Source organism: Ammospiza nelsoni, chromosome 10, assembly GCF_027579445.1.
Source record: "Ammospiza nelsoni isolate bAmmNel1 chromosome 10, bAmmNel1.pri, whole genome shotgun sequence".
NCBI lineage: Eukaryota > Metazoa > Chordata > Aves > Passeriformes > Passerellidae > Ammospiza > Ammospiza nelsoni.
This window is the reverse complement of record NC_080642.1, coordinates 17,608,462-17,752,640: the sequence shown is the minus strand read 5'-3', so window position 1 is coordinate 17,752,640 and position 144,179 is coordinate 17,608,462. Positions and strand designations below refer to the sequence as shown.

The 144,179-nt window shown below is 43.3% G+C and overlaps 1 protein-coding gene across 3 annotated transcripts; it reads right to left on the bottom strand.

Moving 5' to 3' along the window:
* Positions 1-39,121: 39,121 nt before the first annotated feature.
* On the bottom strand, positions 39,122-143,967 carry EPHA4 (EPH receptor A4). 3 transcript variants are annotated; one of them, XM_059478900.1, is made up of 18 exons: positions 143,852-143,967; positions 142,870-142,937; positions 137,887-138,550; positions 102,946-103,101; positions 87,407-87,745; positions 67,354-67,478; positions 66,029-66,188; positions 64,044-64,155; positions 58,802-58,860; positions 57,925-58,038; positions 57,558-57,743; positions 53,631-53,692; positions 52,907-53,116; positions 50,252-50,401; positions 47,691-47,884; positions 44,798-44,953; positions 43,640-44,513; positions 39,122-41,436 (listed from the first exon to the last, which is right to left on the bottom strand). In XM_059478900.1, the coding sequence occupies exons 1-17, from the start codon at positions 143,940-143,942 to the stop codon at positions 44,399-44,401; spliced, it is 2,961 nt and encodes a 986-aa protein (XP_059334883.1). In that variant the 5' UTR covers positions 143,943-143,967; the 3' UTR covers positions 39,122-41,436; positions 43,640-44,398. The 3 variants fall into 3 exon arrangements, with proteins under 3 accessions (XP_059334883.1, XP_059334885.1, XP_059334886.1); XM_059478902.1 differs by lacking the exons at positions 39,122-41,436; positions 43,640-44,513; positions 44,798-44,953; ... (10 more) ...; positions 87,407-87,745; positions 102,946-103,101 and adding an exon at positions 106,488-106,718; XM_059478903.1 differs by lacking the exons at positions 39,122-41,436; positions 43,640-44,513; positions 44,798-44,953; ... (10 more) ...; positions 87,407-87,745; positions 102,946-103,101 and adding an exon at positions 122,528-123,937.
* Between the last annotated feature and the right edge of the window lie 212 nt (positions 143,968-144,179).

The following is a 144,179-nucleotide window of genomic DNA, read 5'->3' as shown; positions in this document are numbered from 1 at the left end:
CCCTCCCCATCACCCTCCTGCTTTTCCTATTTTGATAGATAGGAGGGTCACATATTGAGCACTTTTCTAGAAAGCCTTTATTTTGTGGGCAGGAGAAATAAATGGTTCTGTGTCACTAGAGGAAGATGTTACTACCAGTCCAGCAGGCCTGTGAATACAGTAATTTCCTATAACTGGTGTCCCTCAGCCCAGCTAAAAGTTCCCCAGCTATGGAAAACCTGGGAATACAGATAAATACCACTCCAGCCTCTAGACGTATCTTCTTTGCCTTCAGCTTATCATTTTACAAATAGTAGATCAAACACACAAGAATATCATTTTATATAAAATTTGCCCGCCTCAATACAGACATATAAAGAAATATATGGGTTTCCAGACATCCTGTGCTTATGACAAGTTACCCTAAAAAAAGTAAATGTCCTGTCCCAACTGACAATATTCATCATTGTACTGAAAAATGTTCTGCTGCAGACTTGCATTTGGAGCAGGCTAAACACTCCCATCAATAGCCCCATAAGCAGTTTTCACACTTGTACTATCCAATTTAGGTGGAAATGTTGGTTTCATCTCAATTATTTTCTGTAATCCTCTATTTAATCCTTCCATTCAGGTTTTGCTGTAATTTATTCTATTCAACCTCTACCTTTCCTGTACAAGATATTACTTTCCAGCAGGGACATTTGCAGTGCGCTGTTTTCTCCTTACATCACACCAAACCCTTGCTAGACTATGAAAATCCCCCAGCAATTTTTCACGTTGTTTTAAGAAATGAAAGCAAAAACCTAAGGAAATTGTCCTGTGGGTACCACAACCAAGTAAAGCAAGTTTCCTACCCACTTGTGCCCTCTGTCTTTAGCAGTTCCTCCTCTCCTCCACACCCTTTCTGTACCACTCCTGCCTTCTCTCTCAGTTCCCAGAGAAATTTTCACCCAGAGTGATTTGTAGCTGCTGCTGTCAAACTCAAGTTCCATGTGTGATGAGTGCCCAGCTGGCTGCTGCTTTCTGGCATGGCTCAGATGCTAAGTTATAATCATTCTGCTTCAAGGGAGGGGGGACATGCAGCAGCCTCTTCTGAGCACTGCTTAACACCTTTGAAACCAACATCCCTCAATCAAATTTGGCCGAAAAGGTCCAAAGCTCCTGAGAACTGAAGGAGGGGCAGATTGACAGCAGGGCTGCAAGTGTTTGATTTAAAAGCACATCAGAGCCCCCAGTAAGCACCCAGCCATTAGCTGTCTCTAAAGTCAAGCAATGAGACAGGTCCAATGACATTCCAATACTGTCAAAGACTCAGATTTTAAAAGCATGTGGTCAGTCAAAAGTGATTACCCAGATTACAGTAAAGGTCAGTGGCTCTGGTTACTGCTCTGCCTCAGGGGTGCCACTCACTTCTCTCAGAAGCACAAAAAGCTGGTGTCATGGGGGAGCTCCACCTTGAACTCATTTTGAAGCTCAGAAAACTGTCTCATCTCCCACTGCATCCTGAGGCTGCAGTTTTTTTCCACGGGCACACTCTGCCACCCCCACTAACTGTACTGACAAACACATTCCACTTGTCATTATAATCCTGCTGCTGGGAAAGGGGACGGGCAAGATTGTTTTAAAGAAAATCTCTCTTTAAGCTTCACTTAAAGGATTCAAAATCAGTTCTGAGTGATTTTTTTTTTATGTCTCTTTTAATTTCTTTCATCTGAAAAAAATTGCTTGTGATGAACTGAGTGGTGCAAGAAGTCCGAGGAAGGTAACTTATCTTCAGCACTAACTACTACAAGCGCCCCTAAAGCCTCAGTTACCTTTCATGTAAATAATAATGACTAAAAGTCAGCCTTATCAAATCAAGGTCGTTGTGCTAATGATGCATGCACTCCATCCAGTTCTTGACAGCCACTACAAAGCAGCCAGGCTGTTTAAGTGGGGTATGATCTGATATTAATCACAAGTAGGTGCCTTCTAACCTTTCTACACATTTGCTTTGCTCCTTTTGCCTACACATCTTCCAGTCACATGCATCCACGAAGGTTTTCTGAGGGAGAAACTGAAGTGAGGTAGCAAAGAACAGAGCAGTTTTCAGGACTCAGAGGAATCTTCTTGGAGAAAAGGCAGAGGACAGTATAGTATGGCAAAGAGAGTAACAATAAGTATATGATTCCATAAAAACAAAAGAAAAAATAAAGAGGAAAAAAGTTAGAAGTGATGAGAGAAGAAACCTAATTTATTTTTACCTCCACAGAAATAGAGAAAGGTGGAACAAAGATATGAGACAAATATGTCTGGTAAAGGTTTCTGGGGTTTCCTTCGCTCATAATTTCTGAGCCACACTTTGGAAAAAATTTGCATTTAAAACTTTTCCTTTGTCAGACTCTGACAAAGAGTGAAGCATTCCCCAGACCAATGGGGATGTAAACTTCTCTGAGATAATTGGAATTTTGTTAGGGCTTGCAATGTTGCCAACAGAGAAGACTTATACAAAGAGACAGCTTACACTTTCTTAATTCCCCTGCTAAGCAGAACCCTTAATGCTGTTGCCGTGGGACAGGTACCTCTGTGCTTAATCCATTGGTTTTATTCTCCCAAAAGGAATCCTCTGCTCCTTGATAGAACACTAATCTTCCATAATCTTACAAGATCAGGTTACCTGTTTATGCCCAGAAACTCTCTCTATCGTTATCCTTGCTTTCTTTCATGTTTTCTCCCTTTCTGAACAAATGCATTGTTTTGTGTCTGAGCAGGAGCTTACAAGGAATTTTCTCTGTTGAGTGGTATTGACCCAAAGGCACATCATACACACTTCACTCAAAGTCTGAGCAACGTTTAGCATCACTTAGGAAAGGATGACTATAAAATCTGTCACCCATGGCCAAAAAAAACCCCTAAACCAGCAAAAAGATGACAAAATCTAAATAAAGTAAAATTACAAAGAGACAGGGATCAGCACCTGGAGGGGATCAGCACCTTATATTCACATGGAGGGGATTTAAAAAAACTACAGCAAGTTTTGAACTGACGGAGAGGAACAGAACAGAAAATGCAAAGAAAGAAGTTTCTTGTAGTGCTAATTTCCCTGACTGCTTTGCACGTTTGGAGGAAGACACAGGACAAAACCATTTCAAGATCACAGCATTTGATGCAATACTGCAGCTCATTTTGTCACCACTACAGATGGCAGGCTGTAATGAGCCCACGTTAATGACTGCTGCAGATATTCTGTACACAGATATGGAGTGCTGTGAGTGTCAGTGAGGAAAACAAATGCTTGCAGCCTTGGCCTCATTTCAGATTTTGCTACAAGCATGAAGCACAGACCTGCTTCACTCAAAGGTGGACAGAAGATTAGTATGTCAAGAGAATTTGTTCCATTTTTAAATAAAATGAAGGTTTAATAATAGCTTTGCAGCAAACCATTTTCTCACAGATAAAACCAGGTGAAACCCAGGTTGTTTTTTTTCCTGAGCTGTCACGTTCATTTTTGGAAACAATCTGTTCAAAAATAGAGGACAAACCTAGACAACAAAGAGCTGAAACTCAGAAACATCCCTGCCTGGATTACCTTTAAGCTGTCAGAGGTGCCCTTTCAGCACATAAACGCCCAGAGGAGCTCACACACACAGACACTGCAGTCAGAACCCTGAGCACAGCCCTGGAGCCTCCCTGCCCAGCCAGCCTCACCAGGAGCTGCCCCCAACACAGCCCAGGTGTACCTGCTCCCCCCCAAGGAGCTGCTGCTGCTGAGATTTCCTACCCTAACCCAGATCTGCAGCTTTATTGCACTGACCATGGCCAGACTGCTGCTCTCACTGCTCTGCTCCTCCATCTCAGAGCAGCAATGCAGGTCCCAGTTTGAGCTCAAAAGGCTCCTGGATGCCCAAGGGAGGGATGGAGGTCTCAGGCTCCTCTGGTCTAGAGAATTAAGGCTGATTGGTACACTCAGGACATATAAAACCTGTGAAGGTTAAGGAGGAAAAAAAAAAAAAAAACCCCACAAACAAACCAAATCCAGCCAAACAAGCAGCAATGTGACAGATATCACTTGACAGTCTTTCCAAAGAAGGTATTCCAAAATACCAACCTCTAGCTCGGGGAAGATAGAAAACAGCAAATAAATGCTGTGTGGGGACCAAGAATTTACTACTCCTTTTGAAAGAAAGGTTCTTATTTCCAACAACAGGTGAGGCATGCTAGCACAATGCCTCCAACTCAGCAACAGGCAGACAACCTGATACATCCAAAGGATATGCAGTGATGGAGTTATATTTTCAGCCCACAGGTCACATCAAAGCAGACACTATTTCTTCTCAAAGTGGGAGGTGTGTGGAGGCCATCCCATGCTGGCTGGAGATGGCATCTCCAAGAGATCTATCACATGGAAGAAACAAATGAAATTTAGGTCGACAGCTATGCTTTGTGGGATGAAAGTAATTCTGAAGGACAACAATTGGTCACACCATGATCTGGCATTTGGGATTAGTAAATGAAGAGAGATCATTTGAATAAACTACCAGATGGGAAACACACTTGTCATGAAGGTCCCCTTAATTGGCTCCAGCTTGAGGCTAATCTGAAAAAATGGATTTGGACACAGCAGCAACCTGCCCAACAAGAATCAATAGCAGAGACTCAGATAACAGCCCAGGAAACAGCTAAATTAATGTGATGCAGGATTATAAGGGTGTCTGATGTCATAAAATTATAATGGAGAAATTATTGACCTTGTATAATTTCTGCCTGAAGTGCTCATAAAATTCTTATCATTTGTCACAGCACAGGAGCAAAATTAAAACAATGTGAGAATACAAACTGTCTGAGAAGATTTGTGTTACTATGAAAGTGCATTGCCTTGCTATTAAAGACATCTACCTCCCACTGTAAATATTTTTATAGAATCATGTTCTCCTTTATCAAGATACAAACTAGGAATGTGTCTTACCTCATTTTCAATATCCTTACACTGATGTCAACATTTTAATGTCAGTGGAAATACTTGTCATTCACTACTTAACCAGAAAAAATTTGATGCTTTAACTCACCAGGAATGATAGCTAAACATTTCCAGCATGGGCAAATAGGCAAGTTGTTTCCAGCATTACATGAACAAATTACCAATTTTATGTTCTTCTTCCAGCTGCCACAACTTGCTCCCAAAAGACTGATGGACAAACTTCTTACACACTACCTGCAATTCTCTTGAGGGAACCACTTTTTTCAATCCTAACATCACATCACTGTGTTTCAAAGAGAACATTGTTCATAGAACACACTTTTTCTGTTTAAAGAAAGAACCTGAAACCCCACCTTCTGCCTGAAATATTCCCCCAAATATTTATAGTCCCTCCTGCATAATAGGTTTTCTATAAGAGACCCATGTTATGCACAAAAACCCCTACACTAATTGGTTTTTATTATCTTAATAATCTTAACATTTCCTCATCTAATAATGGTTAATTTAATGTGCTCCTATAATGTACTCCTAAATTACTAGTTTATAAAACAAACAAACACAAAAACCAGTGCTGATTTTAGGTCTCCACACATTGCATTAATTACCTGAAAATGTCTCCAGGACTTCCTAGAGCAGATTTTCACAATCTCGCTATTATCCTGGTACAGACATTTTAAATTTACTGTAGCTACTCTGAGTTCATCATGCTTGTAATTTACACAAACCTTGTAATTGATATTTGGAAGCAGAGCAAATCTGGAAGTGAAAATATTAGATGGTCTCCTGCTTTTAGCTCACAGGTCTTCCACATGAACAAATGTACTGAGAAGTGGTGCTATAAAGAGATGCAGACCTGCTCTAGCTTGAATCAGGAGAAGGAAATAAGTAAGCCAAATAATTTTCTCCTTTTTCACTGGTTACTTTCAGGTTGTTGTTTGCTGGTTTGGTCAGATTTATTTGTGAACCCAGCAGTGAGCAAAAATAAAGGAAAAATAAATAAGATGAGAGAATAAAGCAATATTTAAAAATGCCTTCCTATCAGAGCAGAAAGATTATTGTAATCATTAGCAAGAGAGCACGCAAAGATAAAACCCAAAAGGTATAACTACAAAACTCAGATGCTATAAATTAGTTCTTTCCTCTCTGTCCCACCATGAGCAAGAGAGAAGAAGGCCAGAAGCCTAATCTTGAATTTCCTAAATAAAACCACACAGAAAAACACACAGCTCAATCTAGTGCAGACATGGACAAGACCTATTAGGAAGCATAGTATAATGGGCAGGGTATATTGTATTATAATATATCACAGTGTAGCAGAGGGCTGAGGCTCTTCCACATCCCATTTCTCTGGAGGGACCGGAGTCCAGCATGCTCTGACCTGGTTCTTTTAGCTACTCCATACTTAGAAGGTGGAACATTTCATATCAAATTTACTTATTTAAGGATAGCTGATGTAGCAAAGGACTTCTTATTTAGCACACTGGTCTGGCTAATTTAGGGAGACATTCTTCTGAAGAACTTAGGGTGTTGAGCTAAAACAGAGCCCACCCTGTGGACTTTGGTGCTGAGGTAAATTCAGCTCACTGCAGCAGCTGGGGTCAATCATGTCCTGTGTTAATCCTGAGTTTCACATCACCCTGGCCACTCTCCTCTGAGCTTTCTTTCATTTCCAGGGTGTACCAGCAGCCCCACCAAGTACACACACAGTACCACTGCCTCCTGGGCAGGTCAAAAAGGGAACAGAGGCTGGACGGCTTCCACCCTCTCTCTCATGAAAGGAACTAAGTTCTCTTGCTTGAAAAGCCACCTGTGTCTGCTTCACCAAAGGCAGGTCCACAATTTCCAACACTGCTGAGAGTTTATCACCCATTACAGTGAATAGTTCACACAACCAAAACTCAGTGAGTGCCTATTGTACTTGCTGGGAATGTCCCAACTACAGCGGGAATGATGAATCTGACTCCATGTTCTCAGAAGACTCATTTATTATTTTTGATACTATATTAAAGAATACTAAACTAAATTATACTAAAGAATGCAGAAAGGATACTTACAGAATGCTAAAAAGATAATAATGAAAACTCATGACTCTCTCCAGAGTCCCAACACAGCTTGGCACTGATTGGCCAAAGAGTGAAAACAAGTCACAGCAGAATCAAATGAAACAATCACCTGTGGGTAAACAATCTCTAAACACTTTTCATAAGTGAGCACAACACCGGAGAAGCAAATGAGATAAGAATCGTTTTCCTTTTCTCTGAGGCTTCTCAGATTCCCAGGAGAAAAATCCTGGGCAAAGGAATTTTTTCGGACAATGTGAATGCCACAAGTGCCCACTGCAGACCCAGAAAGATGCTCCTGGACATCAGGTATCCTTCAGTCACACTGTGCCTTGGGTCAGAAATATGTTTTCAGAACCATGAAGAATCCACCTTGGTAAAATTACTTTTAAGGGTTATGGCTAATAGTTTGAGTCTTAATCTAGCAGTGTTACATACAAAGATATGTATCTGAGAGCAGCAGAAATACAGATTGTTGAATGAACAAGTTATGCACCACCAGAGAATATGAAGAATTTGACCTGCAGTGGCCAAAGCTTTTGTGCACACCTGACTGTCACCAGCAAAACCCTACCAGCTAAAAGCACCTCTGTGCAACAGCCAAAAGCTGCAGGGGCTTTCTCCACCACCCCTTTCCAAGTGTCATTCCTGCTTGCCTCCAGCTGCCCCCAGAGGCTGCTGACAGCCACTCACTCTGTTCCAAGGTCAAAACACATTGATGAAGGCAGGCAAGGCTGCCAGATTCCAACGGGGAATGTGATTCACAACTCTGGGAGCATTAATGCGGGTGCTCTCTAAGGAGTGCCCCCACAGACAACAGGTCTGCTCAACAGAGTAAGACACTCAGCTGCAAATTTCAATATCTACTTACACTTGAAATTAAGTACCAGAACAGTTAGGAGAAAGCTCAGTAAACAATTTATTTTGTAACTCAAACTAAAACACTCAGCAGGTCAGGTTTACCAATGTCAGAGGCAGGGTCTGCCCTGTAGCATCTCCAATTCAGGTGGGAATGCTCTAATTGTCCTCACCCAGGTCTTGAGCAGTACCAGGCTCTAAAAAAGGCTTCTTTTTGTCATTAGTAGTTCTTTGGACTATGACCCCAGAGAAATCCTGACAAAGCTTAAATTGTACCACTTACAAGGTAGAATGCAAGATGTAGCTCCTTGTTTCCCCTAATTTTATTAGCTAGAACAATGTCATAGTCTCTTGGTTTGATGACCTCTCAGAACTAGCCTGATTTAGGAAACTGTACTAATCTGCATAAAGGAAAAGAGATTATGTTTTTTCTTCTTGGAGTATGTGCAGGGATCATAGGAAGAAAGAAAAAAAAAGAAAAAACAATAAAGACAAAATAGATCAATTTAAAGCAGAATGAAATAAATGTATGCACATTAACATGGTCTGAACAGAAACATTCTTGATCAGCATCATAGAAACACTTGAGCAGAGGGATGCTATATTGATAAAAATAAATACTGAAATGAAGTTTATTTCTATTTCTAGTATATTCCAATTCTTCAATCAACCAAGGTTTGAGGCTCTTTACCTCAGAATGTAAGAAAAAAAAAATGAAATTACTGAATCACAGGGGTCTTAGGAAGCAGCAACTGCATACTGGTGAATCTGTGCCAGCCATGGCACATAAATAAATAAAAGAACAACATAAACAGTTGTTCTTTTCCCACCTGCTGGATTGGTTTCCACATGCTGGATTTCCTTCTTATTCCCACCCTCCTTCATATTTCTTTATGCTATTTTTATTATTCTCTTAACTATTGAGGACTTTGTCCAACTTCTTTGAAAAAGTCACTCCTCCCTTTGTTTTCATCTCACTTTAACTCTTCCTACCTTTGTGACTTGCATGTACTTGGGTTAACTCCTCTTTTTCAGAAAATTTGATTCCCCAATCACCTTTTCTGTGGAAAAGCTCCCTAGATTTTATCATCCATGACATTGCATCAAACCAGTTGTAACACCACAGAATTTCATAGGAGAAACTGAGTTCTGCTTTTTATGTGGTTGGATTATTTGGGTATAGCCCTGTTGTTTTGTTAATTTTTTTACTTACAGCCTCATGAGGACACAGCAGCCTATTAAATGCTGCAGAATGATCTGGAAAACCTGTTAAAACAGTCACACTGTCTATTAAATTATACAAAGCTGCTTATAGCAGCTCCTTTCCTATAATATCTGAGCATCTTATAATCAATATTACAGCTGTACTTGCAGCATGGCATGGAACAAGGAAATATCCCTGTTTACAGCTGGAAACACAGCTCTGTGCATTAAAGAGCATGCAGCTGCTCTTAGGAGTGCTGGGCAGGCTCTTTGTTGCTCTGGGGTTTGTGGCAGTGGATCAGTGACCCTAATTCCAGGTTTGTGCCCCCACTGGCAGTCAGTCTCTTTTCTCCTGGGGCTCCCAGGGCACTGGCATAGGCCCCTGGAGAGCAGCATCCAGGGAATGCTGCCCCCCTGAGCAGCCCTCACCTGGTTTGATGGGGAGAAAGAAGTTACAGCTGGGAACAGAACAGAGCCAGCAGGCTCCTGTAGCCCTATAAACATCTCATTTAAACTAAATCTGTTATCACAGAAAGAGGACCCCAAAGAGCATTTCCTGCAGGTTTTTGGTTGAGTTGAGAAAAGAAGAATGTCATGAGACCTGATTCTGAGAAGGGCTACATCCTGGTATCTACTTATTAGAAAACAATGATTGCACAGGACCTTTATAAATGCCCAGCTATAAGGATTCACACCTCTCAGACATCACAACATATTTGTGCAGGAAAATGTTGGATCATACTCCATAAGGAATGAGGCTTTACTGATGTCAGTACTCAAATAACTGCATGATTCTATTGCTGCCTGAACAAGCAAAACCTAAAAAATATTAATTCAAAATAATTCAAAATTAAAATTCTAGCTAATGAGAATACCATAAAATAAAAAGTTTTGTTTAGGGTCAAAGTATTTTGTGTCAAGCTGAAAACAAATTTTCTTCATTTTAACACATTTAAGAGAACACACTTTCTTCTTCACATCTAAATTCACAACAAAAGTGGCATTTTGAAATTGCCTGAAACAATTTGCCTATTTTGACCTCAACTCAGTAACTATTCTCCTTGAATTCCCTTTATCAGCAAAATCCCACTGGTCTTTATTTTTCATACAGCTCTATTTCACAGCATTTGAAAAACATCAGTTCTGAAAAGTGCATTCACTTGCACCTCACTGGTCATTTTATCCTATAGACTGAGACAAAAAAATTCCCAGAACAAAGTATGTGGAGAGAAAAATTTCCCAGTTCAACCTTCTCAATTACCAAACAGGAAAACAGAATGATATCTTAGGATGAGCTTTTCAGTGTGCATTCTTCATCTAGTGCTACCAGTGAGGCTTTTGATCACACAGAGGCAGGCTTTAAAGCCTGCAAAATCTCTCATCTTTATCTCCTGCCTTGTTTTTCTTCCCTCTGTTCACAATAGCAGCCTCCCCAGCGTGGGATAATTCCTCATAAAGATCTGTACTGCTCTCTGTGTCCTGGGCTGTTTCTCTCTCTTTTCACACCACAAGCACCCCTTGAGTGGAATAATGTCCTGTAAAAGCTTAATAGTGCATGGGCTACATGTTGTCTATTTGTGCTTTAAATGCCTCCCCTAGTGTGGTAAAATACCCAGTAAAAATCTGTCCTGACTTAATGTTCTGCATTGTTGTTTTCTGAAACCAGTGGATTCGGCCACTGAGCAGTGTCAGATCCTTGTAAATGTCGGTGTCATACAAACAGCTACTGATACCATGAAAATGATCCTATCCTGAAATGTTTCTCCTAAATTTCTAGGATAAGAATAGCTGGTATTCTGCATAAACCATATCACCATATTAGTGATAAATACCTGAACTGGTAGGGTACTGAGAGACAGGTGCACAAATACTTTGGGGATACACTTTGAAATAATGTACATATCCAAAGCTCACACCTACTCTCATCTCAGTTTCTGAAAATGATGATAAGCAAAAATTAAACACCCAGTTGTGCTCACCCCACCCAGGGAGCAGGGGACAAAGGCAGAGGGTTTGATCTGTGATTTCCATTGCTATCTCCCCCAGCCTGCTGCTCAGGGAACAGGAGCACTGAGTGGTAGGTCTGTACACAGATGGCTCTCCGTAATCCAGGGCAGCAGGGAGCCTGGGAAAGGTAGATAATGCCAAAGCATGAGCCACATTGGTGCTGCATTCTGCAGAAAGAGGTACTGAGACCCCAAACAAGCCCAGGTCCACCAAAGCTCCTTAGCCCCTGCTCAGCCATCTCTCCTATCATGTCCATTCTGCTTTGCCTTGCCCCACTCTCTCTATCAGCACTATGCATGCTTATTTCTTTTTAGCTAAAAACCTTTCATCACCCACAAGCATAAAAACAAGTCCCAGCAACACTGGAGCTCAAGGATCATTTTCAGTTACACATTACTGCTTTATGTATTTTCTGTGGCAAATCAGCATTTATTCAGAAGTAATTTTCTGGTCTAAACTAACAAGCAATGAGTGTGACAAATACTGCTGCTAGTGATTGTGCATTTTAAGGTAATTTTAAAGTGCATGATCTCTGTGGGAATTGCCAACCACATTTTGCTTCTCACATATATATAACTTCAAGTCTCAGTGATAAAGTCCCATTAAAGATATCCTACCCTCTTGACTGGGGTTTTTATCTTTGCTAATGTATTGCTAGTGGCTCTGATGCAATGTGGATGTCCTTGGATGGATTTAATTGGGCAGAAACCTTTGAAATATGCCGCAGGCTAATTCACTTTGAGGGTTAAAACAATGAATCTGTGCAGAAAATAATGTATCAGTGGGTAAAAAGATGAATTAATGGCAATACTGGAATAACATCTCTACAGCAACCAGAATGGCTGAATTAATGACATACTGGGTTTTTTATGACTTGAGAATTACAGCTATGATGACACCATGAGCAGCTCAGCCTCCCCTTTATTGTACCTTTACAGACACAGTAATCCTTTGGCCCCTGGAGAATTTGTTCTCTTGTGATGATCAGGCAAGGTTATTCCATTTTCATGATCATCTCCTCCCTTAACCCTTTCTCTCCCTCCTTCCTGTCTGTCTCTCAGGTTCACACACAGGTCATCCACCAAAGGTATACCTGGACACATTCAAATCAGGAGATTGGAATCAAGGGGGAAAAAGCTCTCATTCTTGCAAAAACAAAACAAAAAAAAGTTTACTGAAATAAATATACTGCCATAAAAAATTCTTTCTAAGAAATGAGGGACTGAACTCTCCTGTCATGAGCTTGGTAAAAAGCTGGAATGGCTCTCTTAGCAACCAAGTGACGAATATCAGAATTACACTGGAGTAACAGTGGAAAGACAGCACCGTGTGTTTTTATTTCTTTTATCTACTGACATTGTTCAAGAAAAAGGGCTCCTTGTGTGCATCTGACACTGGGATATTTATCTTAATGTACTTTTTTTCTACAGCAAGAATTGCAAGGAAAAAAATCTTTCAGCTACAACATTATCTTCAGTTTCCTAAGTGCTTCCTTGATTGATACAAGTGCCATCCTATATCACAGACCCAGGGAGACATTTCTACCACTATGTCTAGTTCTTGAAAGTGCAGGATGAGGCTGTTGAAGACTACAGACATCTGCTAATGTTGTCTGCCACTTCAGTGAGGAACTTTAGATTGTTTGTTCTATGAATATTGGTTCAAATGCTGCAAAAACCCAAAAAAAGCTCAAAATCTAAAAGGGTGAGATTACCTCGAGGGATCAAATGGGTAAATGTTCATTTACAGTACTTTTTAAATCTATTTTTTTCAGTCTGCTGGAGAAGGCAAGAGCTTTGCATGGGAGCAACAGGACATGAGATTCTAAGCTAGCTTGGTTCTGGGTGGTATTTTTCCAATTAGAAAAGGAAATCCATAATGTACTCAGAAATTTGTACAGCTACTTTTGACCAGCACAGAATCACAACCTGAGCTGAACAGAGATTCAGACAGAATCACCATTCAGCTTCCAGTCCCTGGAAGAAGCTAACAAGAAAGGCAGAAAAAGACATGAAAAAAGTAGCAGAGGTAAAGAGGTAATGGTGGAAGGAAATGAAAAGAGAGGCACCTTCACCTTTAAAGCTAAATTGCTTTCTACTACATTCAAACCCTTTCTACCACACAAATAATGATGACTTGGCTGTGGATATTTCTATTTCACACACATTTCCTGTAAATGAGAATTAGGCCATTTCAATCATAATCTGCTCACATAACAACTACTCAGGCAAAAGAGCTATTAAAATCAATGGGAGATTTTGGACCACTTAGAGAATGCAGAACAAAATCTATTATTGTTAGCATTTTCCTAAACTTATGTTGTTACCAGTACTGAAAAGAGTCTTTTACAGTGCAAGGTTTCACAGGGGATAATCTCACCTGTAAAGGGCTGCTATGTTTGGAACAGAGCAAAATGAGAGGCAAAAGAAATAAATACCCAGAGCTGTCAGGGTGGGAGCACAGAGCTTGGTCTGGCTGCAGGGTTTTTCAGGTACATTTGTGCTGTAACCAACCTCTCTGCACCTGGATCCTCCTCTGCTTTAGGCTGGGTTTGCCTTCTTCAGTGGAAACAGTATTTGTCTATACTACAAACAGCCATGAGTTTGGAGCAGGCACAGACACACCTGAGGCAGTACCTACAGGAAAAGATGATCTAGTGTTAATAACAGCAAAAGAGCCACAGAGAAATGCAACATCTAGACACTAGTAATTCAGTCACTTCACATTAGAACTAAAACACCTATTTTTTAAATAGAGAAGGTAATTAAGTCATTGCAAGACATTACTAGAGGCATGGTTTTGTTTCTCAGTCACTCAGGTCTTTGTTTCCAGGACTTATCCTCACGTACAAATCTTTTCAGATGCAATATCACTCATACTGAAGTGGCAATCTTAATGCCAAAATTCCCAGTTCTGGTGTCCTGACTTAGATGTCACATTACTGGATACACATTAAAGAAAATTTTCTCTTACTTCAGAAACTAGGAATTTCCTTATTAATTCCCGAGTGAAGTTTCAGAAACGAAGTAAATCAGCATTGTGTGTTGATGGTGCCTGATATTTTGTATAACTGTTTGAATTCAGGGTGTTTACACTGAAAACCACCTTAGTAAATCCTCTCATCCTCTCAGTTACCTACATCCATACAAGGAAATTTCTCATTTACCTTTGCAAATAGATATATGCAAGATTGAAAATCACATTAGAATTGAGAGCAACAAGGCTCAACAGAAAGAGAATATGAGAATTGTCACTCATTTGAGATAGGGGGGAAAAACACCATGCCCTGCTATTATAAATCCTGCCTGTGTCAAAGCAATGAAATTATATACCCTGAGCAGAAATGTGAGTTGTGCCCCAGGTCAGCAGGCCATGAACAGCTCTTTGTGAGGGCTGGGAGTGGGGCAGGAGCTGGTAATGGGCAGAGATTGCAGGTGAAGGGCAGCCCTGGCACCCCCAGCTCACGGGGGCTGTGTGAGGGGCAGGCCTGGCCCTGCCAGCTCACAGGGGGTGTGAGGGGCACCCCCAGCTCAAAGAGCCTTTGAGGGGTGGCTCTGGCACCCCCAGCTCACAGAGAGTGTGAGGGGCACCTCCAGCTCACAGGGGGTGTGAGGGGCAGCTCTGGCAGGCCTGGCACCCCCAGCTCATGGGGGGTGTGAGGGGCAGCCCTGGCAGGCCTGGCACCTCCAGCTCATGGGGGGTGCGAGGGGCAGCCCTGGCACCTCCAGCTCATGAGGGGTGTGTGACGGGCACTCCCAGCTCACAGGTGTGTAAGGGGCAGCTGTGGCAGGCCTGGCACCCCCAGCCCACACAGTATGTGAGGGGCAGCCATGGCACTCCCAGCTCATGGAGGGTGTGAGGGGCAGCTCTGGCACCCCTAGTTCACACAGTGTGTGAGGGGCAGCCCTGGCACCCCCAGCTCACAGGAGCTGTGAGGGGCAGCCCTGGCACACCCTGCTCACCAGGTCTGTGCTGCTTTGGCTCCCAGCTCCTCACAAACACTGCCCCACATGCATTTTCGATCCGTCGGAAATTGGACCCTCCAAACCAGGCTTTCCTTGAGGCCTAAAAGTTGAGTTATTGGCACTCCTTGGGGGAACAGGCTGCTAAGTTTTTGCATCAGAGTAATCCAGAGTGTTTTGCATGCTGTTCTCAGAGCAGCTAGTTTGTCTAACGAATGAGATGTGACATGAGTTTCTAGGGCTCCAGAGAAAGCTGAGGGAGGATTTCTCCATCTCTCTGAAGCCTTAACCCTGCCCAGGCTATTGCACATCAGTGTGCAACAAACACCCAGACACAGTAATCCATCACCAAACCTTCTGCAAAACATTAGCAGCCAAAAGCAAGGGAAAGGGCAGGATGACTCGATTTTGAATTCCAAGAATTTTTAGAGAAAATAAAGGTTGACACTCAAGGCTTTTTGCCAGCATAACAAGGTCTGCTGGGGTTCCAAGTGTCTGTGCTGAGAAAAGCCCCATGCAAACACAATGCAAGATGTCCCCAGGGCTATGGCTCCTTTCAGTTTCAGAACTATATACAAAATAAACTGGCAAATGCACTTTTTTGCTGGTATAAAGAAAGTCCAGACACTTGCCTGTGCAGGCATGTCAGTATTGCTAAAAACCATTGAAGGTGTTTGAAACTAGTTTCAAATACCACAGTGTGAACCTTTGCCACAGCTAGGTCATTGCAGGGACTGAATGAGGACTAAGATTAAAGAAAAAAAAGGTTCCCAGTTGCAAACTGCTAATGCTTTGTCACTTATTTGCATATATAAACGTAGAGCAGAACATGTGGGTGCCACCCTAATATAAATGCTTCTTATGAGCTATAATAACATCATCATTTCCATATGTAATGCCCCATGCATAAGTACTGAAGAGTTTCTCCACAATTTCCCAGGCCTGCTCCTGCCAGCCAAGCTGGGCTCTTTCCCTCTCATGCAAATTCTGTACAGAAAGGGTGTGAGCAGAGCAGGGAGCTGCAGGAGAGAGATTCCCCAGGCCAAACTGGAGCTTCAGGAACATCTGTGACAAGGCTGGCTCGATGCCTGCAGAGTCATCCTCTCTGCTATTCAGCAGGAGACATGCACTGTGCAAGAGAATGCAGGACCTGCTGTTGGTGCTCTCTCTGGAGCTATTACAATTGACAAGGATGAAGAGTTCAGAGAATTCATGGATAACTCAAATGAGGGAAGCCATCAGATGTGGGAAAAGGCTTATTTTTCTAGTAGAACAGAGAGAAAGCAGGCTGTAAACAATCAGAGCAGTGTAAGCTTTTTGAAGAGAAAGGAGGGAGCCAAAGCTGGCATTGCTGCTCCCTCAGGTATTGCACTTCCCTCTAATTACCAGAGAAATTGTTGTAATCAAATGCCATCAGTCACATTTATGCATTAGATATTTCTAGAGGAGCGAGATGCCCCTCTTTCTGAACAGTATAAAAATCAGATTGTACCTTCATGATAACAGAAATGTCTAAGATCTCTCCCAAACAGCAGATGGGCAACTAAAAACTAAGAAAATCATTTATTAAAACAAAGCTCCATCAAAAGCATAGTGTTCAGAGCCAAGAGTGATCAGCACTTTAAAAGCATAAGCAACAGTGACTGCATGTGCTCAGAAAGTTCCCAGTACCTCAGATTCACCCAAGGTTCATGTTAGAGATTTTACTGTGGCTAATAGTTTTAGGATTTAGCAAGCTGCATTCTGGTATGGAGCTGAAAAAGTAACAAATCACATCACTGTGTGAACTACTCTGAAAGCAAATCCTTTGAGTATTGACCATCATTTGAACTCATTCAACACATAGTTCTTCAGCAAGTAGCCTTTGTTACTAAAGTCACTGTTAAATATTGTTCCTATTTGTCATCTACACTTCATAGATACAGAGGAATATAGATAAAAATCTTTTAGTACTGTATGGCACCCAACCACCCTTCACTGGCAGTAATTAAATCCTTCTGTAAAAGTGCTACAAATATTTCCCAAAAGCAGGAACAGATGTTTTTTTGCAACCAAGCACGGATGAAAATCTAACAAGCTCCATAAACCAAAGGCATGGGCACTTCAGAGAAATCCTCTTCTATGATTTTGCTACCATGCTGTCTCAATTTGCCAGCAATATTACAGAGATAAAACATGACCATTTTCTAGTATTATTATTCTTGTCTTTTAGTAACACAATAAGTGTCAAGGGAACTGTGGATTAAAAAAAATAATAATCATAATAATGAGGCACAACGCTTACAAATTTACCGTTCTATTTCCAAAGCATAATAAATTAGCACAATCCCTGAGCCTTAGTTACGATTCACAAATCACATCCTCATGTGGCTTTTATAAACTATGATTGTCTAATTAATATTCCTACTTATAAACATCTCCTGGTTAGTCAGGACCCTTTTTTTGTAGGTATTGAAATTCAATTACAGCACAAGTTTTTCTAAGCGGGGCCCAAGCTGTGAGATAACCTATTTGAGAGGGGACATTTTGCATTTTCCTGGGTTGGGCCTGCTGCAAAGACAACCTTAATTTTTCCTTCAGAATGCCTCACTAAGTCACCCTGAAGAGCTGCTTTGCAATGAAGCAAACTTCCTCTCCAGTTCCAGAGTGTGTATATCCACACAGTTGTCATGAGAGGCTGTCAGTGGGGTGGGATGAAGAGAGCTGTTTGATCTGCAAGGACATAAATTGATGGCAGAGATGCTGGGCTCTCTCAAGAGTCACGGCAGCAACCGGAGACCGAGATCCTCAATGGAGCTGGCTTTAATCCAGTGAAGTGCAGTTTAAGCAAAGAGAGAGAATACAGAGACTGGATTTCTAAGAATGCTCAGCCCCCCACCCCCAACTGGGGCAATATTTTTAAAGAACAGCTCAGATCAGAGATAGGCATCTGCAAAAACAAAGGGTTCTGCTTGGTGTCAAGAATTTATGAAAACTGGGCCACTTGGACTAAATGTCCTAACAGCAGCTAGGCTGCCTACAAAACCTGACACATAAATTACCCAGAAAATATAGTGCCTGCATAGGTTCTTTACTGAAAAGCATGATGACACCAGCTACCACTTATTTAAACTAGTGCATTTCATTATGTCAGGGCAATTGCCACCCTGGTACATATCTTATTAGTGCTTATTTATTATCAGTGTTAAAGAGGTTAACTGCACTGTTATTTCCTCTGCTACTGGGCTTTATTGCATGTCTGAGGCACAGGGTTCTCACTGAGCTCAGGCAGCAAAAGGAAATAACAGAGGCTGTGGCTTAAAAACAAATATCCTCCAAAGGCTATAGCAATCAGGTAGGGAAAAACAAAGCAAATTTCTTCTGAGGAGTATCAAGAGAGGAAACCTAGAGCACCCACTCTGATGGGACCTAGATTAATAACCTACAAAGGTCATTTATCTGAGAAATTGAACCTTTTTTTCTGTTGCAGGGTATCAGTGATTTTCACTTGCTTGGCAAATTGCCAGTATTCTTTGATTTAACATTATGGGTTGATTTCTATCAGCTGCCATGGAAAGTAATTTCTCATTGCACAAGTAACATTAATTAGTTGCTGCCTGGTCAGAAACGTTACCTTGTACTAGAGCTGATCTGTCATTGCATGACCTCAAAAGCACTTCCACTACCGATACTCACAGGCAATTGGAACATACACATGTTTAAAAGCTTTCCCATCACACCTTCAAACAATTGCCAATGTGATTACAAGGGAAAGTGATATCAATAGGAGCCCATCTTTCAGAAGATAATTAGACAGAAAAAAAAAAAGGTGTTGCACTACTGCTAGCATTTTTGCATTATCTACCCTTTTAACAGGAGTTCTGTTACAAGAAATCAGCATAACAATTAAGTTACCTGCACAAGTAAAGATACATTAAATAGACCAAAAACATTTGGAAAATAAGGAGAACAACTACAATGTTAACCAAGCAGCAAACCAACAGCTGCAATTTTCTTTGCATTTCCAAATAGTTAATAATAAGTGCTACATTTTTAAATTCCTTTATATATTGGTGAAATTAGATTAAATCACAAAGATTTTTGCAAAAAAAGCAGTCTTGAACAGATAGCACAGTCTCAGCCCTTCAGAAAATAACCACATGTTAGAGTGCTTGCTCTTTGTGATGCTTTACCCTCTCACACTCTCAAGCAATTCTCCTGAGCAGATTCATGTGCTTACAAAACCAAGCAGAAATCCCTTCCCCAGGAGCTAGAGTTCCCACAATGTGTGAGAGAAGTCAAACTTTGTGTTTCTTAAGGGAGAGAGAAAATCCCAATACTAGACAGGAAAAAAACTTTGCTGCCTGTTATGAGACAGAGACCTTGCAGATCTCTGTGTTTGCTGAGACATGAGACACTCAAACAGGGAGTAGCCACCTCAGTGGCTGCTTGTGGCTCCTGGCTACACAGAAAATGTCCTTTACAGTGGGACTGGGAAGCCCAAGGTGCAGAACAGCCAGCAGCTGATACAATGACTGCTTTAGCTGTTGTCTTTCACCTAACACAACATTTGGGACTATATTATTGGATTTACTACTACCCACTCAGAACACAATTTTAGCTTCCCCACTCTCAGCTTGATTCCCTCAAACACATGAAAACATATACTCATGGATACATGTTGGATGCTGGCCTCTAAAACAGCTCTTCACTTTCAACAGTGCTCTCATCAAATCCTGGGAGGGATAAAACCAGGAGCAGGTCTCCCTAAGCTGAGGGAGAGGGTAAACTGCTGGGACAGACCCAGGGAGGGGAGGGAGGTCCAGAGGTGTCAGGGGGTCCAGTGCTCCTCCATAGCAGCCCATGGACCCACTCAGCAAAAGGAGCTGAAACCACAGAAGGAAAGCACCTCCTTGACCTTCAGGCAGCACCCTAGCACTTTGCTGAACCTTTTGACCCTGAGCACTGAGTGTTGTTTTGCTGCAGAGCTGCCATTGCGTATCTGGGCTCAGCCATAGGAGCACACATTTGTCCTCCAAGAAGGTTTCTGTTCCTTTTCCTCTCTAAAGCCCCTGTTGCACTTTGCTTTCCCCTGCCTAGATGCAGCTCTCAGCAGGGTACTGCATTTGTGCCTGCTGCTCATCCCCCCTCCAGGTGCCTCCTTTCTTTGCCATTTTCCATTTGGCATTGCAGGCCTGGTGGACTCAATGTTCCATCAACAGCCAGGTCACCACCTGTGCTGAAGACACCACTACTGCTTTTCTCTTTCATCTGCATAAGCCAGAGGAGCTAGAGACAAAAAATATTGCACAGATCATCTGGGCAATCCCTCCAGGAGAGATAAGATTGCTCTCGATTGCAGGTTTATCGGCTCTTTAATTAATACCTATAGGATCAATTTTCAAGAATCCCCCACAGCCTCACTTGGGATGTTATTTGAAAGGCTAAAGGCAGTTCAGAATATTTTTCTTAATATTCAAATTACTTTTTTCCTTTTTATGTTCATTCTACTGCTCCTAATTATATCATAGCTTCTGTGGTGTGACTGAATCCTTGTTTTCCTTCTATATACATCAATTACATTATTTTGCATTAATTTGCAACTTAGCTGCTATCCTGCTAAGCATGTAATTTTACCAGAACACCTTATGTTTACCTCTATACAGCAGTCCTTCCAGACCAATTTATTTCTCTGCAATCAGTATTTTTTGGGCCACTGATTTCTTTACAAGACATTCCAAACACAAGTACACAAGGATGCAAGCAGAGTAACCAAGGCCCCAGGACAGCACTGAGAAAGACTGAGGGCCGCTAGTCTAGGAAAAACCCACAGCATTAAAACCCCAAGGAGTTAAAACAAGACCCAGTCTCTGGTTTATTTGCTCCAGGACATGTTCCAATCAATGCAGCCCCAAACTGTGCTAGCCTTTCTTCCGGTTATATCACGTTGCAGATCAAAGCTAATTTTATGGAAGCAATCAATCCCAAGTCTTTTTACTACATCATTTCTTGCTCTGCCAATTTGGAACATGCTGTAGAAAGGTTTTGTTCTCATATCTCTTAGTTTGCATTTTCCCATAGTATGTTACATTTTATTTTCAGCTCAAGAGTTGCATCTACCTCTGGAAATAACAGCTGTATTTGATAAATCAGATTTTGACCATAGACAAAGGTGAAGTGGCTGAATTACATAAAACCACTCAAGAAATAAAAAAAATCTCATAATAATATGGAACAAGATGCTCCATGGATAAGAGTATCTGTGATACCTTTGCTTTCTACAATTACTATGGAAATTGAGTTTCATAACATTTTCTCTCAATGCTTGGGAAAGCAAATCTTAGCCTTCTATACATGATAATTCCCAGAGGAATGTGATTAGGAGGGCTATGTTCATCTAGTTAAGAAGCAAAAAACTCTCTGGCAAACTGTGCCACAGATCCTTGCAGAGCAGTTGGAAGTCAATTCCTTTGAATGCAGGACTGATTTTGAAGTGAACAAACAACCTAATAGAGACTGCTAGGTATGGCAATAGTTAACCAAAGTGTGAGCAAAATTAATGAAACATTTAATCAAATAATTCTAAAATATGAATGACATTTAAAAATCATCAGAGGCTGTATATAAATACTGAAAAGCAAGGAAGTACATAGGAAATACACTTTTCCTGTAGTTTTACATATTTGATTTTGTGGGAGGCTTAGTTGGGTTTCACAAAGTTAAACAACAATCAAGTGAGAAGACTCATGAGGTATGAAAGGATAAGACTGGGGAATAATAATTTGATCTGCTTGATTTGGGTGAGAAGAACAAGGTGAAACAAATGAGGGGAAAATCCTACTGAAAAGCCTGGACAGCTCCACATGGAGATTTCTAAGCACAGGAGATGCCCAGCCTGGTGCTCTCATGCTGAGGAGCATAAGAATGTTCAGCAGCTTGTGTCACATCCCTGGCATTACAGGGAGCTTGCAACTCTCTCCCTTTGGTTTCGCCTCCTACCTGGGATAGAGGAGCAGGGCTGGATCTACCCTGGAGCTCAAGCTTATGTCACAGTTGAGAAGGCCACAATACACAGAACATTACCACACCATTTCAGAAAGATCCAACCCATCCAGGATAACACCTTACCTCATCAGAAGGCTTCAGGCTTCTGCCCATATAGAGTAACATCACGTCACTTCAGAAGGCTGCAAATAACTGCCCTTCTTGTTTAGCCCAGCCTTTTATCCCCTGCTGTTGATGCACTGCACCTGTGTGCCCCTCACTGTTAATGCACTGCACCTGTGTGCCCCTCACTGTTAATGCACCACACCTGTGTGTCCCTCATGGTTCATGCACTGCACCTGTGTGCCCCTCATGGCTCATGCCCTGCACCTGTGTGCCCTCTGCTCCCTTTGGTGGTTGCTCAGTGCCCCTGGGCACTCCATGGCTCAGTGCTGTCAATGCTGCTCGCCTGCTGCTCACAGCTGTAGCTCATTGGTGATCAGGCTACCACAGCCCCATCCCAATCGCCACAAACTGTGTGCCTACAAACTTATATCTAAATACAGGGCCCAGGTTTCCAGTTTTTTTCTTGTCAGAGTGCCTGTGCTCTGCTCACCTGAACAAGCTGGTGGACTTCATTGGTTGCTTGCTGCAGACAGCTGCTATGCAGCAGCTGAAATCCTCTTTCATACCATAAACCACTCCCCCAACCCCCCTCCCCAACAAATCTGGAATAATGCAATAGAAAAACAGATTTGGAAGCAAACTGTTCTGCTGGATTCAAGGCTTTTCTACCAGCAGAAGCAGCCCAGCTGTATCCCAACTCCCAGGCTATGGACCGTGGGATCATGTTACCATTTTTCTCCCTCCCTGTTCAAAAAGGACACTGGATACAGTGAATATATCTCTCAAGCCATTATGGATACTATATGCTGTAATGGAATACTATTCCTGTAACTTCTCAAAGGGAACGTGAGATATCCCTTGCTTGCCATTCTTAGGTGACCACTGTTAAATAATGTATGGACAAATGGGTGGGTTACCACACAACAGGGAAAATATCCTTTTCTAGGACTTCCAGTGTTACCTCAGTGAAATGCTCACAGACTTTGTTTATTCAAGTGCCTTTAGAAGGTATCTGAACTCTCCTATCTAGAAAAGAATGCACCAGTGTCCTCTGGAATAGAAGCTCCCAAACTGGGGTAATCTAGTCCTTAATGGACTGGTGCCTATGCTCAGGATGTACCCTGCAGGTCTGTGTCCTGCCAGCCTCACAGGAGCACTTTGCATTGCCATACTGGTGATTCCAGGCTTGATTTTCATTTCCCCTTCCCCATGTGAGATGAAGGTGCCAAATCTGCTTAGCGATAAGAATCAAAACCACATTCTCAGCTCATTCAGCCTTCAAAGACAAGTGTACTCCACTGTGAGGCCAAATTGGCAGGGACTGTAGGAAAAGGCCTGGCAGGATGAGAAACACCCTGCTCATAACAATCCAGGCTCTGCCTACTGCTGCAGCACAAAGAACAGCCCAGGAAAACCGAAGCAGCTCACTCTCATTTCATGCCGGGCCTGGCTCTGTGCAACCCAGAGCTGAGGAAATCATTGTTTGGGAGAGCAGCTGATAGCACACAGATTAATCACATGGGTGTGCAAGAAAATAAATAGGTGCATAAATACTTCAGCTATGCTGTGCATTTCCCAATGAGGACTTCCCTCACTTTAATGCTGACAAGCTCCTGATTTTTTTATTTTTAATTATGAACTGAAATCCCTTTTGCTACCAGTTATAAATACAACAAACAGTCTGCTGTTTAACTTCAAATTCCATATCGCTCATGCAAGTTGTAACTTCAGTCAGCTTAGTATCTCTGAAATGAAATATTTGCCGGCAGGAAAATGAAAGGTTATATCATATTAAATAAACACATAGTGATATGACTTGTTAGGGAAAATTCCAGCCAGATGACTAGTGTTAATCTTGTAATACCATTAAACAAATCTACAGTCAGGAAGAGATTCTCAGCCTATTTCAAACAGTAAAAATGCAGAAGGAAAATATCCTTGCCATTAAAGAACAGGTTTGTGGTCCTGAAGATCTGACTTCTGTTCCTGACTTTGTCACATACTTGTCTGGGTGACCTTTGATAAAATAACTACCTCTCAGTGAGTCTCAATTCCTACTTTGTAAACTGGGAATAACAAAACATTCCCTTTTTTCTAAACAGGTGAGGGTTTCTTTGGTAGACAAACTGTAACTGACATGTTAAATAACACAAGGGGAGCCTCAAAGAAAGACTGAGATCTTCCAACACCTTGTCAGAAGTAACCTATAAAAATAGTAAGAAAATTATCACTGTTTCCATCTGGGGTGGAGGGGTTGTTAATTGTGGGAATTAGTGAGCTGCTAAATGACCCTTTTCTCATTTGATACATTCCCAAATGTCAGTGTCCCAGACAGACCCGTCCATTCAGCTGCTGGGGTGTTTGCTTCTGCCGTGCTCTGAGAACCAGCCTTCCTCCTCCTCCTCCCTTCCCTGCCCTCAGGTCCTTTACCTCTGTCTCCTTCACTCCATTCTCAAATTGTCAAGTCTACAAGAGATTCACCTCTGACACACTCAAGCCATGAAAAGACGATGTCTGCCTTCTGCAGAGAAGCAGATAATCTATCATTTTTCTTAGGACAGCAGTTTTATAAGAACTGGCTTTAACACACCTTGTCAACTACTGGGATCAACAAATCTGTGTGAGGGAAATTGTGTTGCCAAAAATATCTTCGAAAATCTGACTGGTTTCATTTTTTTTCTTTTTTTTTTTTTTTTATAAATTTAAGGAGGAGGAACAGAAAACCTAGCCAAACCCTTTGCTTACTTGACAGACATGCTGAAGGAAAGAAAAAATGTCTCCAAAAATGAAGTTCTGTTGAAAGGCAGTACAACACCTCACAGCCACAGCGAGTGGCAATAGGCAGCATGCAGGAAAACAAGCTTGTCTTGAATTCATGAATTGACAAACTGGTTTCTTATAATAATTATGAATCATCATAAACTTTAAACTTCTAACTCATTATATGTTATTAACTGCTTATTCAGCTCTTCTCTTTCTTGTCTTTTGTCTCTTGGGAGAAATGGGAAGGTGTTTCACAGTTTCCTTGGAATCTCTGCCTTATGGTTGATTACTCCAGTGCTATTCCCAGGAGCATCTAGTTACCATCTTAAACAGGGCTATTACCCTAATTTAGAAAAGTATTAAGAATTCTGGTAATCTGTCTATGCTGAAAAAAAAAAAAAAAGTGTCCAGATAGCAACTGCACACACTGATAAGGAAGTTTTTATAGCAGAAATCTGCTTTCATATCTAATATTCTATTCTGAGCTTTTGAGGGCAGGGCAAACCATGGCTTCCTTATAGTCTTGAAATAGGAAATATAATATTTACTAAGCAAAGGTAAGCCTTCCTGGGACTACATATTGTTAATCATCAAACCTCACCCTTACTCCAGAGAATCAATGTCACAGAGCAGCTCAGGCTCTGTTTTAGTGACAGCAAGGCATGGCCAGGGTCAGGAAGACTCCCAGCAGGGCCTCAGCCACATCCATGATCTAAGCTCCACCTAAGTCTGTAAAGTGCACAAACACAAGAAACAAAAGCTATTATTTTTACTACAAGTGAATGTATTTTCTTTAGAGGATAACTACTTATAAGATGAAGGTTAGAGAATAACTGCTTACAAGCTGAAGTTAGAGTCTGTAATTTTTGCATTTTAAAGAAACTTGTCACAACAGGTACGCTCACAAAAGAACATTTCCTACCAGTGAAGTCAGGCAACTAAAGAAATATTTTTCAGTAATTTCAGAGAAGACAAGCTAGTCCTAAGACCCTGATGTTACATAAGTTTAAGCATCTAACTCCAAAAGGGTAAAATTGAGTGAAGATCCTAAAAAACATAGAGGCACCCAATGGAAAGGGTTCACAGATCTAGAGAGAGATAGCTCTGATGAGAGAAATCAGTCAGGTTCTTTCACTACCAATATTGTCTTGTCATGTGTCAATAGCATTAATTGATCTTGGTGCAAACCTGGTTGGAAGTCCCTTGGAGGAGCTGGAAAGAAGTTCATCAACATGATTTCTTTTGATCCTGATTGAAGGAATACAACTCTTGCAAACTGCCTGTTTTTTAAAAGTTAGAAAGCCTGATTACAAGTGTTTGTCCTGTTCTGTTAAAATGAGCAGCAGCATAAAGTGCTCAATCCACCAACCAAAAAACAAAATCAAAAAAAGACACAAAACCTCTTTAGTTCCTGAAGGCCATTTTTCAAAGTAGCACAGGAAAATGTAAATATTTATTTGGAGTAGAGAAAATAATAAACTTTTAAATTACAATTGGGGCAGTGTTGTCTGGGCCAATGGCATGAGCATGGCCACCTACCTACAGATCAAGGAAGGAAAAGGTGTTTTAAAGGCCCCATGACAGGTAACTTCTATTACATCAAGATGAAGATCAATCTCTTTCATTTTGTATCCATTAGTCTGTTCAAATTGTCCATAACAGCAAAAAGATTAGCTTCAAGAAAGCATTACTTGTTTGAAGGTGTTAACACAATTAGTCAAACACTTTCATTTCAGGCCCTGTAAGTATTTATCTCAATCTAAATACATCCCTGAGACAAGGCAGCTCCAATAGCATGCAATGACAAGTGAAAGCCAGGTGAAACAGAGAGGACACGAAGCTGCTTTATCTCATTATCAGCCTGTGCTTCAACTGTATCCTGCCACAGCCTTGCCCACCTGTACCAACACTTCTGCAAATGATTCCTAAAAATCCTCCTGGGCTATGGGTTCCCCTTCCTTTTAAATGCAGATGTGAACTAATGGAGGGGCTGCACATTTCTGAACCAAACTCAGGGAACATATTACTTGCCTATTCAGTGATTTGAATGCTTTTATCCTTTTCCTTTTATTCTGTTGGACACAGACCCTTATTTTGTTGTGTGTATTTTTTTTTTTAATTTAAACAACATGGGCTTTTTCCACACTCTGTTAAAAGAGGAAGGGGGGAAAGAGCTAATTATATCTGAACTGAAGTGTAACCATGGCCCTATTAAATAGGTAGCAGTTATGGGCTATTGATTGTAGTTCACAGGAAAAGCTTGTCATGTAGTGTCAAGAGGTTAATGTAATTACAAGAGTGGGCAGCAGGATCAGCTGTGTCCTCCAATAGGCGAATAACTAAAAGCTGCTTTAGAGACACATAATATTGTCAAAGCATAAATAATTCATCCCAGCATTCGAGAAGAAATTACTGCTCTGTTCCAGCATATTATTCAGCCATTAAAATCCTGCCCTTGTAAAGTCTTTTGATGTAGTCATATTTTCAGTTCTAAGAGCAGTTTTGGAGCATTCAGCTTTTATTAAGCTTTATATTGTGCAGTTTTCAAAGTTGTAAAAAGGATATGAAATAGACTTACAATTTGTTTAATAACTGCATTGCGATTCAGATAAGAGGGAGAGAGCTGTGTGGATTTATGGAGTGCCTGTGCAGCACGAAGAGGAAACTGTGGTGTGATGTGATGGAATTTTTAACTCCCCTAAGCTGGACAGAATTAAAGGGTTTCAGCTATTTACCAGCATTGATAGCTGCAGCAGTGTCCAGGCTTTGGTGACCCATTTCTCCAGAGCCAGCTCAGTAGCAGCCATGAGAAGGATCCATGTGCCAGGCTAAGCTTGACTCCAGCTCTTTGCTTGTCTTTGTTAAAGTTGTGGCAATTTGATGGTCAGTGGCTTCCAGTCCACATCAGCATTCTGAACTTTTTGCTGGACTCAAGCTGCCCACGTTGACTCTCAGGGCTATGGTGCTGATCCATGCTGAATTACGAGACTGTCCTAACTAATGGCCTCTCCACCAGGCTCTAGCAGCCCCAAGCACAGGGGTAGCTGGTGGAACAACAGAAGAACAGAGGAAGGACAGGGTGCCACAAGGGCCTCTGCTCTCCTCAACTCTCCTGTCCTCATACAAAGTCAATCAGATGCCTGGACAGTTCTGGTATGCAGGCAAACCCCCCAAAGTGCCCTTCACTAATAACTCCCAACTGAAATTCCTAGATACAATTTGCAAGTAAAACACCTTTGGGGTCTCAGCCCATCTATTCACAGACTCAGGCTTGCTGTGACCATGCATGCAAAGAAAAAAAAAAAAAAAAAGTGGAATCTGAATATACAGTTCTGATCTCTCTGGTTATTTTTTATTTTCTCTTCCTGTTCTTCCCCTGCCCACAAAGGTTTCTAGAGCTGGAAAGCTACAGCTGGAGGCAGAGCCTTACCCTCACCTCTGCAAGAATGCTGCCCACTCAGGAACTCTACAGTGAGCTCTCAGGAAATGATGGCTGTGCACCACTGTTCACTCCTCATCAAACACAACAGCAGCCTCTATTTGGTACACAATTACAGAAAACAATCGTGGGATGAACTACTGCAGCTCTCAGACACTACAGGGATTGGCAGCAATCTGACCAAGGAAGGAATTGAAAATCTAGCTACAAAGTCAGTACAGGAGCAAAGGGGAAATACAACTAAAGGTAATGCTGAGAAGGCCACAACTGCATGGAGTAAAAGCTGAGAAACTATTTCAGGGGAATGGTTCACCAGAAAATAAAAAAAAAAAATGCAAAGAAAACACCGAGAGGACAAAAAATAATCTCTTCTCTTTTGCTTTAAGAAAGCCCTTAAAACACCACTTCTCTGGCATAGCAGTTACTACTCTGGCTTATTTTCAACACATAAAAACCAAGTGAATTCCTGCCAAAAAATTTGTATTCTAATTTCAAATCTACTTTTGACCAGAACATCCCCAAACAGTAGATATTTTGTCAACGCCACCTTAAGAGACCGCTTTTCTATGACAAAGGGGAGTTTGCTCTTTATCCAGTCATTTCTTTTCAATAACAGAAAAAGAAACAAATTTTCAGGAAAAAGACTCAGAGCAAGCAAGCCAGTCCTCCCCAGGAATATCCTCATCTCTGAGCCATGTATAAACTGCTTTTCTGTGCCTGTTTCCCATGCAGTCGTGTGCGGATGTGTGCTGGGCTCTGAGGGGAGTTTGTCTTGGCTTTGTGTGGATCTCTGCGGTGTTGACAGTGGGATTTTGATGTTCCTTGCACTGTTTCAGCCAGAGCCTGAGGAACAGAGCCAAGTTTAATCCTAGGGGAAGTTGAATTTAGTATCTTAAATTCCTCATACATGAGTAAGATAATTAGGAATGTGTCAATATTCTGCATACACAGGTTGCAACTCCACGTAGTTAATTAGGAGGCTAAGCTTGAAACTGCCAAACCAAGTCTGAATAGCAACCTAAAAGCAGCTTTCTGATGGTTCAATAGTTACAAGGCATGGGAAAAAACCCACAAAATATGCAAAATAGGAGCTTTATGCTGTTTTTCTGTCCCTTAGGGTTTGTGCAGCCTCTGGCACCTCTGAAATATCAGCAGTGGTGCTTAGGGACAGCCAAAGGCCAATCCCACATTGACTCCTTCAGGCAGAGATTTTGTCCAGCCAAGGACTGTACTTTTTGTCATTAAATCTCATCATTCCCCATCACCTGACCTGGTATACACCTTACAGTTTGTATTCCTTGAATTTGCCCTCTGATAAGCCAGGATCAACAACTGCTTCCCATGCACACCACGTAGTGCAAATGAGCTCTGTGCCTTGCTCCTGTGTCTGTGAGCAGGAGCTCAGCTGTCTGCCATGGCCCTGTGCAAACACAGCATTCATTGCTGGAGGTTGGACACAGACCCAAACTCTTCCCAGGAAACGAGCCAAGAGCTGAAGTTTTCACCTGGCTTGGATTTGAAAATTTTGCAGTTCAGCAGTTTTGAATAGTAGCTGTGAAAAAGCATCAACTACTAAGATGAGACAAAGGCTTGTTTGGAAGGTTTTTTACAATTTTTGCAGAGAGCTAGTTCCACATTTCTAGCTCCTAAAGCACTCTGACCCCCACTCCTCCCCCAGGGAAGAGCTGGCTGAGCCCAGTTCTTTTGCTGTGAAGAGATTCACCGGATAACTGAATAAAATAACATACGGGTTACAATCTTTCTTCTTTTGAAGACAATGATAAAACTCCCAGTGGGGCTGGGATTTAACTTGAGGATTACAACTGCTGTGAATCAATCCTCTACCAACTTTAGAGGAGTTGGACCAATTAACACCAGCCAAGGGCTCAGTCCTTTCATTCTACCCATATCCATTATTGCTTTCCCCAGCCAGACTCTGTCATCCTTTTTCATCACAATTTTCCCTCTATCTCCCACCTTTTCTCATTTCAAGTTCTGACACTTGACTTGCAGAGCCCTCTGAACCCTTAAAAATATTTGTTCTCTAAAAAGCAACAGAAAGAAAAATGTTTGGATTTTTGCTTTGTCAGGAATCTGCTTTACTTGTGTCCAATTAAAACAGATATAAAAAAATAATCTCCTCATCTTCAGTGAGGAAGGAGCTGGGGCTTTTAAAATATACAAATCAAGTGAAATAACAGCCCAGACTGCCAGCCCCAGATCAGATGTGCATGGAAGGACATATGCAATGCATTACAAAAATGCACTCCTCAGGCCATAGCCAGAGATGTCTTGGGTCTATTGTCTGTGTTCTGAACTCCTTAACACACAACAAACTTTATGTTCTTAGCTTATCTTTTCTTTTGGCACTTAGTAAACATAGTTATATGATTTTAATTCACCAGAGAAGAGAATACTGTTCATTTGTGACTCAGTTTTTCATTGTGACAGCTCTAAAAATGAGCACATTCTCCACTTTGAAAAAGTTTGTAACATGTTTTTTTCCATGTTTTTTGTTAGAAGTTTTTCCTCTGCCTTTTTTCTCCTCCTCTTTCTTGGCCTCCCTTTTGTTTCTCAGCCTGGCTGCAGCTCTGTCCCAGCTGCCTCCTCATTTCAGACCAACTTTTCACAGCCTGGAGACCAGACTGAAGCAGAGACAACCTCCTCACTCATCAGGGCTGCTCAGATTTATACCTGCTTACAATGCTGGGACTGAACTAAAGTGCTGTAAGACAAACTGCACTAACTCTGTGCTATTTCATGCCAGCAAAACTCCAGCTGACTTCTTAAGTCTTCTTTAATGCTCTTTGCACTCCTAAAAATCCAGGTTTTAGAATATAAATAGGGTTTTTCAGTTTTGTGTGTTTTTCTTTTAAATTACAGTTTCTCACTGAGAAAGTTTGATTGATTCAGGCAACATAAAGAAAAAAATTCTATGCAACCCAGTTGATCAGTCACACACTGAATTTCAAATAGCAATGAATCAAAGAGGACAGTTCATGAGCTGAATGCTTGGCTGTGCTCTTCAGCAAATCCATTAAAACAATACCTTTTAGTTTACAAAATGATACATAAACAGCAAGAGCAGCACCATCGATATCAGATATCATCTACAAGGGAGCACAGCTGAAAGGCAGCTGCTTTAGCTGGGTTCCACTTGAAAAGCCCCAGGACTTGAATCCAAAGAGGAGAGAAAAAGGTGCAAAATGAAACAAATGAAACAGAGCAGCTCCAGTCCCACCAGTCTGACATTGCTCTTGGTAAACACTGCACTGCAAGCCATTGCATCTGCAGGATGAATGCAGTTCATGCAGCTACCTATGGGAGAGGCATGGGGAATTTTCTGCACAGATTCAGACTTTACAATGAACACAATTTGTTCACAACCAAGACCTTCAGTTGCTCAATTTAAGATTCCATATGCTGTTCCTGCTGGTAATGAGATATTAAAGATTATGAGATAAACCAACATGGCATTCTGATTCAAAAAGGCAAGCTTATAAGCCCATGGAAATCCCTTTTTTAATACAAGCAGAAAGGGCTTAGCATTAGTACAAGTTTGTTCAACAATCAATAAAATTAGACCAAATAAGGAAAAGGATGAGTGAACAAAAAGATTTCTATTCTGGCTAAAAAATAAGAGTTAGAATTACAAAAATCATCTGGTGGCTTTTCTTGTGCTGAGGAGCTGTTTGGATTATGCGAGCACTTGGAAGTGCCTGGGCAGCCCTGTGTGTGTTGACAATACCACATAATGCTCCTCAGTCACACATGGGGGGCAAATTCCTCCTCAGGACATGAACCACACACAGCAGAACGTGCTGGGTTTGACAAATGCTTTGTTAGAGAGCAAAGGGAGGAAGCATTCCAGTGCCCAGCAGCACATTGTCCTTATTCCCTCAGCAATTTAAGGAGAGCTGCTTTCCTTTTTCCCCTGAAATGTGTCTGTATGGGCAGTAGGTGCTGTAGTGATGCCACTGCACTTGTCATTGTCACAAGAATAAACCTCTCCAGCCCTGAGACTGCTGTGGTCTCAGGAACTCACAGTGCTTTGGGAATAGGGAAACTCCTCACCAGTGGGGATTCAAGAGTGAGGGATGAAGGAGGTTTAATGATGGAAAAGATAAAAAACAGATATAAATGGGAGCTGAAGAACAGGAAGTATGATTAATTTGGGATGGTTGTAGTAAAGAAGCAATCAGCAAACCAATAAAACAGGACTTCATCAGACAGAGCTTGACTTGAGGCTGTCTGCATGGAGGGAATGGAGACCCAAGCACTGGTGCAGAAACTCAGCACTGGCACTGCTGGTAACAGTGAGGGGAGTAATGAACAGTTAATGCAATGAAAACATGCAGGCTTCTGGAGAGAGGAGAATGTCAGGTAAAACCTGCCAAGGGCATCTCCTGCCTCTACTGCCAGCCCAGCCCAGGCTTTGTCTGCTGCTCTATCTGGTGTCTTTGATCAAGGCAACACAAACCAGAGCTCAGCCCCAGAACTGGCTGTGTGTGCTTTCAGAACATAAACAGATCCTGCTCAGCTTTTCTTCTCCACTGTGAGAAACAAAAGCTTATTTCAGTTGGCTCAGGGTTTGACAACAATTAACTTTGCAAGGAGGGAATGGAGACCATGTAATTTTTCAACAAACTGCAAAACTCTAAGCCAAGAAAAAATTTGCCCCCACTTTCATTTAAAACACACACACAAACCCTGCATAATTTTGCAGGTGTTTCTGATTTAAGCCACACTTGTTTGTTGCTTGCTGCTTTCCTCAAGCAAATGCCAAGCTAAAGGCTTGCTATGATACAAAACATACGTACCACAAAAGCACCAGGACTGCTGCTCCCCAACATCTGAGCCCAGGAACATCATCCCTTGGGATGTCCCAGGACACACAGGGCTCAGGTGCATCCCTGGCTGAGCCTGGGAGCACAGTGAGGCCAGCAGGGACTTGAGTCAGTTCAGCTATTTAATTCTCATGGAAACAGCATTTGCATGTCCTGATACCATAACAGCTCCCAGCCCTGCCACCCAGCCCAAAAAGGGGGAAATCACCTTTTATCCTCAGGGAACTGCTCCTTGTGAGTTCTTTCTCCCCTTCCAAGCAGCTGCTGGCTGGGGAACCAAGAGCAGGGGAGCAGTGTAATTGTGCTTGCAATTAAAAGATGCCCAGCAGCTGTGATACACCTTGGATAATTTCCATTGCTGGCAAAGGCTAGATGCACATTGACCACTGCTGATTTTATACACCTTGAAAAGGGCATGTTGAAGAAAACCTGTTGTATTATCCACAGATGGAAGCAAAAATAATGCAGCTGACAGTCAGGGTAGCAAAAAGATCCAATGTCAGGAGTGTATTTGTCTTTTTCCTTAACCAAACTACCCTTATTCACAGGTAAAAAGTGGCCCCAGAGAAAGAATTTTGCCAACTGAATTTCTTTCATTTTAATACATCAACAGTCCCACCCCAACTCTCAAGCCCAGCTCAGGAACATATTCATGTGACTTAATTGTTTTATGACAAAAAGATAATATTTTTTATTAATATACTCCCAAGGAATTTCTTCCTGTTATTAGTAAAAAGGGGCTGAACCAGGAATAAATCTGCGCTTTACAGGGAAAGTGATTGTTCCCAGGGATTCTGATTGTTAGAATACTGACCAGAATTCCCAGGTTCAGAAGCATTTTTAAAAAAGTTCTCAATCAACCCACAAGAACCTTAGTCCCAACCTACCAGCAGCCAGGTCTGAGAGCTGAAGGTGATGATTGAGCTCTGCTCAATGAGGGCTGGTACCTTTTTTTGGGTCTGAGTCACCTTATGACAGGCTGCTCTGTATCATACCAAAGGCATCCCTGTGTATTATGCACATTCATTGCCAGCTGGAGTTGTCTCACTGTGTTGAAAACAAAAGAATAATGACATTAATGATTTGCCCTAGAACACATTGCTGGGAAAGTCACACTTCAGGACTTGACAGGTTCCTTCTCAGTTCTGTGAGTAAAAGTAGCTGTCAGTGAGGTAAAATACCAGGAAAAATCTGACACTGGTGCTACAAAGCCTGCCTGAATTGTGTCCTAAGGGTAGCCCTGGGACAGATAAGGCCATGCACAGTGAGCTCAGGCCCCATCCTCAGAGCAGTGTGCCCACTCTGTGTGTCAGTGCAGAGTCCAGCCTGTCCTCAGCAGGGCAGCTCTGCCCCAGGGACACCGAGGAGCTGAGCACAGTGCTCAGAGCTGCACCACCCCAGCCAGCCTGAACACAGCTCCTCTCCTGCACATGTATGTGTAAAAGGCAATTTCACTTACACACTGACAGATGCAGGTAGATTTTGTGCTACTTTGCTGTGGTGAAAGGAGCCTCTGTTTGAAAATTCCATTGCTAGATGCTACTAGGCATCTCCTAGGAGCTTTTAACTGGGAAAAACTCCTCAAACTTTTTTCAAAGGATCCGTAAACCTATGCCTTCCACCATTTAACTTGTTACTAAGCAGGAGGAAAAACCTACCCATTATTCCAGCAGAGCTCTTGCACAACCATCTGTATATTTGGCTTATAACACACAGTGCTGTTGAAGACAAACACAGGTTTAACACATCACTTACAAGTTATTCCAAGAATTGAAACACTTGTGTGGATTTCCTTGGGTTTCAGAATAGCTCCTTCATAGAACTGCCACAGTCAATCAATTAAGAAAGCTAAAAGTAATCAGTCACCCACGGTTGATCGGATTTAGTACTTGGTGAATGCTTTTTTGTTCTTGGATCAACTACACCCACTTTCAAAGCTGATTAAAAATTGTTGATGATCTCTTCCACCTGTTCAGGGTGATAAACTGGCTCCAAAACTAATAATTTCCAAAAATCTGCCTAAGTCAAAAGTGGCTCCTAACAGGGTGCAGCCTGGTGTGAAGACAAAGGCAGGTGCAATGTGAAGCAGCATCTGTGGAAAAGCTTACAGACATCACTTTTTGAACCCACACTAAAGAGAGCAGTGTCTCTGGGCACAGGAAAAGTGGAGCTGCTGCCTGTAAATGCTCAGCAGCTGCCACTGCTTGGGCTCTCCTGCCTGCCTTCCCCAGAGCCACCCTGCAGGGAAACGGTGTGGGACAGCATCAGTGTGGGTGAACCTCCAACACTGAACCAGCCCTGCCCTGCTGGTGCTGCTGAGAACACAGCAGGCAGCTTATTGAGGGCTGCTAATCCTGGCTCTGCCATTCCCAGGGCTCCTGCAGGCACAAGGAGCACAGCGGAGCACTGGGAGAGTCTGCAAAAATGACAAAAATGGTCTCTAAGGATGTCATGCTGCAATCCCAACCATTTGGGCAAATAAAACCCCTCTGCCATCAAACCTGAAAACAGAAGCTGACAAAGCCAGGAGCTGCAGGACTCCACGGAAACCCTCCTGTCTGTTGTTGGATACCATTATTTTGTATTGTTCAACAAGTACTTCAAATATTTGTATGAGTAATGGCAACATTAAAAAAAATCAACAGACAAAAAGACCAGCCTAAATGTGTTATCACTGCTTGAGTCATTGTCAAACCACAATTGAAAATATATTTTCTGGTGAAATATACAAACAGAATTACCCAAGTTTCATGTGGCACGTAGATAAGGACTAGATCTTTGAGATTATGCAAGTCAGGGCACTCCCAGTAAAATCAGTTCATACCACCTCCAGGCTCAGATCAACTCATTTATCCTTATTTCCTTAATTGTCAGTGTCACCTTTCCTAGGCCATTCATTTCTGCTGCTTCAATCAACCCAGCAGCCTCTGTAACTGTGGAAGAATATCAACATTCAATTTGAACCCTTTTTTTAGAAGCACTTTCTTCAAACATAATTTTTACAATTTTCCAAAAAGGTGGAAGTAAATGGTGTTTTATGCTAGTTACCCATTGTGAATCTGCTGGCTGGGTAAGGTCTCAGACACAACTTAATGTGCTCAGCAGGTGAACCAGGCACTCCCTGGGGACTACTGTGCTGAATTCTCACATGTTCAGTTTGCAGGTGACTCCACTGGCATGTGGCACTGAGAGGGCACAGGCCCCCACAGCATTCTGAAAACTTGAGGCTAGAATCCTTAAAGAGTTTTGGATTTAAACCTGCTGAAAACTGGCACCTCCAATGCCCAGTGCTATGTGCATTTCCAGAACAGAGAGATTAGTCCAGCCTGAGCTGCTGAGCAGCCCAACCTCTGATGTTGTTCCTGAGTGAGGGATCTCATCCCAGCCCTGCAGTGAGCTCAGAGCCATCTCCTGGGGTCCCTGTGGCTCCTTGGACCTGCTCAGACCCTGTCAGACCTTGGTGTCTGGGAGAGGAGGCAGGACACAGTTTCACCACCCCAGGGACATGGTCATGGTGAGGAAGGGCTACCTCAGAGCAGGGGAGGCAGGAGGGAAGAGGCAGCTCTCTCCAAGGCTGGCTCAGGGCACAGACTGCAGCAGGCTCCAGGGCATGAGGCACCAGGGCAGCACAGCAGGTTCCCCTCCACAGCTCTCCAGCCCCTCTGAATTCATGTGGCTTCTTGCTGTCATGGTTGGCTTCTGAAAAGTCCCTCCCCAAGGTGATTAGAGTGCAGTTTAGGTAATTCCACCAGCAGGATGCTTAGTGCAAGGCTGAAAATCCAAGTGGGAAGTGGGAGTTTATTACCTGAGCTGCTGCACCCCTCTGCCAAGCAGCATCATTAAAAACTGGCAGCAGGCATCTACCCACACCTATAAATGCTTATTGACCCTGGGGGAGGCTGGTTACCTCGGCAGAAACTGGAGGGGAGCCGGGTTACTCATGATGGCTTTGTTCTGCTGTCCAGTGGGGTTTTTTAATTTTAAAAACAGTCTTCAAAAAATGAATGTCTCAAAATGCCTCAGACCATTTAATTAATTACTAGATTTTATAGAAGAGGGTAATGAATAAGTTCAAGAGAACTATAAAAACAAGGATTTATATAATCTTTCTTGGTCTGGTGAAAGGCTAGTAATCCACAGCAGATTACTGGGATATAATTGACCCATATATATAAATACATGTATATGTATGAAAGCAATGTAGCATATTCCTGTGGCTACTCTCTCCATCCACCCATGGAGAACACATTTTACTAAACTGGTAGGAATGAAATGCTTTAAGTTTTAATTTTACTTTTAAAAGTCTATATATTCATATAACTTTCTTGGAGGCTCCTATAAACAAAGAATTATGTTCAGGGCCACTGCCAGAAATAAGGTGTGTCAGGGTCTGTAACCCGTTCAATAGAGGATCAGCCAATGGCCCAAGGGCACTTCCCTTCAAGAGAAAGGGTAAAATAACTGAGGTCAAGGCCTCAAACCTAGCTCTAGTTTTAATCATGTTGCTGATTTAGAGCATAACAAGCCTTTTTCTTTTTTGCTTTGCGATTGTCAGAAAACATTTTGCTTTTCCTGACATGTCTACAGTGGCCCCCACATCTGTTTTTTGCACTACTCCATGCTCAGCTCAAGGACAGGGATGTTCACCATGAATGAAATGCAAATATATAGGCTTTATGTGGAAATAGATTCACTTGCCTCATGCTACTGTATAAATATGTGGAAAGAATGAGTGGCAGGGAGAGAAAAAAATGTCTTTTTGGCAAGGAAATCTTTCAGTAAAATCCATATACTTGGAAGTAAATGAAAGCTCTGGGGTAAAAAGTTACCAGAGGATGATTTCTTAGATTTGGGAGCTAAAAGGGGGAAAGAGCAGAGAATCAGCAAAAGGAGGGGAAGGACCCAAGTGCTCAAACCTCAATGGACATTTTGAAACAGCAGTTTCTTAAAAAAGATTTAAAGGTTCTTCTTTCATTTCACAATGAAACATCTTTGTGTGTGAGAAATGGAATCTGTTTCTCCAGCCATGAAACATCTCCCTCAGTACCCAACTGCTGAATCCTCAGAGGCACCTCTGAGGTGCCCAGCTGGCTGCCCTCCTCACCCAGCTACTGAGGTGAACTTGCTTTTAAATCACACCCACCCAGTGCTAGCAGCAGGGCTTTTGGGCACCAGCACTGCACAGTGCTGCTCTGCTGATATCACTGGATTTGATTAACAAATCATTTGGTTTGTTAATCATTCATTAACAAACCAAATGAATTCCCAATTCGTTTGGTTCAAAGTCTTCCTCAAATAGCTCAAAATCTTAAGGAAAATTCTACAAGAGCCACCATTGTTTCTTTGCCTGCCATGAATGGTGTCCATGTGTAATTTGGGTAGTTAAAGACATCCTTTGCACAACATCCATGCTTGGTTCCTGGCTGGGAGCCTCCTCATGGAAACTGTTCCTCTGCATTTTTGAGTGTCCAACACAAGTGCCCTGGCACAGGCAAAGGCAGCCCCTGAGCAGAGCAGTGTGGGCAGTAACAGCAGCAAGGCCATGGCTGCACAGGAGGGGTGACAGCCTGGCCCAAAGGACACGGGGATAACTGCAGGAGTTCTGCCAAGGACACCTGACCTTAGGCAAGGTCCAGCTGGGGAGCAGGGGGGGACACCACCCCTAGCCAATTCCACTCATAAATAGCAAAAATTATGGCCCTGTAGGTTTTTCCCATTGATAGCACCTGGTCTCCAAGAAAGGATCACTGATATTATTTCAGCAGCCTGGCTGCAGCACCCCTCCCACATCACAAACACCGTGGCTCATGGGACAGAAGCAAGGCAATCTGAAATCTGCTGAAGAGAATAAACCCCTCTGGGGCAAACACCAGGATTGTTACTCTGAATTCTCCATCTGTATCTGTTGTGCATAAACTTTAAATTAAAAGCAACATGCAATAATTGAAAATAGTCCATTTCAGGTTTGTACAGCAACTACTTTATTATTTTCAAATGCAAATGTTTGCATTGTTTGCTATTTTACAATTTTACAAACTAGGTATAAAAGACCATAAATAAATGACATAAGTTATGTGTACCTAAAATTCACGGAGGGAGAAAAAAATTACAAATTAAAACAAAATAGAAAAATCTATATATCTAACCCAGAGATCGTTCAAATGCACGAACCAAGAAATGCTGTTAGATTTTTTCAGTATGAACTAAATTATAATATGCCTCATACATTCTAATTTACACAGTCCTTGCATATTCCAACATACTTGCAGTGATACAAAAAAATAAATGCACTCTCTTTTTATTTGTCTGATTAGTATTTCAGATTTTTTTTTCTGGTTATGAAAATGTCACATAAAAGAAAAATACTGCTTTTTAAGTCCTGTTTACTGGTTACTTACCAGCTTTTTTTTTTTTTTTTTTGTATTTTATACATATATATTTTTAATACATAAGATCCATCACAAAATTAGCACAGCAAGAAACCCGGACAAACATCAACCATTGGTGTGTGAGCAGGACAATTGAACACACTCGTCGTGGGGGACAAGCTGGCCTGTCCCCGAGGGCAGCAGTGTCTGGAGCAGCCTGTGGTGGCCCAGCCTCTCTGTGGTGGCCACCTCTGCCAGGCACAGCTGGCACATCCTGGTGCCCACCATGCCCAGCTGCCCTCACTCCCCTGCCAGCCCTGCTGCTGCTCCTTCAGAGCAGGAATTACCACGGAGGGTCAGCGAGGGGGGGAAGAGGGAACAGGAGCAGCCTCAGGCCACCAGCTCACAGCTCTGGGCAGGGCTGAGTGCCCAGGCTGCCCCACAAGTGCCCGAGAGCCCCTGGCCCACGTGGGCAGCACGGCCACCTGTCCCCTGCCCGCTGCTGGTGGCCCTGTGTCCCTGGGTGCAGGCGCTCAGCTCCTCTCCAGCTGCCCCACAGCACACCAGGGTGAATTCCCCAAACACTGCAAGCTCTCCTAGGCAGTGCCAGCACGCTCCCTGGGCCATGGAGTGTCTGTCTTCTGCCGCTCTTCAACTGCCCTTCAACTGCACAAGGAACAGGACACACTGCACAACTCTGCTAACTGTTAACTTTACAGGTCTTGTTGCATTTTTGTTCCTTATCTGTGCTGGGAACCAGGGAAGTGTTCTGATTATTACGTTGCACACAGAGCAAGGTGCTTCTGTGAATGTAAGAACTGCATATATTTGCTAGCATTCAACAAGTCTTTAAAATCCTATTTTTGAAGATAAAAAAGGCTACGTAAGAATTCAGTTCAGGATTGCCAGTGGATGGAGATGCAGGTGTTGCCTCCACCACCTTGCCACTGAGAAACTGGTTGTTCTTGGTCATGAGCAGGGCACTAGTACAAATAAACAACACTTAACAAGAACCTTTAGCACCCTTTAGATCCTGCATCCATTACTCCAAAACTAACTTGAAATTGCCCCTGTTTCAGGCTGCTGAACTACTCAACAACGTTAGTGTGGCAGCTAAAAAATACACTTACAGATACAGAAATTTAAACACTTTCTTAATGTGTGTGTTCTTGTTATCATTTCAGACATGAGCTGTCAGCCTGGTCTCACAGGACAGAGGTGTTTGGGGCACGTTCACAGGCAGTTCTACACAGGAGGTGACTTGCACGCCGACACACGCACACAAGCACACGTACGCACCTTTCGGAGGAGATAATAATCCATTATCCATTCAAGGAAAAAAATATATTTATATCACTGCAATGGCACCTTTAGTGTAAAATGTCACTTCAGCAATGTACACAGGCAGCTCACAGGAACTGAGTTCTTTGCTGTGGCACCTGGCCTGGCGTCCATGGTAAGATGTGTAGTGCTCTGTCACCTTCATTTGTCCGGGATGCAGCGGTGACAGCCAGAGGAATGAGGAGAGACAACAACAAAATATATAAATAAAACCAAAGGTAAGCAGAGAAAGCAGAAGAGGAGGAAAAACAAAATCCAGAAGTCTGCAGGGCTTTGACACAGTACATTCCTCAAGTGACAACTGGGTGCTGAGTCTTAACGAGTCAGTTATCGCTCAGTGGAGAAAAACAACGGAGTGGGTGGCCCAGGAAAAAAAAAAAAAGAGAAAGTAAAAGTCACACTCTCTTCAGGGACTGATGACTGTTCAGCATGTGTTTTCCAGAATCAGTGCTATGGAAGACGCAACTGTGGGTCCAGAAGGCTTCATGTCTGCTCTGTGTTCCTCCAGGGTCAATGTGATCAACAGGATGGGCTATGAGGCTGTGAAAGCAAAATCCATTTCCCTGCACGAAAAGAGAACCCAAATTAAATGTATTAAACCACATGCTCCAAGATAGACGCCCAAACCTGCCCAAATGGCAATGCTCAAAGGGTGGGAACCCTTTGCCTTCCCTGTCCTTCTCCCTTCCCTCACACTATTCCAAAGTCTTGCTTCCATGGCATACCTTACATGCAGATATGTAATCAACCAGTCTATCTTTCTACCTATACTTACATGGGCCACCTTTTTTTCCCCTCCATCTGCTCTCTTCAAATTAAAATCACATTCCAGTGGATGCCCCTCCTTGGCCATATTTTATCTCACAGGAAACACAGCCACCAGTGGCAGTGCTGAAAACCCAGCATCTGAGCTGCCTTCACAGTTTTCATTCTATAGGGACACAGTTTTCCATTTTGTGTGGAAAATATTGCACTGTTTTGAATTACCACTACTAGACTACGAGACAGCAATTTAACAAACTGGCCAGAAAACTGGGTGTATTTTGGTTTTAGATAAAAAAGATGATCTCAACAGAACGCAACAGATTTACAGCAAGGAAACTTCAAGTATCTCTGCACTTGAGAGGCAGAAGAATTTTTCCTGCTGAAAGTACAAATGTCAGGTCTTTAAGATGAGTAACTACTTCTTATGTTGCCTGGCAAAGTGACATTAAAACATGCTGGTTTAAATAGATTTTTTAAAAGAAATCTTAAATTTCTTGAAATGGAAAAGCTTTTATAAGTAATACTGCAGAACAGTTTATACTGAACTGTCATGACTTGACAGGATCCAAATTTAGCATCTCATATTCAGAACAAGTTGTTCTCTGAGAGAGTTGGGAGTGAGGGAGAGTTAGTGGTTAAAATCAGCAAGTTATTGTTAAGAGTGACAAAAAAAGTGATGTGAGTGACAATACAGTCTGTGTGATTTGTCCAACTGAGTGAACTGTTTTGGATTTAGGATAAACTCAATTATTAAAAAAGTTTGACCTATAAAGCCACTAAATCATTTCTGAATTTGCTGTCAGGTGTGGAATAGGACCAAAATATTATAGACTAAAGAACCAGTCTTAGTGCCATTAAATGATAAATCTCACCTTTCTGACATTGTGCCTGGCACAGCTGAAATGCAATGTCAGTTCTAAAGGACATGTCATGAAAATCCTCCTCCTGCTCAGCACAGAATAAGTGGCCCGTCTTTTTTCTAAGGTCATCTCATCACTTTGGTCCTCAGAAGGACTTTAAAGAATCTAACTTACATACTCTGTTCAAAAAGAGTAATAAAAGCTTCATGACAAATAAATTCAAGCCTCAGTGTGTTCAGAGCTTTACTGGATGAAGCTTTATCCTGTGTGACCTGCTGAGGACAACCACATTGCCATAGCAGTCTCCTCCACCTGGCAAGCCAGGGCATGCTTTCAGTCACCCAACTCCCATCTGCTCCCTGGAGGAGGCAGAGGGCAGCTTTTCCATGCTCCCTCTTGCTGGCCATACCTGCAGAGGGGTGTCAGGCCCCAGCTGTGCAGTCTGCACCTGGCACTCACACACCCACAGCTGCCCTGATAATCCCAGATACCCATCCTACAGGGCTGGCTTTCAAAGTGTATCTTGGTTCCCACAACTGATCCAACAGAATCATGGTGCACGAGCTGTTACCCTGCCTGACACCCAAACTGCACAAAACCTGCAAGCCTGCATGCTCTACCCCATTTTTATCTGCTCCCTTTCCCATAAAACCACTGACACCACAACTGAAACGCATCTTTCTAAAACCCAAATGCTGCTTTTACTGCTGCTCATGAGAATGCAGGAAAAGTCTTTGGTTCTTCTTAGTGCCTTTATGACTATTTGTACTTTACACTGTGGCATCCATTCATGTTGAGCTTTTCCAACCACAGCATAAGGGCTCTCAGTGTGAATTGAGGTCAAGCTTTCAGCACTGAGCTGAGCCCCAAGACACTCCTACACCTTGTCTGCACACCCTACCAGGCAACAGCTTGAGAGCAATTTGAGATAGAGCAATTTTCACTGCCATCAAATAGAGCAAACAATGGGAAAGGCTCAGCAATTAGTCTGGGAAACCAGCAGAGATTCTTACAAACCAGTTAGGAACCCCAAACAACACATACCACAGCAGTTTTTATTTTCCCCCACCAGTGGTGAAATCCTAGCACAGCTTACAAAATAAAGCACCATGAATATGTTGGACACAGTACTTCCACTGACCTTCCGTGAGGCAAAGGGAGTAAGTTTCTTGAAAGAGAAAAGAAGTCTGAAAGCTCCACAGCCACGATTGTCACAGCTGACTAATGGCAAGATGGTCACAAAAGACTTTCAATGGCAAGCTTCAGCATGGCACAACAGCCAAGAACCTCCCCAGAAGTCCAGTTTTGCCCAGTAATCCACAAGGTGGGTCACTTCACGTCTCAAGCCCATAAACGGGTAGATCACTAATTGGCAGGCACTGATCAGCCACATGATATTCTCACTGAGGTTTTTGCAAGGTGTTAGTGATGCATCAAGTCTGCAAAGAATATCCTAGGGCAGATTCTTCATTCCAGTGAAAGATACACAACGGTGGTTTCACCCACAAATAAAACACTATGGTTGTAATCCTACAGGTCACAGGGAGAAGGAAAGTAATGCTGTTGTTTTTTAAGCACAGTATCTGGCAGCAAACATAGCATCAAAACTTGAATGTGACTTTATATTTATATAGATACATGTATTTTACATATCATTGATCAACAGAGAAGTATGTTCCAAGAAACCATTTGTTCCAGGTCTGGTTTCAAAGGACGGCTCGTCATTTCTGGAGGCCCCCTCCCAACACACGCTCTGCTTCCACAATCTGTACATCAAGCAACGCTGCAGATCTTGATTTCCACGGGCGAGGAGACGAAGTAAAAAAAGTGCAGTTCTTCAATTAAAGTGCATGGATGAGGTAAACTAATTTCAAGAGTTTTGAGTTTATTCAGTGCTGGCTCAGACGGGAACCATCCTGCCGTGCATCTGTTGCATTTGGGTGCGCATCGCTTGGACGCTGCTCAGGATCTTGTTCTGGTGCGCCAGGGCCGTGATCCCGATCCTGGCCAGGTCCCTGTGGAAGACAGGAGAACAACAAGGGGCTCAGAGTGGTGGATCAGATGCTGAGATGCAGAGAAAAATATTAAGAGTCAACCACCAGCAGCATTAGCAAAAGCAGATGTACAGAAATGTTTAATTAAATAAGTGGAGGCATTGTGGAGGCATTTTAAAGTTATCCTCCATCCAAATGAAAGGCATTCCATTCCTTTAATGAGTGTAATGATATGCAGCACAAAGCAAGAGAGGCTGATTAAATCCAGATTTACCAGTTTTTTTGCTATATCTCCGAGTACTTACTCCTGGTTCATATGCACCACAGCCTCTAGGGTGGTATAGCCAGCAGCTGTGAAGTTATCCTTGTATCGCTCCATTTTCATGGCTTGGAGCCAATCACTGACAGAAACAACCGCCGAGAACTCGGGGGAGCTGGGATCCAGCAGGGCTGTGCTAGGTCTGGATGCCAAACAGTGAAAGGACAGAGAAATGGTGTCAGCTGGATCACAAACCACAAACCCAAGTTTGGTCTCTGCTACAATTAACCTCAATGATGAGGGAAAGCAAGGGCAAGATGCTGTGCCCAAAGAAACTCTGCACATCAACTCAGATCTAAACTGAACAAGATGCAAAGGAATGGGCCAAAGAATGAATTTCACCTGAGGTTTCTATTTTTGGTTTGAGATCTAATTTGAACCACAATACAGCTTATGATTTCCATCCTAGATATAACCAAGTTCACAGAAAAAGCTTTTACTCCCCAGAACAAAGAAGATGGCAATGCTGGAAGGCATTTGGCCTGTTGGGTCTGTATCTCATGGGCAGCAATGCCAGACCTTGCCAGCCCTGCATGTGTCAGACTTCAGCTCAGCAGCTATAGAAACACTGCTGAAGGATGTGCAAAGAACTGGGAGCTCACACCCTGCCAGACTGGTTTGGAGGGCAAAACTCTGGGCAGGTTCAGATAACTCCTGTTTCTAGCCAGGTCTGCTCAGTGCATTCAATCAAACTCAGGACAGCAGGGAGTTAATCCCCTCTTTAATCAATCCATTCCTGACTGAGTGCCTGCCAGGAGTGGCAGGAATCACACCAGCTTTGATCTTTGTTTGCACTCTGGAATGTGCTTCTCATTTTGCCTAGCACACTTTTGCCAATAATTATTTTTACAACATTTTCTTCTCTTATTAATATTGCATTTACTATTTCATGTATATCATAAGTCACAGTTTCATTAAAGCACTATAAATTTATGTTATCTATCTAATCAAAACAATTATCATTTAGCAATTTATTTGAAAATGCACATCATCAAAGACAAGGTGTGCAAAAGCACGGTTAGGTCTTGCCTGAGGCATTGAGTACACTCTGGCAATACTTGGTTCAACTCTTTTACTGCATTATCTAACACAAGACCAATGATGATAACCTATTTATATAATTATGCTTTATGTATAAAGTAATATATTAATAATGTTATATGCATATTTGAAATTCCTATTCTGAAAACAAAAAAATATTTATAAACAGCTGTGACTGTGAAATGACCTTGAATAGGCTGTTAGCTTACATACACAGGCAATGACCTTGAACAGGTTATTAACTATTGGAAAACCTATATATTTTCAAAGATCACCTTTAAATTGAAAAGAAAGCAAAAATGGAGGCATTCATACTGTGATTCTTCAACCAAATTATCACAGCAGATCATACTGTGATTCTCACCACGTAAATTATTTAAACCTCAAGGGAGGATACATTTTTGCCAGGCTCCCAGTGCGATTAGGGCAATCTGGAAGAGGTGGTGATAGTGGCCTCAAAGGGTTAATGATCCTTCTTCTGGTGACATACATTGTAAGCAAGACCCACAAAGGGACATACAAGCTTAAAAAAGGATCTTGTTCTGTTGGAGGGTAAGACAGAATCTCTGTTACTCCCCCACTGATTCAAGAAACTTAATTTTGCATTGTCTAATGCATGTTTTTGTACCTTTCCTCCTACTAAAAAACATTTTCCTCTTATCTTCCTTTTTTCCCATATTTGCTGTAAGCAAATCTACCTGACAAAGCAGAGACATTTGGAAAAAATGGACCAAAGCTGGTAGAGATCAGTAAAGTTCCTATTACTTCAGCAGTGTTTCACCAGCTTACACAAACTGCTGATCTGTCCCAACAAAGCTATTTTGGTTTCACCCTACAACTCTGGGAGTTTTCCTTCCTGCTGCGCTTCTCTTGCACGTACCAGGTACACCATGCTTAGCAAACAAAACAAATGTAACGCGGGATCGGTGGAGACATGAAACTGGCTTTCCACAAAATTAAATTCAAATTCACATAAAAATTAATCCACACCTTCCCAATGCCCGCGAGGCGTTGGCTGTAATGCTGCAACGCTCATTTGCAAATCCTACACAAATCTTAGGGTTTATAAAACTTGATGATGTGCTTTTCCTGCAGAAAACCACATCACTCCTGTTAGCTGCACTGACTGAGGTGACCCTACCCACTCAAGCCCTTTCACCGGGGGGAGAAGGGGAAAGAGAAGCAGCAAACTTTGCTTTTCAGCAGAGCTTGCCTGCGTCAGGACGTGCTTAAGGCTGTGCTGGGAACTCTCTCAGCCTTGGTGTGATCCAGCACAGCTCTGCTCACTCCCCTTTCCTGCTGGCAGGGCTGAGCCTGGGTGCCCTGGGGGCCACACAGAGCCAGCACAGCCCTGTGCTCACCCACGCAGAGCAGCGGCTGCTGTGCAGGCTGGCCCTGGGAGCTGGGTGCCACCTGCACTCTGTGTCACCTGCACTCTGTGTCACCTGCAATCCGTGTGTGCCACCTGCACTCCGCCTGTGCCACCTGCACTCTGCCTGTGCCACCTGCACTCCGTGTGTGCCACCTGCACTCCGTGTGTGCCACCTGCACTCTGCCTGTGCCACCTGCACTCTGCCTGTGCCACCTGCACTCCGTGTGTCACCTGCACTCCGTGTGTGCCACCTGCACTCCGTGTGTGCCACCTGCACTCCATGTGTCACCTGCACTCTGCCTGTGCCACCTGCACTCCGTGTGTGCCACCTGCACTCCGTGTGTGCCACCTGCACTCCGTGTGCCACCTGCACTCCGTGTGTGCCACCTGCACTCCGTGTGTGCCACCTGCACTCTGTGTGTGCCACCTCCCCAGGCTCCCTGGTCTGTCCCAGAGCAGGGCTGACCTGGAGCTCTCGCTGCCTGTCCTCTTGAGGCTGTTGGGGTTGCGGATGAGCTTGTCCAGCATGTTGACGATCTGGCCGAACTTGGGCCGGTCGCTGCGCTCCTTCTGCCAGCAGTCCAGCATCAGCTGGTGCAGCGCGATGGGGCAGTCCATGGGCGGGGGCAGCCGGTACCCCTCCTCGATGGCCTTGATCACCTGCAAACGGCACAATCAGGGAGACATTGGAGAACATCACACCCTGCTCAGTCCACCAGCAGAGTAGGCTTATCCTAGAGCTGTCCAGACTATGGTGACAAATCCCCAGTTAAGCGATACAACGTGGAAAATTGCACTCGGACTCAGACAGCTGGTGGTCTCAGAACTGTCATTTCTCCTCAGCAACTCAAAACTGAAAGTGCACCCAGAGCAGACATCAGATACAGCAGGGCAATTTGTCACAAAAAAGCACATGGGATACAGGGATGACAGAAGAGCCCTGGTTAGAAATAAGCAACCAGCCTCGTTGGACAGAGGGCTGGAGAAGCAACAGCTCTACAGCAAGTCTTTATTATCAGTCAGTTTCGGGTGCAGTATGTTGAGACTGTATTTTCCCCATAATTTTTAAGGTACAGCAGATCACTCCCTCCCCCTGTCCTCCTGGGCTAGCTCATCTCTGTCAACAAGAGAGGCCTTGCAGAGAACCTGTTCCCCCACTGCTGTATGGTCTGAGCCAAGAAATGCAGAGATAGGAACCCTTTTATGCAGCTTTACAGAAGTCCAACACAGCTTAAGTATGTATTTCATATTTAACAGAACCCAGAGAAACTCAGACTGAAATCACTTCAAACCCTCTAAAAAGCACTCCAGAGGCCCTAATGGCTTCTTAGCTGTCTCAGGAGAATGGGACACAACCAGAACTCAATTCTGACATGACAGGGACATGACCCAGGAGCCTTCAGATCTGAATTAATCAATATGACACTGCTGGCAGGACTCACCATGAGACTAGAGACCAGGAGTGCTCAGAGACTGAGTTGCACTAAATTCTCTCCTTCTGGACTTGTCCAATTAGTGGCTGAAATCCACTGGGAGGACAAGGTGAGCGATATGCTTGCATTATTAGCAGCTATTCAGTGACCACAAATAAAGTGGCTCTCACTCCTCCAGGAAGTATGAAGATACTTTTGATTTCTCTTGATTCAACAGACACTGAGTATAATTTGAAATCCCCTCCTGCTTTGTTGTGAGAGGAACTGCCCTTGCCATCATTAAGAAAAAAGGCACGTCTATGCTATGTTCTGTAAAGAGTGTGCACAGACAGTAATATTGGCTTTCCCTGTCTTGTTCAAGCCAGCTTTTCAACGTGGTCTAGCAGTGCACAGTCTCAGTGAACACCAGCCTAACATAAACAGCTCTAATAAAAGCAGCTGTTTGTTGCAGGGAGCTCCACTGTGCTGTGCAGACATGCCTGATATAACTGAGACACATCTGGTGTTTTATTTTCTTGCTAAGTCTTGATGACTTCCTGTTAGCAAAAGGAAGGCAAGATTGGGTGCCAGAAGAGACATTTCACATCAGAAGGAAATTAAAATTATATCTCCCATTTAGATTAAATGCCATCCACATCTAGACACTCTTTGAAAACGTTCAGCTCTACAGAAGAAAGCAGATGACTTGTAAAGTGCCTTAACCACTCCCATGGCTGTATATTCAGATTACCATTTTCTTCTTCCTTTACTTGCTTGTAAATCCCCTGGGAAAAGAATTATGGATAATCTAGGCCTCATTTTCAGTGGGATTTTTTTTCCTATTTAATAAAAATTCTATTAGCAAAAGCTCTTATTAGCATTATTATTAAATACTCTTCTGGAACGGCAGCCATTATGCACAGTCCCTCTTGGATCACACTGAAGTAGTCCAGATGGTATGGTTAAACAGGACATGCATAATTTAAGAATGGTCATTTACAAAAGCTGCCTTTTAATGGCCTCAGGGGGCAGCTATGCCATTGTCACAAAGATGCTCTGACTGATAATAATAATAATCCATAGAACTGGATTTTCTATGTGTTGATTTAGATATCCTACAAGAAATAAAATCACCTGGAAGACTTATAAGCATAGTGGAGCTTCAAGAATTAAATACCAATAGGAAGCCAAATCAAATTTGTTTTTCTCTTAAAGTAAACTCAAGATATAATATGAACATTCAAATCTTTCTTCTCTTGACAGTATTATTATTTGACGGTTTAAATATATTTGTTTCCCTTACCTCCATTTTTCTCTAATTGTTATTTTTTCACATTTAAAAGGCCAAACCAAATAAACCCTTGTGTATAGACCCTAACTTGAGAATCCCCTATTCCATGAGCTGAGACAAAGCTTGAAGTACTCAAGGAACTTTAGTTCCAGAGAGATTCCCTGAGAAAACAAGAGTCTACCAGCCATGGTATTGTTTTAAAAGCCTGGAATAACCATCTTACAGCTACATAGCAACTGCCACAGAAACACATCAGCAGACATCTAAGGACAAGATGAAGGCACAGGGAGGGGACAGGCAGGGGGAGCTCAGCAGGACACTCACATCTTGGTTGGACATGTCCCAGTAGGGCCTCTCCCCGTAGGACATCACCTCCCACATGACGATGCCGTAGCTCCAGACGTCGCTGGCCGAGGTGAACTTGCGGTAGGCGATGGCCTCGGGCGCTGTCCACCTGATGGGGATCTTGCCCCCCTGCCACCAGGGAAAGAACCACAGGCTGGTGAGCCAATGCAGTGCTGTGTGTGGCTGACACTGTTCTGTGTATTCAAAGTACAAAAATCACATGGTTTTTTGTGTACAGCTCCAGAACCCTTCTGAAAAACGCAGCCACTTTCTCTCCTGCTCGCCATAAAGCTGTCAGATCCAACCAGGAGGCAATGCTGCCCATCTGCTTGCTTCAGTCACCAGGAGGAGAACCAGTAAATTGTTAAATGTATTTTTATCAGCCCTCCAAGAGATGTCTGCTCAGGGCTATGCTGAAGCCTGAGAACAAGCCAGGGGTTTTACAAAGTATATATTAGAGATTTAGTTGACAAAACAAATGAGTGCACGCTGTTAATTACTATTTCCTTGCTTGCCTGTCTGACCTGTTTGACCTGTTTCAGAAAAATGGCATTATAAACATTTTGCTTTTTAAAAAGGTAAAATAAAGAGAGGGTAAACTGGGAAGATTTATGAATACAGTGGTGTTTCCCATGGGCAATATCCCAACTCCTGCCAGAGATGTGAGAAGGCAAGCAAGCCTCTGGGCTCTCCCAGACCCTGGAGGACGAGTTCAACACCAAACCAGGGTACAAGGCTGCTTTTAATACCTGTTGGAGAAATCTGCCTCTCCTTACAATACTTTTTTTTTAAACAAATAAAAACACTTGGCCATTTGATTTGGGCCACTGAGGTCCTACACTGTTTAAAAAGGAACTCACTCCATCCTGTTTATCTGATTTTGCCTTAGCTGAGTGATCCCAGGCCACAGATTTCTCCTTTTGTTTATGCTAATATGCAAGGTGTTTTTAATTGAGCTTTTGGTTTCCTGCAGTTCCATCTGGGGAATGACTTAAGCTGAACAAAGGTTTTTGGATTTTTTTTTCATTTGCTTTTATGCTTCTTTGATTAAGTTTATTTTGGTAGTTTTTTTCCCAGCCATCTCCTAGATAGCTTTTATCCATAAGCGAGTGCAGTGTGTGCATACTTAATAGTATATTGTTCTACTATATCTCTCAAGTGTTTAATATGGACTGGTTCCAAGCCAAGGCAAATCAAAAGGGGTCCTTCCCCTGGCTGCTTCAGCCCTTGCATCAGGCCCTTTGTGAGTCAGGTTGTGGCAATATGTGCCTTGGTGACTACAAGATGCTCTCGCTTTAATGAGTTACTAACAGGAGCAGAACACATCATTTTCTTTAAAAATGTTGCTTTAAAAATTGCATTCAATCACAGCCTCTCTGGTTATGCAAAAGCTTTATTCCTCCTTTCAGACACAGATGCACTGACATTGTTTATACATGGTTGTCACTCTAAAAATTGTCAATAAGCTCTTTATATTTAGCTGCTTGAGCACAGTGGAGTTAATCCAAATATCCCTGATCCTTCATTACTGATACCAAATGAAGACAATGACTGCAAAGCAAATGTCATTGACTCTCTGTAGTTTACTCCTGAGAGCCAACAATACCATATCTTCACAGGCTAAATTCAAAGAGAAGCTTTTCAGTTATTTCTGTCTTGCTCTTGTGTGCTTGTCTAAACTCTGATTTCCCTGAATACAGATTTTCAAACCTCTGCTTCTGCTTCTTCCACTTGCCACCCTTATGAGTGAGAGAAATCAAGGCTGGCCAGCATTTAATACTACAGGAGTCTATCCTTCCCTGTAATGAGCTGTGAATCCATTAAAGGATGAGTGTTGGGATTAAACAGCAAGATCTGAGTGCTGCAAACAAACTCAGCACTAGGGAGAACAGATGGAGAATGGCAGATACTTAAAAACGAAGAAAAGAAGCAATTAAAAAAGGAGACTTTATAAACCAAATTTTTCTCTTTAGGTGCATGTTGATATCAGAGGTATTGGTACAAAGGCTGGTAATGGCTGGGATGTTGTTTTGTGGCCAGAATACTTGCATTAGCCTTATTCCTTGTGCAGCATATTAAAATGGCTTTTGCAAAATTACCCAGCAGTGGGTTGCTGAAATATAGATAAAATGGGAAAGAAACAAAAAATGGGAATGCAGGCCTAAGAGTTTTCCCAGTCCAAATAATTAGGTCAAATTTATGACTGGCTTTGTAATGGGCAAAAGTGGGTGCATCTTTTTAATTTTTCTGTGGGGTGTCTACACCTTCTGTATCAAACATGATTATGAGCAGCCACGTAGAAACTCTGTTTGTAGATATCAGAAGGAGCAGAAGTCTAGGCCCTAATTTGTGGCACCAGATTCCTGTCACATGCTGCATCATGATGAAGGAACAAGAGGAATACATGGGTCACATCCTCAGAAAAGAAATACTGCTGTGGCCACTGCTGTAGCAGCAACAGCACATCAATTTATAGGAGCTGTGGAGCCTGGGCCAATGTTTACTTTTAGGCTGTAATTTAGGTTTTCACTTGTGACTGAGACTATTTTAAAACAAACCACTGACACCTCCCACACAGTCAGACAAAACCAACATGCAGGCACGACAACATGGCCATTTTCCTTCCCTCCTTACCCGTGTGGTGTAAGCTGCCTCAGGGTCATCCTCCAGCACGCGGGACATGCCGAAGTCAGAGACTTTGCAGACCAGGTTGCTGTTGACCAGGATGTTGCGAGCGGCGAGGTCGCGGTGCACGTAGCTCATGTCAGACAGGTACTTCATCCCCGAGCCAATGCCACGCAGCATCCCCACCAGCTGGATGACTGTGAACCTGCCATCGTTCTTCTGCATATGGGGAAAGCAGCAAAATCACAGAGCATTAAGCTAAAAGCTACATTATCGCCACTGCTGAAATTGGCAAAGAGCAGAGCTGCGGATTCCCATCTTCTCTCCAATAAAATGCAATGTTATTTCCTCCCTCCCCTCACCAGGGTCTATAATTCACCAGTAAAGCAAAAACCCAGAGGTTCTGTCACAGCTTTCAGTGATGCAGTATCCTGTTTGCAATGAATATGATTTTAATGAGTCTACAGCACTGCAATGCTTTCAAAAATGGAGCAAGTCAGAACTGTTCACATTAAACATGGATTATTTAAAATCCTGCTATTTTAAAAATTCATTTATTTTATATTCTTCCACTTTATATTAATTCTGGTTTTCAATAAAAGTAACACCAGAAAACAGAATTTCCCAAGTACAAACAATTTCTTTAAAACTGTGCAAATTTCAGTAAGAAAAAGAGAAAGAAAAAGATGTTTCCCAGTATAAAATCTCTTTAGCTTTTGAAGAAATCACCTACCCTGAGGAAGGCATCCAAGGAACCATTCTCCATGTACTCAGTTATGATCATTACTGGCTTACCTAGAGTGTGCAGAAAGAAAAACACAATTCCTTGATGAACACCAATGTTAATGGGATAAAAATGGCTTGCACATGATTTTACTGCCAAGACACCTGGCTTACACAATCTAATTTAATTTGAAACGCACCAAGCTTATGCCTCAGCTGTGGGAAGCAAGAGATGAAATATTACAGGACAGAAACATTTAATGGGCCCATTTGGAAGGTTAACCCTTTGGTTGATTCATTGACAAGGTCTTTAACTAAAGTGGCTCCTGTTCCCTAAGGAATATGTGAATTGATAATTGAGAACTAAGAAACAAAGATCTGTCCAAACCTGACAAAAATCTTCAGTATTACATATTGTTTGCAGAGCAGAAAATGGAATTCGTGAATGCTTTGGTCTGTCTTTTTTGAAAGATCAATGCTTTAGGCAAGTTGGAAGCTGCCAGAAGCTACAAAGTATTCCAAGACAACTGGATTCAAGAATGAAAAATGCAGGCTGTTCCTTTCAACCTTCACTGTCCTGAACTTGAATTCTGTGTTTCTCTCATTATTTATAAATGAGCCAAAGCCATTTGCCTCCTGAAGTCAGCCAGGGGCAAAATGATTCAGAGCCCTGTGTCACACAGGGGGCACAGAGCTCAGCAGCAGCCGGCTCCTCCTGCCGCAACAGGGGCCAAGCTGGGCAACCTGAGGAGAAATGCAATGTTACTGACAGGGGGATGCTTTCTAGGCACTCTCCTGCCTAAAACAACAGCAAATACACTAATAATGCTTGATGTTGATAAGAGTTTTATAAAGATCACACAGTGCTGAAACTGAGAACACTTAGGTGCATGCAAGGAACACTAATTATTTCATGGAGTTAAATCCTACTGATATTTGACATACAGGTATTTGTAGAAATAGGTCTGATAAGATCTCAAAAGAGCAATGGCAGAAGTACAGAAGTAACTCATCAAAGGTTGAATGGCAAAAGCCCAGTCCCAAGATGAGCACTTTCAAGGTGAGCACCTGACAATCAGTGCTGTCTGGCACAGCAAACCTTCCTCTCTCTTGTGCTTTACCTACAGGAACTATGGCTTTCTTCCTAAATAAAAGATGGTGTCCCAGAGAAACTCAGCTTTTACTTCTTGGAGCAGGTCTGAAGAAGGAAACACCATAGGGAAAGAGAAGGCTTCAAAGGCCAGGTCACCCAGACTGTAGATAGCTCAACTGCATCTTGGCATGGGAGGTACCAGAACTATTTAACTTTTCCTTGCTTCTGTCACCAGCAAGGATCTGCTCCAGAACAGCCATCTCTAAAAATTACCCTACCGTGAAATGTTGCAGCATTTAACATCCCCCTAATAGTTTCTACCTCAGTGCATCTTTCACCAAGATTCTTTTCTCATCATTTGTCAGGGATTTCTGGTTCCGAAGTAACCTTTTTTTAATTAGAAAACCATATGCTATAGGGACTGACTGTAGGAACATTTTACCACATTTCACTTAGGCCAACATCCATGTGTGATACGTAACTTATTTCACTCATCATTACTTATTTCACCTTTCCGGTCCCAACCTACCCTTTACAGGCCTTTTACTACTCCTGCTTTTACTTCCCTTCCCTGCTGGTATCCAAATTATTACTGGTTTGGTCCCAAGCAAGCCAGCACACCTGGGAAATGCCATTACTGAATGCTGCAGAGAAGCAATGGTATTGCATAAAGCAAACTGCTCTGGATGAAGGGCTGAGTGACCTTGGCTGAGCAACATCCTTAAGTAAAAGGATGTGATTAAACATCATCCTCCCTCTAATTCACCTTTGAAAGCATTCTTAGGTAGAAAGAGGAAAAACTTCAACCAAATCTGCATATGGCACTGTTTCATTTATGCTTTGCAACTGCGACGGCCACCCTTCCACTGAACAAATACAGCTAAATGAGTATTAATTAACCTTCTTCAATCAAAAGATACTATGTCAACGTAGAAGGGAAAAAAGGAAGACTCTTTCAGTGCATTAACATGTAATTTCATTACTCAGACACTTCTTTAGCAGGGGAGGGGGGATAGAGAGACGAGGGAGAAGTTACCATCAGCGAGTCAATTATTAAAGTACTTGACTAGCAGCCAATAATTTATTCATGGTTTTTTGCTGCCTCTCTCAACCCCCATCTATACCACTATTTATCTCACATTTTAATTTTCAGTTTATTAAATGCATCCATTTATCACAGCATTCAGCAAACCTATGGAGAAATGGAGATAAATGTGCTCTTAAGTGGCCCTGTTTCCCAGGAGTGCAGCTGGCAGTAACGGAGCCGTGTTGCTGCTGGAGCATCACTTACTGGGAGCCAGGAACGGGGCACTGCCAGGTCACCCTGCCACCTCCCCCCTGGGTGAAAATTCCCAATCATTTTAATTCACTGACAACTGCATTATGCAAATGCCTACGGCCATTTATAAGTGCTGGAGCTGTAGCAGCTCAGGGGCTTCCAGTGGGATTGCAACACAAAGATTCCCCTGTTGTCTTTCTTTTACTGAGGTGCTAAAAGAATCACTGTCTGAGGCAAACACTGTGGCCTGATCACATTCCCTTTGTTATAACAATCACAGAGAGAGACATTCAGACCTTCCAAATTTAAACAGAGGAGGGTATGTTAATTTTAGTTTTGAGCGAGGCTCTCAGTAAAGGATGGCCAAAATTAGTCCAAACTGCTCTTTGCCTTTAAAAGCAAACTGCCACACACTGTATGAGCCATTTTCAACTGTTGAGAGAAGGCAGACCAGGAGACAGCAACACAAATGAGCAGGGGTAAGATTTCCAGAAACAAAAGTGGCAGAATAAGTATCAGCTCTCACTGACATTCAAGAGGGACAGAGTTTTACAGTGGAACTGATAGTTTTGATAACCTTTTATGAGAGGTACTTTGTTCTTCTAGTGATATTTTACTTTTTAACTTTTCATCCATCTCAAATTTTAATTGCTCCCACTGTTAATACCCTGCATTCATGTTCCTCATGCTGCAGAAGGTGAGCTTCACAAAGTCCACTATGACAGCAGCTCACAAGATCACTGCCTGCTTTCTATGCTCACCCTGAGCATGAGCCCCAACACCCAAAGAGTCTTTTAGGATTAACAATGAGAGCCAGGCTTTGCCACCATGGTCCCCAGGGCATCTGGGCACAGACAATGCCTGCACCATGGCAGTGGCACCTTGTCAGCTCACACCCAGGCACTGGTGTCTCACAGCTGCATTTTCAGCTCTAGCCTACAGACAGCACCCAGCCAGCACTGTCACGCTTAAAAAACCCCAAACAAAGCAAACAAAAAGATCATCCAGGTAAATTCTGCAGAGTGAAATTAGCACACCTGTAAATCAGAGAAAACAAATAAGCAAGTTTCACACTAAAAAAACTTGCTTCGTTTCAAAGGCTTGCTGCTCCTTACATCTGTGCTTTGTACTTCAAACATATGACTGTGTAGTTTTGTTTTGGTATTTTTCCCCCATCATTTTGAATTCTTTGCTCACCATCTGCTTTTGCCTATCCTGTAACAATCATCTCAGTCTAGCAAAGATGTGAAAGATGCCTGCTTGGCATAGCAAGAAGGGATAAAAAAAAGCCAACCCCTGCAGTATTAATTCCCTCTACAAAATCTTGTACAAGCTGCCTACAGATAGAATATCAGTTGAAACCGTAAACCCATTTATAGCTGACAACAAGATTAATGACTTGTCCTGCACTGATTTCCTCCTATTAGCTATCAGTGGATCTGTTCCATCTGTCATTTTACAGGAAAGAGGGTAAGAAGGAAACAAAAAAAAGCCAGCACACACCATACAGACTTAATTTCTCAGTGACTTCTAAATTGGACTTGTCATGAAAATGACCTACTTACATTTAGTGACTACACCTTCCAAGTGGATGATATTGGGGTGGTCAAATTGTCCCATGATACTGGCCTCACTCAGAAAGTCTCTCCTTTGCTTATCAGTGTAACCAGCCTTTAGAGTCTTGATAGCAACACAGATCTCTCTTTTTCCTGGCACTTTGAGACGTCCACTGCACACTTCACCAAACTCCCCTTGAAGAAAAAGGCACAAGAATCCATGGTCAGGAGCCTGAAGCATGCACTTGTGTTGTCAAACTGTTATGTCAGTACATTTGGGAGAACTGTCGTACAAAAATCATAGGATCACACATTCCCTAAAAGCAAATTTAAAAATGTATTTACAGGAAAAAAATGCAAAAGTTCTGGCACTTACCCACACCAATAACTTTTTCAATCTTTATGCAGGAGGCATCAATTTCTTTGGCAAATTCCCTCACAGCTTGGTTTGGATCCTCATATGTAAAAGGATCCACATATGTTCTAACACCTGCAAGGCAGAAATGTTTTATTTGAAGTCACTGATCTACATGCTGCTGAACACAGAACATATGAGACTGAAGCCTTAATGATATACAACAGCAAAGAGAGTGTACAATAAAAATGTACTGTAAGCCAGGAATGACTGATAAGGAAGGAAGGACTTAAGTATTTTTCCCCCCAGTACAATATTTTAAAGTGTAAACACTTAATATTTCCCATTATTGATGTAAGGAATGAGGCTTTTGCCAATTAATGAGCTTCACAAATCACTGCCATCACTAGCATAACCTGTCAGGGACCTGTGAGACTAAAACACTAAACCCCTTTTTCCTATGGGAGCCAGGAAATTCTGAGCTCAGGTCCTGGGTTTGGTACATGGAAGTAACAATAGGATTCAGTGCTGGAATAAAGGCAGCAAAGTTCACACTCCCTCTCCTGCAGCATTGCCTCTGGCCCATTCAGAAACTACTTTAGCAGAGTGTTGTGGGGAAAAACCTTGCCTAGAAATCAAGTGGCTAAGAACAGGTATCTTTAAATGGCAAGGAACAATGGAAAAACTTGATAAACCCTTCTCCTCTCTGTACCCTCCAAACATTTTACCCAGACACTTCTATTTTCCCTGTTACTAGAGTAAATAAATTTTGAAGCAGGAGGTGAAAACAGAAACCTGTTCTCCTCTAGAGAAATACAGTCCCTTATTTCCTGAGCACCAGAGCATGAGCCGTGTCTCACAACCCAAACCAAAGCCCCCAAGCGCCAGCGCCTTTTACCTTGGTTCAGGTGCTTCTCCTCATCTGCCTCCTGCTTGGCCTTGCTGTACTTGCTGCGCCTGTCAGGACAAAGCACAGCAAGTGAGTGCAAAGGAGGATCTCACTCTGAACAAGCCCAGCTGTCCTGACCTGCAGAGACTCGAGCTGCTGGCACCTGCCACAGCCATGACACAAACACAACCAGGGCAGCGGGATCCTCACACTCCCCTGAGTGTTACCGGCATCAACAGAGCATCAAAGGATGCACAAATCTATTTGTATCTCAGCTTTTAAAGAAAGGGAAAAAAAAGTTTGTGCTTCAGCCACTTTTTTTTTCAAACTTACTTTTGCAATTGAGGGTCCAAATTGCTTTTTATCCCTACCACACAGGGATTGAAATGCTACAACAGAGGTGTTTTGGTAGATTGACTTTCAAACATCATTAGGCAAATGCCAACATCAATACACTTATTTAACTGCAAATTTAAAACTGGAAACAAGTCTCTTAACACAGAAATCAGGATCTCAGCATAAAAAAAAAGGAAGAACCACCAACCCTGACCATCAAAAATTAAGATCCCAAGGATTTTGCTTATTCTTTTAATCACTGCTTAATTGAAGGGGCTGAAGAACTCCTGGTGGCAGAGCTCCTCTACTGACTCTCTGAGCTGGAGGCAATAGCATAGCAGAGTACTTTAATTCTATAGATTACTACTTCTACACCTACACCTGTGATACTGTAATCTAGTTATGCATTTAATTAGTTCAGCTTTCAGCTCCAATGGACAAGGAGCACTACAAAAAGCTGATACAAGTTAGTCCATTAGGGAGGATATTGAGGACTCTGCTCAGCCAAATGTGTAGGAATTTGAAGTTGCCCAGCATCCAGTGGTATGTAGATGCAGAGAAATCACTTGGGCTTTTACCCACCCATCCTTGAGTGCTCAGAACCAAGCACAGAGCAGACACTGATGGAGAGAAGGGTTTACTGTTGCTTACTCTCAGCTTGCCTGTTCCCAGGAAATCCACATTTCCCAGTCAGACCCAGGAGAGCTGACTGGCAAGAGGCTGGGGTGGAGAGAAGAGGGAAGGCAGGAGAAACCAAGCCTGGAGACCAGGAGGGGAGAGTGGCACTGCCAGCAATGTCCAGCTGCTGCCTCGAGTGGGGCAGGGGACAGCCAGGCCTGCCAGGGACACCAGGGTGACAGAGGGTTAACTAACAGGCTGAAAATGGTGAATGAGAAGAGGAAAATGAGAGCAGGTACAACAAAAACCTGTAAGATGTGAGCTGAAAGGGGTCAAAAACCTCACAGGTAACCAGAAGAAAAGACACAACTGAGAACCTCACTTTCAGCAAATCTCCCTGAGTCCCACCATACCTCTCCTGTCAGTAAAACCCCTCTGCCCCTCAGCAAGAAGCATCTCACATCCCACTCTGCAGCTGCCCTGTGGGGAATGGCAGCTTCCCACTGCTGCCAGCCCGCCCCCAGCCCTTCCCCTTGCAGCCCTGGCGCTGGGTCATACAGCACACTATGCCGAGAATAAAAAAATGCAAATTAACCATCAAACAGAAGGAAAAAAAGCCCTGTTTGACATCTGACAACAGCCTGATCTTTGAACCAAGGGTCACAGCTCCCAACATTGGCAGGACTTGTGTTCAGACAGAAGAAGCAGGTACACATCCAACCACAAACCAGTGGGAGCTTCTTCTCTTGACACACAAATGGCTCCAATCAGAAAAAGAGAATTATTGAAACCCACATTGGATCCAAACATCTACTTAAACAGTTTATTTACCCCAGAACTTACAGCACTGGTATAAAAGAGCTGAGTGAAATAATGAGATGATGTTCTGCTCCCAGCTACTGAACTGAGTAACAAGGAAGGGGCAGCACAAAAGGGGCACCCAAAGCCACAAAAGACTAGGCCAGCTAAGGGGACTGCAGAGATGGTTTCAGGTATTGTACAACTGAAACCATCTCAGAAGAAAGGAAAATAAAGGGAAAAAGAAGATTCTGCATTTTAATCAGGATCCTTCAAATTAATTTTATTAATGTTCTGGCACAGATGGGAAATACAAAATGCAAACAGACTTTGCATGAAAGCATTTTAAGTATGAAAAAAATTCTCTTTATCTTATTTTTAAAAAGCACAAGCACCCTCACAACAGATTAAAAAATAACCTTCCGCCACTAAAACTCAAAGGCAGCAAAAAGCAAAGGGAAACAAAGGGATTACTGTTCAAGCAATGTAATTGTAGCTTATTAAGTTTAAATAATACCTTCTAAACTAACTACCTACTTCCACCTCTCGCAGTGTCACCTGCTGACCTCTCCTGCCTGGCTTTGGGCAGGACACTGCTGTGTGCCATTGTCCTGGAGAGCAGCCCGGCAGCCCCAGCCTCTGGGGCAGCTCACCTGAGTGGCAGAAGGGAGCCTTTGTCACGGATGCGAGCCCCCTAATTACGGGGATTTGGGCAGTGCTGATTAAGGACGGGCATTCAGGAAAAGAACACAGGAGCTTTCAGGAGCTGCAGGGGCCAGAGACAGGCAGAGCTACAGGTGGGGCTGGTGATGAAGAGGAGTTAACAGCGGGGGAATTAGCAGGCACTGAGGTGAAACAGCAGGACCTGGCTGCCATGACCCTGCTCCCACACAAAGAGGGGATGGGGGCTCAGGCACCAGGCTGGCAGAGCCCCTGCCCCAACACCACGGGGAAAAGGTGGGCAAAAGTGTCAGCAAAGATAAATCCATCTATCAGCTGGGAGAATTTCAGACAGAAACTTTCAGGTGACCAGAGGATTTGGTCAGACCATCTTACTACACACAAACCCTTTTAGAAGGTGTCTCTCCCTGTTTTACACTTCCCCAAATCCTTTACAACTCGTTTTGAGATGCTGCAATTTCGCTCAGCATTCCTTCAGAGTGAGGTTTAGGAGCACTCACGCCCTGTCCTGCCGGTGCTCCATGGCTGTCCCCATCCAAACCTCGGAAAGTTTGCAGGAACATTAGGCAGATGGCTTCTCGCATAGCAGGACAGAGCCAAACAGCCTGAGCTGCCTCAAGGCAAAGTCCTTGCACTAATTCTGCTGCAAAGATGAATTTTGGGATTTGAACAATGTCTTGAAAAAAGCATGAGGCTAAATTATCAGTAATAACCCAGTGCTCAAAAGTGGGCACCCACAGCATATGCCCTGTGCCCACACTGGCTCGTGGATGCACAGAGGCCATGTCTGCAGGCCAAAGCACAGGCTTGATTGTGCAAATATGACTTTCAGGTCATGGTTAGATTACAAAACCTTCTCATGGGGACTCTCTGGACAGAAAAGCTTATTCTCATCTGAAGTAATTTTGTAACAAAGTATAATTATTTTGCTATTAACTTCTGCTGGCGTAGGAACATCGTGAAATATCCCTAAAGTCCACACCTCTAAATGACATTGTGATGGTGGTTAAAATCATTAGAGCAACAGTGAATGTTAAAGTAGATTCTGTTTATTGAGAGCTACTTCCAGCTACTGGAGAGCTGTGTATTAAGGGCTATTAATTAGCAAGGCACCATTAGTATGCACAGAGTAGTTTCACTGTCCTAGTATTTCATTCATCCTGCTCTGTCTTTCCCCTCCCATGGCCCCTCTGAAAGAGGCCAGGGCAGAGCCAGGGGACATCCCTGAGCCCAGGGCCACCAGGATGTTTTATCCCCACTGCCACCAGTGCCTGGACCAAGCAGAGCCAGGGGACATCCCCGAGCCCATGGCCACCAGGATGTTTTACCCCCACTGCCACCAGTGCCTGGAGTGGCTGTTGTCCCGGCTGCCACCTGCTCTGAGGTGCCTTTGTGTGCCTGCACAGCCTGGGCAGAGATAAGTGAGCAGACAGCCCTGGGCAGAGCTGTCTGAGCCCAGCAGGTCTGTCAGCACCTGGCTCCAGGCAGCCTCTCCTCTGACAGCTTTATGGCCGATCCGAACGAGAATCAATACGAGGGCAAGGGGTTGACAGTTCATTTTCTAAAGAGTGATCCATTGAGGGCCAATCACCAAGCAGTGTTTATCAGCCTTGGGAAGAGACATTTTTTTATGGGGGGAGAAGGGGAAGGAGTCATCTCAAAGCAGCTTGACAGGCTTAATTCTCCAAGGTGGAGACTCATAATTAGAAATCCAATGTATCCTGCTATCAATCCTACCTTAAATAATAAAGTGATCAATAAAAGCAAGAGGAGATTAAGTCATCAAGCTCAGTGGTGCTATTTTCTGTTGCAATGGCTTTTAATAAACCTGTCTCTCCACACCACATTTTCATATGTTCTGTTCTTCTTTCCTCTTGCCAGCACGGAGGCTTTGAGTTGAACACCCACAGAAAGTGATCACAATGCATGTCTACTTTCCAGATATTACAATCACAGTCACTTAACTGCTCCCCAGGACAATTTAAAGAGAGCAAATGAAGAGGAGTTTGAGTGCATTTACAGCTGATGCCATTAAACTGACCAACAGAGATTGACAACATGTGCATCATTGAGATCCCAGGCTTCAGATGCAGTAATGATACAAGCAGTTTTATCTCAAAATTACACTGAAGCAAGATCATGCTGATCTTTTTAAATGAGATTGAACAAAAAGATGAAGACAGAAACACTCACACTGTGTTTCTGCTACACTGTCCTCCCACTCACAGGATTGTTCCTGATGACTGGGTTGAATTTGGGAGAATGAATAAGCACTTGGTGAAGATTATGGTGCTGCATTGATGAAATACCCATCGATCCAGTTCTGCTGTGTTACTGCATCTGATGCTGAATGACTGTGGCTTCCATTTTACAGTAATACCCCTCCTCACAGAGGAAGGACTAGTACAGAATCACAGACTAGCACAAAAATCACCAGCATAGCCGTCTGATGGCTTAGTTAACAAAACTGCCGTTGTTTATTCCCTGTCTGTCAGGAGTCAGTCCAAGAAAATCTACTGTACCCATACCCATTAAACTTAACTTCAAATTACACTAACCACAAATCTTTAGCCGGCTTGCTTCTCAATGCCAGTTACTGGAAGCAGCTTTGCATTTGAAGGGCAAATAGAGCTGGAACTATTGCCATTACATCACATGCTGCTTGGTACTAACTCGAGAAGATCAAAGCTACACGGGAGAAGGCTTGTAATGCAAATGTACTGTTTATGATGCTAATCAAAGAATTTAGCTTTGTTTGGAGGAGACAAAAAGCTGCCTGATGAAAGAGAGAGAGGGAGAGAGAAGCTTAAGTTCTTACCTCCTGCTGATGACAAAGGCTGCAATGAGAATGACCACAAGAACAACACTGCCAGCCACTGAAACAAGAAGCACTGTGGGATTGGTACCATCGCCAATGATGGGGGAAGGAACTGAAAACAGAAAAGGGAGCATTTGTGTCAGACAACCTCAAAAAATCAACCTAGGTAGCACTCAATGAGCTCAATGAACTTTCTGGCTTATGAAGGCGGTTTAGAGTAGCACTCACATCTACTTTCAGGTCTTTATTATACAGTCATTTGACACAATTTTTCCAACTGCTAATGAGCTGAAGACATGATGTTTGATAATTATTTGGGGAACTTCAGTTCACCAGGCACAAGGACTCCCTCTCCTTCTCCCCTCCAGTGCTGCTCAGAGGGTATAATGACTAATTTTTTGCCTTTCTAATTACTTTCCACACTTCTTTCCTCCTCCTTTTTCTTTCAGGGGGGCCAGATGATCACTCCAGAGTAGGAGAGTAATTTTAAAACGGCTACTCTCTTCCTGATGGATTGTTTTCAGTTGTTAACATCCTGAATGATACTGCCACTAACTGGCATGACCTTAACTTGATTTAAGGAGACCTCTACGTCCGAAATAAAATAGGTTTGGTCACAGTGCCTTTCTGCCACTGAAAAGCAAACATTTTGGGGGCTAAATCTGCATGTTTCCTTGAGCAAAGTGAAAAGCCTTACTGACAACATAGTTCGAACATTCTTGTCTTTATATAACTGTCTAAAGAAAAGTGCAAGTATGGGAGCTGATGTAGGACACCTGACTGATCTGTGTCAATAGCTTGTAAAGGGGAGTAACAGGGCTCTATTCTCCTTGAAATAAGATATTCCAGAAACGTGCAAATGTCTGCTTTTCAGAAAACAAAATCTCTCAAGCATCAATGGCTTCCAAGTGTTTATGGGGTGCCTGTTTCCCTATATCACAGTGAAGCACTGTCACTGCTAGAATCTACAATACAGTGTGGCATTCACATTCTCTGGAAAAATCCCTTTGCCCAGGATTTTTCTCCTAGGATGCTGAGAAGCCTCAGAGAAAAGGAAAACTATTATCTCATTTGCTTCTCCTGTGTTTTGCTCACATGTGGAATGTGTTTGAAGATTGTTTCATTGGATTCTGCTGTGAGTTGTTTTCACTCATTGGCCAATCAGGGCCAAACTGTGTCAGGACTCTGGAGAGAGTAATGAGTTTTCATTATTATCTTTTCAGCATTCTGTAAGTATCCTTTCTGTATTCTTTAGTATAGTTTAGTTTAGCATTCTTTAATATAATATAGTATCATAAAATAACAAATTAGCCCTCTGAGAACATGGAGTTAGATTCATCATTCCTCCCTGCCATGGGGGTCCCTGCAAATACAATAATGTAGCATATCCAAACAGATGTCTTGGGCCAGCACCATGCCATCACCAACAGCCATGTGGCCATGCAGGAACATTTTCTCAGAGCACACACACCACAGTCCAAGTGTGAGAAATAGCTACTCACTTTTCATAGTTTAGGAAGGTTTATTAAACCTTATCAAAAATCCAACAGAAGAGTGAATAAAGAAAAAAGGTTACAGCGCTGGGAGCAAAAGATTTCTCCGCCATGTGCTCAGCTCCCTCACAATGGAGGTTTCCCTTTTTAACCCTTTAACGTCTCCAAAAGTTCTGTCCATCAACCCCTTCTTGGCTGCCCAGTGGTGGAGACACCTTCCTCAAATCCTGATTGGATGTTCCATGGTGACAAGCCAGATGTCCCAACTCCAGCTGTCCCTTGATAACCATGCCAGGGGTATAACACAGCTATAAATCTATAAAACTTGTCTTAACCTATGTACATGATATTTGTCTATTAATTGTGAGAGTCAATCATGGCATTACTCATCTATCACACGAGCATCCAACGTGAAACTCCCCGCACACAGCCCATTGTATCAGCACTCTCTGCAGGAGCAGCAGCAGAGGGACGGGGTGGGGAGGCCTTTACCTGTGTTGGTGGTGAACTCGAAGGGCCCACTGAAGTCTCCATAGCCTGCTGCTGTCCTGGCCCTGACGTGGAACACGTAGGAGGTCAGGGGGTTGAGCCCTTTGATGTCGGTGTTCCTGGAGGCCGTTTTCACGATGCGATAGCTGCGCTCGTTCTGGTCCTGCCAAGGCAGAGCACGGCGTGATGGAGTGAAGCTGTGAACCTGGAACCCCGCTGCCTTGCCAAAACTGTCTGATCAAAGATGAGTAACAGCAATGGAATTCTCAAAATACACCCTGAGGGCTCCTGCTGCTGGCCTTGCTCAATCCCCCCATGCACCGTGTGCTGCACGGGGCTCTGAGCAAGCCAAAAAAGGAGGATGAGGCAGTACGCATGATGCTCATATATCACTGATTATTTAAGAAGTCACACAGTGAAAACCCTTGGAAAACGGCCAAGCATTCAAATAGGATCCTCTTGATGAACAAGCACGTTTTACTCACACATGCTGGCACTTTCCTTTTCTTCCTACCAGCCAGAAGCCATATAAAAAAAGAATAAAAATATTTTAAAAAAGAAAAGACTTAGAAAATATCTTCCAGAAAGTCCGTTATTAAAAATCATTCTATTTTTGGCTGGAAAATCTATCAGAAAATGTAATAATCTAGCTTCCTTGCAAAGCAAGTGCCTTTTAATGTATATGGAAAGCAAGTAAGTGAATTTTTTAAATTAAAAAATTAGAAGTATTCGTGTGCATGTGAGAGACAGCACACACAAGCAAGAGCAGGTAATTGTTCATTTTTGCAGAGACCCTTCAAAGAAAATAGCTCTTTTCATAATTCCCTACTTGAGAAGTTATTTGAAGGAATAACATCTCCCTCAACTTGGAAAGTATGAAGAATCTAATTTTCTCTCCTTATTCTGTATTAAAAGCCAGCCAGTCCACGCTATCACTCTAAGCAGAAGCTGTCGGCAAACAGATCTTATTATTATGACTCTGTTATATACTTCATTATTATACTTCTGTCTATGAAGGAAAGCTAATGTCTCACTTCTGCCCAATACTATTGACTCTCATTATAAATGTGATTGCTATAAAAGCTCAGTTTCTAGGTAGGAAAGAAATAACAAAATAAATTCATACTGTACAGCAGGAGCAGCCTGTGAATCTTAGTCTTTCAAGCAACCATTCAAGTGCATGAAATCCTTAATTGGATTTTATTAAACTGAATCTATTTCGTTTCAAATGATGGAATCCTATCTGGAAATAAACCAAGTGGAATGAAATAAAAAAGCTGTGCCCAAGCCAAAAGGGAACTCCTGGCTTGTCCATTTCTGAGCAGTACCTTTTCATAGTATTTGACCTCATACTCCAGGATGACTCCATTTGGCCTGTCAGGTTCCAGCCAAGCCAAGGCAACACTGTGCCTTGTTATCTCCTTAGCCTGGATCAATGCAATCGGGGACGGAGCTGCCAGGAGGAAAAAACAAAAAACAAAGAAACATTATAAGCAATCACTTAGTTTTAATGAGGAACATGTATTTTTAGTTGGAACTTTCACAACATGAGCACTTTCAGAAACCGTGTTTTTCTTGGGGGGTGAGGGTGAGGGGAAATTAGAAACATTAAAGATTTTTCCTGTTCTCTCTACCAAAATGACATTTAATCATCTCTAAGAAAGATTGGGTTTGGATGCTGGACAGTACTAGATAGGTGGGTTTTGAAGTAACAACACAGTTGTCTAAGCACTGCAATGTTCATGCTGCCCAGTAAAACTTTCATAAGAGATTGTGGTACTAAAAGGATCTCTTATTTTTGTCCTGTGTCATTTTGGTCCACAGTCACTCTCTTCTTCCATCTCCTAAAATTAACTGATGTTATTCCATTAGCTATTTACTTCAAAGGAACTATTAAGTTCCTGAGGTTCCAATCTTGTTTTCTCTAAAGCTGAGAAAATATTGCCACAGAATTTAGTAAGGCCAGAGTGAAGCTGAATACATATGAATTTGGGCCCTCCCATTAAAACCAGGAAACTTGTATTTCAACAATCTGAGCCAATTCGTGCCTAATAACTTGCCCTGCTTACAAACAAATCTGTGAGCAGTCCCTGGAAAATGGCCAAGGACCAGAATCTGGCTTTGGTAGCTCCTTCCCAGCCAAAAGATACCAGAGCCTGGTCCAGTGTGTGCCAAAATGGCATCTCCTGACCCTGTCCCACGTGGTGCTGCACTGATGCCATGAACAGAAAGAGCAGGATTGCACCACCACGGGTAAGGGCTGCAGCATTTTTGGAAATACTCTACCTAGCAACAAGCTAAACTCCAAGACCCTTTAAACTGTATCTGTGTCAGTAATAAAGGCTGCAATGAAGAAGATAATGGAAAACATCTCTTTGTGCATCGTGCACTGCCCAAAGAGCCCCTGCTAATGCTGAAGTTCAGGTTTCTGACTGGCTGGAGGACAATGCCTTCTCCCTTTGCCCGTGATAGCAGCAGATTCATGGCTGTGCTGGGGAACGGGCTTTCTGAAGATTTATGAACCCGGCTGCCCCTTCCTTGCTGTTGTGTTGCTGTGTGGTCACATCTCTAGCCAGCTGTTATCAAGCTCTTTTGATGCTGACAATAGCTGGTATAAATGGTGGAGTCTCCAGGGATAAAAAGGGACATTCATGAAATTTTTAATCTTATCTAACAAAGCTGTCCTGTATAACCAGAGATTAGAGGTCTTCCTAAATTGAATATATTTCTTCTTTTGTCCCCTGATGCTGTAGCTGCTCTTTTTCCCCCACTTCCCTTTCTTTTTGTTTCTTTTCTACCTTTAACTTTGGAATGACGATCCACGAAAATGTTATAAAGTTAAAAGTATCCTTGAAAGAGATATCCTTGAAAACTACCAAGAAAGGCAAATAAATAAAACAGTCACTATAAATGAAAGGAAAATTGAATGTTGAAAGCCTCAAACCTACTTGACCATATCAGACAGTTCTGATGGAAGTGAAAATAACCGGTAGATGCTGCAGTCACAAAAGGGTGTCTCCTCTTGATGTGAAACCATCAGGGAGCTGCTTCCCAATTTACTATTTGACAGTTTGGCATCTCTGTTAGAAATGCCTCCAAAACCTTTATCTCTTTTTTCCTTGTCTGTCTCTCACAGGCAAAGGCAAATACTGAATGACAGAGGAGACTATAAACACACAGCCAACAGGGAGGATCCAGGTGTGCTCCATCAAATTATATCTGTGGCACGACTGCAAACCTGCTTAATAACCTCACACTTCCTCAAGAGAGAATCAACCTTTCTTTAATTCCCCTCTGCAATAAGAATACTGCTCAGCTAATAAATTAGAAATCAGATTTGTTACCCTAAAACACACACACACACGCCATTACTGATAAACCAAGTGGAGAGAAATCTGCTTAGTTAATCACTGCCTCATGCAGGTCAGACAAGCAATTCTTTTTACTGAGAATCCATCACTTATGCTGCTCTGACCTCAAGAACTGTAGAGAGAAAGTTCCCTTTCTTTCCTTTATCCTCTCTTTAACCTCCTTGGTTTGCCATTTCATTTCAGCAAGCAATATTGGAATTTAGTGAGTCCTTCAATATTGGGCTGGTAAGTGCTGTATGAAAACACATTTCTTGTCTGTAAAATGGCTACTTGCAGCAGAAGAATTTATATTAACTAAGCCTTCCAGTGAAAGATTCTCAGCTTTATATAGCTTAACAAGTGCTTTCTCACTTCTCACAAAAAATGGACAGCTGATCTTAGGCACTACACCATACTGGAATAAGCAACATGTTCCTGCCTTCCAGGACACAAAAAGGACCTGTACATCAATTCCTTCATTACTCCTTACACTTTTAAGAATGGCCATATTTTTTTTCTTCCTGCCCTTTATATGCAAATTCATCCTCCTTAACTTTCAGTATCTTCTTTTGTCCTGGATTCTGCAGATGAGCCATTTGTTCATAACTTTGTATTGCCTGCACATCCTGCCTCTCCATAGCTATACAGAAGTCCTAAGAATGCCAAAGTCCAACTACAGAACTGCAAGAAGCTCTTCAGGAGTGACATCCATCCCTGCAGCACAGACCTACAGTGGCCTGTGCAATAGGATGGTGAGCTGAAACTCTGAGGACCTTGAGGAGCTGCACCCAGTATCCAGAGGGTACTACAGTTGTGCCACTGCATACAATCCTCAGTTACCAATTCCCCTTTATTTCTGCAAATAGCCTTACAAATCAGTGTTATTTTTTTCCCTTGCTTTTTCAGGATCCATCATCTGACCTGAAAGACTGGACTCCTGGAAGAACATCAGTTTCTCCTTGCACATGTATTACCAAAGGGCACAAGAGTCTGGTCAATATTGTCCAGGACAAAGAGAACGACAGCACTGCCAACTCAACATGGCACTCCAGGCAGCAGACACAGCCTTCTGAGTGAGTTTGTGCAAAATATTTACATTCTTTGTTCTTCTGCCTTTTGCCTTTAAATTGCCTCTTGGGGATGATGTGAAGATAAACATGTAACAGGTTGTAAAATGATGCTTTGATCACAAGCAGAATAAAAGACAGAATACCCTCTCCTATGTGCGTGGGCTAACTGTTCATTAGATGCATACATTCCTACATAAAACACATTGAGGACAGCTTGACCAAAAAGAATAATGTTCACAATTAAGGTGTTCACAGTAAGATCCCATGATGACTTATGGAAGGGAGTGGGAGATCACTTTTTCCTTCACCTTTTGCACTTTCCTCCACCCTGCTCCTTTATGTTTGGAAAGGAGCAGTAAGCAATGACTTGTTTCTCAATCATCACTGCTTACAACAGCCAGCTTTCTGCCACACGTGCACAGACTGCACATACCAAGCACCAATTCACCAGAACAGCCCATTTCACAAAATGAGGTATTTTGGTGTCTAAAAAGGGGTCTCCCCTCAAACAAAAGCACCAAGTGTAACTTTCCTGAGTTCAAAGCTCAGCAGTTCCTCTCCCTTAAAAACCCTGCTCCCTACTGATGTGAATGTTGCAATTTTCTTTCATCTACTTCCTCAATAACCTGCCATTAAACACCTACTAGTAGTTTTATTACCTCAGCTCTGAGCTTGCGGCCTACAGAGAGAGAAAGAGCACAGATGTACTACAAAAACTTCACCCAAATGCCATAAAGCCATGTCCCAAGGCTAGCCAATGCTGAATTGTAGCACTTTCGAGGCACTTTAAAGGATGGCAGAGGCAGAGTGTCAGTTTTTCATTACTGGTTCAAATTAGGAGGGGTGGGGGGGAATGGAAAGAGGAAAAAAACAGGAAATAAATAGATGCAATAAAGTCTCTGGCATGTAGGCATCCATGAGTGAAAACAGCCCTTTATAAAACTACAGCACATGAGTACTCAGATATCAAAGATACACAATGCCCAGTGTTTTATTGAAGATGCCTTCTTACCCACAGCGGGGTTTACTTTCCACTCCCCATGATTTGAATTTAAATGGATCATGTTTACTCAAGGGGTCTTTCACTGACTGAAAAATATACCCACAGTTTGTACATTATCTCAGCTAAATTCAAATAACATATTTAAATTTAATTACTTGAAGCTTAGGGGTTTTCATGCTTTTCTTTATTCCCTCAATTGCACACAACACTTATTTGTTCTTATCAATGGCTATGCGCTTTGTCAAGCAGCAAAATTAAATGCTTGAAAGCACTAATGATGTTACTGTGATTAAGGGTTTTTACCTTCCAGGGTAGATACTAAAAGCCTGATCCATTATTAATTACTTAAAAAAAAGAGAGAGAAAAAAAGAACATATTTCTGAGAATCTAACGCTGAAGAAAAGTCCTCTTAGAAATCAAAGCACGAAAATAAAAGGTTTTCCATTAAAAAAATCTTCTCTTGATTAGGACACAACATATTTAAGGGAACCTGGCACATTTCAGGTTTTCTCTTTGACTATTTACCTTGTAACACTGCGGGCGTTTACATGAGATTTTGTAAATTATATTAGTAAATAATCTCACAGCAAGAAAATTATATACAGCACAAAGAACCAAATGCAGTTCTAATAATTTCTAAAGGCCCAAGCTCTGGGCCTTTAGAAATTATTAAAACAGATTCTGATAATTTTATTCATGTAAGAGGGGATTTTAGTTGACTAGCTGTCACACTGACTTCAAATCCAGGGAAGAGAGAAATGTCCAACCTTCTTTAGTTACATAAAATTATTTACATAGTTTTACATAAAACTAAAACATATTTATCAGAATAAATTAAAAAGAAGGCAGCTTTCTTCCACAGAATCACAGCATTGTTAGGGTTGGAAGGGACCTCTGGAGATCATCCAGTCCAATCCCCTGCCAAGGCAGGGTCACCTGGGCAGGTTACACAGAAATTAATCCAAATGGGTTTGGAATGTCTCCAGAAGGGGAGACTCCATGACCTCCCTGGGTGGCTGTTCCAGTGCTGTTCTTCCTCATGCTGAGGAACTGCTTATGTTTCAGTTTCTGGCCTTTGCTCCTTGTCCCATCACTGGGCACCACTGAAAAGAGCCTGGCACCATGCTCTTGGCATCCCTTTGAGATCTCATTATTGCATTAATGAGATCTCCTCAGTCTCCTCCAGACTAACCAGGCCCAGACTCCACAGTCTCTGCTCATAAGAGAGATGCTCCAGACCCCTCACCATCTTTGTGGCATCCACTGCACTCTCTCCAGTCACTCCTTTTCATTTTTGTACTGAGGATCCCAGAACTGGACACAGCACTCCAGATGTGGCCTCACTGGGACCAGAAAGCATTTTAGCATGACCACAGTTCCAAACATATGCAAAGCATATGCACAAGGCATGTATGCTCATCAGGATAACAGAGCAAAGGCTCCTGCACATGTGTGAGGCGATGTGCACTCCCAGATTAGATGTCTGTGCACGTCTGAGGAGCCAAGCTGGAGTCTGGCATTCCCATTCCTCACTGTCAGCATGACAGCTACGCCTTCTCCCAGGGACCTGCCAGAGTCTGTGGGCTGCCTCTGCGCTTTACAAACTAACCACATGCATATTTGGGGCTTTTTTCATTATTCCCTCTGTAAAAGTGGAGCAAACATTTGTGCTAGCGATGATTGGGCCAGGTTAGGACTTGGACAAGGATCTAGAGGCCTGATTGCTCAAGCAAGCCACTGGAAGCTTCCCAAGACATTCCCGAGTCCTCTGTCTTCCCACCGTCTGCCTCTCCTTCCCCCAGGAATGACGACGGGCGAGGAACACCTCCCAGCCTGGGGAGTGAGACAGCCAACATTCAGGGCAGCACTTTCACGCTTTTAGTGTTTAAAGCAAAGGCTTTAAATCTCCTCCTGTGGAGTAAAGTGCCCCAGGTTATCCACCCACACACCAAAATCCCAGCCAGTGAAGGGAGAAGCAGTGTGACAGCTGAGCTTGGCCTGCTTCTCCCAATCCCTTTAGCCAGCCCTAATGCTGCTGAGCTGAACTTTCCCTCCTTCATTTACTGCTGAGGGAAAGCACCAGCTTGGCCACAGGACATTCTCACAGGACACTTTCATCCCAAAATAACAGGCACAAGGGATCTTCCCTTGCTTTCCAGGCTCTGCAACCCAGTCACAGCCCTCTGAGGAAAACAATTGACAGGCCCTCAAACCTAGGGACAAGCTCACATCAGTTGTTTGTAATGATGTGTTCGTAAAGAAAGGGGCTAGAAAATGAGATTTTAAAGACTGTTAACACAGTATTATTATGTTTTAAACATTTCCTCTGTTTTAAAGTTTTCATTTCTTGCCTCTCCCTAAAGAACCTGTGCTGCAAATCTTGCCAAACCACAAAAGCTGGCTCTGACTTGCATCAAATCAAAAGCTTGAAGGAAAACCCAGGCTCTCAGCAGCAACAAATAGTAGTAGTTGAGGATTATTAGAGTGCTGTACTTTTACTACCTAAGTCCAGCCTCATTTCTTGGCGACTAGCAGTGGCTGCTGAGCATCCACAAAGAGCCTGTGGATTTTCTGGGCTGCACATCCAGTTCTGTGTCACTTTTAGCACAGACCACTTCAACATACCAGAACTCCTCTAATTTAGCTGAAAACTATTACAGGAATTGAGATGTGACCAGAGTTCCCTGTGGTTTACATCAGAAATGAAGGGAGGGTGAAGAAGATTTTTGCAAGCCCAGGAGATGGCTCATTCTGGGGATCAAAGAGTGCCACAGCTCTTGACAGCAATACATTATTTTCAGGTACTGGCTCCTCCAATTTTGAAGGCCAAATAATGATGTCAGCTTATGCAATGCAGGTCTGGAATTACTCCAAAGATCTGAATCTGCAACCTACAATCTCAAAGATTGCCTTAAACCAAAAGATTATAGAATCTACATAGCATTTAGCAAAAGATTTGTATTACAACTCAAGCATGGGGTCTGTTTCATCTGAAAACTGCTTGTTTTCTTTCTGCTCGCTTGCTAAGAAATCTTGTTGGCATGTTCTGACAAGGATAACTTAATAGTTGCCAACAGAAACATGGCAGAATACCGTGTATTTCCTGTATGTACCACTGCCAGTTTAAAACAAACAGGAAAACAAGCCTTTCAGTTGGAAGGCAATTTATAAAAATCTATCTGAACATCACAACCACTGAAAAACCCCAGCACCAAAACATTTCTAAATGCTAGAATGATTAACATGGAAGGGTGAACATACTTTGAGCTGTGAGTTGCTCTAGAAACTCTAGAGCTATAAGTAATTTGTTAAGATGGATAATTAGCAGCTGTCTGACCCGAGCAGGTTTGGAGCCGCTGGTCACAAAGCAAGTCACGCTGCACTTACTCTTCCCTCTGGTTGAGCTTGGAATCTGACCCATTATAAACAGCAATAAATTTTGTAGCCTAAAGAAGCCAACACTGACGCTCCACTGCATTATATTGGCTTGAGAGAAGCAGGAAAAATAGACCAGGCAGTCCAGAAAAAGAGACTGCTGTGGGCCAGAGCTGTCACACTTAGATGTGACACTTAGGGACTCCAGGACCTGAATTTGGGTGGGACACTTGTGGAAGGACGTGCTGGAATCATCCTCTTACTTCTCAGATTCTGGTCCAAGCAAGCACAGACCACCAGAAACCCCTGATGCTATGACACAATGTACAGCCCCCCTGAGGACAGTGGCTCTGGGGGAGCTGAAAGGAGGGATTAGAGATCATATCCCCTAGCTATTAAAGCAGCTAATAAAGTTGGAAATTGAGCATTCCCCAACAGCTCAAAATAAGTAGTCTGGAGCAAAATGCTCCACTTAGCATCTTTCCCTCAGGGCAGCTCTGCCTCACCCACATGCCCTGCTGTTCCTCCCAGGAAGCCAGAAGTAGCCACCAGAGTTAATTCCTGTCCAGAAACAGCCTGTCTTTCACCCTTGCACAGGAGGAGGATCTGCTGAGCTGCCTTTTCTAAACAAACTCCACTCCCCCCCAGCCCCTTCCACCAGGAAATCAAAGCTACACTTACAGAAACACCAGCTACCCTGAAATGAGACCCCTATCCCATTCTCTAAGCCCTTCCTCAAGTCAAACAACCATCCAGCTGCTCCTCCTTCACTGTGCCATCCTCCTGCCCACAGTTAAGATATGTTTGCACTCACATCATGAGTCAGCACCCAAGAGGGGAAGAGCTGTTCCCAAATTGCACAGAACCAATGAAATAACTGACTGTATCTGTGCCCTGCAAACCACTTGTTGTGCACAGCTTTCAAGCCTCTTACAACAGTGTTTCAATATTCCATAAAACAACATAAATATACTGACTCTGCTGTTGTAATAGCCCAAAGGGGCAGCCCTTTGTCTCACAGGGCATAGGACAGCTCTCACCTGATGCCCCTTGTCTGTATCTGTTAACAGAAAACCTCATTTCTGCTCCCTGGTCCTTTCTTATACTTACCACCAACTCACCTGAGCATGTGGTTACCCAACAGTTATGGCATAAAGCTTAATCTATTATGGGGAAAATGTGTGATTTGGCACCCAAGGCATCTCCCGACACTGCTCTCCCTGGTTCTCACACAGTTACTTCTTATTTACTTGAAACAAGGATGTCTAGATGATGTATATACATGTGCTAAGTAATGTCCTTTGTCACTTACCTTCAGCATTAAGAATATTAGATTTTGTAAAAAGTGCTGCTTAAAAGCCTTTTTAAAATCCAGACAAACAGAAGCCTCTGCCCTATTTGCCACTTAGATGCTTTGGAAATACTGAAGTATCTTCTAAACAAAATAAATAAATAAATAAATGGCATGACTCATTCTGCTAAAGCAGCATTCGCTATTTTAATAAATAGATTTGGCCACATTGCCTCATGCTGGTTTCTGAAGTGCTGCCTTAATAGCAGAGATTTAGACTTTGCCATTTGGGTTTCTTGGATCAATCATCCAAAGTCAGAAATTGCAAGATTCTTGAGGGAAGAAAAAGTAATAAAATTATAAACATTTTACTCCCACTGTGATCCACAGCTCCAAGGGCCACTGCAGGCTGGGCCTGAGCCATGCCCTCCTGAGCCTGCAGCACCCAACAGAACCCAAAACCAGGATTCACTCAACAAGAATCACAACTCAAATCTTATAACTTGAGTGCATAAATTGTTTCAAAGCCACCAAAGGTAAGGAACATCAGCCATATTTAGTTTCAGCTCCATCACACAGAAGAGGCTGGTGCAGAAGGTTTGCATTTATGTATTTACATTTCAGCTGAACAAGCTATACATTTTAATTATAGCTGATATTCAGAGCATTCAGCTGGAACTTCAGTGAAGTACCTTCTGTACAAAGGTTAGATGGATTTGACATGATACCATCTCTGTGCTGTTGAGAAATGCTTGTGATTGAATCAAGGTTTGGGTTTTCTGGGCTCAGGTTAGCAGCACTTTGTGAAGAACACTGCTCTGACAGCACTTGAGATCCTCCTTCTTGCAGGATGCTCCAAAACACTCTGATATACTCCCCCACCAAAGTGTCTCTTTTCCGGGGAACAAAGATACTCTGTGCTGTTGGAAAGTACCACAGAGAATCAGACTACAGCACACTTAACTCACACTTGGAGTTCTCCCACCAAGTCCTTTCACTGGAACTGAATTAAACCCCCTTTCCTTCACCCACAACGGGCAGATTTGTTCAGGAAATTAAAAATCATTAATAGACCCAATGAGAGAGAAAAAACTCTGCACACAGTGTTGCTACAAGAAGCAAAATTACCTATGTTTGCCATTCATTAAAAAAAAAAAAAAGTGATGAGGCACAAACTGGGGAAGAGTCCTAAGCTTCCTGAAACACATAAACCTTAAAATTAAAATCTTAGTTCATGATGTCAGTAGCCAATTACATCATAGGTGGCACATAATTAAACTTATAAAGGGGTTTCATTATTTTGGTTTTATGCTGGATACTGAAAACCAGTGCATTATTTGTTTTAAAATTGTGTCAATTGGAAAAACCCCAAGTGGAATCAGCAATTAAATATTAAAGGTGATTGCCTCAGTGTAAAACACTCCAAAGAATAATTGGTTTCCTGTGCAATGTGAGTGCAATTACAAAGTCTGAAAAATTTCAATACTAAAAAATAAATAAATAAAGATTTGAAAAAAAAATATTAACCTTGTGAGGTTATGAGGATGTTGACCTGTACAAAGACCAGCCAGATTTATGTCCTGGAAGAATACTGAGCTACAGTCTGGGCAAATAAAAGCCCACGAAAACAATAACTTGTGCAGCAGTCGGACTGGTCTGTATCCTGAGTTTGGACCTTCATTTCCAGTCCCATATTCCAGCAGACAGGATGACACTGACTGACCTCCTGCCAAGGCACCACTGGGCCTGCACCCCCCGTCTGGAGAGCCACAAACCCCTGCAGCTCCTCCAGGGCTCCCTTGGCTGCTCCATCCCCGAGTGCCCAGCGAGCTTGGAAAACACAGGATTTAACACCCAGCCACTTACACATTCCGGTCACTTTCTGCCTTATTTATGTGCATGCACAATATCCTGATAAACTATAAGGGAGGCTGTGGCTACTCCATCTGCATTCCCTTTTATGCTGGGAAGATAAATTGGGGCTGATTCAGAGGACAGATTTAAAGAACGCAGTCTGTTACCGAGACAAGCACAATCTTCCCAGGGAGCCCTTGTAGCGGGTTGTCTCCAGATCATGCCTTGATTTGTTTGCTAAAATAAATGGGACAGCATACAAAACTCAATTCATATACCAGACACCTCTTCCAGCCCACTATACTTTCCTATTTTGCTCAGTCAAAACTGTCTTGTTCTATTATCTCTCAATAAGACCACTTAAAGGCAACACAGAAAATTAAAAATAATAAAAAGCTAATTAAAAATTTCAGTGCTTTCCTTTTAGCCTTTGGTAATCTGTGGAATTGGAAGGCATTTATATCCAAAGCACATTACAGTTTAAGGGTTTTTCTGACTGTAATAATCCATGGATACTTTCAATGGATTTTAATACAGACAAAACCAAAGATATTTTATGGAGCAGTAGAAGAATTTAATAAAAAAATCAGCATCAGTCAATTGTCTTTTTAAGACTAGGTGATAGAATTCGATAGCAGGGATAAAAGTCCTAATAAACTCTGCAGGAACAGTTCAGAAGGCTGAGACAAAAGCTATCATTTCCTTTCAAATTAACAGTAGGATTTTTCCATAAGGGATGGTTTGAAATACAAATGACCACAGGAATAAAATACAAATGCTTGAGCTTCCTACACCTCTTTTGACTGCATTTAAAATAGTAAATACAAAACCACAGTCAACTTTTGTTATCAGCAGTTCCCAAACCACAATTTTCAGGGACCCTGAATCCATTCTCAGAGTGCACTCCAAGTTCTGGGGCTCTGGTTCTTGAATTTAGTAATGAAGACAGATTACCTTAATCTAAGGAGATGCCATGAAATCCTTCAAGTGGATGCAGAGAGAGGCTCCCACTTTGTTGGGGAGGGGAAGCCCACTGGAGCCCTGCCACGATAATAAAGCGCTGCCTGCACACCAGTTCACACGTGGGGCTAAATCTGAAGTGACATTTCTCAATGAAAGAAGCAGTATTCACTCGTGTGCTCAGCATTTTGATGTCCACCAGAAGCTGGCAAACATGATTATAGGGAGCCAGCAGGCATGCCACAGCTCTATTTAGCCCTCACGGTTTAGCACAGCGCTATGCTACACATAAATAAAATATAACGGGCTGTTTTGGGATGGCATTCTGGGAGTGGGATTTCAGGCATATGGATGGACTTGACACACATTTCACAAGGACAGAATATCTGAACCAGAATGGGCTGCTTCACCCACCCTTTGGGGTCAGTTCAGCATCCTGCCCTCCAAACGATGAGCCAATGCAGAAACTTTTGGGCTTCAGGGACTAGTGATGTTTATTTGTGCTACTCTGCATGGCATTTTAATTAGTAACTGTGGATTTAAAAACTGTGAATGGACACACAGGGGCAGTTGTGCAGCCTAGCTTTTGTGTTTCTACTCTCTCAAAAAAATCCTGTTTGAGGACATCAGCAGGGGGTTAATGGAAGCTTTGATAAAGTTCTCCGAGGCCTTTTATTGTTGCTGAACTACCGACTGGACTCTGCTGTCTCTCTGGCTGCTTTCCAATTTATTTAGTCAGCTGCAAAAACAACTAGAGAATTTAGAAGCCCATCTAAACATTTAGCAGCCACAAATATTCTTGGGCAAATTCTGCTTCCATATAAAAATATTTCTGTGCCAGTTATTAAAGGGAAGCGCTCACATCGATCGTCAAGCTCCATGAATGGGAAATGTCAGTTTGCTGCCAGGGAAAGTGAGCACACAGTTAAATAGTCCAGGGCAAATAAAAGCTGCAGGACCACATCTCCATCTCTGTCAGTTTGGTAACTATTCATCTGTACCAACATCACTGAGACCAGAATTTTATTCCTCTTTGAAGTAAATTTCTATGACTTAAATATGATCAACACTACCCAATGCTGAAATTAAGCATCTCTTTCCCTAGGAGGGTGTGTAACTAACTTCCATTTTCCATAGCAAACCACGAGATCTTTTAAAAAATGTGACTAAAGTTTTATTTAAATGCTGCAATTACATCTTGGCTCTATCTGACATGCAGCTTGTCTAAGCTGTTCACTGAACCCTGCAGTTGGTTATTTACTAAGGATCTTTAGAAAGCACTTTTTTTTCCTTCCGACCAAGACTTGTATCCCCCACCTTGAATACAAATTCATGGAAATGGGTGGTGCAGACAGCTTTGCCAGAAAGCAGGCAGTTGTTATTTTAATTATTATTTCTTTGTGGAATGCTGCAGTTACCTTAAAATAATAATTTAATCCTTCTCAACAATAGTTTTCCCAGTTTTGTTTTTAAGACGGGAGCACGTATGCCTACAACTACATATTTATTACAGACCATCAGTTAAAGCCTCTGCAAGAACACAGAGTTGTTAAGAAGAAACTCCCACTTGCATCTGCCAGCTTGGAGAAGCTCCTTACTCAGACACTTAAACTTACACACGTAATTAAATGTGCAGCACAAGAAACCTGAAGCAGTCAACACATCACATCTTCAAGTCCCTGAGAAATCTCATGCTCAATGCTGAATTCCCAAATTTCTAGCACTAGGATCACTTTTCTTTCTGGATCTCCCACTGCATTAATATTTGAAAGATCTGTGGTTTTCCAAAATACACCATTGGGTTTGCTGCAGGAGTCTTTGCAGTAACTCATTCAATGCAAATCTTCAGATGCCCAAAGCCAAAACACAAATCCCTTTGAAAGCCAAAGCAGGGGAAGAACAGGCAGGTGAAGCAAAGGCTGTCCTGCACGTGCTGGCAGGTCACCTCACTGACCAGGGCACATAAAACCCAACAAGAGCAGGCAGCTTGTCCCAGCCCTCCTGCTTGAACAATGTGCAGGGGGGATCACTGCTCATGTCTAGCAGAAAAACATGAAGCCTTAGAAACCCCACTGATCTAGATTTGAAATGAGAAAGTTGCATATAATTACCCTGGAATTCTGCAAGATGCTGTAAGAAATCACTCAGATTGTCATGCTCATGGATCACCCCTTTTCCAAGTCCACGCTTACTTTTGATTTTCTTTCCTACTGAATTCAGGCTTGACACAGCTCCATTTGGGGAATAATTTGCTGGTCTATCGTCCTTAGTACAAACACCTTAAAGCAAAGTAAGAACACCCCTTTGCAGCTCCCTTTTCCCATTACCCTGACTTTGTACAGAAAAAAGAACGCAGCCAGTAGTATCACACACACTTCCCATGCTCTGGACAGCTGGCACACATCCAGATGTTTGCCAAGAGATTATTTTAAATCAGGTTTGTTGGGAACTGGGTGGCCAGGGTGCTGTGACTGTTTATACACACCCAGCTACGTGCATGAGTTTCCTCACGGGTTTGTGTGCCTGAAAAAGGACCACTGGAACAGGCTATTTGTATCCTTTGGCTGCAGGGAACAAGTAACTGGAAAGGGTGGGACTGTGCTGGTAGCAAGTACTTAGAATAAAAATAAAGAACTAAATTGACTCTTGGATGCCTGTGAAGGCTACAGGCAGACCAGCTGTGCCCACATCTGGAGCGCCCCTCGCTCCTCTGTTGGGCAGTGACACGAACTCACTCACCCTCCTGCACCTCTCCCAGGTGGGCCATCGAGCTGGATGTCCCCTCAACACCCTCCAGAGGTGCAGAGACTCCTGAGGAACAGCCTGGCCCAGCACCTCAATCCTGCCCTCCACAAACCCCCACAGCACAGCCCCATCCCCACATTGCCCCCAGGAACTCAGCAGGGCCGGGCTGGAGAGCTGATATGCACATGAACATCCCCACAGCCTCACAGGCACCAGGGAAGGGGGATGCCGGCACAGAAAATGACTGATTTTGCCAGCTTACACTATTTCATAGGGTCTGTGAAACTGTGACACGAGTGCATGATGAATTCTGTCTTCACATTCTCAGAGCTCCTTTGCCGGCTGTTTGGAGATGAAGTCTTCCTTGGGGTTATACAGCCCTTCAAAAATTATGTTTCAACACAACAATAAACAGCTCTTCACCAGGACTGCAGTAAAAAAGGAACATTTTTTTGCAAGAGCTGAGCATAAAACTAGCAGTCTGAATGACTACAGACCTTGCAATTTTTAAAATCAAAATTAACTTACTTCAGCACCTCCCTATCGATAAGATTCTTAATATGCACATAAATATCACCACACATAAAATCAAAAAATGTTATGTTCACTCTCAGCAAACAAAAATTATTTACTATCACTTGTATTGAAACCAGGATTATACTCAAAGAACACAAGGGAGCTTAGAGAATCAGGTGGATTGATCAGCCTTCAGAGTAACAGTTAATTTTATTTTCCAGCAGTAGTTTAAGGGTGTTCATGCAGTCACCTAAAGAAAGCTCTGTGACTGAAATCTACTTAACAATGTCTTTTGATGTTTCACTACAGAGCAATTCTTTATAGGTAAGTTATAAATACCCAGGAAAATAGTGCATTGAAAAGAAAATACTAAAATCCTTAGCTTTCCTGGCCTTGGCATGCATTGCTTTTGATCTGCCTGAGCAACTATTATTTTTTTGACATGAGGAGTGCACACTGACCAAGGGCAATGTATGTCCATGAATTTTTACTGACTGCAAATGTAGCTCAGCACAGGCTAAACCACACTGGCATAATGTAAGACCTTATATGCATTTTCTGTGCTGCTCTGTACAACACGTGAGGAATGCTAATCAGCATTTGAAAGGAAACGTGGGCTTTCAAAGAAGACCCACCAAAATGTAAAATGGGAATATATATTTTCCAACCAAAAAGTCCAGTAGGACTTATGAGTCATAACTCCCATTTCTTTCCCCCCTGCCCCTGCCATTTCTGACTTAAAATACCATCCTCCTCAAAGGAATGGGATCTTTCAGGTTTGGGGGTTTTTTTCCTTTTAATTTTTTCCTTTTTTTTTCCCTTAAAAGGAATTAAGAACATAAACAACAAACAAACCTAAAGGCTAAATAAAACTGAGTAACAGCTGACATTTCCCTTCCCTGCACTGGAAGTCAGTATTTTGGGCTCACCACAAGTGCAGCCTGTCCCAAAAGAATACTCAATTCCCATGGATCTTTTTGGGGGTGCTGAAATCCTGGTGGCACTGTGACCCATTTTACCTCCTGCCTGGAAAGGACTGCACGCACACAGGGGCTGGGCAGAGCACTGACAACAGCGGCAAGAAAACCAGGACAGAGAGCCCAAGATATTCTCCAAAAAGATCATTTCTTGATCCTGAGCACAGGCAGCTTGAAAACATCCAGGGTGATGCAAGGGGAGAAGAAGTGGGTTTATTTATATACACTGTACTTTCATCCTAATTGGCACATCCTGCATCCATCCAGCTCTGCTGATCCACTTAAGGAAACACAGAGCCCAAGGTAACCTAACAAGGTAACAAATCACCAGGCACTTTGTTTATTCAGAAATATCAACTGCTTCAACTCCTACAAGCAAAGGAGAGAGCAGGACACCCATCCCTCACAAAATGCAAACAAAACAAAGGGAGCCAAGCAAGCAGGAAAATAAGTTTGGATTTTAAATCTCATTTAAGCCTGTGTAGGCTCTGCCCCCCCCACCACTCCCCTGCCTTGTGAATGCCTTCAGCATCCATGCAAAAACCTTGTCCCTGTGGCACTGCCCCCAGAGGGGGACTGAGCAGGGAACCTGCCTCTCAGGCTGGAGACACAAACAGCTCAGCTCTGTAATCCTTAATAAAAATATAAACTGTTAAGGCATCTTCAAAAGAAAACCACACAAGCTTCCTGCATGCTGTGAACAAGATCTCTTTATTGAGAGCTTTTCTTTTAATTTTGAACAGCTTCGCAGCATTAACCTTAGCAGAAAAGAAACCAAAAACCAAGAAGCCCAGAGATTTCTGAGCTACTCAGTCAACAGCCTGAGAGTTCCTCATTGAAATTAGCTTCTCCTGGCAGCATCACATGAGAATTGCTGGCCTGCATCTCTTCCACAAATAATTTCACAAATTTTTAAAGATGGGCAGAGTGCTGATTTCATTTCATTGAAAACTGAAAGGCCAAAAGCCACCACTGTCAGTGGTGAGACCCCCAATACCAGCATTTGCAGTACTCATTGTGCTGAGGACACTGGCTTCAAGTTTCAGCCACTCAGTGTTCCATCCTTGCTTTTTCTATTTTTTTAATCTCACAGGGGAAAAGAGCAATGGTTCCCAACTCAAAAGAAAAAAAAATTATACTAAACATGCAGAACAATGAGCTGAATTAATTCAAAATTCTTAAAAAGTCACAACACTGAAGTATTTCACTTCAGAGGAGATAGAAATTTTTACTTGCTTCAAAGCCTGAAATTTAGCTTTTTTTTTGAAAAATAAGCAAGCTATAATAACCAATACCTTTTCCAAAGAAGCAGAAAAATACTTTTTCAAACTATTTTTGATCCTACTGTGAATGGCAAATTTTATTCTCATTTAAACACTTTTCTATAGTATTGGAAACTGAAAAGAGAGTTTCTAAATGAAGAGTGGAAAGCAAACTGCCTCATTTCATTACCTCAGGAGTAAAACGACAAAAGCAAACAAAAACCCACCTGTGCTTTTCAACTGCACCTTTTATGTCACGGCAATGCATTCCATCAATTTTGTGCTGAATATACCACAAGTGATTTCTCATTGTTTGCTGCCTGTCTCCAAATGCACACCTTCCACAGGAGCTGGAACCAGGGCAAGCAAACACACAGACACCCAGATTCCTGATCCTCACTGATCAAAAACTGCTTGGAAAATTCCTGCCTATTTTCTTCACATTATACTGAAGAAAATTTGAAAGGTGAAGTTGCTATAAGGAAGAATTCCCTGGTCTCTTGCATACTCATCATTTTTACTGAATTTAACTCAGAGATGCACCTCCTGCAAAAACTTCTAGCAAATTCTCCAGAAGACAACTCAAAAGCACTGCTCATATGTAAAGAATTATTAAAAACTCCCCATACTGACAACATTATTTTTTCCTATCAAGCACAAGCATAGAGAGCACAATCAATGAAGAAATTTAAAAATTTTTGTTGGTGGTGGCTTCATTTTTATTAGTACAACAGCATTTTATTAGAAATGTTATTAAGGGAGGAGCTTGGCTCTAATCTGAATTTAGAGTTGCCTTAAAGAAACCAAGGCAGCTTTACATTAGTGTAAGAAAGGTGCAAGATGAAAACCAAGCCTGTGGCAGCGCACCATCATGACATGATTTCTTTATAATGAAATATAGTGAAAGAAAATTAGTGGCACAAAGATTTTAATGCACCCCAGACACACATTTACAATGATTAAACAGATGAGTACTTGTAAAACCCAAGGGTCTAACTTTACAAACCTTTACTCAAGCAAGCAGTTTCACCAAAATCAATGGGACAATTTGCATATGTAAGGCTATTTATCTCAGCTGGGATCTGTAGGTTTAGGCCACACATTTCTATTTAGATCTTCTATGCAGCAGAAACCACAAAGTTGTATGAAGAACGGAGAACAGCACACCTTGGAGTTAATTTTTCATTTATACCAGTATAATTTTCTCTGTCCCTCTGACGCATTTGATAAACTGGGCATGTTTCAAAATTGGAAACATTGGCAAAAATACAAATTTTCTGATGGGAAGAATACTACTCATGGATAATAAACAAAATCAATTCTTATTTGCATATTCAATCAGATTTTGGTTTGCATATAAAAGCATAAGATGGTAGAATTTTCACACGGTAGATGGATCCTGCTCACTTATTCATGCATATATGCATCCACTAATCCTTACACATGCCAAAATCAGTCAGAAATACTCTCTTTGCTAGGCATTCACAGCACAAAAACACTGTCCCTGCTGCTGTTCTCAACCTTCTCTTTCCGTAGAGCGTATGACAGCACTCTCCCACGGCTTTCTCCCAAGACTCCCTAATAGCCCCTGCTCTCTATTAGTCTTCTTTTCACTAGGCAAAGTGGTGGTTTGAATTTTTGAATCATAATTTAAAAGGGATGCTGTCAACTGTATATGAAGAACAAAAAACACTGGACCGGATTTTCAAAGGCGCTTCAGCGCGGACTTGACAATTTCGCTTGTAACTGTCACTGCAAAATTGAATGTATCTCTCACTGGTGATACTGACATGCCTACTAAAGCTAAAATCTGCACATTCAGACTATGCCTACCTATTTTTCACACACACCTACTAGGAAACAGAATTCAAAATATTTATGTGGTCTGGTCCTATCAAAATATGCAATATCAATACTGTCCCATACACCGTAAGCCCCGTAATAAATGATACCCTGTGAGCTACGCTCCGAGGTGCTGAACGCCTGCAACATCTGTGGGACCTGAAGGCAATCAGCACTCTGAGCCATCAGATAACAGGTTTGACGGTCTTGTAACCAGTCTGACAGTCTGGAGATCTCATTTGCATTTAGAAGAGTGTCATATTCAAATGTATATAATTTTGTGCATTAAATTAAAAATTCAAGTGGAACCCTGTGTGTTAAAACCAAGCTGGCTGCAAACTAAGAAATGTTTTCACGGAATTAAAGAAAAAGATCAAACAAATTAGCATCAAAACAAAACAGCAATCTGCTGCTGCAGCCTTTGCCCTTACTAGGTCAAGCATGGGGTACTAAAAAAGCAGAGCTGCCCAGGGTATCTGAAATAATCTCGTAAACACAGAAATAGTATTTTGCTCTCCCAGATGAATGAAAGGCAAAAATCAGTCAGCATGAAGTTGAAAGCTCATATAGGATTTCTACAGCAATGCCAGCTCTGATCAATCGAAACATTGTCAGCAGCAGGTTAAGGAGGTATTTATTTAACAAGGGGACAGAATTTAATTGACTTTCCAGGAGAGGAGAGCGAGCAGGCAGGCGAGCGGGCGCCCACTCGTTCCGCTCCCTGAATCTTACACAGCCCTTTTTCAAGGGGGGCAGGAGAACAACCCTGTGCTCCCCAGGCATGTATTTTGCCCTCTGCAGATACCAAGGACATCCTTGTGTCCCTGTACAGGGTGTGACAGCAGAGCTGCTGGGGGGCCAGGGGGGATCAGGGCAGCTTTGCTGTTGTGCTTCTGCAGAATGCCTCCCAGCGTCCTGCCCGTGTGCTGCAGCAGACACAGCACCCAAACCCTCCTCTCCCTGCCTCTGAAGCATTTAAAGTATCCATATAAATCACCAGAAAATAAGGGTTTGACCCAGTTACACATCTTAGGGCTCCTCTCATTCATTTGCTAGTGCTAAATGTAATGGAAATCACAGCTTTCCTAAAAAACAGGCAGCAGAGACAGGAAGGGCATTGCCGTTTATGTTCCTACCTGCTTGGTTAGTTGTCACAGTGACCGACACAGCCTGGTCCTGGCTGGGGTTTTGCTTGGACACTCCATTCACTGCCCAGACTTCAAAGGTGTAGTTGGTGTGTGCCAGGAGGTCGGTGATGGAGACTTTGGTGGTTTTCAGGCCGTTCTGCTGGGGGCTGAAGTGCACCCCACTGCCACAGGAGCGGCAGCGGCTCGGCTCGCCCGCCCCGCAGCGCTTGCACACCACGTTGTAGGAGATGTCCTCCCGGCCACCCTTGTTCTGCGGGGGGCTCCACTCCAGGTTCACTGAGGTCTCGTTGACATTGGAAATCAGGTGCTGGGGAGCAGACGGAGGGCCTAAAAAGACAAAGTCCACATATTTTTAGTTAAGGGGAAAAAAAAAATCAACAAAGCCTACATAGTGACACCAGAGTTGCACATCCCAGATGCTGTGCAACTCCCATTCAAGTTAAGGACAGTAGAGACCAAGCAGAATTTTACTTCTCTATGTTCATAATGAAGGCAAAAAAAATAGCTGGTAAGTCAAACTCTGATCTCTTTATCTGATGAACTAACAGTATTTTCCAGCTCTAAATGAGCCTGAAAGCTCAGTATTGCAATTAAACAGGAGTGGGACTTTTTTCCCTTTCACTGTTTATACTTATTATGAAAAATGTTAAATTTATATATCTTACACTCATTTTTTTCTGTGGTCTCCTAAGCAAAACATCAAATGCACAAACTTCTGCTTCACTTGAGATTTTCAAAGTCCCCCATTACCTACAGGCAGACTCTTATTGAAATTATTATAGAAATATCTCCGGGTTTCTTTTTCTGATAAATATAAGTGCAATATTTTCCAGACAAGTTGATGTCAAATCACATTCAGTGAACACCATAGCCCATCAAGCAGGGACCTGAACATGACACTTCAGCATGCAGGATGGAGATTTGAGTAGGAAGCCAGACACAGAACTAAGGCTTTGAAGGATGGAAAATAAAGTTTACAACAGGGCAGTGCTGGAGAAAGTGAAAGAATTGAAGAGGAAAATATGGCCAGCATCTGAAGGAAGGGCTGACAAAAGAAACCTGGCCAGAAACAAGAGACCAGACAGCAAGCTTGGCAATGAGGCTGGATTTGAGACACAAGGTCAGCTTTTCCACCACAGGGATGGGAGACTTCATAAACACGCTGCCAGAGAGCTCCCAACTGGCTCCAACACAGGGACTATGGGATCAGAGCAGAGCCCAAGGCAGGCTGGGCAGAGCCCAGCGGCAGAAACCCTCCTGCACCTGCAGCACCTCTCCCTGCCCTGCTCTGCCCTGCGCCAACACACGGGCGCAAATCCCATTGATGTGCTTAAATCCCCACGGGCCTCAAACCCACAGGCAAATTGAAAATGCACAAGAGCTAATCCTGCAACTCTTAATCTAATTTCAATACAGTTGAGACACACTTTTTGTACCCTTAAATTTAAGGTGGATGATTCAGAGTGAAGCCATGAAAGAGACGGGTATTTCATCCATCCCAAAAAGCTTCCCTGACCATCACCAGGCAGCCTGCTCTGGGGCAGAGAGCACACAGGGACTCTGACACACACAGGGCTTTGGGACAGGTAAGCACTGCAGCAAACAGAAATGAGACAGAATGAGAATGAAGATTGCAAAATGTATCAATCCTAACCAGAACACAGTAAAAATAGCTCTGCTTACTAACTACTGATAGTCAGAGCTTTACGTACAAATATTATTAGCAGAAAAATACTGGAAATAATTTTGTAAAGTCACAAATTCAAGACACAGGAAAGCTTATGAAAGCTTCTTAGATTTCATCAAAATGCATTTGATGGTTTGCAATTCAAAGGAAGTTCAACTAGATCTCCTTGCAGGAGAAGAAGGAAAGGAGAAAGGAAAGGAGAAAGGAAAGGAGAAAGGAAAGGAGAAAGGAAAGGAGAAAGGAAAGGAGAAAGGAAAGGAGAAAGGAAAGGAGAAAGGAAAGGAGAAAGGAAAGTTCTGGCAAATTTGTCAAACATTATGAAACTATGAACCTGGCAAAAAAGAATCAGCCAGCACCAACAGTTTCCATTAAGTGTATAAATAAATAAGTCATAATTTCTCATATGCCAAAGGTACAAAAACAGTAATCGTGGTAAGACAGGAACCAAACACATTGAAAATGTGAAATTCTACTGAAATTACAAAGTGACTCATCAAGTGTAACAGCAAAAAGGTTAAACTGTTAAGGGATGACTATGGGGAAGATTAATTGTGGCTCCCTCCTCAATTTATCAGGTTCATCTCAAAGGAAGCCTGAGGCCTGAACAGGCTGCACAGGACAAGGCTTTGAGGGCTGCATCACCTCCTCAGGTCTGTATTTGAAGCCACCTGATATAACACATGCTCAACAGGAGATAGGACTTTAATTTTGAGAGAGGTAGCTAGCTTAAGAGTCTTACATGACATAGAGCTCAAATGGGTCTTTGGTACCCAAATGAAAGGTCTCTGTTGCGGGCATGGCTAAACAGGGATTGTTTGTCTGTGTTTACTTCAAAAATACAAAATTAATAGATTTATTTTGAAAGGAGGGAAATCCTCCCTTCTTGCCAAACCTTTGAAACAGTCTCTGAGTTAATCGGGGTTGACAGGTAGAATTGCTGCAAGAAGAGAGAGCAGAGTCCAGCCCCTGAGCCAGGGAGCCCTCCTGCCTGCTGCACCACCAGGCTGCCATTCATGGCTCTTATTTATGCACTGGCAGCATTTTGGACTCCTAAGGACAAAACCCTTTTGCCCAAAGATCAGTTACTGAACACAGTAAGAGACGTTTACTGATCCAAAAACCAGATGAGAAAGAAAAAGGAAAGAAACTGGTTTTAATCTCTATTCATCATGTGGAAATGGAGGCAGAGAGACATGTGGTGAGACAAGGGCACACAGGACATGCTTTGCACATCTGGGCACTGGTCAAAACTGTCCCACGTCCCAGCCCAATGCCTCTGTCCCATAATCAGCTCTCATTCTCTCGAAAGCTGTCTTTGCCAGCTCCCCTGGGTATGAGAAAGTGGTCTCTGCTTAGCCTGCAAATACTCGAGCTTGCTTTTCAGAAATAAACTCTGAGTGCAGTGAGGTGGAAGACACTCCTGAAATCGTGAACTCAAGCGGCAGCACAGGAGCTGCTGAGCAGGGATTGTACCAAACTCTCTATCCTGGACTTCCCCAAACTTCCTCACACCTGGGCTCTCTTGAGGGCAGGCAGGTGCACAAGGTAACAACACCTGTGCCTCTGCACTGTCACGGGAACACCAACACGAGCCTCTGGGGGGAACAGCAGCCTCAGCACGCTGCAGGCCCAGGTGCACACTGTACAGTGAAGGTCTGCCCTGCACGGAGCAGCAGCCAGAGGCTCTGGGAGCTGAGGCTGTGTGTCCTCCCACAGACTGCTCAGGACCTGGCAGCAGCAAGCCCTGAGCAGAAACTGCTCCTGTGGGAAACAACAAGAGCCTGATAGCGAGGAACAGCAAAAGGCTTTTCTAACAGAGCATTCACTCACTGCAGCCACACACAGGAGAGCATCCACTCAGAGCACAGCCAGGGGGCTGAGATGAGGTGCTGCCAGTGCAAACACCTCCTTCCCCAGGCAGCACCAGCTCTGCCAGGGCCAAGAACATCCTCATTTCATGAGGGTATTCCTAAAGCAAAGACCCCCATGGGGGGAGGGTTCACACTACCACAGCTGCCAACTGAAAGATGTGCCTCTTAGCTCAGATACAGCAGCCAGTTTGGGGTTAAACTCAGACTTAGTCTGGTGTCCATTAAGATATTTTCCAAGGCTCTAAGTCCAGTTTCACATGGGAAAATGTGCCAGAATGAATCAAGATCCTCAGAAGCAAAAAGTCAGTAATTAGTATGTGGGACAGGGCACTGCAGTGTCTAAACAGAGATGCAGCGAAGTGGAAAACCAGGGAAGCAGATGCTTGGAGGTCACAGAGATGAGTGCACCACCTCCAGCATGAAAAGGAAGATGTGGGGGAGTCTCCAAATGGTGGGCTGACATTACAGTGAGGAGAAAAGCAATTTCTTTTCTTCCTGGAGTATAGTCATCAATGGAGCTGTTGGCACAGGGAGCGGGGATAGCTTCAGATTGATGGGCCTGGTTTCAGATGTTGAAACACAGGGCGGGTCTGCTCCTTCAATGGTGATCAGGATTTGCTTTGTTTCTGACAACAGAGCCTCTGCCTATAGATGAGACAAACCCTTTCAGGGCCAGGGCAGGCTGCAAGGGCAGGATAGTACCTGGATGAAACCAGCTAGCAGAATCCCACAGGGAGCAGCATCCTGACAGCCAGACCATCACCCTCACACAAACCTGTGTCCTCTGGCAGAAAAGTCTACATCTACAGGGCAGATGAGAGAGGAGACAAGGACCTGTGCTTCTGAATCACCACCACCATCTGTAATTTTGTCACAAGTCCCACGATCTGCAGCATTTTTCATCAATCTCCTGCCAATGGAAGCTTGCTATTGCATGGGCTATTTGGAACTGTGGAAGAGTGGAGTTAATACTGCCACACTGCCTGGAACAGTTTGAAAATGCGACAGTTCCTACAGGAAATCAAAATTAAATCTAAACATTTTAATTCTGAAAAATGATTAATTTTAAAATTAATTTTATGATGTTAGGAAGGCAGGTGCTGTTGTTTTCCCTGCACAGGACAACAGCATCTGAGGGTGGATCTGCAGAGCCACTCAGTCTTCTCACACCAGTGACTGCAAAGGGGACACAGTTTGATCGTGGGGCTGAAAGCCGGATCCTTCTCCAGCCCCTTTAACCAGGACCCTGAATGGACACGGGGGCTCCTCTGTGGGAACACAGGGAACGGAAGTTTTCAATTTTATTCCTTCCTGGGGCTCCATAAATCTTGCTTCACAATAAAACCATCAAAATCAAGTGAGCCATGAAGCAAATGGGAAGGCCCTGGGTGGAGCAGTTCATTGTGTGTGTCAGGGCTGAGGGAAACACTGCAGAGTCTGTTTAGCAACAAATAATCCTCATCAAGCTAATCTTGCCATCTTCCTCAACCCTCCTATTCGATTTCCTTAAATATATTGGGCAATGCAGATTGTTTGGCTTTCTCTTGCTGCAATAGGCTATAGCCATTCCAGCTATCTGTCTTTCATCCACAGATAGAGAGATGTCTGTCTTAAGGACAACACACCCTATGTCAAAAAAACATTCAGCAAAACAAGAGTTTTTAAGGCATTAATAGCATAAGCACTACTTGTATTAAAAGGACTGATGTATTTTAGCACTCTTTCTACAACTTCAGGCAGTATTTTAACTTTTCATTTATTAACATTTCTCTCCCTCCCTTCCTACACTCAAGTCTCTCTCCAGCCAGAAGCCTCCCACACACGCCTGTACAAGTGACAAGGACCTGGTGAAAACCATGACAGGGGCACATACCAACACCTGACTGTCTCCTTCCTTCCTTCCAGACCACAGGGGATCCCTGGGTGCCAGCTGTCTGTGGATTACAGGTCTCTGTGGGCACACTTAAGGAGCTTTGATGGACAGAATGGATCAAGCCTGGTCCAAGCTCTGCAGTGACTCACAGAGAGCTTCCACAGTGAAGATCCAGTAATGAACTCGCTCTCCAGGACTGCAGCAGCACCTGTGGGGTGCAGATGGCAAGGGGACACAGCTGGCAAGCAAACCAGGCTGCAGACTAACACTGGGCATAATAGCACCTCAGTAAGCTGTTCATTTGCAAGCAGTACAGTATTTTCCATTTAAATCAGCTGCCCTAAAGACTAAGGGGAATCAGAGATAGCTGAGTCAAACATCACCAGGTTGTTTGACTGTTGTTTGGATGCCATCCAGTGAGAACATTATCCCAAAGCCCAAAGTCCTGTCCCCAAAGGACAGCAGCACAAATGTAGGAGGCTCAGCCCCACAAATTTGGCAAAGCCATTCTGCCAAGGAGAAAGAATGTCTACCCCAATGGAATGAATGGTTTCAAAGAAAGATAGCACAAAGGGGATTAGCTACAACTGAGTGAATATTCCTGCTGCCTTGAGGGATCAGTGCGCCCAGCCCTTCATGTACAATACAGGGAAAGCACAGACCCCAGGACTGCCCTGTGCCCAAGGACAGGGTCTAACCAGGGCAGGCCAGGACTGCAAGTGCAGCATCACCACAGAGGCACAAGTGGGGAGGAGAGAGCCCCTCCCCTGACAAATGCCATACAGCACAAACCCACCCAAAGCCATGGCAAAGGACATGCTGTAGCTGGGCTCCTGAAGCTGGAGGGGCTCCAGGGACACAGGCAGGCATGGTTGGTTGGTTGATTGGTTGGTTGGTTGTGCTGGGAGACTCCAACCAAGTCTGTCCTCCCTGCCTCCCTACAGCTGCAAACCCGACAGATCCACGCAACCAAAAAATATCCCTGAAAACTAACCCTGGGATCTGAAGGTAGACTTGTAAGGGCACTGTGCTGGGGAACTGTATTTAAATGGTTATGACAGAGGTTTTAATATCCCTGGTTTTTACATCTTCCTTTTTTATTACTGATCTGCCCAGCAAGGTGTTTCTCTAAAAGTCTCTGTGGGTGTATGCGGTAAATTCAATTACAGTTTTCTACAAGGAGACCAGACAGACTTGTTTGACATCAAGAATACTGTCTTCACTAAACCAGTTAATTTAGTTCAGCAACAGTGTACGGTTAGGAGGTGTGGATTAAAGCACAGAGAACGGAGATGAGAAAGAAATGATTCCCAGCAAAACAGCTCCTGAGTGACCTTGTTGCCCCATAAAATGAGAAGAAATAACAAAGACCTTGCAGCTTGGTTCTCTGCTGGCCCAGGGTGACAGGACTCCAGAATCCCACTCTAGACAACTAGCAGCTCCAAATTTTGGGCAAACAACTTTCATTCACCAAAGGTAGACACGAGTAAAAAAATTCCTCTTTGCTTTTCTCAGAGGTCCCATGGTCACAGGACTGAAGATAAAGTTGAGGGCTTTGGTTTGGCCAATTGTATCAGACACAAGTAGCCCTAATATACTATTTTATTGTGTTGAGAAACAAAAACACCACAAAACAAACCAAAAGGCACTTCAGCACGGGGTTCTTTCTGACAATTAATTCCTTTAAAGTGAATTTGGCACTTCTAAGAAACCCACTCTGGTGACACCCAAAATAAAGCTCTCTTGGCCACAAATAGCTGCCTGTCTGCACGTTTCTGTCACAGCCTGGCAGAGGGCTCCTTCAGGAGCTCCTTTTTGTATGCCAGCTTAGTCTTCAGCCATCAACAGTGGTAGTGAATTATTCTGGCAGCAGCATTACCCATTAAGGACTGAACTGATATTATCAGTATTAGGACTGTAACCACATCTATTTACTACTAGCCTCTGTTATAGTTAAGATTTATTACCTTGAAAGATATGGCTGTGGGAGGAGATCTATTAAAAATGCAAACTGAAACCCACACTCTCCATGGAAGTGCTAATGGAGATATTTCAAACATATACCCTCAAGAAGGCAAGCCTTTGTTAGGAGCATCCTGTCAGTCACCAGATCAGTGCATTTAAAATGTACCTCCTTTAAAACAGAAATGCTTTCTAAAGGTATGTGTGTGACTAAGTAACTAGCATGATGAAACTTTTGAGCCTCAGAAGGAGAAAATTATTAAAAAAATACTTTACTCCATCTGCTTGGGCACGTGTGTAAAAGCACATTTCTGCAGCAGGTAACGGATGTCTCTGCAGCCAGGGCAGTGGATAATTATTTTCAAGTGGGTTGTCACACTGCATTCAGCCTGCGTTCGCCTGACAGTGTGAAATCAGAAGGAAGCTTCATTGGCAATTCCCACCAGACATCAGAAAACCTCAAGCATGTAGAAAAGACTTTAATCTTCTTTAACTGTTCCCTCACTCTCCTTGAAGAAAATATCACTTCTTTTTTGAGGCAGAAAAAGCAGACTTTAGCTTGATACAGCTTCAAAATTATTTTAACAAACAAAAAAAAAATTAAAATACTGTATTAAAATTAAACCAATATTCTGCTACAGTTTGAAGCTTTCTAGCTTCACCCTAAAACTGTGAAAGCCGTGCAAAACCACTGTTCAATGCAGCTGTGTGCCAGCCATGGATGTTTGCTAATCAAAGTCAATCAGGCAGACCAGCAGGCCTCAATGGGCTTTGGCCCAGGACTGACAAAAGGATCCTCCTTATGAGCCTGCTCCAGGGACGCTGACCCTCTTCATCTGCCCTGATTTCAAAGGCAACTCGGGGCATTCAGAAATCTTGAGCTAATTTGCTACATAATAAACAAGATTCATACAACAGGGAAGGTTGCTATGACACACCGTGGTTTAAAAGGAGCCCAGGATGAACTGGCCTGTTTTGAATCGGCAGCTTGGCCTTGGCTGCACTACAGAGGAGCAGCAAAGTCTTTGATAAGTTAAAGGAGCAGCAGGCACCTGGGAGCAAGCATCCGACTGCCTAATGGCAAGAAAACCTGACTAGAAATGCTCTGTCAGAAGCAGGGAAAAGTTTAGCACATCTGCTGTACAAGATCTGAGAGGCAGCTTTTGTGTCTAACACAGCAAGAATAAAGAGACCAAATAAAGAGGTGCACAAAAAAAAAAAAAGGGTCCACACAATGGACGCTTCCACAGATGTTTGGAGCATATCTGGACATAAGCACATCAGGTGCCTTTGAAAGGGCTGGCTCAGGCACAGAGAGGCAGTACTAGGGTTCACTAAGGCTGCTGGTTGTGTTGCCAGCCTCACCCATGGGGTCACACTGCTGCTCTCTCAGCAAGGCCTCACCCCACTGGTACTGTATGGATGGCCTTTAACAACTCTAATCAATGCTCTTTAATTTCATCATGATCCTAGAATCATCTCACTGGGGACAGGGATGAGCGTGAAATAGAGAGTATTTCAGAGAGCATTAAAGAGAGAGTATTTCGCTACTATGTGCAGAGAGGATGCAAAGAAAGTAATTATTAAATAATCAATGTCTTTAAACACCTTAAAGTTCACTGACTAAAACGTCTGGCAAAGCCGTGCCAAGCACAGTGTTCAAGAGGAAGCACTTTGGCCTTCTCTTTCCATCTCATAAGGCTTTATTGAACCTGTACAGCAGTGGGGCTGTCAATGATGTTTCAGCATGCAAGCTGTGATGCCCTTCAGATATGCCTTTGTTGTTGATCTCTAACCATCTGAAAGAAAAGTTCTAACACAGAGTAAATACCTGGGTCCTGTACATTTAAGCTTGCAAACAAAGCCCACACTTTACTCAGACAGTTGTGTATGTTACTGCCACTAATTGCTTCTTTCAGCAGTTGTGGACAGGTCCCCTGTTGTTGTGGGCTAATTCACACAAGCAAAGGCAGCTCGGACAGCCCTCACTTCTTGCCTGCCTGGCTATTCCTGACCATTTATCATCACAGATTATGTGTTTTACAACTGGTGAGACCAAAGCCAACAGACCGCAAGATGCAGCATCACTTAAAATACCAGTAATCTGCTCCATTTCCACCCTCTCTCCTCTCTGCACAGTCAGCTTTACAACTGGGTTATAATAAGGCAAATTATTTGGTAAACAATTCTTCATTTATTTACTTGGGCAAGATTCCTTTGACTTCAGTGGGAGTCCTGCCAAGCCAGGGATGCTGGAGCAGCGCCAGTGACAAAATGCCCATTTCACTGGAATGTACGATTTCCTATTTACTCGCCAGAAGTAACCCAGTTACCAGCTTCACAATAGACTTTGTTCCTTTCACCCAGAGAACAATCCAATTAATGGCTCCTCTCCTAAAAAGGCTAAAGAAGTTAAGCAAAGAGGTCCAGTTACCACTGGCAGAGGTGTGGGGAAACTGATGCTCGCAGGTACCACTCCTTTGGGCTCTAGGCTTCCCTTCCAAGAGCTGCCATATAAGAACATTTTGCATTGTCACGTATGCTAAGCCATGTTATCACATCTACTCTAATGCACTGTGCTGCAGACAATGCCACCTGTGTTCACTCACTCTTTCAAGATAAAAAGAATTCCACTGTGGAAACCAGAAAGTTATCTGACAGTCTGACAGGAAAGAAATCCAACTAGAAAAATAAGCTGTTCTGTAATTGGCCCAACTGCTGAATTTCTTATGCTGTTTGCCCTCTAATTTACTTCAACAACTCTACAGAACTAGGTCCTGACTAACCAAATCAAAGCCCCCATTTAATTGAGTAAATGTCTCTGTTAATTTAAGGCTCTGGCCAGAAAATCAGAAGACAGCTAATAAACAGTTGCTGTATTTAAAGGAGTGATGATTCCAAGTCTACTGATTATAAACACACACTGTCAAATTACTCCCATCTCTTCTCAAGCCATAACCACTCCCCTTCTTATTCAATTCCTTCAGCCCATCACCACACACAAGGGGAGACAGCTTTCTCCTTTGAGATTCCCATCACTCACAATCCCTTTCTTTCAGTCTGGCAGCAATGCAGGGATGGATGGTCCGTTTTCCCAGCCTACGTGGAGAAGAAAAATCATTCTCTCCTTACAGCCTACCCACTGTTCCCTCTGCTCTTGTAACTGCTGTGCTACAGCTTAAAAGGTATTCTGATGTACTATTTACATAATGAACAATATCACAGGACGTTTTAAGAACAAAATCATTTATTGAAGGTGCAGACATATATATAAAGATGTGGAAGAGTTATTATGTCATAAATTTAAATTCTGAAGATCAGAGGCTCTGCTGGCATATACCTCATACTACAGAGAACAGGCTCCAACAGCAGAGGACTGCAGTAGTGCCAGCACAAATATGGAAATGTGGCAAAGCCAGTGCAAAGCCACCTAAAATACAGTAGCCAGCACAACTGTGTGGTGTATCCAGCCACAGTGGTGATAATCCATATCGGACTGGAAACTTAAAAAATGAACAAGTTCAGTTGAAGGAAAAAGAGCACATTTGCTTATTTATATTGTTTATAGTTTAAGCAATCATTATAAACATGTGCTCAAATAATCAGCTCCTACGTAATTACTCATTTGCAGCCACAGTTATTAGGTAGGTAAATTCACTCTTTTTTGAAAATGCAAGTCAAATATTTATCTCTGAGATATGTTAAATGTAACACAAGATTGAGTTAAGGGTATATATTACACTGCAACATTAACAAAATTGAAGTGTTTAGACCTTTGAAACCTTTTTTAAAGCCTTGACCTTGGAAACAAATAAGGACAGTGTTATTTTAATGTGCATTCAAATTTTAACAACACAGTCACACAGCTCTAGTGGAATTCACATTGAGTTTCCACTGTAGATTGCTCATCATTTCATTATGGTTCATTATGCTGATAACTGTCAGAAAGCATTAGAAGCAGGAGCCTTGAGTAATAGCACTGAAATGGTAATTTAAAAACACTATACTTTCTGAAGGAAATACAGCAGAGAACTAAATTCAATTAGAAGAGGGGAATGTAAAGACAAGTAAGTGATGTTTGCTGTTTGAAGTCAGGCTATTCAGTTTCTTGATAACCTAGACTGGAGAAGGTCCTTGTAAAGCAGGCACTCTTCTCTTGCATCTCACTACATCTGCTCTTACAATCTCCAAGCTTCTCCACTACAAACTGTCTTAAATGCAACCGTTTTCGAAATATTTCAGGCCATGAAAAATATCAATCAATCCATCAGTCCCTGTTTGGGTGACACAACTGACTTAATTATTCAGGGTCATTTACTGAGGCAGATTTCAAGCTGGACAGTCCATGATGGTAATCTCTCTTTTGTAAAGGGCTCCCAATTAAAAATCATTAATAATTTGAATTGAACAGACAACACAAACAATACAAAACCATCCCATTCTGGCTCATAATGTGAGCATTGTTTGTTAGGAGTTAGAGAACCCAACTCATTAATGGTGGGGAGGCAGGAGCAACGCCCATTAATTTGGGTGGGAACTGCACCTGCCTGCACCAGGCTGCAATTCCCTTACAGAGCAGGGAATTCAGGGACAAGGGCCATGACTGAGACTGATTTGTTTTCCTGCCTCATGGATTCATATGTGGGTGAGGCAATTTATTCTCCATTACATTACTAACCTCATGAAAGACCCTTCCTCTCTGCAAGTACTGGAATATAATGAAGGCCTGTAGAGTTGCCTGGACATTACTTTTGCTTCCAAAAGGGAAAGGTGCTTCCAATGGTTTGAGCTCAGGTGTACTACAAGTCCATCATCCCATCTCCATGCCCAAAGCACACAGCTGACAAGCCAATAGTGCTTCAGAGCTCAGAGTCTGAATTGCCAAGTTTGGCCAAAGCAGCAGATCCAGGCTGGCTCTGCCCCTCGGCCCTGACAGACACATTGCTGATTACCCCCAGGAGCAAGTTTGAAGGGAAAGATGCACCAGTAAACACGTGTGTGTCAGGGTCTCTGCCTGCCTTTGACACAGCCCACTCTGCTCTCCCAACACCCTCACTGCTACATTCTGCCCTTACTTGCACAAACTTTACACCAGACATTGTTACTCACTCTAGCAGAGCTGAAATAGAGCAGAATACTAAAACCAGAGTTTGAGTAACTTGTTTAGGAGCCTGATGCCTGTCTTACCTGAGGTTAGACAGTTTTTACAGCTCAGCAAGGGACAGCAATGTCAGAGAGCAGAGCGATGGAAGGGTAAAACTCTGGAGCACCTCTCCCGGCCAGCACACCAGGAAGTAGCTACTGCTTTTGTTACTTATCATGGGAATTGCAAGAAAGGAAAAGGAAGGGAAATTCTCTAATTCCCTTTCATCCACTAGCACAATCAGGCTAATGGAAAGTCCTAACAGCCTTCCTCCCCCAACCTAGAAGGCAAGATAAATAACAAGGCCAGCCAGTTTACTACTAAAGGAAATCAATAGCCAAGGGTCAAAGCTTTACAAAAACACATCTTAAGAAGTCTGAAGTTCTTCATCTTAAAAAGTGTTTAGGAATAATAAAGAAGGGATCAATCCACAGTCCATTCCAGGTGTTCTTTCCAAATTATCCAATGTTACTTTTATTCACCTGGTCTAATAGTTCTCCAAGTGAACAGAAACCTGATTTTACAAGCCAGTGGAGCAGAGTCTATCTTTTTGCTAGAAGAATGGATCTCAGATACTGTTTTATTTCTTCATTAGTGTGCCGTCACACTGAGCGATTACTAAATGCAGGCCTGAATGAGAATACCAGAGTTAAAGAGAGCATAATGAACAAAGAAGGTGCCTGATTGTTATGGCTGTCAGCACAAGGGAATTGGGTTTGTCACCTTGTTTAACCAACTGGTAAGAACTGATTACAGTCTGAATCCACCTGAAAGCGCCTTTGATGTTTATGCTCCCTTCTGTCTACACGTCTTGTCAGGAAAGTCAGACAAATGGGGATCTTCTTCTGAAGGGTCTTCCTTTGGCAGCTCTGAATGCTGTCCCATGACTGGGATACATGGGCAGAAGCCACTCAGAGGGGCAGCATGGCAAGGGAAGAGCCTCCAGAGCCCTGCACAGCAGGTCCCTCCCAGCACAGCTAAGGCAGGGCTCAGAGAGGGGCACAGCAGGGCTGGGGGGCACAGCTGCCCCCAGGCCAGCTCAGAAACAGCTCATGGGGCATCCTTCACCTTGGATCACAGAAAAACAAGCTCTTCAGCTACAGGAGAATGCAAAGCTATGAACCAGGACCTCCGGAGACAGGCCTGTTTTCCAAGAGCAGCTGTCCATAGGATTGTGGTGTTGGCTTGCCTCTGCCTGCAGAGCCCTCCCAGGCTGCTGCAGAGATGAAGACTGGGGCCAGCACCACCACAGCCTTTGCCTTTTCTCCTTTCCTCTCTGTATTTTTGGGGTAAAACACCAAGATCAGGAACTTCAGCTTTGTCTGACCTGCCAAGACAGGAATGGGGAGGAGTGGCTGCAGCAGGCCCAAGACTTGACAAAAAAGGGCTGAGCTTGCAGGGGTACATTTTGCAATAACGCCAGCAAACATACAGATCATTTGCTTACAATTTCCCCATCTGGAAATGTTTTGCTCTCTCCTCATACTTCCCTAACTTCACATGCCTATTTAAATTCAACCAGTTGATTACTAATTTGATTTCAATTTGGTCAAGATATCATTCACAGGGACCAGGGCTTTGAAAAACTTTTGTTGGTATAATGTTATTCAGAGTGTACATTTCACACAATAGTTTTGTTGTTGCAGAAAGACATTTTCTCTATCAAACTGGTCACGTTTTAGATCTAGTAGTGTAAATTATATTATAGAAAGCATGTTCTTGCCCATTTAGACAAGGTTTCACAATACAGTTAGACTCCATTCCCAGTCAATACTTGGCAAGGGATACATGCACCACTCTGCTTCCTACTAAGCAAAAGCAGCTGCTCTTGGCTATGGCCTGGCCTCCTCAACCACCACCCAGCAGAATTCACTGCTGAAAAGAAGGAAATCACTGGAGAACAGCTGGAATCAAGGGAGTGTGGGGAAGGGATGAGTGCTAACTTAGTTATGGACATACTCTGTTTCTGCCTTGTAAGGGAGAAATTAAGGTTTAAATAAATGTGAGTCATCTCTCACAAAATTAATTTTCAATATATTAAAATGTTACAAAAGAAATATCTTGGCCTTTCCTCACTCACACACATACACACTCTCTCTCTACATAAATATACAGCTGAACTCCAAAAATCTGGAAACACTTCCAATAGTTTTCAGAGAATGCCACACATGGCTATCCCCCTGGTAAAATACAGCCCTTTCACTTATTGTTTCAAAATGCTCTGCTCCTAAGAAAGTGAAAACCAAGGAACAAGAGGATCACAATTTAACACCAGAGCATGCCTGGAATCCCAGGTCTTCAACAGCACGAGCGATTAACCAACACATAGGACAAGGAGTTTATCTAGCAACCCTGACTGTGCTCAATGCTTCTCTCCTTTTCCCTGATGAAGGTATTTTGGTGGAACTAAAGCAAATTCCATTTGCTGCACATGATTTATTTACCTACACAGGAAAAAATAAACCATGCATTGGGAGTTTCATTAAAGTTTAAGATTTATTATTACCACCCTTTCAGATGAACACTTGGGTTCCTAAGGGTCACCAGCTATATTTCAAGCAAATTAGAAATATAATGAGATTATAAATATTACCTGTTTACCTGAGGTCATACAATTACAAGGAAAGCTTTCACAATTTTTACAAATATTCATAGTTAAAGATATGAAAGGTGATGCGCGTTACTGGCCAGGTGCTCAGACTGGAACTGAGGCCTGTATTTTATTTCTACCTGTGTTATTAAGGTGTGCAAGTCCCTCTTTTCTAACTGTGTCTTCTGATTTATTTATGCAAGGGTCAGCACAGCCATGCCACCATTAGGAACTGAGGCTGAGGACTAACACTGTCACTCATAAGTGTGATCCAAAATGCAAAGTGCATCAGCAAAGGGTCATGAGAGCTACTGAATGCTGCTGTCAGAAGCAGAGCACGTTTTAGAGGCACAGAGAAGAGGTGATAAAAGGGGCTGGAGATTGCTCAAAGACCAACTCACGGGTGCAGGGCATGGAGGCAGCATCGCTTTCGGCTCGGAAGAAGCCGCGATCGCAGGTGCAGGACGTGGAGCCTTCCCAGATGGAGTAGCTGTGGGGAGGGCACTTGGCACAGGCAGCGTCTGTCGAGAGAGCCTTGTAGTATCCGATTTTGCAAGCTGGATGGAGGAACAGGAAAGGAGAGTGTTACTGGCCCGGGCTGTGATCATAAATTGCTAGCTTACTCATTCAAAATCAAGGCAGGAGACATTTCAAAGAGATCTAATGATGTCCTCTTAGCCCCAGGTGAAGAATTAACAATCATCACACTCTTAATGAGTAGTCCTACGTCAGGGGATACTGATTTCTAATTCCAACAAGGAGCCATTTTAAAAGCTGGCTTAGAGATGGCAAAAAAAAAAAAATAAAAAATTGTACTCTTCTGTTGACACTGCCAGAAAATCAGCTGCCTCTATGTGCTTACTGTGGAGTTGCATGTGGCTTAACCCATGTCCACCTGCACCCCACACACACAGAGCGTGACAAAAGGGGTGCAATTGGTTTATTCTATGACCACTTAAGGAATGGCAGCTGACAGTCAGACACTGCCAATTTTTAAGAGGGAGTGGGACAGGAACCCAACATGCCCGGAAATGGCACATCTCCCTCCTGGCAAGGCAGAATTCATTTGGCTCTTTCTCCCCAAGGGAAGAGAGCAGCAATGCTCTCCCCTGCTCAAAGCTGGGGCACAACAGTAGCTGCACCACTGCCACCCGGGCCCACGTGCAGCTGGCAAGCTTTGGGTGACTTCAGCTTCATAAAAGCTACTTTTACATCACTTGGAAAAAACTCATGAGCATCATTAATAACACATTTTCATGGTGGCTAACAGGTATGTCATCCTAGAAATGTCTCCCTTGGCTAGAGAAAAAAGCCCACCATCACCACCACTGGCTTTTAGCACTGCAGAGAAGAGAGAAAATTCCCAGGCACCCAAACCAGTAAAAAGGAAAGGCTGTTCCCAGTATTTACTGTGTGACTCACTCCCACATCTTGTCATTTATCACCTACACTACCTTTAGAGTTCCCCTGCTACACACAGGCTCCTGTTGGGAGGGCATAAGCCCGCTCACAGCCAGGGCTCACTCTTGCTGTTTCAACCTTTCCTTAGTCCCCCTCACTCTTTCCCTGCTTCTCTTATGAAGCCCTCCAGTGGGAAATATAGAGGGATATTAGTAACACGTTTCTAAAAGAGCAAGTTACTTCATTCTTATTAGCCAAAGCCATTTATGAAATGTCCTTAACAAGTCCTGACTTTACGATGTGCCACATGCCGTGTGTGAGAGCGCTGGGGGATCACCCTGGTGACACTCGCTGGGGCTGCCACAGGACCAGAGGAGCCTGGGAAACACATTGCCCAAGTGACTGGGATTTACAGAGCTCTCATGCATCGTGGCATTAGATAAGGTTCGACTTGCAAGGTGTGTTTTGGCCATGCTTCAAACAGCCTTGGGGTTTGCATTAAAAGCAGCAGCTACAGCTCTGGCAGGGAGCACTGCAGGGGTTAAACCCAGCCTGCCCCATGTCAGGAACGGTTTTGGTCCCTGAACACAAATTCAAACCCACCACGTCTGCCAGGCACCATCAGAATGCAAAGGCAACTCCTGGAAAACAGTTTATTCTGCCTGGGATGGGAATTGTCCAGCAAAACAAACAAACAAACAAAATAACCCTTCTTTTTTTTTAACATATGATTTGCACTATCTGGTGAGCAAGTTGTTATATCACTATGTGTTCTGGGCTTAACCACAGCAGCAATCAAGTGGCAGATTCTGGCCTTAGATATTACTCCTAGTTTTCACTGTCACAGCTCAGATGAGAAATATTCCTAAGTCTGTGTATGACCAGGAGAGACACCCACAGGAAGGATCTTGCTGCCACATATAAAGACAAGGCATTGAAAAACAGAATACAAGAGGAAACCAAGTTGACAGCCTTTATCCACAAAATTCTTTCTATCATTCACAGTTTTAACACTAAACATGTAAACTAATATTATTCTTAATATGAACATCACAAACCACAGAAATAATTAAACAGTGAGCTATCTTTAGCATATTTGGGGTATTAAAATACTTCAACAATTCAACTTCAACAATTTAGTTCAAGGCTGAAAATCCTATTTGGGCTATAACATGCTTCTAGAAAGACAAGAAAATATCACAGGTAAAGATTTTTGTGACCATTCCTCCCTATCTTTTCATACTCCATGGTCCAAAAGGGAATAGATGTATTCACTGGGTACTGCAAGGTCAACACTCTGTAACTCAAGGATTTTTTCCCCCTCGTTTCATGCACTGTATTTTGTTTTCTACTATATTAAGCCAAGATCATTAATATTTCAAGACCTGAAGAAAGCTCTCCAAACACACTGGCTGCTCCTAAAGCACACACAGCCATTTGCTTCAAAAAATCAACTACTCCTGAAGACAGTTTTCTTCATTTTAGTGTGCTCAGAGATTCACCACATTTCACAACAGACATAAAAGGGCATTAGAGCATGTGCTGCATTAAACCAGGAGTTCTTTGCCCCCAAGAGCTCCATGGCAGCGCCACTTAAAAACTCCAGCCTAATCCTGTAAAAGCTGTTCTTAGCATGAAGTGCTGCTGACACACCTCTTACAACTACAGATGGACTTTTTTTTGAAGGGTAATGATTTAGTAGGCAAACAAGAAGCCTGTACAGAACTCATTCCCTGGAAGTCTTTATTGCTTGCTCATGACAAATCTTCATGCAGCTGCTTTTCTAGGAAGGATTTGCTGGGTGAGACCCAGCATGAATGGGGTTCTTACACAGTTTTCGAAAGATGCCTTTGTAAAAAGATTAGTTCACATGTGCAATGCAAACTTTGAGTTCAATTTCTTAGCTTTGCCTTAATTAGTTCTTTCTGTGAGGTTTCTTTTTGTATTTTGAAGGAGAAAAAAAATTTTTCTCACATTCAGGTCGCCCCCAAGTGTAACACGGTTACAATCAGCTGCAGCACATTCAAGGGAAATTCTCAAACAAAAATATTTTCACTTCACAGTTTTTCCTCAGAACAAATCACATTAATTTAAATGGACATCAGCTTGAAATAATCACACTGATGTCTTTGAGTTATAATACTAACATCTATTTGATTTCTATTTCTCTTAAAACAAGACAAGATCTGGCAAACATTGCTGGTCATTATTACATGCCTTTTTCCTTCTTTTTTCCAAATATATCAGAGTGATGCATGTCAAAACTTCAAAAATTGCTCTGAAGAATTATGGAACTTCAGTCAAATCTAGCTGTAAATTTTCTCAAGTTGTTTTTCCAACTCTGTTTTCACATTAAAACCTGACTTTCAGACTTAAAGATTCCTCAAAAAAAGAGAAAGAATACGTGTGTGGGCTGCAAAGTCTGCTTGCTTGGTTTCTCCAAATGCTCAATTTTTGACTAGAAAATTTCAGGCAACAATTTCAGAATTTAAAATCTCATCTCATAGTGGATGGGGCTCTAATCACATTCTTTTTAAACACTGCTACAACAAAATACTTGCATTAAATTGGTTTTAACTATTTTTAAATAAGCTATATTGTTGGGGTTTTTTTATTGGGGGCAGGGGAAATATTGAAGAAAATTATTCTTTCAAATTTAGAGTTGTTTAAAAAAAATATTCCACAGTACTTGCTCTTAAATTGTTCCTTTATCCTTGTGGAAATGGCAGTAATTCCTTCCGAGCTGGGAAAAGGCTTGGCACACCTAACAGTCCTTTAAAAAAAAAATTAAAATGGTGTAATGTTCATAAAGGGTTGGATAAAGAAATAATCCCAACCTCTTTGCTGACAAATTCCTAAACCATTAAAAATGCAGTGCACATCCTAAAAGCATCTCAGGGAGCTCCAGGCAGAGGCTCTGGCAGTGCTGGAGGCAGGGATGGGAGACACCCCTGAGCCTGGCTGGCATCTGAGCAGTGACGGGATGGGGAATGCCCAAGGGGGCCAGCCCCGAGCTGAAAGCTGCTGGGCAGGAGCTCTGGCACAGCCCTGGACACCAGGGACCAAGGGAGCAGAAATCAGAAATCCTGCTTGAAGCCTCCGCCTCTGCTGAAGAGGATTGCAACCAAGAAAATACTGATTTCTGATTAGGACCTAATAAAGTGACTAGAGGGAAAAACAAGCACAGAAACGTGGCTTTATTCAAGCAAATCTAGTTAAGTCAATAAACTGATATTAGAAGCAAATGTGACAGAGATGTTGTGAAGTGCTCATCCTGCGGGACGCAGTCCTGCACAGGCCAGCAGCGCTGGCTGCAGAGCCATGGCCATGAAGCCCCTGTGCCCCTTCCCTCCACACAAGGGAAGGTCCACAACCAAACCGTGCTCCTGCTGCACCCTCCTGCCCAAAAGGAGCCCTCTGTACGCCCAAGAACATTTATTATCACAGGCAGGCAAACAATGCTGCTAAAACCTGTGCAGTCAGCTCAGTTGTCAGAAGCTATGCATTCCAGTTCCCTTTCTTGACGCAGAAAAATATGTTAGCTACATACCCAAGAAAACTTCAAAATTCCTTGAGAAGCAATTTTGAATCAAATCTCTCTCTGCACACAACAGAGGAGAGAAAACTACTTTTAAGTCAATGATTGTAGCCAACTTTAAAGAAAGGTTCCAAAATAGTACTCTTGGTGAAATGAAGGACAAGGCATATAATTTAATAAAACATATTTCAATGTCACGTTTATACATTTCAGTGAGAAAAGAAATTTGTGTTTAAAGACTTGAAAAAATACTTTGATAGCACATTTGATGTGTTTCATCACTGGTTACTTTTCCTACAGCTCTTCTCCCTGGAAATATTTTGAGCTCACGTTTTAACTGCACCCTCAGGAACAAAAAGTTACTTTTACTTTTCCCCTTGAATGTTGTTCTTAGGCTTTAAGAGGATGGATTTTCTCTCTCTCATCGTAACAAAACTACATCTGCCACATAAGAAGGCAGCATCTTCTAAGCCTACTTTTACTGTTATTACCATTTCTGAACAGATTTTTGTGTGTTAATTATAGAACTCAATTGTTTGGATAGTCTCTTTTGATGAGCTTTCTGCCCCGCACCATGAACCCCTCTGTTATTGTACAGCTGTTTTTCTTCCAAATGCTCATCAGGGTTTTCTAATTGTCAAGCTGTCCCAGCAACCAGGTCTTTTGACCTAAAAGTCAAAGAAAGGGAGTCACCCTTGTCTCCCCGACATGAATACCCCAGTGGTCCCAGTGGACCCCTGATACCTACGAGACAATGCTTTTCCAGATCATTGCCACTACAAGCATAATTGGGTTTGGGGTGAAATGAGAAGATTTAAAATAGGATGAATTAATGAGTTTCTTATAAAATTAAGTCATTCTCCTGGTCCAATCTAATTACTCACTGTAATGCCCCTGAGGGTGATAAATAAAGATCCTTAGAAGCCAAGCAGGAGGGAAAAAAAAAAAAAAAGCTTTCTCTTGAGCATTTCTTAAAAGTCAAGTTGTAGAATGTGATGTGATATACCAAATGCTCTTTCCAAATAACGTCAGATTCCTTTGATGTTCACGCTGTAAGATCTTTGCCTCCTGTTAATAATGACTGTACTATTGCTACACATAAAAAGGAGCTCCCCATCTTTAGCTGGTATCTCTGATGAGAAAACCAGTATTTCTACACACTAAGTATGTATTTTCAATGCATGAGTGGCACAAGGAAACACAAAAATCCCACTGGGGAAGAGTCTAGACTGTTTGACTGCAGAGCACTTTTACTCCATGATTGGGTAAAAAACTCAGGAAGTTCAAAACAGAAATAAAGGGACCTTGGAACATTAATGTAGTATGATTTGAAATCCAAAATCTGAGTGTCCAAGCCACTGGACCTGTACATGCAGATACCCTAGCAGGTTAAGCATTCACACCTCATTTGCAAAGCTGCAGCATAAACCAAGTGGAGGAGCTTTTCACACACCCAATCTGAACAATCATTAACAAATAAATAAATCTCTTTGGTTATTTTTTCCTTAGCAACAGGTCTGTTGCTAGTGCTGTGGTTTGCTGATTTAAGGCAGGGTACTGATCCCATGATGCCAGTCACAGCAGGACTCAAACACTTTTGGCAGATCTAAGAGTGCCTTGCCTGATTGTGCACCCATGGAGAGACCTCACTGACAGGTGGCCAGATTTTTATTTGGCTCATGGGAGATTAGAAAGTCAGTTGCCTACTTCAGTTTAAGAAGTGAGGAGCTGGAGTGATCTTTGGTGTGGAAACAAGCCACCATCACCATCCAAGGTCTCTTACTGAAGGTGCCCATTCCATTGCCACAGCCTGTCAAAGACAGCAGGGAATGGCAGTGCACTGCCCTCAGCCAAACCCTGCTGCACCATCAGGCACATCCCACTAGCTCCACTTCACTTAAATTCCCCTGTGCTCAGTCCTCTCCTGTAACACTTCACTTTGACAGCCTCTGGTGGACCTGCAGGGCCAACACTGCCAGTGAAAGCCAAGGCAAAAAGGCATTCAATACCTCTGCCATGTCCTTGGTCACTAGATCTCCTCCCCACTGAGGCCTGGGACCGTGTTTTCCTCAGCCTTCCTTATTGTGCCCACAGGAGCAGGTGTTCTGGGCGTCCTTCATATCCCACACCAGACAAACTCCAGCCTGGCTTTGGCTTTCCCAACACCTCCTCTGCATCCTCAGGCAATGGCTGGACTCCAGAATCCTCCTGGGTGCTTCTCCTGTGTGTCTGAGCTGTGCCAAGGGCTCCCTGCCCATCCACCTCGGCCTTCTGCAGCTGCTGTGCCTGTGCTCGCAGCAGCTTGTCCTTTAAAACCCACCACCCATGTGGGCTTCTTCACTGCCCTCCTGATAAAATTCCTGAACAAGCCAAAATCTTCTGACCTGAATTGCAGAGCTTTAATTTATTTTTTTTAATATACATGAAATCCAGGGAAACAAACCACAAAAAATGAAGTCTCCAGCTGAGGAAAGGGCACAAGCACAACAGGACTGGGCATCTGACACAGCAATCTGTTCAAGAGAGAGAGCTACAGGCACTAACAAAACTCCCAGGTGTATGACACAAGAACCAGAATGGCCTATTAATCCCGGCCAAGGAGGTCCTGTTCACCTGGGTATCATTTTCTTTGCACAGTTTTCAGAGCCAATTGCCAGATGTTTTTGCCATGCACTTGGGCACTGCACAATCCTCTCTGCAGGGACAGGGTTTGTGGGTTTGGAGTGCCACTCCTAAGCAGCATCACTTCTCCTGTGTTTCACACAGAGAAACATACTGCTTGTCTTCTACAGAAATATTGCAAATCAACTTGCACCTCATGCAAAAGAAATATAATTATGCTGATAATGCAATCAATTGAAAAGCTTAAATTTGTCCATCAGTCAGATCACTTAAATCTTTCATCGGTCCCCCTTTTCTAAAGAAACTAGATAGTCAAAATCATAAACCAAAAAATTAAATACATATGCAATTCATATATTAAGTTTAACAGGTACGTACACAGAAAAGTTAAAAATGAAAAATTAGCTTTAATTCTTAAAAATTAAGAATTATTCTGAACTTTGCTACGTAGCTGATAGGTCATAACTGCTAAAAAAACCTCTTCTTAAAAATATAGGAATTTGAAAATCTCACGTTTCTATGTATTAATAATAATAGCTTATCTATGCAACCCTTTTCTCTGCTACAGCTGTGGTAGCTGGGGGAGTAGATGGGGATAAGCTTGACATTTCTCACATCATGCTCACTCCTGGTCTTTGACAGCACCCTGATCTCACATCAGCTCTGTCAACCCCACCAGCACACAAAGCTCCCAGCCCTGCTCCAGAGGGGGGAACAGCTGGAAAAGCTCACCAAGGAAAATCAGCCCCTGGACAGAACACTTGCTGCATTGGGCTTTTGTCTGAAATAAAAATAGAAATCTAAAAATTCAAGGACTAGGTGAAAAAAATTGTGACTGAAAATAACTGAATCAAAAAAAAAAATAAAAAGCCTTTCCCAGTGAGGAGTCAGCACTTTGCAGGAGAAGTGAAAATCCCAACCTGCTCTGCTCTCTACAGGAAGATATTTGCCAGCACTGGCAGCGCAAGCGAAGCGGCCGACGGCCACCAGCAGGAAGCACTGGGGACACGCTGTGCCTGCACAGTGGCACTGGGACCTGTCCCCTCCTTGCAGGCAGCAGAGCACTGAAAGCACACACAGCTCCACATTTCAGTGCTTTAAGGAAGAGGAACGTGCTGCTGAACTGGGGACTTGGCAGGGCACTGTTTGCATGTTTACTTGTAAAAAGTGTTTGAACACTGAACAGATGCCCTGGTAGGACAGAGCGCCTCTGCTCAGGAGCAGCCGTGTCCTTTTTGGGAGCAGAGAGCACCAGCACTGACCCAAGTGCTAAGGGCATCTCTAAAACACTGCTCTGAGCCAAGGGTTCGATGAGCTCAGAGAGCTCAGGCTGTCACTCTGCTCTATCACAGACTTCATCTAACTTTGGAAGTATAATCACCTTTCTACAAGCTGTAAGATTTAAGGGATGAGTCAACTAATCAGTTTCAAATAATTACTCAATTAGAAAAACAAGTTGATGGATTCCCTTGAACAGAAGCAGCATGAGGAGAATCACAAAACTGACAGATTTTCAAGCAAACCTAAGATAATAAGGTGGGGCTTTTTTTATAAAAAACCCAAAACAGAAAAACGCGATTTATGTTCTTTAGCAACTACATTTTACAGGGAGGAAAAAAATCCCTACTGAAGTTTTATGATATACTCCAGTGAAAGCTGATTAATTGGCCTGAATCTCTACATTAACAAGCCCTAATCCTCTTGTCAGGAGACCTGCTTACAAGCTTCTCTCCCCAGTGGTGTAAAAGCACTGATGAGAACAGAGATCTGTATCTCAAAAGCACTGTCCAGCCAGCCTGGGATTATCTCTCATCTCCTAAATCTTAACAGCTCTGTAGAAAGGCAATTAAACCTCCAAAGTTAGATAAGCCTGTGATAGAGCACAGCATCAGCTTGAGCACTTTAAGACAGAAAGGCCCACCACAGAGCTCTGACATTCCTGTTTAAAATATCTGTTTGCTCCTAACACAAGCATCAGCTCAGGGTCCTGGACTTTGCAAAGATTGTACTTGTAATGTATTATAGAGCACCTAAGACGTTATTCCCCGTTATTTTAAAGGTGCTTGTATTTTATGCAGGCTATTGAGACATTGCAAATTGGCTGAAATAATAATTACATTAATACCCCTTGACAAATTGTCTATTGTAAAGAATTTGAGGATTGATGCTGGCCTTCAATCCCTAAATGCTGTTTCTTCTGTGCAAGTGGAATTTCACTCTGCAGCAGAACTCAGCATAGCTGCAATGTTTTCTGCTACTGTTTGAACTTGTATCATGAGTGTGATGGCAGCAAACTAAAAACTACAGTGTTTTTCTGGGCTTTTTTTATTCTGGCTTTAACTGTGAGCAGCCTGGAACACAATTAAACTTCCTATCTCCAGAGCTATAGCAAGATGTCTTAATATGGTTTAATCATCACATCCTCTCTAGATGGCTGTACAGCATTATATATAAACAAAAAAAAAAAAGCTATTTTGGTCTCCCCAGAGAATTGCTTGACACAAAGATTTTGGAAGATGGCTAAATATAGACAGCTCTGGTGAGATCAGGGTCTATGCAAGATAACAACTCTGCACTATTTCTGACTGTTTAACAAAGATGCTGGGAACACAATGACTTCAAAAAAACACTGCTTTAGCTCTCTCCAGCACTAAAGAAAATAGACAAGGTGCTTACAGAGTCATTTAGTTAGGGAAAGAACCGAGTCCAACTGCTAACTCCGCACTGCCAAGTCCACCACCAAGCCATGTCCCTAGGTGCCACATCTACACATCTTTTAAATACCTTTGCTTCTGAGAGACTCCCATCAACACCACTGTAAAAAACTATCAAACCTCTACTAAGTAGTACATCAATCAAAATAGTGGCATGCAAATCATGATCCATTAAGTACTTCACACTTGATTACCCACGACACTTTAGAGAGGGTCATACATTGATGAGTTGCTTCTCTCTTCTTTGCCCTTTGCTGTTTGGAGCACATGAGCACCTTTAGTTCATTACCAATGCAAAATGTAGCACAAAGCTCAACTTCAGCAAGAGGAAAACAGCAGCCCAATTGTTTGTCCTTTTCTCCCTAAATCTGCTCAAGCTGCATGTTTCTCTGTTCTACACAGATCCCACCTTTTCAGAAGTGTTGGACTTGAGGCACATGAAGCTGCACCCTCGCTTAAATGTGGCAATCGCTACCAAAGAGGTTCTGAAAGAGGAAGAAGACTCAAACCACCCAGGATTTCCCTAGATGCCTTTTTTCACCCCAACTCTCTCCTAGATGTGAAAATCAAGCTGAAGTTTCACAGAATGGGTAAGGTTGGAAGGGACCACTGGATGTTCTCCACTCCAACCTCTCTGCTCAAGCAGGGCTCTGCAGAGCACATTACTCAGGATTGTGTCCAGACCACTCCTGAGTATCTCCAGGACAGGAGATTTGCCCCTCACTGGGCAAACCTACAAACCCCCAAACATGCCAGGAGCCATCTGGAAGCTATTCACCCACACTTCTCCCTCACAGCCTGAAGCTTCTCAATGAGGGGCAATCTCACAGCTACATGGAGACCAAGACAGCTGTAATTCCTGGCTCTGCCAGTGGCTGAGAACAGCTTGCCTGGCCTGCCTCTGGCATTCATGGACACAACACTGTGTATCACTGTCTTAGAGAGGAAAAACCATTCGTTTTCCTCCCAGTGGGCCTGGCCTCACCTTCTGCTCACTAACTTCCAGCTCGACTTCCTACAGATCATGGGAGATTGCTTTTTTATGGATAACCCTCCCACAGGAGTTGATGGCATGAAAGAAGCAGGGAGCAGAGGAAGCAGGGCTGCTCCTTTGGGCCCCCTAAATTGAAAAAGGTAACTACACAGACACCCAAATTGTATGCTTCAATATCCCTGCCTCAGTTTATCCACTCAGGCAATGGCAATAAGATTCACAATACATACACCTAAAAGCTGTTGCGAGGTTTAATTAAGCAACAGAGCACTTGGAGATCTGCAGATAACAAGATGCCCATAAAACAAGAGGAGGTGATTATTTCTGATGAAACAAATCATGGCAACAGCCTTACTCAGCAGGGAATACCCAGGGCTGTCTCAGCTCTCCTTTTACAGCCCTGATGGAGGATGCTTGTAGAGATTGTTCAGCTGCTCTTTTGCATCTCAGGCTTTGGTGGGACATTCAAGAGGATGCAGCAAAATGACTGCACGGGCCGCAGTCTCAGAGATGTGAAATACAGCCCTGATTTAAAAATCAAAGAGCTGGGAATCTTCTCCTGTCAACAAGCCTTCCAACAGAGAAGAATAATTTAGCAAGAATAGCTGAAATCTCCCACCTTAGGGTGATTGGGTGGCTGTGAGGAGAAACGCGTTTTGGCAGTTCCCACATTCTTTTGTCAAACTTCTGTTGTCTGGGAAAGAGCAGAGTGCCAGAAGCCCTTGCAGGTGAATACCTTGGCTGTTTCATGCTCATTTGATTCAGAGCAATAGCGTGTTTATCTAGATGTTTGGAAAGTTATTAATGAGATCAGCAAATCCTTTCCATGTATAAACTGTAAATCACCTTCAGCAATGCCGTGTAAGTTATCGAGTCAAGTGAGAACATGCCTATTTATCTGTGATAGTCTTTTATCACCAATAAATAAAAGCAAGACAGGGAATTACCTCAGGAGAAAATAGCTCTGAAGCAGAGTCTGTTAGGTCACCAACAGAAACACCAGCACAGGAGAACCCCTGTGAAGTTGTGTATAATGACATTCTGAAGGACATGCCCAGGAGCAGCACTGCACCAACCCAGAAAGAGAAGGAGAGCAGCTCTCACTGCTGACCCCATTCAGGTGCATTCAGAATGCTTTCCACCACTCTGGTTCACCAGCACAGAGCAGATGTCTCCCCCACGGCTGCACAGAGTGCGTCTTTTCATCCTCACACATCCCTGCAGACTGAGGGGAAGGCACTTGATGTACTGAGGCTGGTTTGGAGGACCTGCTGTCACAGCCCCAGCAAGGTTCAGAAAAAGAACAGCCAAAGAGAGACCAGTTTTATGAGTGGCTGCTGGGGGTTCTGGACAAGAAGACTCAGAATTTGAGCTGGACTCAGTTTTTAAATCCCCTACTATCCTGAATTCACAAGATGTATGGCATCTTTAAATAAGAGTTCTGCCCATCCATCTTCCAGGTCCAGGCAACCCAGAGATTTACAGCGCAGCTGCTGCTCCAGGAGTACGGGATTTGGCCCAGTTTTGCAATGGACATATCACCTGGTAAAACTTTAAAGTAGGGGTTTTTATGGAGGCAGACATTTAATGAATGCTTTAAGAACTCTTCAAGGGTCCTGCAGAAAGTCTCCCTTTTGATGAGAAGGTAAATTAAATAAAGTCCTGAGGGAACAAAGCCAATGCCAGGCATAACCAAAAATAGCTGTGATAGGTCTCTCCTGTCCCAGCTTAGCAATTGCCAGGCAGCTCCAGGGAGGCCCTCAGCAGACACACCAGTGAGCAGCAGAAATGATGAATTACAAGAGGATGGCAGGGCCCTCTGACTTGCTCCAGGGGAAGCATCTGGAGTGTGAATCCACCTGTACCAGAGCAAAGCCACCGTGGCTGAAAGCCTGCACGGTGGAGGAGCCTGTTGCTCCTGTGGGAATGGAGCTCACACTCTGGGCACTGCAGGAGGCACAAACCATGGCAGGATAACACAGTTTTGAGACCAGCTCCAGCATGAGGAATGAGCCCACAGCTGAGCCAACTGCTAAAGCAAATGAAGACTTCTCAGGTGACTGGCTAATGTCAGCTAGTGCTCCTGAGGGGTTTTCTTCCCTCTCTCCATACAGATCCCAGGATGCCAACCCCATTCCTAGTGGGGCTTTGTCAGGTAGCCCCAAGCCTCCTGCAGCTCTGGTCACCAGAGCAGGTACCCAGAGGGCACACACAGTCCCCAGGCTGGGATCCAGGTCAGGACACAGCCCAGCCCACAGAGCTTTCACTCCAGCAATGGTGACACACAAGAAGGAAAGTTTCCCTTTGAATTCCTGCTGGATGTCATACAGCTGCTAATTAGGAGAAAGTGACAAAACAAACACAGTTCTACTTCTTAATCTGGAAAAGCATCTGTCTCCAACAAAACTACTGGCAAATAAACTCAACAATAACATTCCATTTCGGCTTGGAGGCCCCCATGGTTGACACGATAGTCATATATTCAAATATCTACACAATACTTAAATTAATGCAAGATAATAAAGAAATTAATTATGGTAACCATGGAGCTATTTAGAAATGGCCAAAAGCACCACTGACTTGAGTCCAGGCCACAAGAATTTATTGCAGCCAGGAGAAGTGGTGGCAATGCTGGCGCTGGCGTGTGGCTCACGCCCGCCCTGATCACCCTGTGCTCTTCCTGCTATGATAAGCTATCAGCTCTTATGAGCACCACCTTATCTGCTCTCACTAAACCATATCAAGGCTTAATTTTGCCTCAACAATTAACAAAATGCTATCACCAACATCCGAATTTTATATAAGATAGCTTAGGAGAGCGAGGTTTTAAAATGCTCTTGACATGATGATCTTACAGAAGTTAAACAAATTTGATTGGATATGCAGGACTATCTGTTTCCAGCATATATTTCTCACTTTTCAAGAGATCCCAAAGTCACACAGAGTAACCTCCACTCCCACCTTCAGCCAAGACAGAAGACCTGAAGCAGAAATGGATTTTTCCCCCTTTTTCACTCTGCCTCTGCCAACTACCAGTAGGGTCTTCCCAAAATAGAAATACCTTTCCATTGAAGGTATTAAAGAAATTTCATTGTCTTCCTGGTGTTCCTCTGTCGAGTTTCATACAGAGAGGTACCTTAGAACTACAGATGGATAATCCTCTAGAGTAGCCCCAGCATCTACCTATGGCCACCAGAGCATTTCCCCTGTGCCCATCCCACAGAAGGGTTACTTGTACTCTGCTTTTAACCACCAAAACCTAGTTCCCAGAAGATTTGTTAGGTTGTTCCAGCAAGGAGTCCTCCAGGGACCACCATCAGCTTGAATTTGCAAGCACTTCGTCACTCGTTTACCAAAATTTTTATTAGACTATTAAAAAGGAGAGCCTGTACTTTCAGAAACTAATGCTCAGCTCAGCATAGCAGTTTTCCATGTTCCTCACTTGTAATTACTTAGCGCTTTCTCTTGCATGCATTCATTAAGAAATATAAATTTAAATAAACAAACCCCAGATTTTCTAGCAGAACCAAACCATTAAATTTGTACATAATCAAAACTCGAGGCAGTTAAGCAGAACAGGAGGAAATGTGCTGGCTGCAATGATTTAGTTATGGCGTGTCTGATGTGCCAAGTTTATTTTCTAGACATAATTTTCCTATGTGGAGGTGCAGCCAAACAGCAGCCACTAATGGATCAGTAAATCTGCACTGTGCCAGGCAGAGCCCCAAATACATGAGATCAGCAACCAACTGGGGGAAGAGAGGATTTTTGCTATATTTTATTCCAATGCATTTGCTTAGGTTTTGTGAATGAGACACATAGGGCTATTTTTGCAGTTGTACCCAACCCATCACGGGAGATAAGCAATCTTTTGTAAGACCCATATGAATCACTTTTTCCAGCATTAAGTGGATCTTGGTATTGCAAACACTTAGTGACTTTATTCAGGCATGCACCAAAGAAGCCAAGGCCAAAAGACATGGCAGCTGCTCTGGGACATTAAAAGGTTTCCCAGAAATGCTGTCAAGGAGCAGCCTCAGCATCCAGACACCTCAGTGGTTACCTGAACACTCACAGAGAGCTGCTGCTGACTCATAACCCAATTGCACAGGAAATTCTGCAACTGGGGAGCACAGGGCTGCCTCAGAGCTCCCCCGCCTTGTTACGCACACAGAGCCCATGACAAAGAGCATTTGCAATTCAGAGCACTCACAGATTCAAGGGCAAAGTTTCCAAGTTTCAGGAATTCACCCTAAGTGCAAAGTCTAAATCACGGGTACCAACAGATTGATTTTTTAGCTTCTACCTGAAGAAAGCAAAGATGAAGGCTATCATTAGTTCAGCTTCTTGAGGGGGACTTCCCTGTCAGTGTGTGTTAGAGACTCGTTAAACAAACTGTTCTGCAGTAAATCACATGGAAACGTGAACTCAGCAAATGCCAGAGGCAATAGCAGGCGGATATGAATGACAATCACAAAGGCGTGTCCGGATGCTTGAGGTATGAGCCATGATGAAGTGCCCGTGAAATTTCACCTGCTCGCATTGGGACAAGAGGTTGTGGCCTTCAAAAAAGGAAAAGGAAAAAAAACGAGGGAAAAAAAAGCACTTGATGTGCTAATTAGAAAGTAAACTCTGTGTCTGAACAGACATCCAAATATTCCAGCCTCAGCAGGGAATAAAACCTAGAGATTGTGGGAATTAGTCTGAATCAGACCTCACTAAATGGTCATGGAAATGTTGGAGGAAGAGAGTGCCAGCCAACAGTTACTGCAAGCACCTCTTTAGTCAGAGGGAAGAATGAATTTTTTTCATTCATTTGTACTTATGGGCTTCTAAAAAAGATTTAGCAGACCTCTGTTCATCTTCTCTAAGCTGCTTCTGATTCTTAGAAAACACACGGAGCTGATAACAATCCTTGCAAATTTCGAGAAAGAAAAGCAGACAGACACATACCTTAGCTGATTAAATGTTGAACATTAACATCCATTACCATCACCAGCAGCTAGAGATAACTAACAAAGAGGAACATGAAATCACATTACTGCATTCAGCAAACCTTCAGAAAATGCTACTTTTCACAGTCAAAAATAGCATACCTTACCAGCCCAGATTTCATCAGCCCATTACGTGAGCAGTAAAAGCTGTTTTCTAGGCCAGGCATTTTCCATTAATGCAATCTGATTTGCCATTGCATTTTGAGAAAGCTAAGGTGAATGTGTGATACTGAGAGAGGATGGTCGGTAATCCAGAAATGAAAGCCTGAAACTCCTCATGCAGGGAAAGGTCAAAGAACAGCTGCCCATGGAAACCCCTGCACAGAGAGACTTGCAAACGACATTCTCACTGGTAGTCCCAGGAGCTTTGTACTAAGGGTATTTTAAATAAACAGCCACATACATCTCAACAAATGATTTAAAGAATGTGAAGGTAATGACTTCTCATATGGCTTTACTACTGCTTGCACTTAGAAATATGTCACCTGGGTAGTTTTATCTCCCACATTAGTTGATATTTAAGAAGTTCTGATTATTACTCACACTGTTCTGAGTGTTATATCTGTTCCTAGCAACTGAGAGAGGAAAACAAGCCAAAACAAAACACAATGGTATTTTTGAAGCCACAATGTAATAGCCACGTGGGATAAAATCCTGCCTGCATGTTTCTAAGAACTGTGGTACCATGGAGAATTAGTGATGAAAGAGCTGGTGGAAGTTTTTGATAAAGACAACTACCTCTCATAAGCTACAAGCAAACTAAACAAAAATTAACAAGCTCCATAAAGCAATTAAAATCCAAAGTGTAAAGTAGATGTAATGACTCAAAGCCTGATCACTGCTCTCATAAAACCACCCTCATAATGCATGGCCTGAGCCTCCTCACCCTGATATCACCATAAAATTAAACAGCAAATTGAAATTCTCATCCTCTGTCAGTGGGGTTTCACAGATGGAACAGCTGTAAGGCAGGAGAAGCAGGGCCAAGGGCCATGCACTGAGAAGCCTCATAAGAAAGCAGATCTGTGCACCTCAGGATGCCTGGGTTTGGCTTGCCAGAGGCCAGCTATCAGCACTGCACTCCCTGCACGCTGTGTGTTGCTTTATCAATCCCACCCTCCACAGACAATTAAGTGAGCACTGTCACTCACATCCTAGAGGCAAAGCACATCCCTCCTGGCAGTGAGAAAAAGCCTGGAATGATTCTCCAGTGGGCTTAAAACAAAACAAAAAAAAAATTAAACTAACCAAATCATCCCCACCCCAAACTGCAGAAGGGAGCAAACACCATGTAAACCCCTAATTTCTGCATTTTAAACCTGTTTCATTACTGGGTGGACAACGTTCCTCTTTGCATCCTGCCCTCTGCACTGACAATAGAATACTGCTTACAACTCAATGTGATTCAGCCTCAAGAGAACATTCTCATTCTAGACCAGCACCCAGCTGAAAAGTTTCAGAGATGTTGTAAGACTCAATACAATAAAACAACTGTCCTTGGTCCCCCACATAACAAGGCTTTTTTAGTGTTTCAAATAACCAATACACATTCCATGCATATTTAAACACATCTTTGTATTATTTCTTTATAAAGACAACTTTGGTCCTCACAAAAGAGGCTGTTCATGGTCTTAGGTTATGCAGAGTACATTAATTGGGCAATTCCTCACACTTATTTTGGAATGCTAATTCGGACAGAACCCAGCTCTCACTGCACCCACTGTCATTTGCTGACTCTTTGGAGGGGTGGCAATGAATCAGGAACACAACAGCACATTTGTGAGGTGAATTTCAAGCATGCTTGGCCATCACAGCATGGCTTGAGCAGGGCCCCTGAACCACCAAAGCTGATGGGTTGAGATTTAACCACCCAGTTTTAGATGGTAGATGTCATCAGCAGTTTGGGATCAGCTTTTAACTTTGGATGGAGTAAGAGAGTTCAAAAATTAACTACATAGATACTGGCAGGGGCTATCACCAAGGCTCTGCCAGGAGTGAAGCAACTCTTAGTCCCTGCTTATGCAGCTCATATCAAAGTTAACCCTCAAATTAATGATATTAAAGAATCCATACTACATAATAATTTAGGGCATCACCTGCCTGCAGAAAACACAAGCAGCATGTTTAACCAAATGGAACGGGCCATGAAGCACGAACCTCCCCAGCCTGGGTTGGAGCAGAGGAGCTCAAAGCAGTGAGGATTTGCATGGGTGTCACTGCACCCCTCCTGCTCTCCTGCAGCCATTCCCAAGGCTGTGCCCTGAGGAAGGCTGAGGAGGGAAAGTGGAGCCTGGCTGGGGCACCACCCTGCAGCACAGGGAGCGGGAGGCATCAGAGCCGTGCCCTCTGAAGCGGGGATTGCTCAAGGAGCTCCAGGATGGAATGGGGCAGCCCCAGGCTGCCTCTGCAGTGTGCAGGCTGGTCCTGGCTCCCCAGGGCCACAGGGCTGCTGAGCCCTCTGTGCCTGCCCTGCAGGGGCTGACTCAGCAAGGCTTGGGCGCTCCAGGCTGAGAGCAGCCCATGGGAAAGGCTTGGCTTAAAGCTCCTCCAGATCCACTCTTTAGCAAAGCCTGTCCATAGCCCCACTCCTTCCCTTCCCATCAGCATTACGGCATCACAACCAGAGTTAGTCAAACACTTGCTGTCCTCAGCAGTTTGAGTACATCAGTTTGCCACAGTTACTTTGTCCCAGCAAAGCCACCAGTGACATACTCAGACTTGCAATGCTGCCTCCCTTTATGCTTCCTTAGGGCACCCTTACGTGGCCTTTCCTCTTTCTCAAAACAAAACTTGGCTAAATCCACACAAAATTAAACACAGAGGACCAGAAAGACCCTTCTTTCCTTTAAAGACTTTCCACTGAGAAGTATTTTTGGCAACTGGTGTTTTTTATGAGCTGGGTAATCACCTACAATTTTACAAGACCCCGTTCAGGTTCTGATTATTTATGTGCTTCTTTCTTACACAAAAAGATGCGCTGAAACAGGGAGAAGCCCCCACAGCCAAGCCCTGCTGTGAGCACCATCCCTGCAGCTCAGGTGAGGGCTCTGGGCACTGCCACCCCTGCTCAGCTGACACATCCTCTCTCTCTGCTAGGCAAACATCACTGCTGACCCCAGCCCTTAATTTCCTGCTACTCCCGCCCTGTTGCAATGGCATTCCCAGCAAGAGCTTTAAATAACAGCCTGGGGTACAAGGAGAGTGACTAACTCTCCACATTTCCAGTCACACACAGTAATCTCCCAACAGCAACAGCACTGACAAGCCCTTCCTGCAATACCCCATTTAGCAGACACATTTTTTTTTCTGTGGAAAGATGCTGGTAATCATATCTTAGAGCAATTAGAAACACAAATTGTTTTTGCCCTTTCTCCTGGCAGGCCCTGGCTGGCGGTGCCCTTGAAGAGCAGCCAGGACAGGTAGGGCCAGCTGCTGCTGCAGGGAGCAGGAGGGGCTGAGCCCCAGGGCCTGAGCTCAGCTCAGCCTGCTGGGCTTAGCAGCACTTCTCTGCAAGGCAGGGCTCAGGCACAAAGGCTGGCTCAGGACCAGATCAAACCAAGCAAGACAGGACGACTTTGAAATGGGGAAGAGCATCCCAGTGGCCAGGGTGGGTGACAAGCCACGGTGAGAAGATGCTGCCCTCATTAGGGCTCAGTGTTTTTCAGACAAGGCTCACTGGACAGCAAAACACCCACCTCACATGAGAAAGCGAGCTCCTAATAGAAGGTAAACAGTGGCACTGTAAACTTGTCATATTTTATTGCACTGGTATTGCACTCACCCATGAGAACGCTACAATGGTCTTTATGACTCTAAGAAACTTCAGAATGTTTACACTAAAATCAGCATGAGCCCTCAGCTAAAAAATGCACTTCCAATTTTATTAAAAACTAGAAACCCGGTGATTTGCTCACATTCACATAATTCAAAGGAACAGGCCTTCTCTGGCACTTCCCTAAACTCAGGAGTTTATACTAGCAAACAAAATTAGTGTTGTAGGTTGAAGCTACTCTTTGATCTGCTAAATAAATCCATAGCAAATTCAGGTTCAATTACAGTATTCAAATTTATGACATCCACAGTGCTTTGTGAAGTTAGTGACAAATGCAATTTCATATAGAAAACATGTATTAACGTGCACAAGCCACAAAAAAAGGAAAAATCAATTGGCTCTATACAGATGCATCAAAATGTACTTTGATAGTTTTATACAGTCTTTCACATGCATTTGTCAATACATTTGATTGCAGCTGTAGATACTGTGAACAACTCAGTGTTACAAGGAAATTTTTAGTTTGATACATGGAAAAGTAAAATCTGCTTTACTGATACACCTACATGCATATTCACCAATGCAGTCATTGTTACTGCCAAAATTTCATTTGCATGCAAAATACCTCTGGTGCAAATTACCAATAACATAAGGGAGCCCATGAAATGTTAAAGACTTCAAAGGATGAGAGAAAAACTATTTGCATTTTGGGCCTGATCCAAAGCACATAAAAGTCAAGAGGAATCTTTCCATTGGCCGCAACAGATGTTCTGACTTGAGGAAGTTTTGATGCAAGTCACTGACATAACAGCAGACCAGCAGGACCACAAAATCCACTTTCTAGAGAAACCGAAAGCTAACTTTGCTAAATACTGGTTTAGTGTGTGGCAGCTGTCCCTCAGTTTCTCCCAGGACAATCTCTGCTGCCTCTCCTGCTGTCCCCAGCACATCTTTGTTTGATAGCCCACATTCATTCAGCTTTTACGCCTACATTTTCTTCTCTCTTGTTCACAGCTTTTTCTTTCTTTCTTGCTCTGTAGATACATAACTTCATAACAGTGTTGTTTAATTCCACAAAAGTGACTTATGAGAAAAGTATCTAGGCAGGACAATACAAAAACTGTCAAAACATGTTTTGATAGATCACTACCTGTAGAGCATCAACTGCTTTCAGTCCTTGAAAAACAGCTAGTGGGTCTCATAACAGAGGTAAGCTGCTAGCTGCTCTCATCTCTTTGGGGATAATCAGCTTAATCAATGTTGCTTCAGCAACCTCTGCTCTATTCCATCAATGTTTTAGGTGCAACTTTTCATATGGCATGAATGTCGTAGTGCTCCTACTCCAGGGCAGAAAAAACCTGTTCACAGAAAGGACAGGAAACAGTGTTGAAAATGAAAACAAGTGATTGGACTTGCAACAGTGCGGGTACCAGGTAGATAAATAATAGCATGTTTATTTACATAAACTTGAATGATTTATTCCTTTTAGGAAGAAATATTTTTCCTAGCTTGACCCAAAAAAGAAATTAACTAGTGAAAAGAGCATTTCTCTACCACAAACATTAGCAAATGCTGTATCTATTCTATGTTTGTCACCAGTAAGCAAAAACAAACCCCTACAAATAAAACAAAACAAACAAAACCAAAACAAAACCAGCAACACCAAAACAACCACCAAAAAACCCAAACAAAGAAAAGTACTAGGACATAATGCACATTTTTCTGCCTCTCTATACTTCAAAATCATACGCACTCCTCACATTTCACTGTAAAAGGTTTTATTTCTTGGTTCCTGCAGCTCAGGTAATGATATCATAACTCAAAGGTTCTGCAAGGCTCACTATAGCTCTGACCTCGTAAACAATTTTAATATCCCTTCCCCACATCCTCACAGATATAGGGCTGCACCTGAGCAGACAATATCTCCTCAGCAGTTACTTGTTTATTCAACTTGTAAGTGAGCACATGTACTACTCCACATTAAAACCAACCTGGATGCAAAGAGAAGGCTTCCTTTGCCAGAAGGGGAGCATCCTTCAACAGGCCGAGATACATCTGCCAAGCATCCCACAGGAGGGAATGCAAAATCCAGCCAAAATCCAGCACAGAGCCACAAAGCAAGGAGCGCAGCAGCATTTCTGGTGCACACACCTACTCTGGGCTGCTCTGAGTGCCCAGGAGGCTCCAGAGTGAGGAGAGCAGAGCAAGGAGCCAGGCAGCAGCAGCAGCACTTCTGCTCCTCTTTCCAGGTGAGCCAAGCAGAGCTCTTCATGGCCACTCTAAAGCATCCCTGACATTCCTCCATCATGACCACAGCTCAGATGCTCAGAGGGGATAGTAAGGCCAGGAAAATGAAGCTGTGAATCTCTTATGTAGGGCCATGATTCACTGGAAAAGCCAGGGCCTGTCCAGCATCCCTCTGGCTCCATGAAGGACCTGAACACACACAGAGGGTTATCCAAGACACCTCAAGAAGGTTCTGTTTAGCTGGAAGGAGCTGGTTAAACTGGAAAGCTGAACAGCACAGCAAGAGCTCTAGTAGCCAAGAGACCTCTTCAGACTGAAAAGGTTTCTCTTGAGGGAAAGGAGCCAGGAGACAGTATGATCAAATCTCTCTAGGTCAGACCTCAAGAGCTGCTTTTCACCTGTAAGGCAATGGTGATCCCACAACAACTGTACAAGAGCCCTTTCCACAAGAGACACAGGTAGAGGTGATCCCAGTCAGCCTATTCCCAGCCCCACAAAGGATAAGATGTAGTTACACCATGCTACTGGATGTCTAACTTACTCTGAAAATCCTCTGACACAGATTCCCCCACATTCCTGGGCAATCTGCACTGGCACTACAGATCTCAGTCATTTAATTTTTCTTCCCCCTTGGGTCTAGCCTAATCTTTTGGTTTTGCTATTTTTTCTTGCCCTGTTTATCAGCTCTTTACAACCAAATTCTGTGCACCTCTGGTTAAAGAATAAAGGTGAGAGACATTTCAAGATATCTTCAATTTTAAGCAACTCCAACCTTTGAACTACTAAAAGTGAACTGGACAGTAAGCCCTACCATAGGCAGAAGGGATGCCTTAGTCTCTTAAGCCTGCTTAAGGGCTACAAATCCATCAGTCAAGCTCTGGACTACTTAGAAAGCCGATGCGTAGTGTTTCAATTATTTCCTTCCGGAGTAAGGCCAAAATAAGCTTGTTGATGTGAATAGGTAAAACAGAATCTATTACTTTCTGAAAAATCTCTTTGAGAAGTGCTCTCAAAAATTTATCTCCCCTTACCTTACCAGGGGGACTTGTTTGTTATTGAAAGCCAAGCCTCATGATGCTAAACTCAGAGCAATAAACAATTAATTTTGAGAAATCACAGACTGACTGAAGATAGAGAAGTCAGAACCTAATACAGAAAGAAGGTACATGTCAAATCAACACTGGGCCACATCAATAGGACCTCTATAAAGCATCAATAATGATTAATAAACTTGAATTTATGCCATACTTGTGGCTCTTCTGAAGGTTTTTACATAAAAAACAAGAAGAAAATACCTGGCAGAGGACAGGGGCTATTTCCCAAAAATAGTAATGAGGTCTAACTTTCTATTTCATTGGCACAACTCATCCATAGCCTCACTATCTGGCTGACAACTTCCCTGGACAACATCAATCAGAGCAGCGGCACCAAGCAGGACCAAGTTCCCAGACTGTGGAAATACTCCTTGGAAACATTAGGAGCCTTTTTCCAATTCCTGCCAACACTCTGGCAGGGGAGAGGAGGAGCTTTCATCCTTTTAATCATAAAGAGTTATAGGTAAATTGTCAGAGCATCACACCTCCATATACACTTCATATTTTTTTATAATGGGCCAAGTCTGCCCTCTTCTATACTCTGACAACCCCTACTAGCTCTGAGTGACATAGATAAACTATTTGACCTAATTGCATTTTAAAGCCCAACTAAGGTTCTTGCACTCTAAGCTGAGACAGACAACTTTTTTCCTCCCCACAAGTCCCTGTGACACAACACTTCTGACACATTGCAAATTTCTGAAGCATTATTCCTTGCAAACAAGTATCTTCCTTGTTATTTAGCCAGGCTGAAGGGCAGTTCACTGTCATTTACGGCACAGGCACAGAAAGGAGTGAATAGCAATTACTCAGCATTTGTTAAAGGGAAGGCCTCACCTTTAATAATTGCACAGTCACATTTCTTTCCACAGGGTCAACCAGAACTCCGGAAAGGAGACTTGCTGATTGACACAAATATGTTTGTATTTCAAAGGGCAAACTACAAAGTCAAATAAAAGGCAATGTTTGCACAAGAGTTAACTTTGTCATTCGGCATTCTCAAAGAGCTCAACAATCCCACGGAAAAATGTCTCTCCTTTGCTACACTACATTTTTGACTCAAACTTTAATACAGGTGTATAGAAAGGTCAAATTAGCATTACTGCAAAAGGCTAGCTAAACACACAGCCACAAGAAAGAGGAGTTAGTGGCAACCTTTAAAGAAGCAGAGGAATATAGTAGGCAGAACTCTTTCCCCCATATCCCCACAGGGAGCTGGGAGCTGCTAAAAGCTCAGCACAAGTTAGAGCAGCAGGGTCCTCTGGTTGCACAGACAAACCAATGCCCAACCAAACAGGAAAGAGGGTGGGGATCTCCTTTTGCACGCTCTCATACCCCAATTACAGATCATCTTGAATAAAAACACTGCACAGTCACCGCCTCAGCGCAGCCTAATGGGAAGGAGATGAGATAATAAGGCCACATACTGCTCTTGGGACTGCTCCTTTCCTGTTAAGACAAGGGCAGGTCCCTGCAGTGCTGGACCAGCCCAGAGTGCACCTCCACCAGCCTCTGTCCCAGCCAGGGCTGCTCCTGCATGTGGACAAGGGCTCCTGCCCCTCTCTGGAGCCACTGTCCTTGGCAGAGCTGTGGCAGTGCTCCTGCCCCTTCTGCTGCTGCAACTGGAGGTGGATTTTGTTCTCTCTTCTCTCCCAAATTAAAGAATCCTAAAGCTACAAATGGCTGCTTTCACAGTGCCCACAACCCTTTGAGCTCACTTTCCCAAGCTATTGGGTGTGTTGAATTCAAGGTTACCCAGTGCATTAATTCTGGGCACATTAAAACTGGGCACCAAGAGCACGTCTTCAAAGAGCCACTGAGAACTTTAAGGTGAATCAACTAAATGGATAAAGGATCTGCACTGGGGTAGATTCAGATGAAAAGGATGGAAACAGTCTTGCAGGTAATTAGTGATGCACCTTCAGTTATATACGCTGACTTCACCCCTTTAGCTGATTGCTTTCAACTTTCTTCCCCACATAGAGAGGCCTTTGAACCTCAAAGCATGACAAAACTCTACATTATCAGCCACGTCTGTAGGCATGTGTGCTGCACTAGCACCCACTGAAACGTCATGTCCAGCCTAAATACTTGGATCCAGTATTTTCACCTTGTATGGATTTTTGGAAGTAGTCCAAATATGGGCCAGCCTGACAGAGCAGCACCTGGGAGCAGCAGAAGGAATGGGAACGTGCCATGGGAATGACGGCAGCAACAAACCACAAAAAAAGTTCTTTCACATTAAGTGTAACTATTGCTACCCTAAGATTAAATATTACCTGGAAATTACACTCATTAACTGCAGAGTCCTTGATTAATGAGCAGGTGGAGTGCACACAGGGACCTGGTCCTGATTTCAGCTGTCTTATTAGCTCTACCCTGCACACTACTGATCACCACAAAAATAAATGAGGACATCCAAGAACTAATTACGAGTGGACAAAATGTGTCAACCTAATAACTGTGTTAGGGTACTTCAGAGATTAAGGGAAGGCTGGCAGATGGGCAAGATGCAAATACTGAAGCCACAAAAAAGAAACGGCAAGAGAACTCTGCTATCTTCTGGTATCTCTGGTGAGTGAGACTGCAGGATGCTTCTCAAGAAACAGTCTCCATTTCAGAACAGCTCCAGAGCCATTTGGATTACTGCAATCATCTTTTTTTTTAACAGTGGTGGACAGAGGAGGAGCCCCCAGTGCTGCCCCATTCCCAAGGCAGGGGCTGTGTCTCCTCAGGGAGCAGACCTGGGCTCTGCCAAGGCCCAGGGAGGGCAGTGAGCAGAGTCTGGCAGAGAGAGCCAAGGACTGGATAGAGCAGCCCACACCAGCTCCAGAGGGTGCCCTGCAGGTGTGAGGGCTGCACACAGGCTGGGGCTCACACAAGAAGCCAGAACCACCTTCTGCAGCTTGTTGGCAAACACAGCTGCACCTGAGCATCTCCTGCTACACTTCTCCAGCAGCCGCTGCCTCCAAGCATCGCTGTGAAACAGGAGGGACTGCCCACACACTTTAATTGGTGTTTACTTGTCTCTTCAAAAAGCCCAAAGAAATCTTCCACACACAGCAGCTAAGTACAACAAAACTCAAGCATCAGAGGAGGAGTTCAGCCAACTTGTGCCCTACGATTGATCTCCTATTTCTCCCTCCACTTTCCTTCTAATCCTGTTTATAATTACACAAGCCATCTGATCTTCCCAAAGCTATCAATTCCCTCAAATCCATTTTCAAATCACCATCCTTGCAAGAGCCTGGGCACCAGATCAAGCAGTCTCAGCTTGACACAACCCACCCTGCTATTGACGGCTCCCCTGAAATGCTGGGGTGCAGCTGGCCAGACCCCGAGCAGGGGCTGCCAAGACCCAGCCCCAGCAGAGATCAGGAGAAGAGAAAGTATTGATCCGCTCCTTTTAACATGCTAATTTGCCCAGTGGCTGCTCAGTCATTGCCAGGCTGGACGCTTCAAAAGGAAACTGTTTTCAAAGCTGCGATGTCTTTTTCAGCAGCAGAAAAACTTAAACTGGAAACAAATTAATTCAAGCCCCAAATTCGCATAAGAACTTGCAGGTATTCTTCAGCTTCCCAGACAGAGATGTTTCATGTACTGAAAGACAGACTTGTTAATTAGGGTTATTAAAATGTGGCCTGGCAAAAACCCTCTGGGATTTAAAATAAGAAAATCCACACCCTCTAAGTGCACTTTTATATAAAGATAGCCTGTATTTGTATCAAAAATATTCAGCCATAACCTCTGGAAGTGTTCCATTGATTCCCCCACACATGCACTTCTTAGGAGAAGAATAAAATGTATTTAAAATTAAATTTCTGTAATTCAATTTCTGTAATTCAGCATCAACACTGGAGAACATTTTGGCCTTTCTTAGCATTGATAATGGGGAGAATAAAGGCAATTGTTCAAACCTTCAGGCCGCTGAGAACACACAGGGAAGGCCAGACAAAACCCTCGGTGTGCCAGAGCCATTATTGAAGTATTTCGGGAAGCAGCAGCGTTATTGACTGACGCCTTTGCTACCAACACTGGCCTTTCAATCACAGGCTAAATACAAAGTGAGGAATGGATAAAATAGCAGGGTTTAATTAAAGATCTGGGCAAGTACTGAAATATGTTACATTGCACAAGTTTTGCAGGCAGAACAGAAATCAATTCAGTGCTTTGCATCTGCAAAGTGTTTGTGGCTTGCATCATGCTCCTAGGAAAACCTGATATGAGCTATGAAAACCAGGAGTGCTCTCCAAGCTAAGGGAGATAACGAGCTGTAGTTCTGACACACAGTATATTACTGTTTGCAAAGATTTAAGAGCCAAAAACTTGATTTTCCCTTGAAATACATCTTAATTTCCAAATGCAGGAAGAGCTTCAGTCACCGAGCTCAGCGTGCTCCCTCTCCTCTGGACCCTGCCCAGGACAGTCCCAACACACTGAGCCCAGTGCCAGCTACACCAGCAGCACCAGCTGTGCCCCTCCACCCTCACACGCCCTGGCAAAGGAGGGAATTTGGGATGCTGCTGACCCCTAACCCCCGGCTGCAGGAGACAAAAAGCTGCAGAGAGAACAGGCAAATGGGGAGAACTGACTATCAGCCTGGCCTTTGCTCTGGAGCAGGCAGCAGCATCACAGCACACTCATTCACAGAAACAAGGCACGAGGAGATAACACCAGAAAATACAAGCAAAATGGAACTTGCTTCCTTGCCACTAAATTGTCAGCTTTATGGGACTTCATGCTGAACAGTATGAAAAAAAAAAATCCAATTTGCTTTGAAGCACATTAGTCTAACATCCTAATTATTGTTTACATTGCCATTTGCCTTCTATTAAGAATTGAATAATTACCCAGCGCTCCATAGTTTAAAAATACAAGCAAACAGGATTATCTGGGTAATTAAGACACTGTACTGCAGCTTTGTAGTGTGGCTGTACAAAGCTTTCACATATACAAGCAAAGCAATAGGTATTGATTGCCTTAGCTCAAATGATGTTTTAAGGATGTGTAAGATGGGTCCCTCATTAGGAAAAGGTGAGCAAAAACTTCTGACAAGTGAGGAGGGGCAGAAGCTATCTGCACATTCATCTACATTCAGCCTTCACTGGGGTCTTATCTCAGTCACAGACATCCTGTGTGCCTCTGGGAAAGTTACCCAGGCTTCATCCCTCCATCCTCTGGCTGCTGCAGCATGGGAGCATCCTTCATCCTCCTCCTCCTGCTCCTGCCCAGGACCTGCCTTTGCCCAGGCTGCTCAAACTGCTGCCTGTCCCAGCCTGAGCTGGCCCCCAGTGAATACAAAGCCTGCTTCCAGCACACCTCTTTCACTGGCTACAGATCAACTCAATCTTAGTGAGGCTTACACACACCCATCTAAGGGAAGTATAAAAAGCAGACCAGCAAATGGGTTTTTTTCTAGGCATCCATGATTAAATGAGCCAAAGCAAATACCAACTGTATAGTACAGCGCTTTTTTTGCTTTTTTTCCCCCTCCAAACCTTAATAGCCCATCTATATTGTACTTTGAACAGCATGACCTCCCCTTCTGGGTGACTGTTAGGACAAAAGTAAAGTTTTTGCACGTTCCTTTGTTGTTTTAAAGAGCCTTTCCTCCATTTAATTATGCCACCAGGTTTCACACTGAGCAGTTTACTACCCCTGTGAAATTACCTTCAAGTTAAACACTAATTGGACATCCAACAAAAATGAAAGCCCCCCACAACCATGTTTTTCCTTCTGGTTTCTTATAGGATGTAGCTCCAACACGATCGGGGTCCCAATTTCATACCACTGATTTATAAAGACACAAAATGAAAACCAGTCCTTTAAAGAAGTACTGTACATTCATGCAGCATGTGTTCTAACTTATATCAATAAACCTTTCAACAAATCCATTCTGAACAAGCCTGTGTTTTGGGAGCATTTAATGAGCCTCAGCTTTATTTCAAGCCAAAGGCAATTTTAAGTAAAGTTGAAATAAAGAAAAGTTAAAAAGAAAAGAAAGCCACTAAAACCAAAAATAAAATAAAATATGGGTTCTCGTATAATCATGAGGCTTAAGAAAGCAGAACTTTTCTCACAGATTATTTTCATTCAATAAATAAAGACAGCAGAGCATTTGTGCATGTTTACTTACCCTTGTGCTGGGAGCTCCTTTTCACCACGGTATAACCATGGGCCAAGGCCAGCCCAGCAAAGGGAAGAGCACTAGCCCAGGCCTGAGCAGGTACTTGGCCCAAAGCATAGGAAATGTCAAATATAATATTGCTTTTTCATGCCCTAAGTGCTCACTTGCAGCCCAGAGGGGATCCCACCTCCTGAACCTCATCACCCCCCAGCTGAGGCTGCAGCTCCAGGAGGGCTTGGTGACCACTGGTGAACATCTGGAGCACAGAGAGGACACCCAAGGGCCTGCAGCCCCTCCAGGCATGGGGAGAGGCTCTTGCACACCCAGCCATGGCTTTGGAGGTGGCCAGGGTGCACTGTCACACACACCAGCTGCAAGGGAGCTGCACAGGGGCGAGAGGGACAGCCAGCCATGGGCAAGACATGAGGAGCACACTGAGCAAATACCACACTGTCTCTTAAACAAAGAGATTAAAAAAAAAAAAATCAAACCAGAATTCATTTGCATAAAATCCAAATCTTTTGAGCTCTGCATAAACAGAAGAAGATTCTGGCTGGCGTTTCCAAAGGAAGCTCTTATCTCCTTTGTGAAATGGGGAAGTGGGTGTGCTGCTTTGCATGAGGGTGTATACAAATGATGGAAATGAGGAATTTGCTGCATGCAAAAGGCAAAGGGGCCGACAGCTGCCAATCCCCATTCACAGGGAGAGCTTCCCTAGTCTCCAGCAGGAGGAAGGAGAAGGGAACCAACATGTTTGCTTCCCAGGGAGGTGAAGCAGGCTCTGAATATTCATAAAATGGCCGTTTAGTCATGGGAGTGTTAATTGTCTCTGATTCACAAAACTCTGTGACCTCACCTGCTCCCTGCAACATATGAAAAGGATGTCACATAATGGGAGGAAACCAGATAAGATATTTATCTCACAAGTTTGGGGGGCTTTTTGATGCAGTCTCAAAAGACCTTAGAGTACTGCTGAGCATTTCTTTAATCACTACTCACAGGCACAATAAAGACCAAGCTCAGTGGAGCATATTATTAGACAGATAATAACCCTCACCCAGCCAAGATCTAAATACTGAACTCATCACACACACTGGATGAGTTGTCTGGAAAGTTTTGGGTTGCCTTTTTTTTTTATCCTAAAAGAACACACAAACCAGAAGATGGGCTGGAAGTCCCACAAAAGACTACCCAGACCTACCATGAAATTCATTACCACCACAAAGCCCATCTGGCTTTGGTTGTGAGGATTGAGCTTTTCACCAGTAACACACAGAATAAGGACCAGATATTGCTCCCCTGTGCAATACTAGAAGAAATCTTGTCAGAAATTCAAAGGCTGTGATTGCTTCCTTTTTTCCAAGCAATACATGAAGGGACAATTGTTTGACAACTGTAACTTGACTTCGGAGGAGGCCAGGCAGGAGAAAAGCAGCACAGCTCCTGCAGTAACATTTAAATGCTGATTTTGAAATGCACCAGGTGGTACAAGAAACTCACAGAGGGAGTAACCCTTGGAAGATCTATTGAGCTACATGAGAACATACCATAACCAAATCAGCAGAGCAGAGAACCAACTAAATTTGGTTCAGACAGACTGTGTTTCAGTATCGCTCCCAGGCCCCGCCTGGAGCTTCCGTCTTCTCGGCTCCTTTTAAAACCTAACATGTTGAGTCTGTGCATTTTCTCCCCTGCCAAAAATAATCAACCTGAAAAAGAAATCCTCCTGAAATCTCAAATGTGCAGTCTTTCTTAGTCACCCTTCTGATCACCCTTTTGTGCAGACAGACTGTACATCAGTGCTATTTTGACAAAAAGAGTTATCTATGACTAAAATGGGAAAGCACACACAAATTACATTGCTTCCCCACCCATAAAAAACCCACCATCCAAGAATCTTATCACAGAAAAACATATAATTAGACTGTACACTTCTGATGCAAACTGAACTGCTGCTTTCAATGATCACAGACACTCTTCAAAGCCTCCAAGATTAAAAGAATCTTATCATTCAAATTATTACTTCTTAGGGATGCTCTTATCAAAGTTCGAAGGAAAATTCTAAAAACAGCAGTGATATGAAACCAGGACTGAGCCATATTTTAAATGACACTGGATTTTCTGCCAATTGGCCAATTTACAACTCAGAAAAAGCAAGTGTAGATGAAGACAAAGCTGTTGGCTCTCATAACCTTTACAATATCACAGTAAAAATCTCAACTGTCTCACATATTTATACTAAATGGCAGGTCTAAAATTGAGATTTGTAATTTCACAGCATCAAAATCATCACAGATGGCTACAGTCTATTGCTTCTTTAATCTGTCTTTTCTCTCTTCCTGCTTGTTTTCCCCCCTCCTCTGAGTTAGAAAGATATGTGTTTTATCATAAGGAAATCGTAACTAAATCCAAACCACATTTTATTAATGTGTAACAAAACAATTTACATAACAATGATGTCTACAAGTGAAGTTTAAAATTATGTCTCAGCTTTGCCCTAAAGCACTAATTGCTTTAGTCTTGAGATGTCTATTCCACTATTTGGGATAGTCATCTTCCATCAACAATATTCCACATTCATATTCTCCTAAATGGACAGCCCCTAACACAGAACATTTGAGGGAGAATAAACAGTAGTAGAAACAGCAAATTGGAATTTGTTTTGGCATCTAATTCCCAGCTACAAGTTCATTTGCAAGCAAAGAATCAGAACTCACCTACAACTTTTACACATCAGGACCAATTTTGCAGAACTACTGCCATGACACACCTGTGAAGCTTCCCAAATAAATATGGATTTAATACTTAGCTCCTTTTCCTTCCTGTTCCAGGTTTTTGCATAGATAAACACACACTTATGGATGTTCAATAAGAATATCATCATCAATAAAATTAACTGGGATAAAAAAGCAGTCAGAGAAAGGACAGCTTTTTGTCATCAAAATCAAACACCTCCATACCACCAACACAATTTTTAAAAAATCCCATTTGAGGTCAGAAAGTCATTAACTCCCACTACAAGAACTTTAGATGTGAAAAGGCTTTCCTTTATGCTTCCCACACACACATCAGAAATTAGGCAAAAGAATCTCAAGGAAAATGGATTATTTTAAAAATTGGGAGGGCGAGTGAACTTGAAGGAGCTTGCAGGGCAACCCAAGGGCCAGCTGGTCTGTCCCAGCCCTGTGGGCAGGGAGCAGGTCCCAGGGGAGGACCAGGAGCTCCAGCACAGACTGGGCATCTCCCAACAAGTGCAAAGCCCCAGCCCACTGGCCCAAACTATTCCTGCCCACTGAGCTTTTGTTAAACATTTAAGATCTTAATCAATCCTCACTCTGACCCTAGGATCACAGGGGAAGATGGATGAGGAAACGGACAACCTCTGACCTTTCCTTGTATTTGTCCTGCCACAGTCAACCTATTGAAAAACAATTGGGGTGGAACCTGCTCACAGCTCCTGTCCCAGACCAGCGCCCTTTCACAGCCTTTCCCAAACTCAAAGTCTCTTCCCCTGCCCCCAGACCTCTGCATCAAAACCACAGGAATCCTCCTCACTTCATCCTCCTCCTCCCCTCCAAAAACCTGTCAGAGCAGAACATTAGCTCAACGATTAACTTAAGAGTGGAAAGAAAAGGGGAAACCTCATTCAGTAGTGTCAAAGGCCAAACTGCTTTAACAGCTTCACTGGAAACTGGAGAGAAGCTGCACAGTTCTGGTGAGCATGAATTCATTAGGAGGAGCTTCCCAGTTAACTGTTCTGGCTGGAGAATGGCAAGTGTGAGAAAAGGAAACCACAAGTAACGGCTGATGAAATGAGTTTAGCACTTTCAATTATTTGCTGGCTGGAACGCTCTCAAAATGACGAGCACCGGCCAACTTCACTCTGGAGAGCCCAAGAGACAGAACATTTCTAACACCTTTGTCAATATGGCATCACCTGATCTCCCTTTTAATTGGGAAATGGAGAATTGGGTTTCCTGAGCCCAAACATCCCCAGATGCAGCTGAGAGCCTTTAGGTAAGCTGGCAGTCATCCCCAAGTTCTGGTCCAACAGTGCAAAAATGAACTTAAAAAGCATGCCAGTATAACCACTGGCCATCAGCAAAACCTCAAGAGATTCCCCCAAACAACACAAGATTCGTTGGACAATTAGCTCACCACATCTGGGCCACTGACACTGAGAAATGGATGATCTGTGTCAGTCAGAACAACCCAGTACTGACCTAATAGGCTTTGGGAAAAGGTGGAATCATCTCCGTGCAATAAACCAATAAATGCTTCCCCACTTCACTTCCTCCCCTCACAGCCCAGGCTGGTAAGGTGTCAGGAAGCTTTGATCAGAGGTTATTGAGCTGTGAGAGATTAACAGCATCTCCCCAGCCACCAATGGCTCCCCCACCAGCACCCAGGCAGTGCCACAGCCACAGGTTCACACACTGGGTGACAAACAGGCTTTTGAGTTTCCATCTCACAGGATGGAAAAACCAACAAGAAAAAACACCATTTTACCCCAGACAGGATGGCCTGTCATTGTGCAGCTCATCTTTCAGTCCTCTGTAAATTCAGCCCATGGCAGTTTTGCTGCCACTATGCCACATTAGGCTTCTGTCATAGAGCAAAAACTCAGGAAATAAAGGCTGAAGTTCACACATAGCAGTTCTTTCCTACTAAAATATAATTTCAATGCATAATAATGAACTTGATATCGACTGTAAATTACTACTTAAAAGAAATCAAGTAGGACATTCAAAAAACACCATTCTCTCAGGAATACATCACAAAACCAGCCAGTTACTTGCTTTGCTAACTCGTTCTCAGTCTCAAGATGATAAAAATGCTCTAGTAAAAAACAACAAGAAGATGTGGCAACTGACTCCAAAGAACATTCTCTAAAAACATGACTCCAAATCCCTGAAGGAGCTAAGCACCTTCAATTCAGCACCCAGCAAAATTAAGCTCACTGACCTGTGCAAAAAACCATTTAAGTTTGATCTTAATTTATGCTTACATGAGCAAGACTTTCAAAGCAGAGGCTAAAGATATTTTATTTATAAACTATCTTCTCTCCTTCCCTAACCTTCTACAGCTTCTTTATCCAGAAAAGGAAGGCGAAGAGAATATCGCTATTGAAGGTTTTTCTTTTAGGCGAATCTCTCTTTTATACAAACTTTAATCCCTAATTCTGCAGCACACAGGATAGTGTGTGTGTGTGTGGGAGGGTGGGGTGGAGACTTTTAGCATTTCTAAGAGTATCCTAGCACCTCTATTATTTAACTGACAATAGAGACTCTCTGAGAAATGAAAATATTTAACAAAGGCAGCAGTGTCAAATATCAAAGGGTATTTAATGCTAAAAATTTGCGACAAGTAAAACACCAAAGATTTCCACTTCCCAAAGTGGGAAAGTAATCCAGCTAAAACTCCTGTCCTGCCTCCCAGACTGGTTCTTAACCTACTGCATTATCCAATGTCAACTTTGCCAGAATTTCCCGTGTTTAACAGAGTTCCCTTGAAAGATTTCTCTCTTCAAACAATGGTAGCTCAACTGCACTGCTTTGCAGTCATCCACATTTTGGTGACTATCTCGAGCCAAATCAAATTTAGGCGTCTGCTAGAAAATGTGTTTCACCTTCTGCCTAATACAGCAGTATCATTTGTTTTGCATTATATAATTCTTAGCCCTGCCACCTGGAGCTGTTGGACTTCTTCATTAAACCCCTCTGTCCCACCACATCCCAGAGGGCTGCTAATCCCTGGCTTTAGTCCATTTACTCTCATCTCTGATTCAATTATGCATTCCACTGAGCCCTAATGAACAGTACAATATGGCTCATCCTACCTTGGCATTCTCCGTTGCGCTCCTCATAGCCAGCATTGCACAAGCAGTTGCCAATGGGCACCAGCCATTCGCCATCTGCCCCACAGTACATTTTTGGCACATCCTTCTCTTCCGAGTTGTTGACACAGGAGCCACGAACCTCCACCAGAGAGGAGGTGTCAGCCCCAGTAATGGTGTCTGGAAACTGCGCCAGGTTCCGAACCGTCAGCGGGCACTTCTTGTAGAACACGCGGACAGAGACCAAAGCAATGCAGGCACCGACGTCCTGGAAAGCCAAATAAAACCCCTTCTTGCTGAGCGGTCCCACATCCCTGATCTCCGTGTTCAGCTTCATGATCCTGTCACCAATGTCCACCTGGGTGAAGCTCTCATCGGCAGCAATGGTGTCGATCTTGGCAAACTGGCTCTCGCGAATAAAGCGCTCTTTATCGTTGTTTGATTCGTAGTAATAAAGGTTGAAAGTCTCCTTGCAAGTTCCCATGACACCTGGCAGGCTGTTGCAGTCTCTGAGCGTGAACTTGATTTCAATATAAACCCTCTGAGCCCCCTCTCGGGGAATCCAATCAGTTCGTAACCAGTTATTCTGACTGGGCTCCATCACGTTGCAGACTTGGTAGGTGCGGATAGGAGTGTTCTTCTCATCCATGATGCTCACCTCCTCCCACTGCAGGGAGGAAAAGGGACAGAAAAACACATCAGTGCTAAAAGGAACAACAGAGCTTCACAACAAACATGCACTTGTTCCATTACGGGGAAACAAACAAACAGACCAAAAAACAACCCAGCAGACCAAGCCATAGCCAGGACTTCAACTACTTGGACATTACGGGGAGCATCTGTTCAGGAGAAAAAAATTCCAAATCCCTCATGCCTTGAGGAGCAAGCATGTGCTTTAAGGGCCCTCTGAACGAATCCAAGAACACTACCTCGACTGACTGGGTTTATTTCAGTACAGTTCAGTCTACAGACCACTGCCTGGAGCAGGGCTACACACAGAACTTCACAGACCCACAGAGCAGCACTGTCCTGCAGTGTTTTCTCTGCAGCAGATATCTCATGGACCCTGCCTCACACCTGGGAATAGCCAGCAGGTGACACAGTGCAACTTAGCCACACAGAGAGGGTGAATCCACATTTCAGGCATCACTACCACTTATTTTCAAAACTCTCAAGCCATCTCTTATTACTTCTCTAAGCTGCCAACTGCTTTCCTGGGCTACCAATGTCCCAGAGAGACTCAGTAAGTTCTGCTTTGGAGCTGGGCAGAAATAGCTGTCTACAAAGAACTTGGGTAGCTCTTAGAAAGGAAAAACACGTAAAAAGACAATATCATCAGTCCACCAGCAACATCACCATAACTTTGTTATCCAAACAGAGTTTCTTACTAGCGGGAAGGTAAAAAAATAGGAAATACTACGTATTTTCTGGAGGAAATTTTTTCTGGAGGAACATCTAAGTTCATGCTATCAAAATCCCAAAAGGGTTAGCAGAGAGGGAAAGTGCTGAAAGATCAGGATAGCAGCATTCCTCAGAATTGTTACACCCCTCAGATCAAGTTCAGGCATCTTCACAAGTGCCAACCAGGCAACATGATTGTGAAACAACAACAACATGTGTAATCCAAGGCGGGTATGGAAGGAGGAGATGCAGGAGTTCAGCATAATGAATTCAGAAAAGGAAAGCACATACTCAACAGCTCTGAAAAAAATTGGTCAAAGTATTATCATGGACAGAAGAAACTTTATCAGAGTGCTCTACTGGCAGGGAGAGAAGGGAAAGTAGGGGCACTAGGAAAAGAAATCTCTCCAGGAAATAAAACCAGCAGAACCATAGCACTTCAATTCATATCATTCAATTTATCCTTCCCTATAACAATATTAGATAATGATATGCTGACTAGGTTTGCAAGCAATACAATGAAGCATATAAAATTATCCTTAGAAAACAGTAATAACTTTAAAGAGACTTCTCAGAAGTGCTTTTCAAAACTACTGAAGCCATAGCTTTGATAAACAGAAGCCTTCTTAAGATGAAGGGGCTTCTTGTATAATATCCTGCATTCTTCTCACAAGGATTGCTCTTATGCAAGTGATTTTTACTTAAAAAGCTTCCAGCTTAGCTGAATCCGTTTATAGAATGACAGCAGTTAGCACCATGAGTCACTAGGAGCAGAAAGAATAATATTTTATTTGCTGCCTAGAGATAACTGCAAATTAAAATGAAGGAGGGGGGAAATCAATACTCAGCATGTCACTCCTTTCCAGAGAAAGGGAAGAAATAAATCTTAAAAAAGCCATCTATCAATGTAAAGTGTAACATGTTGTTAGTAAGAAGACAGACTTGTTTAATTTAGAGCACCACAGAGCTAGTGCACTGTAACAATGTTGTCTTTATGATCCATCACTTTCCATTCTGCTTATCTTCAGATTGCCTATGCTACCAATATTGTGTGTGGTACAAGAGAAAGGAAGAAGCAGAGGGAAATAATACTTGTTGATGGGATTTCCTTTAGTGCATTTACACAATGGAGGATGCTGCTGGAGGATTCAATAGCGAGCCCGCTGAGGTCACAGACACGGCAACTGAATTCAGCAAGTTTTGGATCCTGTTCTCAACACACCCATCTGCTGACCAACACACAAATGCAGAGCTGGGCTTCTTATTCCATTTACACAAATACGAAACAAACCCAAGTGCATCTTCCTGACAGAGCTGAAAATAACGACAGCCCAAAATGTCCAGCCCAAAATGTAAATGACTTGTGACTCCAAATATGTGGTCAAAGCTGTAACTTTTTGCTTTCAAGATGAAATTAAATTTTATAATTCAGCTCTTCCCACAGTTTAATGATGCAGATTAAAACATTCTGGGCACAAAACCTGCTTTTCAACTGTGAATTGCAAGGGTAAATCATTAATTACATTTATAATGCAATTCATTAATTCCCCTGGGGCTACTATATAGCTAGTCACTGCTAAATGTCTAAATCTTTATCTCCAGCCCTTCTTGTCTACACAACCCTCACACCCCAGGAACAGTGTGGTTCAGATCTAGAAAAACGGCTTTTTTTAATAGACAATAAAGTATACACAGTTCAAGAAAAACACTGAAGGACAAATTCTTCCCAGGAAGAAAAAGGAGTTTGTTTCTGCTGCTTGAAATAAATCTGCAGCATATGAAGTAAAGTAAATGCTTTCCAAGCACTGTATCTCAGAAACAGACCATGTACTCTTAAATTTTTCACTACAGGCTTAAAAATAGAACACACATATGTAGGTTTAGTGAAACGAGTCATGTCCACAATAAGAGCACGCATTTCTCCTTCTCAAGCTTGCACGGCGCTTTCAGAAAAAGCATGTGGAGAAAGGGGGGAATCCAACAGCCATTAATAATACACAGCTGTCCTCTGATCATTGATTCCACTGCTGACTTATTAAAACTTGTATTTTAGGTTCTGTTTGAATACACAGCGTAGATATCCCTTGGAGAGGCGTCCGAAAGACCCCGTCTCGTTCCAGGCTGTGGGATGAGCAGGGAAGCCCGACCCTGCCCGAGATAGAGCTGTACCTTTCCACGCTGTCAAAAGACGAGGGCAATTGCCTGCAATCAGCGCTGAATGTGCGCCGTGGGCGCTGCCAGAGGCCTGCCAATCACATCCCCACTCTCTGAAAAAGCGAGTTTCAGGGACAGCACAGCGCGCTCAGGCGCAGCACAAGCCAGGACTGTAGTCAAGTTCACCCAGAACGACAATGGGGGAGCAAAACAATCCCCCATTCTCCCGTGTTATGGTTATTCAGAGCTTATGCATAATGCATCAGCAGCCAACGCAGCCTCGGATTCCTTCCGCTCACTGCTGTTTCCTTAGCTCTGCTTCTTCTAATTACGAGCGGGAACGCACTCACACAAAAAAAGTAAATTTGTAGGTTCCTGAAGAATCCAGTGCTTTGTTGTGCACAGGTCCTGATCTTTCAGCATTTTCCTTTTTTCAAACACTTTGACTTAGTTACTTCTGCTTAAGGATTCCAAGCTGCTTTTACTCCTTTAATATTAAAAGGATTTGGGATTTATTTTTTTTTTTACATTAGTGTTTAGTGCGCATTGCTGGCATTTTTGCTTAAATTGTTCATATGAAGAAAGAAAAAGGCTTTCTAATTGCTTATTAAAAGCAAGTCCCATGAAGTACAGTCTCCTCCAGATCCCAAGATCCCAGCAATTCCAGAGTCCAACATTCCAAGGAGTTTCCCAGAGAGGCACTGGGCACCGTGTAAGTCAGGGCACAAATGAGGGAACAGCAAGGAGCATCCAATAATATAAAGCTACACCAAAAATTAAAGCTCTCTTAGCAAAGGGACTCTAAGCCCAGCAATGAACCTCTTAACGTCATCACATCAGCACTGGGCAGTGCATTCGAGCAGCCTTCTGTTCAATAAGATAATGGTAAAAGAACATAAAAAGAAACTCCAAGGAATCACAGTCAAGCACTGGGTGCTTCAGTTTATCTGCTCAGAAACCAAAACACACGATGTTTACACCCTGGAACAGGACAACTGTCCCATCACAACAAAAGGTCCATCGTGTATATTGATCCCTACTCCTTCATCCAGAAATAGAACAGCAATTGCCCTGAACATCTCCCAGCCAAGACAGTCCACAGATAAAATAATAGCAGTCAAGAATGCCAATTCAGTCCGCAGATCACATTTCTTGTTGGTATTTCAGTTTTAAATAGGCATCTAAGCCCATGCCTCAACCAATCTCTTAATTCTGAAACCTCTTTTCTGCCCTTTTGGTTTCCACTTATTCCATGACAGAGCTATCCAAAGGGAGTATAGAGTTTCTCCAACAAAGAGTAATTCACTTGGTAAGCCAGGGAAGAAATCTGACCTCCTCACCACAATCAACAATAATCGAGCCATTAGGACTCTCTGAAAGTTACTAATCACCCCCTTTACCCTTTTGATCAGATAGCGGTTTAAAACTTACCCCTCCTTCCAGGGGACTTGCTATCCACCCCAGTTCGCCCTGAACCGATCTGGAATCCAGCAAGGTAACTGCAGAAACGTACAAATAAAAGAGATTAAATTCCAGCTGCCAAAAGGCAATACTAAAATAAATGGTTTACCTGAACGTTTCCATATGTGCGGAGCACATCGCATCCACCCTCCACTTGAAACGAAATGTTATTTCCGAACGCGTCAATATCAAAAACACTCCGAAACTCTCACTGAGGAACCGCGTGTTGGTTTCCCGGCGCACTGGAGCCGCTCAGGGGCGCGGAGGGGAGCGGTGGAGTCCCAGCACACCTGCGGGAGACACCGGAGCGCCGCTCGGAGCGCTCCCCGCCGCCGGGCACCGCGCCTCCCGCCGCCGGGACAGCGCCCGCAGCAGCGATGGGCTCACAGCGGGTACATCCCGAGACACCCCGGGAGCACGGCGGGGCACCGAGACACCGGGCAGGGGCTCCCGAGGGACCGGCGCCGCACGCCCACAGCGCGGGACGGCCGCGGGCTTCTCCCGCGGAGCCGCCGCCGGAGCGTCCCGCAGAACGGGCTGAACCGGGGCCCCGGGGAACGGCGCGGAGCCACCGAGCGCTCCCGGGAGAACCGGTTCCATGAGCCGCCCTCCGATCCGGGGCCGCCCCGGCGCGGCTGGCGGGAGCGCTCAGCCCGGGCGGCCGGGCCGGGGCAGCGGCGGCGCGGGGGACGCGCGGGGCAGGCGGCGGCCGCTCCGCTCCGCGACACCTGTGCCGGCACCGCGGGCAGCCCCGGCAGCGCCGCTCGGACGGGTCCGCGCCCGCCGGACGGGCAGCGAGCGGCCAGGGCAGCGCGGGGCCAGCGCCGTCCGGACGGCGAGCGGAGCGGCGGGGAGGGGGACGGGACAGCACCGCTGCCCGCCCGGGGACACCGAACTTCGCCCCCGGCGCCGCGCCGGGAGAACGCGCAGCCCGGCCGCCGGCAAGGCTCACCTTCGTTGGCGGGATAGACCCGAGAGCCGGTGACGGCGCCGCAGACGCCGACGAGGAGCGGGAGGAGGGCGCAGATCGGGACCCCGGCCATGCCGCCGCCGCCGCACTCCGGCCGCGCTATCCCAGCGGAATAACTGCCTACATGGGGCGCGCGGCGCGCGCTAGACATTGCCAAGGGGGCGGGGCCGGCCCGTCCGTCAGGCGCCGCCGCCAATCGCCGCCCGCTCCGCGCCGCGCGCCCCGCCCCGTCCCGCGGGGAGCCGGGCCGGGCGCTGCGGGGCGCTCCGGCGGGGCCGGCCGTGAGGGGAGCGCTGCCCCGGACGGGCGG

Excerpts from the sequence above, each read along its gene's own strand:
- EPHA4 (XM_059478900.1), bottom strand. The coding sequence starts at position 143,942 with ATGGCCGGGGTCCCGATCTGCGCCCTCCTCCCGCTCCTCGTCGGCGTC. Across the intron at positions 66,189-67,353 it reads AGGTCAAATACTATGAAAAG|GACCAGAACGAGCGCAGCTA; the intron begins GTACTGCTCAGA and ends CTGCCTTGGCAG. Across the intron at positions 50,402-52,906 it reads AGGCAGCTTACACCACACGG|GGGGGCAAGATCCCCATCAG; the intron begins GTAAGGAGGGAA and ends CCCTGGTGGCAG.